Source organism: Pezoporus occidentalis, unplaced genomic scaffold (genome assembly GCF_034315485.1).
Source record: "Pezoporus occidentalis ecotype Australia unplaced genomic scaffold, CSIRO_AGI_Poc_V1 ctg87, whole genome shotgun sequence".
Taxonomy (NCBI): domain Eukaryota; kingdom Metazoa; phylum Chordata; class Aves; order Psittaciformes; family Psittacidae; genus Pezoporus; species Pezoporus occidentalis.
The window spans coordinates 2534061-2678239 of record NW_026916231.1 but is presented as its reverse complement, the minus strand read 5'-3'; the positions used below and the strand labels follow the sequence as shown (position 1 = coordinate 2678239).

At 37.9% G+C, this 144179-nt stretch overlaps 2 protein-coding genes across 4 annotated transcripts; both read left to right on the top strand.

Annotated features, from left to right (window-relative positions):
* The first annotated feature begins 9830 nt into the window (after window positions 1–9830).
* OTUD6B (OTU deubiquitinase 6B) lies at window positions 9831–21365 on the top strand. The gene is made up of 7 exons (XM_062604546.1): window positions 9831–10017; window positions 13337–13491; window positions 14400–14495; window positions 15909–16221; window positions 17777–17838; window positions 18494–18600; window positions 19153–21365. Exons 1-7 carry the CDS (start codon window positions 9927–9929, stop codon window positions 19235–19237), a joined length of 909 nt encoding a protein of 302 aa, XP_062460530.1. The 5' UTR covers window positions 9831–9926; the 3' UTR covers window positions 19238–21365.
* A 24939-nt stretch (window positions 21366–46304) lies between these two features.
* On the top strand, window positions 46305–114161 carry SLC26A7 (solute carrier family 26 member 7). Of its 3 annotated transcripts, none has more exons than XM_062604551.1 (18): window positions 46307–46921; window positions 58927–59037; window positions 63230–63402; window positions 72586–72750; window positions 80229–80381; window positions 81189–81271; window positions 82879–83026; window positions 84353–84466; window positions 87650–87727; window positions 89189–89284; window positions 95962–96068; window positions 98552–98618; window positions 102999–103136; window positions 104570–104618; window positions 107146–107246; window positions 109193–109247; window positions 109337–109458; window positions 111372–114161. In XM_062604551.1, exons 1-18 carry the CDS (start codon window positions 46732–46734, stop codon window positions 111405–111407), a joined length of 1986 nt encoding a protein of 661 aa, XP_062460535.1. In that variant the 5' UTR covers window positions 46307–46731; the 3' UTR covers window positions 111408–114161. The 3 variants fall into 3 exon arrangements, with proteins under 3 accessions (XP_062460534.1, XP_062460535.1, XP_062460536.1); XM_062604552.1 differs by having other exon boundaries at window positions 46308–46921; window positions 109337–109440; XM_062604550.1 differs by lacking the exon at window positions 111372–114161 and having other exon boundaries at window positions 46305–46921; window positions 109337–110208.
* The last annotated feature ends 30018 nt before the right edge of the window (window positions 114162–144179 follow it).

The window sequence follows — 144179 nt, the reverse complement described above, 5'->3', positions numbered from 1 at the left end:
AGATATCCTGCGCTGCAAGGTCAAGCCTACGACAAGGTAAAATGTTATCCTGTACATAGTTTGAGAAACAAAATTACATTACTGTGTATAGTAAGAAATGCAGCATATAATAGCACCAGTTATAAAAATAACTAACTATAGGTTTGCATATGTGGTTTCAGGTAAGGTAATGCAACATAATCTAGCATGATAACTATGATACTGTATTAATAGCATGTTTTGAGAGACAGACAAGTCTTTTGAAAACACTTCTTACTTCTGTACTTTATTCCCTGCCACAACCTAGCGGAGACTTCTGACTCAGGATGGTATTGTAACTTGGCACTGATGTGCACAACTGTGTGATAACCTCTGCAACTATTAGTATGCTGGGATGATAGAATCACAGAATGGTTTGGATTGGAAGGGACCTTAAAGATCATCTACTTCCAACCTCACTGCCATAGGCAGGGACCCCTTCCTCTAGACCAGGTTGCTCAAAGCCCCATCCAACCTGGGATGTGTAATCTTTTTTCCTCTTTTAATGTACATGTCTGTAATTTATTCACATGTCAAAGCATACAAGCACCATGAAAATGGGAACATCGTACAATTCCATATTTATCTGATCTTGGGGAAAGGACTGATTTCCTTCTATACAGCAGAAATTAGGTCTATAGAAATTAAATATCAACCTTATATGCAGGAGAATTTTATCTCTAGTCCCATCAACACTGCTCATCCTGTTACAGTTATGTGATAAGTCACCCTCCCACTGGCAAAACACAGACAAGGAACATTATGTTATTCAGTGATGGCAGCAGCTAATGCTGAAGAAAGTAGTTGTTCTTCCAATGCACTCTTTCCCACCTGCATAGCTACAAGGACAGGAGAAAGCACACCAGAGCAGCAGGAAGGGTCATGCTTGCTGCACTGACAGCCTCTGTTTATCGCCACCCTTTGTTCCCAAAAGCAATTGATAGCATTTGGCCAGTGACTAGAGAAGTCTATTTTTGGTAACTTTTTATCCTGTATATTTTATTCCTGTCACTACAGGGTACTCATGCAAATGTATGTATGGAGGCTGCTGTTAGAAAGCTGCAATTTACTGGACTGAATTAATTTTACTACAGCAGACTATGACAGACAGAAATTATCATGGCAAAGATGCCTTCATTTACACAAAAGGAAACCTCTTCTGTTATTCCTAACCAGAATTGCAATTCTCGCAAAGCTTATTCTTGTTATCATCTTTTCCTGATTGCACATCTGTCACTTCTTTTACAGTCTTGGTGCTATATCAAGTTAACCTTATTTTTAGAATAATGGAGGAATTTTCAGTTTCAATTCAGAAGCGGTTCACACTGGAAAATGTAATCTTGATTGGCAGGAAAATTGTATATGGGTTTTAAATTCCTTTCCAGCCCAGCTCTGTATCAGCGTATTACCATAACATGCTAAGTGTTTTCCTGGTTGTCTTGAAGACACCAGCTGTTTTCAAAAATTTTTATTTAATATATTCATCTCCTCTTAACCACATTACATATACTGAAGATTCCTTCCTTATTACTTGTCAGAGGTTACCACTCATTAAATACCTTTATCTAGATCACTTCCTTGTGTAAAATCATTCTGTTTACTAATGGCAGTCAAATGGTATCGTACTAGTAGTTTTTGAATAACCTTTTAATTCACTTTTTCAAATTTCTTTTCTATTCTTGAATGGATGAATATTACAGAGATAAGTAGATACTTCTGAGTTTGTAGACATTTCTAAATGTTGGCATCATCTACAATTTTAATTTGATCTCTGATTTTTAATTCTGAGGGTAGGGGCTTGGTGGAATAACAAGGAAAAAGTTGTCTCAGGGTTCTGTATTTGAGCATTTTTTATAGTTTTGATTGGAGTTACTTTTTAGGCAGAAACACCTTTGAGTCTTTGGCCATGAAACTGAGCAGTGTCAGGCTTAGTCAGTACCTAGATAAGATACATCCAGGAAAAATAGGGGAAGGTCTAAAGTTTCTTCTGGTGCTTCAGTAGATGGCACCTTTTGTCCTGATGAAGAATGGAGCTGCTGGTACCAGGTGGAGATTAAGTATAAAAAAGGAAGCTTAAAACTGAAGTCAAGGTTACAGCAGCTTTTGATCATGAGGTATCCCATGACACGTATCACGAGAACAGAGGCATCTTGGTCAAACTCCAGTCTGGATATTTAATCATCTGACTTGAATCCCCTTTGCCATTTCAGTCTCAATGAGCAGCCTTCTTCACTTTCAACTGGAACTCATTTCAGACAATGTGTTCATTAAAGAGTTGCTCCATTTCAGGACTGGATGAAGTGACATAAAGTTCACGATTTGTCCAGGAGAATAAAAAAGAATAACAAGGCCTGTTACTCCAGCTGTTTTTATGCAGGCATCAATCTCTATTTCAGATAAGTAGCAGTCTTGCTGACGATCTAGTGTTTATCAGATTCATGACAACATTGGAAGTGGTATTGCAAAGACTGTTCCACACAGATATGGATGGTGCGAATTGAAGTGGCACAGCGGTGCTTTTTAAACCTAACTGCATTTGTTAACATAGTGCTCAAATGTGATCCAGACAAGTCATATTGAACTTTCAATTGCTGAATCACCAGCACTTTGGAAGAAACATTTGAAATCAGACTGAGTGAGTGAAATGGTGCTGATGGCCCATCTCCAAGATAAGTTTTATTACTGGGGGCTGCCAAAAGACATGTTGCTGCAGAAGGAATGTGCAGATGTTGGAAATACGATTGAAATTTTTAAAGAGCGTCAGGTGCCTTGTGTTTGGTTCTGCTATGGCTTGGGGTTCTGCAAGACTTCCGTGAGTTGGGAAACCTTCACATGGGAAAGGAAAGAAAAGAAGTTGAGGAGGGGTGAGTTTACTGTAAATACCCAGAAATTAAATTGTTTGCATATTTGCATGTAAATATTGGCTGCACCTGCAGAACCTCTTTAATGGATTCACTTCATAAAGCAATAATTTAGTTTTACGTACATGGAGCCCTATTTGTCTCTCAGCATGTGATGCAAGGGTGGCAACAGCTGGTCTAATCACAGCCACAAATAAAGAGGAAATAATAATTTACTGAGAAACCAGACAAATTAGAAGCCTGGTGGGACTCCAGCTATTAGAAAGCTGTATTTCTTACTATAAGAATAAAAGATTATTTTTTTATTGTTTTGTCTGTATCTACATGTTACAGATTGAAAATGGAAAAGTGAAAACACATGATTCTCCCACTGATGTGAGAAACATGACAATAGCATCACGATCATTAGTAGAAGAATAATTTACAGCTTTTTCTACAAAACCCAATATGTCCTCCTGGGAGAGGTCAAAACAGAGCTGGGAGCTACTCATCCTTATCAAGTGACCAATCTTAAGATTGTCAAGAAAAGATGCAGGATGTAAGGATGTATAAAGAGGAGAAAGAATGCAAAATGCTGCAATTGATGCAAACAAGTTTCAAGATCCTTACAATTGAACTAAAGTGCAATGAAATGAGTGTACTTAATGCCATTGCATCGTTTGTAAGTAGTTCTCCTAATGAAGAGATAATAAATATGGAGTCTTTCCACATTGTTACTCAGCACATAATGGATGAAACCGATTCCTGAGATCTTTTTATCTTGGGGGGTGGGAGAGGAAAGAGACTTAGTTTTTCCAGTGTATCTCTGCAAGATGCGCATTGGCTTTGGGAGCTAATGACACAATTTTTTTGTGATCTTGCTATCAGGTTATTCACTTAAGTTATAACATTTTGCTTTTTCCCTGTAGAGCTGGAAGACTTTGCATCGTGCTCCTATTGAATATGCATATAGCAGTACAGAAAACTCCCACTTCCCTTATTTCCCGCAGGCAGATACTGTAACTCCAGATCTGCCTTCCTTCCACAAACCCTCCCAGATGACCTGCTGTGTCATTTAAGATCTCTAGTATGCTATCTATTACAGTTCACAAAAAATCTCAACAACCTGCTATATGAAATTTATAATACCTGTCTTCCCTGGAATGTCCTTAGCATCCAACAGTGATCAGACATGGTATCATCTCTGGGCATGTTACTAGAGCACATGACACAGCAAAAATTAGTCCAATTCTCCAACATATTTTTGAGAGTATGCTATTGGAAGTTCAGGAGTTTGGAGTTCAAAGGAACTGATTTAGGATTTCCAAGGAAATGGAAAATTCAGTTCTGCCCCACATTTAAGCCCTAAATGCAGCTTTCCTCCTCAAAACCAACCTAAAAAAAAAAAAAAAACAAAGAAAACCCTGAAGGAATGTCATTTGTTTCTGTAAGTGTCACTTTCTGTGTTTATTTCCCGTATAGAAAAAGATTTTTGTGATATATTTAATAAGATAAATGAAAATATGTGCCAGCTTTATTTATTACTTTGGTTCTGGAGAAACTGCAGGATTTTCTTTTTTCTCCTGCATGTTACACTGCAAATGTACAGAGCTGTGGGAAGTGCTTATTAATAGGTTCTATAATCTAGATACAAGAATTCATGAACCAGTTTGAGAGGACTGAAAGATGGCTGTTGTTAATATCGACACTAATTTGAAATGTTTGAAGTTCTGCTTCTCTACTTAGAGACCCATAGTTACAATGTACTGAGTCCTTTGACCTGCTCTCTTCATTTACCAAGCACTGTATCCTCCATATGTTCTAAATCTTTCCAAATAATTCAGTTGTGCTTGTTGTCTAATCATGTGTTGTCTTACTCCTCATCATCCCTCTACACAATTCAGCCATAAGTCATTTGTTGTAGAGGGTGTTCTTTCCAACATGGTGCAAGAACAAAGGTCTGTTGCCAAACTCACTCACTGTTTAATCAGCTGTTCGTTTGTAAATGTTGAGCATAGTGTGACAGTTTTCTTTGGAGTGTGTGCAGCAATGTCTCTGTGTGTCAATCAGAAAATTTGTGTGGCCCCCTTCCTTTGCACTGCAGAGTTTTGAATTTTGTCCATCTGTTTAGTTGATCTCTTTAACCATTCTCTTGCCCCAGTACTCATGTTTTTCCATTCCAGATCCTTACCCTATTTTACCACTTGCTCTTGTAATCTGGATGCGTGATTCCTTGACCCTCTCTGGCTTCTCACACAGCTTATCCCAATTTTCTCTTGCAGCCTTGCATCTTGCCAGAGCTGTTTCCCAACTCCACCTATCTGTGATAGGGATCAGTGATTTTCTGTCTCCTCTAACTAGTTCTATTCCCACTGTTCATCTCCTATTTTAAAATTCACATAATGATAGAATGGTTTGTGTTGGAAGGGATCTCTGAAGGTCATCTAGTCCACTCTCCCTGCAATAAGGGACACCTTCCACTAGATCAGGTTGCTCAGAACCCCATCCAACCTCGCCTTGAACACTGTCAGGGATGGGGCGTCCACAGCTTCTCTGGGCAACCTGTTCCAGTGTCTCTCCACCCTCAGAATAAAGAACTTCTTAATACTGAATCCAGATCTTTTATTTTAAAACCATTACTCCTTGTCCTATCATTACAGACCTGAACATGGGAGGGTGGGGATGGAGGTGGTGTCTGCACACTAGATGGGTTGTGAAGCTATTTGCATACCACCAGCATTTAGGATTGTCACCCAGCAGGTTCACTCTTGAACCCCCTGATGACTCCCCCATTGCTGATGAATATGCATGGTTGGGTCTCTGCTCAAGTACATCAGCAGTTTGTCTGACATGGACAAATATTTTTGGTTGAGTTGTAACAATGATGGAGAGAATTAACCAGTGGTCTGTTTGCAGGACAGCAATGGTCTGGACCAAGGTGTAATTGTATTTTCTTGCTATATGAAATTATATTGCATGAATCACAGTACAAATATTTAGTCATATATTTGTCTTGAAGTATATATACATGTAAAATGAAATTTTAGCTGGAATGCTTGCTACTGAATACTATTTTGAGAGTCTCAGAGATTATAGTATAACTATTAAGTTATACTTTTCCTGGGGTCCCTCTTTTCTTCTCTTCCATTATCATGAAATCTTGGAAGATTAGCTGGCAAAAAAAATGTCCACTTAACATGCGACACTATCTTTCATTGCTTTATAGCAATAAGATGAGCTATAGTTGGCAACTCCATAGTCTAGAGAGTAAATAAAGAGCACAGTGAAAATGAAAGCATCTTCAAGGGGTTTAGCGAAGTGTGGATTATTAGCCAAGATCCTTGCCAAGACCACACCAGCAGAACATGATGACACTCAGTGCTAACCCCGTGAAACCTGACTGACAGTCTTTGCTGAATGCGTTAAGTGTTTCAGTACTGGAAATCCCAAGTGTCCAATTTTTATTTTTTTTTTCCACTGAAAAGTAGTGTGAGGAGCTGCAGCTGGGCTTTTTGCTTATTGCTTCTGAGCATTTAGTATGCATTCAAGTCACCGCTTGTCAAACACATCTCTCGGCCATATAGCCAAGAAAACTGCTTAAAAATCCAGACATGTGTTTTCATGAAATCTCACCATTACAGCTGCTGAGATTTAGGAAAGCAAAACACTGAAAGCTCAAGATACGTTTGCGGAGGTTGGCAAAATTGTGCTGGCACTAACACACACATTTCCTAAGAGCAGTCTTCATAGAAATCAAGGACGTCTCCAGGTAACAGCCACAGTTTCTCTGCATCCTAGCACTTGTAAGGTAACTGTGAATAACAAGTGACCTTGAATCTCTCTCCATTAACAGAGACCTGAGATTCTTTTACACCTTCTGGTGCTACACACAGAAAAGGTAAATACACTGGTGTTATAAACCCCACTATTTTGTTTAACTGGTAAGTATGACTCCTTACAGATTTTATTAAGTGATTGGATTTGCATTAGGTCCTGACACTTGCAGATGTGTGTTGAAAAATTACTAGAAAACAGTTCCACTGATGAGGTATCTTAGCTGCAGATGTCCTGTTGCAAAAATCTGTTAGCACTGCTTCCAGCAAACATAAATGAACATGAAAAGCTCAGCTAATTAATTTACTGATATAAATGAACTTTCAGACAACCATATAAAGTACATGTACCACACTAAGCGATTGCAGGAGCTTAACAGAATGTGCCACATTGATCTTCATGTTCTGTGGAGGCTTCGTTGCAAGGTCATGTATACTACTTAATTCATGTAAAATATTTGCAAATCTTACTAGCAGCCAATTTTATGGCATAGTGTAAAGGAAAAATTAGTTACCTTTGCTTCAGTATCTGGGATCAAGTGATCCACATTTACTGGTTATGTAGTACATAAATCACAAAATGCTCAACAAAACCTCAGTGAAACAACAGAGCCAGTTAGAGTTTTGTGTACAACTTAAAGAGTTTGTAGCTACAACTAGTCTATAATTAACTGTAATGCTTAGCAAAAACCATCTTGGAGATAATGGAGGGGAATGAGATACACACTGACTTACTACGAAAAGTAGTAAGAGAGCTTCTTTGCTCCACCAACATTTTATATCATTTATCTGAGTAAGATTTGGATATTCTTTACTGCTGTCATGAAAACCGTCTGCTATGAAACATTTGCTTATTAGGTCTGCAACTGAAGAAACAAAATGAAGATTTTTAGAGAGTGACAGAAGTTCAAGGGGTCCCACCTTGACTTACTTATAAAATACCAGTGAACAAATAGCCTTCCTGATTTTCAGCATGCTAACTGCTGTGAAAACACTGGGAGAAAAATACTAGAAAAGATGTCAAAGTGTAATGCTTTAAATACCCACACATGCTTTTGCCCCCAGAAAAGAAACATGAAACAGAGAGAACACAGCATCTGGCTAATTTGCTGAGTCAACTGGTATTAGAGGTAACCCTCACCCACGGATTTCAGTGACTAATTTGACAATATTCAATCAAATTTCAGAAGTGCCTGTTAATTCTTAGAGTTTCAATTTTGACACAGACTGTACTTAGCACAGAACATCTTTCAGCTATCATTGACCGGAATGAGATCTTCAAGAGCCTATGAAACAGATTAATGTTGTCATAAATTTTAGTATTAGTAAGAGCTGTTATGGTAATTTAGTCAGGCTTCTTTGAATTCTTAGAGCACTTCAGTAAATGTCGCTTGCATGGAGCCTGTAACTTACAGCTGAGCTAACACATCCATAGGAAGGCTTTCAGTCTTGATTTAAAGACTTGTATGATAGTGAGCCTATCACATCCTAGATAAAGTGCTTCACAGTTAGTTACCTCAGATTTTTTTTTTTTTTTCTATTTCAGTTTCTAGCCATTTGATTTTATTATGACCTTACCTGTTAACCCACCCTTTCTACCCAGGAATCACAATTAGGCAAGCTGCAGTATAGCTCACTTTAAAGTGCTTTAAGAGTGTCAGAGAGGAAAAACACACGTACACAATCCTGATATACATGGTCCTGATAAGCTGCCAGGGCCCCTGGAGCAGGCAGTGCAGGAAGAAGCATCAGGGCCCTTGGTGCAGACAGGAAGGGCAGGCAGCACACCTGCAATTATGGCAATCGCATAGAGACGTGATGACTCCCAAGTCCCCAGTGTATTCCAGTATGTGGTGTTCAAATGAGGCTAGCATATTATACGATCATTTCAATCAACCTACCCTCATCATCACTTAGCACTTCACATTTGGTCACCTGATGTATTTATTTATTTGGTCCTTGGCATTTATTCTGTATTCTTTTGTATTACATATTAGGGATATGACAGAAGTCTGGCTTAAAACCAGTAGTCACCACAGGGACCTCCACAGATGTATCCCCATGGACTGTGCTAGTTGTGCTTGAGAGAAGGAGCCTCCACTACCATTTTTCCGAAAGAAATATTTAAGCCTGTAGTCCCTCAAAATATCAGAGAGCTTGAAGGATGGGTTGGGTCATATGTTGAACACCTAATTACAATGTCTTGTTATGGTAAAAAGAGGATTTTTTTTTATTTGCTGTAATGTTACAAAATCCTGAAAGAAACTTAAATACAGAAGGCATAAGAGAATAATACTTTTTAAATATACAGCATTTTTAAGAAAAAGGGCTAAAAGCATATTCACATACATGTGTTGTCAAATATATGGCATCAACAAACTGGTAAGAGAGCACATTTGTATGTTAGTCACGTCAAATCTAACCCAGACTTGTCCTTATTCTGGATTCACTCATAGTATATGAATGACTTTAAACCCAATTACAGTATTAAAGTTGATAAATTAAATTTGGGCCACATGCATTGAATGTTCCCCGAAATAATGCTGGTGACAGGTGAATAGAAAAGCATCTCACTCCACACTGGTACTCAAGAGTAGTTCCCAGTTTAGGTAGGGATTTTACTGTAATAAAAATGTAACTCCTTATGAGACATAATTTCACACTGGTGGGGAGAGACAAATAACATATATCACAACTTGGAAAATCCAGAACCTCGTGGGTTTTTTAGCGTTCAGTAACTTCAGGTATAAAACTTGCACACAAAGCGCACTATGTGTTTTGCACAAAAGCAAACAGGTTAAATAATTTCCCTTGACGTGATAAATCAGTGCATACCCTTAACCAATTATTTTCTCACCTCCAGCCCTCCTCCTTAACAGGATTTGTCTCTGGTACCATTTTCCCCAGTGCAGCCATGTCCTCCCAAGTCCTTTATCAGACAGGAGATAGGAGGGGGACAGAAACTTGGCGGGGGGGAAGGGGCCAGGGGCTGCCCCAGGGCACGGGGGCGGTGGCTCGGATTCCAAATGGTGCTGGGGGACGGCAGTCAACCCACGGAGCTCCATGGAGGCGGGAAACACGCAGCAGGACAGCTCTGCGCCGGGCCGGCCCCTCCGCGCCGCTGGGCGGGGCGGCGCTGCCGGAAGCGCGATGAACTCCCGCCTCGCGCTGGGGTTGGGGGTCACGCGCGCCGACGGTGCGGGCTGAGGGCGGCTCGTGGGGCTCTGGTTCGCTCATGGAGGGCTCCGGAGATGAAGAGCCGGAGGCTGACGGGCCGCTGCAGCAGCTGGTGAAGCGGCAGCGCAAGGAGAAGCGAGAGCTCCAGGGTGAGGGGCCCACGGGGCCGGGGAAGGGCGGACGGCGGAGAAGGCTGGGGAGTTGGGGAGAGCAGAGCAGCTCTCAGGCGCCGGCCTCGCCGGGAGATGGTGAGGAGACGTAGGGCGGGCTCGCGTTCTGCTCTCGGCTTTTTCCCGGAGGGCGCTGCAAGGGAGCGAAGCTGGGAGCCCCGCACGGCCCTGGGAGTAGCTAGGGATTAGCCACACGGCTTTCGGGAGGGAGGGATCTGCCCTTGCAGAGCTTTCGCCAGGGGCAGCGTGCGGCGGCCATGGAGATGCGGCGTCTTGACGGGGTGTCAGAGCTGTGCTGCGAGGTGTGGTTCTTGGCACTTCTGGGGCACGGTAACGCTCGAGAGCCGCAACACAATGCTGGGTTCTTAACATTATGTTAGCGTTTTGCTGCTTGTCTTCTGAGGTAAAGAAGGTGTGGTTTTGTTAGGCATTTTAGAGTGAAAAGTCTGCATAAGGGACCTTGCTGCCATGCAGCTTCTTCAGTCCAAGTGCAGTTGATCTGAAATTAGCTTTTATATTCTGTCCAGCCAAAGTACAGTATCTATAGTAGAATATCTCTGTGTTCTTACACTGCTACCTATGAACTGTTCACAAGCCACACTTCACCTACCCTGTTATGGTAGGTGAATATAGTTAAGTAATTTCAGTATTTATCTAGATTCTGTATTGTAGTTGATTCTAATCTTTTTGTTAAGCCTTTCTTGTTGCTGATATTTTGGGGTAAGCTATTACTTTCTGGTAAGTTATTGTTATGGCCTTTTCCTTGTTTGGCTTTTTTTGCCATGTAATGAAATAGCCCCATCTGCAGCCTTTTATCAGTTAGAGGGTTAAAGAAGAGGAGAAACAGTATTGGGCATGGTATTGTCATTATATGCACAGGAACATACTTTTTTGATACGCCTTTTCCTCCTTCAGGTTTGGTTGAAGTTGAAAAGAGGAGTAGGAATTGAGGATCGTGGTTAAGTGGTTGGAGCGCATGGAGCATTGGTTGAGAGAGGCTGAGGAACAAAGGGTTTTTTCACCTAGAGAAGGTGATTGGGGGTATCTAGTTGTAGTCCTCTGCTAAGGTGGGAATGGTATCCAGAAGTCAGAGCCCTTGTATTGCCAGTCAAGAGAGGCAGATGTCCTATAGTCACACATCTTCCTACTTGAAAAATACATTCCTAGTAAATGCAGTGGTAACTGTCTGACAGAGAGCAAAACAATTTGTTCATAAGAATAGCATAAAGCGCATCTCAGCCTCTGAAAATCCAGCATTTCCTCCAGTTGATGACCCTTGTCTCCACCACTCCCATATACTCTCCGTTTGTATTTGTGTGTGCCTCTTAAGTCTCAGATTTCCTTCTCCTCCATTATTAATTTTTATGAACAAAATACTTTAAAACTTTCAAACTCACCTGATCTGTGAGGCTGAATGCTTTGCATAAATCTTTCAGTGTAAGCATCATTGCTCCCTTCTCTTAAAAAGTTTAATTATCATCCCCATCATCTTCAGTTTAATGTGTCAATCACGGGTGAATGACAGGAAATTGTACAGCTGATGAATAGGTGGCAGGGTGTTAAGTAGTTGGGGCTGTAACTCTAAAACAGTGAATACAGAACTAGCAGTGGGTATTCATCTAAGAGCACAGGTTGTGAAAGCTGTTATTGTTCAGCCTGGAGAAGAAGAAAAGGCTATAAGGGATCTGGGTATAGATCCAACTGTGTAATGTATGGACCCAGATTTTGTAAAGTGAAGTGCAGAGAATGAACTAGAGATAATGTCTGAAAGTGGTAACAACAAAAATCCTTATGGGAGGAAAAAGGGAGAATATTTTCATAACAGGAATGGCTAAACATTGGAAAAAAGCAGGCCAGAAAGGTTGCAAAGTGTCCATCCTTGGAGACTTTGCACAGTCATCTGAATAAATTCTAGATCAGTCTGAATCAGTGTTACTGCTGTAGCTTTGAATTCAGCCCTGCATCAGGCAGGAGGTAGAACCAGATGATCTCTGGACATGCTTTCTAGCAAAGCTATTCTGTGGTTTGAGAAATGGAGCATTGAATTGTAGTCTAAAAATACTTAAGGAATTTAAGCAAGTTGAGGTTTATTTCTTCTTGAATAGAAGAAATCTGCTTTTGGAAACTTTATTTAAAAGGATAGGTAAACTCTTTTTTTTTTTTACTTTTTATTTACTGCTTGTGTAATTAAAAATTTACATGTCTTCCCTGTGACAGGATTTGAGATCTCAATGCCCAAATAATCTTTTCTAAGGCAACAGGCTGATGTCTGCTGTGTTGAAGCTCATAAGCATTTATAATAGTAACCTGGCACAAGTTTTTCTCTTTTTTGGATACAGCATTTGCATCTTTTAAGAAAAATATAGCTGCTTTAAAATGTGATGATCATAAAGGGCAGTCTTATAGCTGAACCTGGGTCGGAGCAATCCCAGGCACAGCTACAGGTTGGGCAAAGAAGAGATTCCAAGCAGCCCTGCGGAGAAGGACTTGGGGGTGCTGGTTGATGAGAAAATGAACATGAGCCAGCAGTGTGTGCTTGCAGCCCAGAAAGCCAACCATATCCTGGGCTGCATCAAAAGGAGCGTGACCAGCAGGTTGAAGGAGGTGATCCTGCCCCTTTACTCTGCTCTTGTGAGACCTCACCTGGAGTATTGTCTGCAGTTCTGGTGTCCTCAACATAAAAAAGACATGGAACTGTTGGAACAAGTCCAGAGAAGGGCCACGAGGATGATCAGGGGACTGGAGCACCTCCCGTATGAAGATAGGCTGAGGAAGTTGGGGCTGTTCAGCCTGGAGAAGAGAAGGTTGTGTGGAGACCTCATAGCAGCCTTCCAGTATCTGAAGGGGACCTATAGGGATGCTGGAGAGGGACTCTTCATTAGGGGCTGTAGTGATAGGACAAGGGGTAACGGATTCAAACTTAAACAGGGGAAGTTTAGATTGGATATAAGGAGGAAACTCTTTCCTGTTAGGGTGGTGAGGCACTGGAATAGGTTGCCCAGGGAGGCTGTGAATGCTCCATCCCTGGCAGTGTTCAAGACCAGGTTGGATGAGGCCTTGGGTGATACGGTTTAGTGTGAGGTGTCCCTGCCCATGGCAGGGGGGTTGGAACTTTATGATCTTAAGGTCCTTTCCAACCATAATTATTCTATGATTCTATGATTCTAGCTATTAAAATCTACCAGTACGTTGGTATTTGTAAAGTTTCTTCTGCATAACTTGCCTGCAGTTGTCTTTTCTGTGGTGGCTGAACTATCTATGCTTAGAGGTAATCTTTATTACACTACTTCTCTAACAGCAAAAATTCAAGGCATGAAAAATGCTGTTCCCAAGAACGATAAAAAGAGACGAAAACAGCTGGCTGATGAAGTTTCCAAACTAGAAGCAGAACTTGAACAGAAGCACAAGGAGGAATTAAAGCAGCTGAAGGAAGTCTCACCTGAGCAGAATAAGGTAGTTGCCTTAACTTAAGCTGGACAGAGTTTATAGCTAAATTGGTGCAATACAGTTATCTGTGAATGATGCTAATGCTCCTTGGCCATACATCTCCTGAAGTGTTTCTTTTGACTGTTTAAGTCCTGTAAAGAAACAAACAAATATCTGTCTGCCTGATATTTCTGGACTAGGTGTTTTCGTTTTAGTGACCTAACAAAGAGTTAAGCAGAATGTACTTTGGTTTGAAAATGAGAGTGAAGACACTTCTGAATTACTTTTAGGGAAATAGACTTGATTGAGAAGCATCTGCTGAGAAGCTCTGTGGGGAATGAACATGCTCAGTTGTTAGTTATGAGCCTTTAACAATCTTCTGTAGTAGTTTTTAAGTAGATGTTTAATGCATAAGAGTTAAATATAATGCTTCTGTTTGCCTGAATCTTAGATTAGTTTCATGAGTCTTATTTTACTGAGCTGTCAAAACTTCATGATGGACCTTTCAGGCTAAAATCCTTGCCCTGGAAAGGGAAAAACTTTCCCTTTTGGCCAGTAAGCAGTGTTCACACTTCAGTGTGAAAGCTTGTACTAGAACGTACAGAGCAAATTGGAGATGCACAGCTCATAACTGTATCTTTGGTGAGACTACAGAAAAAGTAATAAAATACATGACTCTGGTCTGGGACATAAAGTGCTTTACTTTTGCCTTTGACGAGTTCTGTGCTATACACAGATCTTTGTGGTTAAACTTCATAAATATACCCTGGAATTACCTAGGAACAGAACTTAAAATTATTTCAGGAGATGTGCATCTCCTGAATGGATATTGGTATCCATGGGTATCCTGAATGGATATGGATATCTTGAATGGATATCTTCTTTTTTTATCATTTATACTAATAAGAACATTTAACTTTTCTTTTTTCTTTTAGACAGATTCTATAGCTGATGGGGTTGCAAATTTAGAGCTTGAAGGAGTAGAGCAACATATTCAGCATCCTCGAATATCAAAAGCACAGAAGAGGAGGGTATGACTTAATATTTCAATCAAATATTTGTAAAATTTTTAAGTTACATTCACTTAAACAAAACTGTAATAACCAAAGTTAAACAGTTTTGCAGGGGACGTTACCTGTCTAATTCAGTACTGATACTGTACCTACTGAATGCCTTGAAAACCTGTAAAGCTGCGACCTAGAGATACGTAAGCGTTTTATAAATAGTTGTAGTTTTTCACCTTCAGCTGTGAGCTGGTAATCAGAATAGGTCAGGAGATGAAAGGCAGAAAAAAAAAATCATTATGTAAAGCAAATCCTTCAAAAGAATTTCACTAAAAACTTTAATAAATAAAGTAATTGAATTAAAATAATGTAACATACTTCCATGTAGGAAGTTATGCAAGTAGAACTTTAAATATTTACCAAAAGAACATAAATACTGAAGTTCTTATAGTTTTTGATTTAAGAAACAGCACTTGATGTCCAGGCCATTAGGGTTGGATTTTGTTAAGCTTTGTATGTTAGATCACGATGGATTAACATGAATGTAGGTTCAGGGCCAGAGGACCACTGCTTTATTGCAGAATCCATCCCCTGTTACATCATCACTGCTGCAGAGCTGCCTTGTAACACACATGATAAAAATGTTCTTAATCCATGGCACCACATCTAGGCAAATTGGCAGCTCTGGAGTCTGGTTTTCCTGTATTGTGTTTGCCTAAACCAGTCTGGTCTTAATTTGTGGCGAATTGAAAGTGGGAAAGCTCATTCTCTACTGCTTCATTTTTATTTGCTCATTTACTTTGACTCTTATTCCTTTGTAAATATGAGTGTAAACTTATGAAGCATTCTATTAAAGTTATATTTATGTTGTGTATTATTTCATCCCCGTAGTATTCTCTATGTATGCATGCATTCTTATCCGTCCTTTAGGTTAGGAGCAGCCTTTTTTATGTGTGCAGCATAGCCCGAGGGAGTTTCAGTTTCATGGCATGAACTTCTTTATGGAATCATATGCGTAAGCAGTAAATCTCACACTTATTATGAAAAAGCAGTTATTTTCTGTTGTTTAGTTAGAATTTCCATACTTGACTTGTTTTTCAGTGTGTTGAAATAGGTGATCCTGAAAAAAATGACTACAGTTAATGGCCTTTGTGCAGTGTTGTAAAATGTAATTTTATATATTGTTATAATGAGGATTTCTCCACTCACATAATTTCTAGTGTGGTGTCAGAGGGAGTTTGGATATATTGGTCACTTACCAATTGCTAAACTTTGGGTTTAGAAGGTCTCTAAGATTTGGTAGTACTGATTCAGGTGAACGTTTCACAGATATGAATGTGCTAAGAAAACACCTGAAGAGTTAGAAGCGAGCACTAAGCCAAGAACTGTAGAGGTATCTTCTAAATATTAATGTTTGTGTGTGTGTGTTTTAAATCTAAGGAGAAAAAAGCTGCCTTGGAGAAAGAAAGAGAAGAAAGGATAGCTGAAGCTGAGATAGCAAACTTAACAGGTGCTAGACATCTTGAAAGTCAGAAACTTGCTTCCCTGTTGGCAGCAAGGCACTTGGAGATTAAACAGATCCCTTCAGATGGCCACTGCATGTACAGAGCTATTGAAGATCAGCTCAAGGATCAACAAAATTCCTGGACTGTTGCAACTCTGAGGAATCAAACAGCAAAGTATATGCAGAGTCACTTTGATGACTTCCTGCCATTTCTTACAAATCCTAGTACTGGAGATATGTATAGCAGAGGTAAGACTCAGGGCATAAGAGACTTTAAAAACTGTTACAGTTATTTCTGATAAATATCTATCTCAGTTACAGCTGAATTGGATTAACCCATTATGGTTTGTTCCTGAACTTTGTTACTTTGTTGGTTCAGCTGTGTTCTCTGGAAAATAGAACTATGATCTACTGTGATACTTGATACACCTGAATTTTTGTAATTATTTTTTAATCTTTGTATTTTTTTTCTTCTAACAAAACATTATTCCTCATTAAAAATAATGCAAAAAATTGCTGATTACTAGGTGGTAATTACGTTTTGGCATGTGACTGAAGTTGTTACAAACAGCTTGTTACAACTAACCAGGTTAGGGATGATTTTTTGTCAGTTTCATACTGGTGTTTTCAGTTTATATAGGAAAGCTGTTAAAACAGAGTGTGAAATTCAAACAAATCTGTTTAACAGTTTGCTTAGATGCTTTTCATTATTCTACCTGTTATTTTCAGCATTTATGCTAGGTCTTTTGGAGCCCTTATAAACCGACTTAACTGAAAAATATAAAAACATTTAGTGTGGAGCAGTGGTGTAAGCTGAGTAAATGTAGTTAAATGGAATTTATGTTCTTCTACTTACTTGAGCGATAGATGATTTATTCATTCATGTTATTCATACTCCCTGTCTGGAACACCATGTAAATAACTTTATACATTGTTTTGAACTTACTGCTACGTTCATTTAGTGGTTATATCTGTGGATTTCATTTGGTGACTGAGGGCTGTTGTGAAGTAGGAGGCATCTTTTCCCATGTTGACAGAGATAATTGTCACAGGATAAATGTTCCCCAAGAGAAGACTGAATAAAGTTGCTACAAAGCAGCAGAAAGTTGTGGTTTTCTTAAGTTTCTTAAATCTGTTTTAGGGGGAATGTATGAAAAACAATTCTGAGCAGTCGTCAGAGAATCTGTTCTTTCTTTATCAAAATCTGTTCATAGGATTCAGAAGCCTGAAGGGTTGTAATTTATAAATTTGAAAGCTTGGTTCCAGTAGAACATGATTTGTAAAAGGACTGTTTTGCTGTTAACGAAGAAGCTATTGGGAATAAATGCCTCAGAGGTTAAAAACAAGGCAGCTAGTTTGAAAACCTGTTGAAGTAGATTTTTATAAGCATACCTAGCACCTAGGTAACTTAACAGCTTAGTGTACTACTTGCTATCCCATTCTTATCTAAAGTCACAAAACAGCACTCTCTGAAACTTAACAGGAAGAAGAGTGTATGTAATTTCATGCTTGTTAGCAGTTCCCTGAATAAAAAATCTAAAATATAAATCTGTGCTTCTTGTATGTAATTGTCTCTATTCCTGTGTTCAGTCTTCCTTTTTTTTTTTTCTTCCTAAACCAGTTAATGGGTGGATTTTTTTTGGCCTCTGGTGTTTTATTTTCCTTCTCTTCAGTGAACATAGATATTTTCCTGTATAATGTATTTGGGATTTTCAGGTTCTGGTTCTTCATTACAGAATCAGTACTTTTCCTCAGTTGCTTGTTCTTAACCAAGGACTAAAAGTTGCCTTTTCTTTCCTTGCAGAAGAATTTGAAAAATACTGTGATGACATAGCAAATACGGCTGCATGGGGTGGTCAGCTGGAAGTAAGTATTGTATTGATCATTTTTGTGAAATTCTGAAGTGGGTGAATACACCTTCAAAAAAGGGCTTCACAAGAAAGAATACCCAAACGTATAAGGGAACATAGTCATAAACTATTTATCCAGAACTTTTTCCTATGGTTATAAATTGTTTCTGCTTTTGTCATGGTGCGTCACTATTCTGATATATTTGACAACATGCAAGTTAATGTATTTAGTACTTCTAAATGTCATTAGAAAGACTGACAGTATAAGTAGGGGAAGACTTTCTAAGGAGAAAGCCTTTTATGATGCAAGCTTAGACGGTAACAAGGCTGACTAGAATAGAGCGATGTTAATTTTTGTAATATAAACCAGAACTTGGGCTTGAGAAAATATTTATTTTAATTTGTCTTATTGATTCTTTTATGAAAGAGCAGTTACCAATTTGCTGAAGTTAGCCCAATGTTACCTGTGTTTTATCATCAAAACAATGATTAAAGTAACCTGTTCTCAATTAAAGTTTAAAACATGAAAATAATTTTGCTTATTTTAGTAAAGTGTATTTTCTGACAATATTCGAAATGTTATGCCTGAACCCATGTCAGCTAAAACTAGATGTCATCTCCTCCCTGCACTGTATTTAATCCTATTATTGAATTGCTTTTATGCCTTGAAGCTAAGGGCTTTGTCGCATATTTTGCAAACACCTATTGAAGTTGTGCAAATGGATTCCCCTCCCATTATTGTTGGTGAAGAATATTCAGGGAAACCAATAATACTTGTGTAAGTATGTAAATTTTATCCCTTCTTAAAATTACTGCACTTTTTTCTACAATGGAGGGCTCAGCTTTGATTCTCACCTGCTCTTTTATTTGCTGTTACATATCTGATGTTGAAATGCTGCTTAAATAATGATCTTGCAGGTCAGAAATTATGTTTGTGATAGTTTAAAAATACTAAGATAAGTTTTAAGGTACTTGTAATTAGAGTTCTTAAAATGCTGACAATCACTCTGAAGTGTGCTTTAGTCACTGTTTATAGAATGATACAAGGTTATTTTATCTCTTACATAATTACACAATAGTAGTGAAAATGTTGGAAGATGCAGGAATTTTTTATATTTTTTTTTTCCTTCCCCTCTTTAAAGTTGTTGTCGATGTGTACCTGGAAGTCACCAGAATTTGAAACTATTAAAGCTCTTCTATTTAATGATCCTGTATTTTCTGTGCTAAAACTTGAATTTGTCTAAGCTATTTTCCAGTGCTATTAATGTTTATGATGACATATACTTTTGGTTAAACTGAACACTAATTCTGTAACTTTTTTCTTTCCCAGGTATATGAGACATGCCTATGGATTAGGAGAACATTACAATTCTGTAAAACTTCTGACAGACACTGCTACAGAAAATGGCAGCTAGCATACAAAAATCAGATACCTACTTGGATAACAGTTGCATCTTGATGTGTTGGGCTCCAGACAATTCCCAGATAGACTGGAAAGTAAAACTAAATGTAATGGATTAAAAATGAAAAATACTTACAAAGTTTGACTGTAAATCAGAAATAGCTCTTGATTTAAAACAAAACCAAACAACAGTATTTTGAACTTGTTGAAATTAATTATGCTTAGAAGATCTGCTCCAAAAAGATGGCTGCGTAGATTGGATCTTTCTTTCTTCCTCTTTTTTTTTTTTTTTTTTTTTTTTAATAGAGCGTCTTCCCATGCTGCAGTGAAAATACTGAGTAGTAAATATTTTGGTAAATCTGCATTTCTGCTGCAGAGTTCAGATTACCTGAAGGTTCTTGTTACATTCTTTCTGGCAGGTTTTGATTACTGTGGAAGAGTAAAGGCATTTAAAATATTTGATTTTATTTTGATGCATGGAATATCCTCTACAATGTGTTGGTTTTTTTTTTTATTTCCAGCAGGATCTAGCTTTAACACTGTAGTAGAGATCTTGTTTAATTGGGCAGAGAAGGGCAGGAGGCAAATCCAGTAGTAGAGTATCTAGCTTGTCTGAAGGAATTGCACAATTTAAAGACTTTTGCCTAAGATTTTACTAAGATTTGAGGGCTTCACTTGTTTTTTTCCTTGCAGTTTACAGTAGGTCAGCTGAACACTTGGTACTGTTCCTAGTACTGAATCTGTAGGAAAAGCACTGTTGTTTGTGACTATACATCATAATATTGATGCAGGTTAAATGTGCTTTTCATCCTTCATAGTCTTTCATCTGTGCATTTCAGTGACACTGAAATCTTACAAACAAGAAGCTTCTCAATATCCTCACTTGAGGTAGTGAAACTCATCTGACCTCATAATCTATGGATCTGCTAAGCTAAACAGTGTTCTAAAGTATGATGTTTTGTAATGCTCTAAAACAGATGGTTGCATACAGGTGTCAAACTAAACACTTCGTGTTTTGTTAGTAACTTTAAAGGTGATCTGCAGAAGAATTAAGCTTGTTCTCATTGCTCCTTATGATGCACAGAGACTTGAAAGGTGGAGGTTTTTTAAAATGGCTTGGTTATTTTACATTAGAAGTGCTGATTTTTGTCTTTAAGTTACTGTAAACGTGACGCCAAAATTAAGCACCATACTGAAACCAAAGTTATGATGTAGTCGTTTTCTAATCATAGAAGTGGGTGGTGTTTTTTTTTTGTTTTGTTTTGTTTTTAAATCTTAGTCAATAGCATGATAATTTGTCTGTATTTTAGTGCTGATGAATTGGTTTGGAGAAAATCAGTTCACACCAAGCTTAAACATCTTTGCTCTCCTTTGAGGATTATGAGCTAACAGTGCACATCTTGTAGTCCTTCAGTAAAGCTAGCCAGCAGATTGACATTCTTGGGATTTATAAATTACAAAGAAAAAGCTGCTCTTAAGAAGGAGGAGGTAAGTGTTCACTTTATGGATCAGAATATGTCTTGATTTAAAGCACTTTGAAAGAGAGGGAGGGGAAAAATATCAGACAATTGTAGCAGGGAGGTTTGGACAAGCAAAATTTGAATTATGGCTTTAGACTGGTGCCTGCTGGGAAAACAAAGTATTAATCAGATGAAGAGATTTTTTTACATCCTTATTTATCTGATACAGTATAGCAAATAGAGCTGTATTTATAGCAGCTGGTTTAATGTAGAATTTGGTTTATTACCTTGGTTATATAAAATGATGTTTTTAATTTCAAACAAAAAATTTGGATACACCAGTATGGAAAAAGTGTTTCTGTTTTTAATACCACTATGAATTTCACAAATAATGATGAGAAATCCTCTTCTCTGCTGTTCAGAATTGACATGATACGAAATGCACATGCTGCATTTTATAGACACCCTGTGAAAAAAGTTCTTTGGTTTTCATTCTTGTTTCATTAACTGACAGAGAAAAGATGCCAGAATTTTGGAAGGCTTGTACCAACAGTTTGTCCTGTTGAAGATGTTTACAATTTGTATAAAGCAAAATACTGTTTTAATATAGTGAGTGAAAGATCCTTACTCAGGCTGTATGGGACTTGCCAAAAAATAATAAATTGATTTATTTGTGGCAAATCTTGTTGTGGTCACTTTTTATTTTGTACTTGTATTGTTCGCTTCTTAATTTCTAGTATTAGTAAGTTTACTTATGTAATTTTTATGGCTTTAGGGTCCTACTGTGGTACGAATTCTCCAACAACTGGCTATTCTTATTCAGAATTTTACTTATGAAATGACGTTTCTAAACAAAATTTATCCTTGGTGTTTTAGCAGTTAATCTTGATCTCTTCTGAAAAGATATGTTTGAAAATACTGTTGAACTTCATTTGATCTTTTTTATGTATGGAGAAACTGAGAGGGTTTTCTCATACAATTTACCTTTTCTTTGTCAGATTACATTTTCTCAGCAATGTATCACTACTTATTTTGAGGTTTTATATATTTAAGTAGCTTTTCTTTCTTTTATCTGCAGTTAATTAACATCACACTTTCTTCAGCCACTCTTTTAAGGACTATTAGGTTAATTTTTTTTTTTTTTTGCAAGATTGAGGTTAGTTTACGTTAGGAATGGTCACATGAATAGGAGTGAAACTGTCTAGTGGTCTGCAGTCAATTGTGTGTAATATTCTTCAAGGGGAAGAAGTTATTTATTGTTGAAAGCAATGGATACAGTCAGGCAAGTTGGGGCATGGAAGAAACTGGCCTCCTCTTGGAGCTACACTTAATGTTTAGCATCCATGCCTGTTCCCTTCACTTAGTCTGCTCACAGCTGTGTGTATTCTGGAAAGACCTGATCAGACATACTGAGTAGGTGTGCTGGGTAAGTGGCGTCTTCAGGGGTGCTACAGCCTTTGTACCAAAGGAGTGAATGCAGAATACCCCAGAGATATTCAGAAGGCCATGATGAGGGTGGACATCAGAATGTTCCATCTGCAGCATCTCGGTGGACAAGACAGCACTTTAAGAGCACACCTTGGGCTATCATCTTTCATAGGCCAAGGGAATGCTGTGAGTACTGCTTTCTATTTTTAGTCCTCAAGACAAAACCTGCCCTGCTCTCTGTCATCTCCTGGGATGTACTTATGAATGACAAGCAGCCCGTGTTGATTACTTGATCTATGTGGTAGCTGAGCAGACTTAAAAATAGCATCTGAAATATAGAAGGCATTTTCTGTGCTTTCCTTGGCTCCAGTAAGAACATTAATCCACCAATTCCTTTGTTTTGAGAGATTAGTAAAAGCAGCAGATGAGTTATGATTAATCACTAGAGACTAATGATGTGTGTAGTTCTGAATGCAACTAAAATCCTTAGCAATTGCCCCTGTACATTATAAATGGATATATCAAAAAGAATTGCTTACACATACAATGTTCAGTAAAATTCAAAATAAACTGATTTAGTCTCTGTTCCAGATTAGATAATACATCAATGTGTCAATTGACAAGCTTCATCCTTTCCACAAATCAGGAAAACCAGAGTGCATAAGCTTAACCAGTAAGGAGATAAAAAAATATTCATAGGGAGCTATATCTTCTGCAAAGCCTCCTTGAACTTACTCAGTCTCGCAAACAAGTTGTCGTGGTATCTGGAGAGATGAAATACATGAAGAGTCTGAAAGTTTTGTGTTTATCAGAAAAGCATTCCAGATGTGAGTTATGCTGTTTTATTTTTCAAAGGTTTTTGGTTTGTTGTTGTGTTGTTTTTTTTTTTTTTCCTTTGAAGAAGAATGATCTATAAAAACATTTGGCCAAGGTATCTGTCACATTGTTGTGTAAGTCATGAAGATGCACTTTAATAATTGTAATCTGGAAAGTATTTGGATACTCTTTCAAGGAAGTTAAGGATGTGGAGATTTTGAACTAACAGTTCTTCCTTTTATACATATGTATCCTATAAAACTCATGAATTAAACCTCAGCAGTATAAATAGGCAGTAATTTGTTGTTAAATCCTAATGAGGTTCCACTGACTTGGGGAAAAAGCAAGGGACAAGATAACATAAAGGAAACATTTTTCCCTTAGCAGTATGCAGAATGTTGGAGCACAAAAAAAAAATGGGAACAGAAGAGGGTAAGTTGTTGCTAAATGGGGATACCTGAATGAAATGCACAAAAATACCTAGGCTAAGAACAGTGAGACGATTGACAATACAAATGTAAGGGCTAGAATAGCTGTAGGAGTGGCCAAGCAGAGAGATGGCCAGCTAAGCTAGTAACCCTGTTTTCCAGAAGCAAAACACAGGTGGATTGTGTGTGTGACTGTGGGGGTCTGTTCTTAGGCTAAAATACCTTTCTAAAAGGGAAAGAAAAGAAGATAAGCAATTGCTGCTTTCTGTAGCTCAGAATGTGCTTAACAGTATGAAAAATACACCTTTGTACAGATCTTGTGTGTGTGTCTTTGCACCTTGTGCTTCTGAATCATTTCACTGTATAACCAACAGTCTCAAACATTTGATGAGCTCCACCAAATAGAGACCTGTTTTGTATCTTTACTGGCAGCCTTCATTGCACCGTCCTGACTGTCAGGTAGTACTGCAGATTGCTTCAATGGATTTCAACAACTTTACTTTAATCTCTGGTATATTTATCAGTATTTAGCATACTGTGTTTTATGTCAATTATTTAGTAGCAATATTTGTTGTCTGCTTGATCTGCTCTTTGGGTGTTATCCATCTGCTTCTGTATGTTTTATCACAGTTTTTGCAGACAAATACAGACTGAGTCGACATGGAGATCTTTGAGAATAACTATGTGGGACAAGAAGCTAGAGAATGTAATGAAAGAATGCTTTAAATCCAACTGGGAAAACTGCTGTTCAGTAAAAAGAATAAAGAAAAGATTCTTAAGGAAAATTACCCTGCTGATATTTCAAACCTTTACATTTTACTTTTTATGGTTTAATTGTGACAATTGAGTAAAAATTTTATTTTATTTTTTTTTTTAACTAAAGAACAAAGTGGATATCACACCTCTGATAGGGTGTACTGAGGTTTTGCAGATTCTGTTATTTCTAAAAGAATGGTAGCTTTGCCCAGCATAACAAATGATATTCCTTCTCTAGTGCATGACACATCACAAAAATTAAGATAAATGTCTTTTTTCTAGTAAGACCATTTGAGCTTCTAATGTTTTTTGTGAAACATCCTTGATGCTGGGTGTAGGGGTAGAGCTGTTCAGGGTTTTTTTAATTTAAAGAAGTGCCTTTAATGGTGGAGGTGTTCTGAGGGGACAGGAATGACACGGATTGCTTTTCTGAACTGGGCAATAATTGAACTGATACTTCGGTATTCTGTGGGTCTGTTGAGAAAACTGTATTAAAAAATCTGTATATCAGTATATCATCTACAGTTTGGATCTGTGCTGACTTGTCCCATGTGATAGCCCCTTCAGAAAAGGCTTTGCTACAGTGTGTTGGTTGGAGCTGGAGCTACAGACTGTGGACTATTGCAGATCTAGGACATCACTGGCAATAAAAAGAAATGTGGAACAAAGTATGGGGCTGGAGCGGTGCATTGGATGGATACAGGCTTTTAGGAAGAACAGGCTGGGAAGGGGAGGAGGAGATGTTTAGCTTAGTGCATGGCTGTTAAAGGTTTGTAGATCCTATTTGTTATCTGTTTGTAGATTATAGGTCAGGATCGGTGGGGTGACCTGCATGAGGCATGTTGTAGTGGGTGCCTGCTGTCCACCAACCAGCATATTTTTACTAACAGTGTTTTTTTTTTTTTTTCACAGTTCAAGTTCCCTAGGCAACTCAAGCCTTAATCTGAACATAAAACAAAGCAAGTTAAATTTGAAAGACATTGATTAGTAAATACATTTATTTATGAAGTCTCCATTAAAGCATGAATATGAAATCTGTGTCATTTTCCTGCACGATTTATTTATATATTTTAAGAAGAACACACCAGATAGCCTATTTGTACAACAGGTGAAACCATGTCTCAGTAGGGGCTTTCTTGTATTCTTGTTTACTTCACACAATGTATGGTATATATCACAGCAATGCATGTAACATTAAAATTTGTCAGATGCACAAACTAAGGTATTATCTTCAAAGAGTGTGCTTTCCAAAACTGATAACAAAAGTTGCAAGATTAAGAGTCTTGAAATAATCTTTATACATTTCAGCTGCATTGATCAGAGCACTTTAAAAAGGTAATTTTTAAGGACTGCAATGAGATACGCATTTAGTGAGGAGAAACAAAAAATCCAACCCTGTCCTGTGCACTGTGAAAAGAGATGAGAACTGCTGACTATTATTATAACAATCTGAGTGAAGAGTCTGAGTTATCTGGTAAACCTGATGTTAATTTCTTTAGCAGAATTACTTATGCATAAATATTTTCAGGGCTACAAGTCATTTTAGCTAATTAAAATCATTATCCTAAATAGGAATGCCAAATTAGGATATAATATTAGATAGAAAAGTAATTCCTAAGGTTACTATAATTAATTTTTAAAAGAACTTACTAAAGATCTCTAAAGCCGTTTGCCCGTCTGTCAAAACTTGTTCTTTGTTTCTCGCAAAACACTGACACAAGATCTTTGATTTCATTCATACCAATAGGTTTAAAAAAGATCCATAACTGATCACTAAAAATGATGCAAAATGCACCTTTATAATGATGGAAAAATGAACCTCTATTGTGGTTGCATTCCTACTCCTCACGTGAGTGAATATCAGAAAAAGTAGCACAGAAATACACCAAGAAAAAGGATGATCTGAAGTTTCTTAGAATATATTATTGAAGAATTCAATAGTTGGTTTGAATTATTTAGTTATAGTAAATGGAATATTTTGAATAGTCTTCAGAGGACCAACAACTTATGAGTTGTTTGCAAAACAGTGCATTATTCTTGCAGTGTAATTCCCTTAACCTAAGGTCCTTTCTTGCAGCAGTTTTGCTGCTTCAGTTTACATCAACTGTTTTACAAATTAAAAAGCTATTTAAGAATAAAGAAAGTAAAAACAGATGTTCCATGCAGTATGCTAAGTTAAAGCTCATCTTCCTTTGCAAAAATTTAGGAGCTCATAGTCTCCTCATGCTCCTAATACATACTTCTCATATTTTAATCAGGCAGCTAATTCTCATTTACTCTACTAGATTAATCTTGTCAGTTGAGTGATAGTTTACTGGAGGGATAGAAACTGTCAGACTCAGCCCATTTAAGACCCCAAAAATGATCAGAATATCTGAGATCAACACATAAGAATATCCTCTACTTGGCTGATTTTAGATGTACTTTTGTTATCTGCGTGTCAGTGCAAATCAGAGTGGTTTCAATAGTAGACTGTCTCAGCAGTGAAACACTTCTTGTTTCCAAATTTTCAAATGAAAGTTGTCAAATTGATTTTTTAAAGCACTGTACAAATAATATATATGTCAGTAAATATTAAAGAGCCTTAAAATTTTAGAAGCAACTTCACTTTGAATTTTGCATATAGTACATCTCACAAACATTTGCTTTTGAAATACAGAAGTCTGGGAATAGATAACCCGTAACTATCCTGAGTAACTCAAATTATGTTTTAAGTTAAGAATCTATGATTCTGCATGTCACTTGTCTGTTCATGGGCATAAAAACCCATATAGAAGTATATATATAAAAAAGTCCACCTATTTGGTAGTACCTTTTTTCAGTATCATTTCTAAAGTAAAACAATAGTTAACTAATTTATGGAGTCAGTTCTGAACATATTACTGGTACACAAAGCGTATGACATTCTGCTCATTCAATTAAGGGCTTCAACTATAGTTTAAGCAAGTATTTGAAAGGACTGTACACCAAGATTAGATGTGTATTAAATACCTTTTAATCTTGTAAGTATAAAAATTTACTTTTAAAACAGCATAAATGAAAATACAAAGTGGTGGAATGTGAGGTTGGAATGTGGGTCTCAAATTTGGGCAAGAAATTCTTGACCTCAATAGTACATGTTAAAACTGAACAAGTACCTTTCAGCAGTTGGTTTGCAAAATATAAAGATTGATCACACTTTTCTAAAATGCGGTGCAAAACAGATGAGTAAATATGAAGTACAGTTTTAGTAGAATATTTTAACTTTGAAGCGATCTCTGATGGTCCCTTAGACCAACATCCAGCTCAGAGCAGCACTAACTTTAGGCAGTTTTACAGCTTCATCCAGTTTAGCCTCCTATTTCATAGTGAGATGTTTGTTCAGGCTTTTCCACTGTCAAAGGTGTTACTGAAGAGCTTCACCTCTTTCACCTCAGTCCTTGCTCTAGAAATTGACAGATCTCTCACCTGTGTATCATGGTGGTTGTGAACACACCCCATGCAGAGGTCTTCTTACCACTCCTGGGCAGATGGTAAGCAACATGCCCTTTGTTTCAGTTTGTTACTTTTCATTTGTGTTTGCAAGGATCTTTTTGTGATTGCACCTCCTTCCAATTTAGCAGCAGCTGCACATCTCATTAAGGCATTTTCTACTTCTTGCACGTCATTAAATGAAATATGTAAAACTGAATGGGACAGTAGTAATGGACTTTGTCACAGAGCATTAGCACTCTCTCAGGGGATGCCTTGAACTTTTGTAATTCACCCTGAGTTAATCTATGTCACAGAGCAGACAGTCCCCAAAAGTATGGAGTGTTTCTGGCAGACTTTGTTATGTGGCATCAAATACTTTGTTAGTTGGACACAAGTGACACCACTTTATCACTCATTTTGTATGCCTTTCACCTCTTCTGAAAGGGCTTCTCCATCTCAGAGTAGTTAATGGTTTCTCTGCATGTGCGGTTCTTACTGCTGCAACTGCCATTAAGAATCCCAACCATATGATGCTTTTTTTTTTCAAAATCTGGACTTCATCCACGAGTATCTGGACTCAGGCCAGGGAGCTAATGTCAGGTAGTTTGGAGTAACAGCTCTCAATTATTACTCAGAGGGTACATAATGAAAGAGTGATTTGAAAACAGAAGGTCCTAAATTCCATTGCCATCTCCATCAGCCATTCAGTCCTCCTGACACACTTTCATGTATATTTACTTTCTGGAGCACTGATAATCCTAGCTTTTCTCTGGATCCTCTTGAAGAACAGAGTTTTGGGAGTCAACATTTGAGTGCTGGATAATGAACTTTCAACCCCATATTAAATGATGTAATGCAGTTAAAACACTGCTCTTGAAAGAGACTGAGGTGGATATGCCTCATTCCAAATGTGTGTGACTTAAAGGGTCCCATTATGGAAAAATAAATGGAACCTCATAGCTGTAATTACTTTAGCTGACATGTTTAGCTGAGCAGCAATAAAACATACATCATCTTAATAGGTACTGTTAATCTTGCCAATGAATTATACCATGCAAGCAAAAATTACCCCACCAGGTTTGACTGAATGAAGTCAGTGAAAAACAGCTATTCTTGGTAAGATAGACAAACAAAGTGGCAAGTAGGTATTTTACTGCTTAATATGTTATTGTAATTTATTTAAATACTAAAAGACAACATGAAATTCCTTTCTTTTAGCTATGACTGGTCCTGCTATGGATGTATTCAAATAAAACAGATATTTCATAACAGTAAATATACAAGTGTTTCTTTCATTTGCAGATCTACATTCGGTGTGCTGAGATTTTAGGTTAAGAAATACCTTCAGCTTTGAGATTCTTTGGGTAACTCGTGGAAGCAAAGCAATGAACAAGAGAACTTCACTGTTTGTCAAGGGGTTTATTTTTAATGTATTTCTGTCAGCACTGCTTGGGAGAGGAAATTTTTTGTTTGGGTGTTTTTCTTGCTATCTTTTTTCATCTGAGAGGAGTTAGGATGGTGGTGATAGGAACTGAGAATCTTCGTTAATAGCAGAAAAATCTAATTGTGTATTCATCTACCTTTTCCATTTGAAGATTATTGTTATTTAGACAAATATCAGGATATTTTCAAGCACTTATCATAAAATGAGATAATTACATTTCACAAGCCAACAATATACTTCTTTTAAATTTGACCTTCAGGTAAGTTTTTGTAGAACCATTGTGCAAAATGGGCTTGTCAGTTTTTAATTATTTTTTTAAGCATTCCATAATGGAAATCAGATAAGCAATTTTATATAAAAAAAAATATAGAAACATTATTTCAAACCTAAAATTTTGGGAAAAGGAAATTATATGTTTTGTTTTGTTGTTGTTTTTTGACATTCTGTAACAACTTGAAGCAATATCTTAGTCCAAGATTTCAAAGAGAACACAGGTGGCTTTTTAATCATGGCTACACAGGCACTTAGGGGCACCAGCACTTAAGTTCTGTATGCTAGTGAATGTAAGGGAAGACAAATGTCTTTAGATCAAAGGCCTGATTTCATAACCTATTTGTGGTTACTTTTAGTTTTTGTTTATGACTGAGTTGTAAAGGATGTGCTCTTATGTAAACCTAATTTTTATGAGGTGTTATGAATTAATGGTTGCTCTTTCTATGCTATCACTTGAACACAGGTACGTCCTTGTGCTTGTTATACAGGCCACCAATTTGCTATGGTAGATAAGGTCATAGAGGTTAAATGGCTTGTCTGTAATGTGATGAATCATACAACAGGAAAGAGAATTGGGTTACGTGTAGGTGCGGGATGAGAAACTGAGATGGAATTGTAAATCTCCAAGAAGCATTTGGATGTGCAGTGTTGAGAAACAGGAAATCCTGAATGTATATTGTTCAGCATGAGCATGGAATTAAATGAATCTTAAGTCGCTAAAGTATTTGGATTTTAAAGCTGTATTGTTTTTCTGGTTCTATATGATCATAAATAAGAGGACTTTATGTTTGTTTGGTTTTCTATGTAACTGCTTAATCAAAGCAGTCTCAGTTGGATGGGATCTCTTGAGATCATCTAGTGTAACCCCCTGCTCAGGTGAAATATCTTGGTATGTTAGCTACGGAGGGAAATAGATTTAGGCTTTTTAAGATTTTGAACTGAATGTTGAATAGAGAGTAATATTAACAATCTCTTTCACTGACACACCCTTGTTGTGAGGAAAGAGCTTGCATGACCTTGTGAGGTTGGGAGCTATGCTGGTGGTGGCATATGCATCGGGTAGGGTCTCCCATGCCAGAGAGGTCTCAACTGAAGGGTCAGACAAAGCGTGTCCATGGGCAGGATGGGCTCACCAGCCTTGGGGCAACCATCCTAGGAGAAGGACAACTCTAACTTCAAACCCGGGCAGATGGAGCTCGTTTAGCCCTGTAAGGCCATCCATCCAAGAGAAGGATACTCCAATCAAACCTACGACCTGAGGACTTTGCTGTCACCGTCCAAGCTCGCTAGGCCCCGGCAGACAAACCTCAGGTGTAAAGGGTGAGGCCAGTTCTGTGCACTCTGTGCCTCACCTAAAAAATCCACTGCGCAGGCCCGAAGGGTTTACCCACACTCGCAAAGCCCTGTAGCGACAGGCGAGGGACAAAGCGACAGGTGATGGGGTGCACTGGAAGCCGCAGACCCAACCCTGCGTGCAGGCGGTTCAGGACGCTGGTCGCTCCATAGTGCTGTTGTTTCCTTTGAGAACTCATGCAGAGTTAGTCTCAAGGAGAAAAGACAACGTAGAAAGAATCATGCCCTGCCTATACCACCCAAGGAGACCCTTCATTGTGCTTTTTGCAACCAGATTTGCCTACCCCACATTGGCCCTTTTAGTCATCAGCACGCTTGTAGTAAGTGTGGGTAAAGCCCTTCCCAAATCTTTGTTTGCGAAGTCAAGCCATGATTAACAATACCTCGAATTTTGAAGTCAGAAGTGACTAACTTGCTGGATGTATCATACAACTGGACTTTGACAGGAAAAGCATTGCAGAAGACTGCTGCAGCCCACTGCTGGGAGTCAGGGTGGTCTTTCTCTGTTGCCACTGCGTCTTTTTTGTCTGCCCTGCTTCTTTAGCCTTTGGCTGCACAGGATTGAAACTACTGCTGGTTCTATGGGTAGTCACTGGCCATGAAGCCAGGTGGCACAGGCGGTCTGGTGTCTATGTTTCTGAAATAAACTGAAGCAGTTTGTTCAACTCACCAGGTTGATGTTTTTATAGAATGGAAGTGAAGGAATGTATGCACCTTTTAGAGTGCAGCGTGAGGAGATATGTACTGTACTGCAGTACATATTATTAAAGAATTCCTTCTTCCTAAATTAAAAATCCACTTTTGTGGTCTCAGAAAACTTTTTTCTGCAGCAACATTCCTGTCCAGTCCTCACTCAGTGTTGCATATGCCCCAGCAGATAACATTGGTCCCTGTCCTAAGGAGCTTTACATTTAAATATTATTCTTGAAGACAAAATTTGAGTGTAAATTGTGCTCTTGGAAGCCTTTGTGCCTTCTAAGCCATTTGAAAAAAACTAACACTTTACAGGCTGTTTGACAGAATAAGAATTCGACAGTATTTGTTGTATAGGTTTGTAGAAAGTGATTTTGAAACATTGGCGTTCCAGGCTTTTCTTCACAAAGTATGTAAAGTATCTGTTATTTTCAGAAGAAAATAAGCTGAAATGTACACCTGCTGCCTACAGGGATGGTGCTGTGCTCCTCTCCAGCATGGTCATGGACTGGTTGCTGTTGCTGTGCTGTAGAGCAAGCAAGGAAAGCACTCAGTAGATCAATCAGATTACTCTCTTTGGTATTGTTTACAATAATTGTTAATTAGTTTCCTAGGATAGTACTTAATTTATGGTCAAAATAAAATGTACACCAGATGGAGAGAAAATTAATTCTGAAGTAGTAATCTAGTCATAGATGTAATTATTCCAGCATTACTCTGTAATGGTGGTGTTTTGGCTGTTTAAACTCCAGCAAAAGATAGATCAAACAGATGACATTGCTTAAATATTATTTGGAGTTTTATTGAGTAACCATAAACATTGATATATGATTGCTTTTTGACTGGCTTCTTTCATGCATTGTGATGTGATATTGTGTTTAACAGTTTTTCAGTTAAAAGACATATGGTTCAGATTTTAAAGTTGAAGAAAATGTTTGGATGTGCATAAAGTGTTACTTCTGATATGTTTCAGCATTTTCATTATGAGTCCTACTTTTCCTTAGTTCTGAAATTCGCTTTTGAAAAGTGACATATAGATTGCTTAATATAGAAACCAATAAAATCTTAAAAATGAAGAAAAAAGATCAGGTTTTAAATGTTTGGAAGTTTTTGTTTTTTCTTTTCTCAAACAACTTTAAAGAGGCTCTTGTACCCCATGGGAAACATTGAGAAAGCTTGAAGTACTTTATCTTTAGAAATTCTGTATTCATACTCTTGCCTTTGTTTTTACTCATATGGATGATTTTATGTTGAAGCATTAACATTACTTCATTTTATGCTAAGAATATGATTATTCATGACATTTCATTCTCCTCTGGAATTACAGTAGTTATTATCATAGAATAATTTGTGCTGGAAGGGACCTTTGAAGGTCATTTAGTCCACCCCTCCTGCAATGAGCAGGGACATCTTCAACTAGATCAGAACCACATCCAGCCTGGCCTAGAATGTTTCCAGGGTTGGCGCATCTTCCACTTCTCTGGGCAAGAGAAATTATCATGATGTTACAAAGACAAAGCTGATGCAGGAATCATATTCCTAAATGTAAGTATATAATTAGTAATTTCAGCGGGTTTCTCAATGTTCTTGAATTTAAGGATGTGCTTAGTAAGCTTCTTCGAGTGGCCCACAGTTACTTAGTTTGAAATTATTCTACTGAATCTACTGTTCCTATAGTAGATACTTATAAGGCTAAAGAATAAATACATAAATAAATAAAAATTCCATAAACAGATGCAGATTCTTTTTTCTATAGGTTTTCTGTTTAGGACGAAAGATTGCTGAAATGCAAACATTTGTGGAGACTTCTGGCTCTGTAATGGAGCCAGTGGAGACTTTTGGCATGATCTCTGAACAATGAGAATGGCTGAGAGGTGATGAACTTTTGTACTGCTGTGCAAACTGTGAGGGGTGTCTCAGTGATGTTCCAAATATTCTGTCACCTTCCTGAATTTGAACATTTCAGCAAAAGGGTGGTTTAAAACCATTTAATTATTTATTTTTTTTATTTTGAGGTGGAATAAAAATGTAAACATGGTGTGATCAATTCATATCCTTATCACATTAATGGGATGTTAAGAAGTGTATGGGAGATGCTTAAGTGTATGGAAATGACAAAATCAGAGTTGGTTGGGAGACTTCAGTTATGCGTTCCTTTTAAGGGTCTTTAGAAAGCAATGTCTTATTTGCAATCAAATTGTAATTCCAAACACCAGAAAATCAGAGTCAGACTATTTTCATAGCTGCTTAGTGTAAGATATAACATTATGCATGATAGAAAGGCCAATTATTTAAAAAAATTAAAGAGAACCTACACAGATTTTAGTTTCTACCTTCAACTAATTTATGTAATAGATATATATTGATTTTCCTTTGGGTAGGGGATATACCAAAATCCATTTATGAAGAGGAAAAAAATATACTACTGAAGTTTATGCAAATGCTGTCAGAGAGCAAATGTCCATGTGGGTACTTGCACAAACTTTGTCTATATGTAGGAAGAAATCCCCACATACAGATTTTGTTTAGAAACCTTGGGTGGGTATATATACATAGAGAATTTTGTAGAACTTCAAAAATTATCTCTAATTTATATAAAAAAAAAATTTGACCAATAGAGTTTTGTTGTTAAAGCTAGACATTCTAATTCATGCTGCAATGTTTGTCCCATTTTCCTTTTCCAAAGCAGCTTCATTATAGCATCAAGGTTCACGATGTTTCCTGTCTGATGTTATACTGACATTGTATTAAAGTGTTGACACTTTACAAATGAACATACAAATAAACAAGGCAACATCAAAGTGGTAGCTATTAATTATATGTGAAGATAAAATAAGTCTTGGATTGCAGACGTTTATCAGTCACTGGGGTCTAAGATGGCTTGAGGCAGCAGGAGGTAGAAGAAGAGGTGGGAAATGAAGTCATGAAGTCATGGTGTGGCCAAGTGGGTATTGGCTCTCACAGCTGCCCAAACCTTAGGTCACCCAGCGTGGGTTCCCTTTTCTCCTATTTAGTTCTTTATGGTCTGTGCAAAGGAAGGTTGTCAGGTGTCTCACTGCTTTACTTTCTCATAAACTCTGTAACTTTTCCTCCTTCCCTTTATGGGTTGCCAGAGAGCATCTGAAGTGTAAGAGGACCATGCACAGAGCTCTTCTGTCCATGGAGGCTGAAATGGTAGTCCAATGTGACAAACCGGTGTCAGTACAGATATGTGAAATTAGTCTTGTTTCTCATTCAAAATGTGTAAGTAAGCACAACATATTTCTTTGAAGTCTGAAAAGTCTCTCTCTGAATTAATCTAAGTTTCTTTCATTCTGGTAAGTAGGTTTTCTGTAGATACAGTCCCAAAATGTGTTTTAAAGCAAGATGTTTTTAAACACTATTGTATATTGGAGAAAGCTTCCTTTTAGTGAAATCCTATTACAATTTCAGCTTTGCAAAATAAACTCAAAGTAATTGCAATTGGAAACAATAAATGTGTGCTGTATATGCCTTATTTTATGTGCTATTCTTCCTAATGTCTAACTTAAAAATATTGCAAGTTTCTGAATGAAAGATTAATTTCAGGAAGTAATTCTAAACTGAGAAAGTGTGAAACTAATCTATGGCAGAAAAAAAAAATCAGTAAATAATAACATCAGCATGTTTGAGCACATGGGGCAGGTTTTAATGGTGAGGAAGGGAAATACCTGCATGGAGTTTGAAAGTCAGAATGCAGAAATCTTGCATAAAAGGAGGAAAAGAAATTATAAACCAATGGTTGAAATGGGAAAATCAACACGAGCTAAAGAGTCTACATTTCAAAAGTAGCAATAGAAAAGGAACTATGAGAGGAAATGTCAACAGAAAATGTTCTGTGTCATTTGTGAAAATGAGGAACTGAACAAAAGCAACTGCTTAAGCACCTGAATCAGCAAACTATCCAGCCACATGCTCAAGTGCATTTTTATTCAACAAAGCACTTCACAGTCAATTAAGCAATCACTGGGGTTAGGAGAAATTTTTCCATAACTGCTATGAGAATTAGTTTAATCTCTCAGACTTGGGTTTTGTTTGTTTGTTCTTTTATTAAAAATTTGTCATTAAGATGTAGGCTTTGTGTTCCCTTTGTTTATGGGGTTACAGAAAATGAGGCTGAGGAAACGATTATATAGGATCTTTAAATTTTATAAATAAAATTTTAAATGCATACACCAGGAAGAGCACAGCCTGCGTAATTACTTTCCAAAATGTATTTGAAAGATTTGCATATAATCAATCGATGCTTTTCTGTTTTGGCAATGCAGCTTAAAAATACAGGTTTTGAATTATTTAGGAGAGAGCATTGGTACACAGCAATCATCTCATTTGTCTGTGCTCCCTCACCAGGAAAAGGGAGGGTGGCAATTTCATCAGATTTGGAGCTGCAGTAGTTACAGACAAGTAGCAATAAGAGCAAAAATGTCCAAATAATAGAGTTCAGGCCATGCAAACCTGATCACTTTCTTGCATAATCAGTTGTATAAAATGTGAAGAGTTGTGTCAAATGTACAGAGTTGCATAAAATGTTCAAGTAGCTGCAATTGGTTGGGTTGTCATCTCAATTGTTCTGTATTTTGTATGCAAGTTAAAACTGAACTTGTCTTGGGAATCAGGGAATACAGATCTGTGTAGTGGGAACTTTTAATAAAATATATGGGCTCACTTTGATTGCATCTCTGAAAGAGCAATCTCTTTTTTTTTCTTTTTTTTTTTTTTTTAATACACTTCCATGTCTTCTTAATTACCTGGCATGCAAGTCACTGTGTTCTGATTTACTGGGCACAGACTGAGCTGGTTTTGTTTCCAACACTTTGGAAGAAAGTGCTGGAGAAGTAGCAACAAGGCTCCTGATTTCAGAGCTCTTGGCAAGTATACCAGTGGATTTACTTTGAATTATTTCTAACATAACTGCTGGAATTTGAAGTTAATTTGTTTTAATAAGTTGTGGATGCATGTAGTTTAAGATAATTTCTTTCAGACTTAAGTGTTTTGTGTGTAGTTCCTGAAGTCTCAAGCAAGGGTGAGATTTTTTTAATAGAAGCAAGGTAGTTCAGTACAGCTGTTTGTTGTGTTTCTGAGGTTCCTACCTTTTTTAGTGGTCAAGTTGTTTAGAAAAATAGTGTTCTTATTCCTCTGTATGTCTTTCAGAATTATTTCTGGAACCGGTTGAAGTTGATGTCGCAATTCAGATTAGAAATAGCACAGAAGTTTTTGTCTTATCTCTAACTTCATAACCACAAGGGTAGTATTTTGTACAATACACTGGATTTTCATGTGTACTTGCTAATGATTATTAAGTCAGTTTGGCAAACAACATTTTTGGCGACGGAAAGTATTTGGGCTCATGTTTGAAAATCCCCTTTTATTTAGTACATACTGTGCGTTTTTCATGAGTTCTTCCGTGATCCTTTGTGTGTAGTATGCACATTACAAGGTAATAGTCTTATAAAATACCTTTTCAAGTATTTTAAATCAAAATGAAGAAACAAAGGGCTACATGAATATGCTAATGCTTTTAGATCAGGTTTTTCAAGAACTCTTTTTAACTGTCCCACAGGTTCCATGAAATTCAGTTTGTTGTTGTCCTGGAATTCCACCAGTTTGCTGTCTCTGAAGGCAACAAGCTACTAGATATTTAAATACCAAATTTTACTACACTTCATAAGCTTTCTTATTTGAATGGCTGTATTTTCTGTAGTATGTGGTAAAATCTATTACCAATGTGATTTATACTATGACAGCCTACAGATCTGGATTAATATGTTGCCTTATAACTACACTATTAACTTATTTTCCTCAGTGAGGTGATTAATTATCCATTTCAGCTGGCTGAAATTAAGCCAATGAGTAAAGTATATGGACAGTCTAAAACTGCAGGCTTTTCTAACACTTGCACCAAATGATGTGTCTGTAAAATCCTTAGCAGCAGCACAGTGCATCATAAGAGTGTGTAGAAACAAGGCATTTAGAAACTTCCACACACAGGAAAAGGAGTGTGGTAAGGTTACCATGGCATGCAAAAGAAGGGATTTTATTTGCTGAAGAGTCTGGAGGCAAGATATTGCTGATTATTTGGATCTTCTCTCTGTAGGAGTGTCAGAACAAAAACTATTAATGGAAGGCTATGTGAATTGGGATAACCTTTAATTTAGTATCCATTTCCCTGCCATAAGGTGATGCAACACTGAAGAGAGGGAATATGAAAAGCTTTCTATGTCGCCAATAGTTTTTAGTGTGGTGTATGTTTTGGGAAGAAATGGTAACCAGAAGATGGTTTCTGCACCACTTCTGAAGCAAAAGGACAGTGACATCACATTTCAGCATTTTTTAACTCTTAGTTGAAACTTGTTCTATTGATCTGTTATATGACTATTAAAATTATTTTTCATGCTCGTGATGGTGGCTAAGGTTTTCCTGCTTTCAACACAGTCACAGACAGTAGAATTCCTGTAGCACAGAGGTGGCTTTCTTTTCAGTCACACATTGCTACTGCTTGTCGTGGTTTAAACCCAGTCAGGTAATTCGTTCGCTCACTTCCCCCCCTTTTCTTGCCCTCCCCCTGCTCTCGGAGGGACGGAGAGGAGAATCAAAAAGAATGCAACTCCCACGGGTTGAGATAAGAACAGTTTAGTAACTAAGGTATAACACAAATCACTACCGCTACCACCAATGATAATAATGATAAAGGAAATAACAAGGGAAAAGAATACATCATCTCACCACCAGCCAACCAATAACTCGCCCCCCCCAGCCCGACCAAGCTCTGACCGATACCTCCTCCAACCCTGCAGTCTCCCAGCCCTTCCGGCTCACCCCCAGTTACATCCTGGGCATGACGTGCTGTGGTATGGAATACCTCTTTGGTCAGTTTGGGTCAGGTGTCCTGTCTCTACTTCCTCCTGGCTTCCCCTCCTCCCTGGCAGAGCATGAGGCTCACAAAGTCCTTGGCCAAACCTAAACATCACTATCAGCTCTGTTCCCAAGCTGAAAGTCAAAACACAGCACTGCACCAGCTACCAAGAAGGGGAAAAATGACTGCTACTGCTGAACCCAGGACATTATCCACCCCTTATTCCATACCATTCACGTCATGCTCAGATCCCACATTTTCAATATACCATCACTCTTATCTCAGTGCACTCTTATCTTAGTGCATGGACCAGTCCCTATAAAGCTGCTGAGTCCATCTGGTCCATGATGTCAGGCTCCATCTCTTGTAACAGTCTTCCAGAGCAGGAGAGACTGTGCGCAGTGTTCACACTCGTGAATAACCTGGGCAATAGTGTCCATTGCTAAGTCCACCCCTCGATCATGAGTCCATCTCTGTGTTGCATCTCTGCTCTGATGGCCTGAAGTGCCATGGGCCCACCAGGCTTAAAATAATTCACTGTCCCCTTAAGCAGTTTCTGCAGCTTGTTGCTGGGGACTCCATACAACTGCCTTCCATCTCCGACGCTTCCAAAGCACTGGAGGGGCCCAGTGGACTAGATAGTTGCCCATACTGTCCCACACACCCTGCCACTCATGACTGTCCAGCCTTGGGGAAAATCTCTTGGTCCCCCCATATCCTCGTCTAACCCCAGACAAGACCCAAACCTGACTCTGCTTAACTTTTGAGATCAGACAAAATGGTTGTGGGTAGAACACAGTCTGTGTGTGTGCCAACATGCTGATTCCCATCACAATCAGCAGGCAGGTCCCAGGGACACCCAAAGGCCATTCAAAACCTTCAGAACTCTCAGTTGATGCTGCTGTACTTGTCACTGGGGCTGGTGTAGCTGCTGTGCTTGCCGGCTCTGCCACCACCAGCTTCTCTTTTCCTGAGTCCAGCTTTTCCTCCTCTGCCTTGCTGGGAAATGCTGCGTGGTCTCCTGCATCCTCCTGGGGCTCGGCGGGCGGCTTCCGGGAAATGCTCTCGGCCGTCGCGGGGCTGGGCTCGGCCGTGGGGCTGGGCTCGGCCGCGGGGCTCGGCTCCTCCGCGGGGCTGGGCTCCTCCGCGGGGCTCGGCTCCTCCGCCGCCTTCTCCCGCTGCTCGGCAGCCGCCTCCTTCTGCTCCTCGACCGCCCCGACCTCCTCCACCGGCAGCCGTCCCCCCGCGGCCTCCGGCCCCGCTCCCGCCGCCGCTTGGTCCCCGGGGCCGCTCTCCCGGGCCGCTTCAGCTGCCGCCGGCTCCCGGGGCCGCTCCGCCTCAGCTCCCCGCAGCCTCACGAAGATGGAGAGTAGGGCAGGGCCAGGACGGTGAGTTAACGGCCAGGTACAAGTCCACGGCCACGTCCGTCCCGCCCTGCTGCTGGATATACAAGCCATTGCCATAAAGCACAGTGAGACAAGAACCTTAGCCCAGGCCCCATACTTGATAAACACTAACACAGCAAATACCGGCTTACGTAAGTACATTCTGAAGCTGTGAGATCAAGCAAAACAACTCTGAGACCCAATAAATCAGCATTGTGACGAATGACTATTAATTCGGTCAGATCTGTTGTTATCTCAACCCTTCGTGCCCCACGTTGGGCGCCAAAACCCAGTCAGGTAATTCGTTCACTTCCCCCCCTTTTCTTGCCCTCCCCCTGCTCTCGGAGGGACGGAGAGGAGAATCAAAAAGAATGCAACTCCCACGGGTTGAGATAAGAACAGTTTAGTAACTCACAAATCACTACCGCTACCACCAATGATAATAATGATAAAGGAAATAACAAGGGAAAAGAATACATCATCTCACCACCAGCCAACCAATAACTCGCCCCCCCAGCCCGACCAAGCTCTGACCGATACCTCCTCCAACCCTGCAGTCTCCCAGCCCTTCCGGCTAACTCCCAGTTACATCCTGGGCATGACGTGCTGTGGTATGGAATACCTCTTTGGTCAGTTTGGGTCAGGTGTCCTGTCTCTACTTCCTCCTGGCTTCCCCTCCTCCCTGGCAGAGCATGAGGCTCACAAAGTCCTTGGCCAAACCTAAACATCACTATCAGCTCTGTTCCCAAGCTGAAAGTCAAAACACAGCACTGCACCAGCTACCAAGAAGGGGAAAAATGACTGCTACTGCTGAACCCAGGACACTGCTCCACCTAAGTGCAGCAAACTTCACTTACCTTTAGCATACTTTTTCTGTCTGAAGGCTTGAAATCAGTTTATGTTGCCCACTGATACAAAAGACAATAAATATTTTGATTAGTTTCATCTGTGGTTATTTTTCTAATAAGACTGCCTTATTCTCTGAGTCCACTTGAAAGTGAACTGAAGCAAGGGAGTCTCATGTCTGAGGAACAAGTAAAGGAATGTAATAGAGTAAACAGAGCCAGCCTGTTGTCAGAGCTGAACGGCAGAAGGACAAGAGGCAGTGCTCACAAGCAGTATCAAGACAAATTCTGGTTGAATACATAAGGGCGGAAAAATGGAGCAAGGGGGGTTAAGCACAAGTGTAGCTTGTCCCCAGGGCTTGTGGAATCTCCATCCTTGGAGATTTGAAAAACACTCCTGAGCAACTTGATCTGGCTTTGCAGTTATCCTTTCTTTGATGAAGTGTTTGGATGAGATGACTTTCAGAAGTCCCCCCCCCTCTTAAATTATTCTGTAATTCTAAGGATATCTGGAGATAAAGTTCTTCAGGAATGCTTATTTTGTGATAGTTGTTCCCAGATAATTCTCTCATGAGACTAACAGTAATCTGTGAACATCTAAATGTTCTTCGGTTAATGAGAACATTATATTAATGTGGGTAAAAAGTAACTTGACATATGAATCCTTTGATGGCGTGGGAACAGTGGGTTGCACTTTTTGAACACAGTTGCATTTTAGACTTATCTGCTATTTGTCTAACTGGCAAGGCATACTTAAGGGAAGGGATCACTTAACTTTGGATCTGTTGATTTACAAAGTTAAAACACTCTCCTTTCATTGTGTGGCTTATAAACTGGTTTGTGCATTCAGTAAACAGAAAACTTGGTTTATGCACTCTGCCTTAACGTTTGGATAAGTGAACCAATATGAAGAAACTGATGTTTGTGATTTAAACATTTTTTCAAGGTGCACTTTTGATGTTGAAACTTTAAACAGATCTGTCTTACACACATTAATCTGTGTCAAGGCTAAGGGTTACCACAAGATGTTTCTGTGTTTAGTGTCAGTGTATGTGTATACTTATGTATAGTGGCTATGAAGATGCATTCTCAAATGTATGAGTTCATAAACTTCAGTTTCCAGTCCATTCTGTGACGCTTATCCCAGCTTTAAAAGAAGACAAAACCCCATTTTTTACAATTTTGAAGGTAAATTTGAAAGTAACCTTCAAAGAGCTGTGAGAAATAACCTTAAAATAGAGTGAAAAAATTACAATTTCTTTACAGATGTTTTCCTAAAAAAAGAAACACTAACGTGTTTCTTATGTTCATTTTAGATGGTCTACAATTGTTTAACATAGTTTCCAAATGAAGTTTTTCTCTTCATTAGCACCTGTGTGGCAAATACCAAGCAAAGCCACTCGATGTCAGTGTTGCTTCACACAGTTTCCTGCAGCATCATTAACAGTGCTGCAAAGAGATGCTAAAGTCCAGCCCAAGCCATCTGAGTCAGGTCTGACTTCTGTGTTGCCTGGATGCTCACCTTTATCTCGTGATAATTAGGATTATTCTTTGACAAAAGAGTTATTACTGTCACCATAGCAGGTCCTAAACGTCCTGCATGATGAAGGGATGGAGATTTTAGCTTAATCTGTTTTGTGAAGGGTAAGAATCATACCTTTTTCAATTTAGGTCAGCATTTAAATATTTGATGATTGAAATCAGGAGTGCTTTTAAAGTTATGTATTACTGAAAATAACTGCATTGCATATAACTGCGGAAGACACATTAGCAAGCTTTGGGATTTGTGAATTTGGTTTGATTTTAATGCACCAGAATTTTAGAGGGGGAAGTTTAATCCCAGCTGGGTTTATGTAATACATGTGATTGATAACCTTTTTTTCTTTTTTTTTTACAAATTCTCAAACTTCAAGAATGCTTTTTTAAGGTATTTTTGTCATTTTTGTTGTTGTTGTTGTGTTTTTTGTTGTTGTTCCATTTGTCAGCAATCTCTTATCATTCCAGTAGACTGTCTAATATTCCCATGTGCTGTGTTCTGTGATGTACAAACTACATTTTTTTTGTCTTTTTGAGCTAGTAGCTATCACCCTTACTTTAAATCTGATTTCCATTCCCATCCAGCTGTGCTTTGTCAAATATACTTGGAATTTTTCCTAGGATTTTGCTTGGAATTTTTCCTAGGATTTTGCTTGGACTTTTAGCTGTCTTTCCTAAAGTCACAAGCTTTGTGTGACTGAGATTTTTGTCAGTCTTTTTTTCTTAATTCTTTCAGCTAGTATCTTCTTATCCTTTGTCCATTGTGAACTGTATTTGAAAGAAAGACAACAGTATCAAAAGTGAGTTCATAGAGATTGTTGCTCAGGATAGAGGGCAAGGATGGTTGGAAATCACTTTCTCCACTGAAGAATAGGTGAGAAAAGTTCAATCATTGCATATTCAGTACATATTCAGAGCTCAATCATATATATATTCTGGCAATGGCCAGCCAGCCAGAAAGGTGCATGTAGCTTTGAATTAATGAGAACACATACTTTTTCTTGCCCACTGAAAATAGGTGGAAGGATGTGGGGAAGTGACTTGGATGCACTAGAAGTTCTTGGGGAGCAAATGACACACATCAGAAGGAAAACAGGTTTAGTTAGGCCAAATTGGTCTAATATTGGATATTTGCAGATATTCAATAAGTGGTCTGTCTTTCCAAGAAAACTTACAAAGAATAAGTCACATTATTTCCACCATGGCACCTATGTCTGCCCAAGGTATGAATAACTTAATTTCTTTGAGCATATGTAAACAGAAGTATAGGTCTTACAGTTCTTGAGCTTTCCTGACAGCTTATGTGGAGACTAAAACCAGCTCTTGAGCAAGAGCACAGTGTTTAACTACCAAAGCTGCTTCCATATAAAGTGAGGATTAGGACTTCTATCTCAGAGTTTGACAGAATTTTTTCTTTTTGAGATCTAAGTAGGAGTAAGGTGTTAGATTGTATTTTGATATTTTATTTTTTTAAATATTTTGAGGCAAGAACCAGAGAATCAAACCTGCTACCTCCATTTATCCACCATACATGTAAAAACCCAATGTATGTCAATGTTAGAGGAGCTGATGAAAATAGTGTCACCCCGTTTCTATGCCCACATCATTTCTATGGAACCTGTTATAAATCAGGTTTGAAAAGCACACCAGATCTGATCTATGATGCAGTAATTCTTTCTTTTTATATATGATCTGTATTTGAAATTTTGATTTATAGTAGTTATCTTTTTAACATTGTGCATATATACACTACTAGAATCATACTTTTGTGTGTTTCCCAGAAAAAAACCCTGTCTAATCACTTGAAAATAGGCTTTACTTATGTAAGATCATCACAAGAGCTAATTGTTAAACATCTAACCTTACAACACTGTGTGTGAATACACTGACTTATATATATAAAATCAAATGTTTCTCAAACTTATCTTTTGGTGTCCCAGAGTACTAACTTTTATGCACCTATTTTAGAAAAGGAGAGCTTCTCATAGTTCTGGTAGCTCAGGTGCATTCTGACACAGTTTGAAGTATGAAAAGTCTGCATGGTCTGGGAGTTCATAGATTATAGATTTATAGGTTAATGAAAACCTCCTGATGTGAAAACTTTTAAACATTGTGTGTGTGTGACACAGTATGTATTTCAGGCTATCGGTGTGCTTTGGGAAAGTGTCTTTCATGTATCTTTAAAGTTTATATGTTGGACTACTGCTTAGGGAGGTGCAAGCTTGCTGTTATGAATACTTGTACATCTGTTTTCCCTTAAAATTTTTGATTTCTTTGTCTGGAGGGCTGTAAGTGATGCATTGCTTTGTGTCATTGCTAACTAAGGGTACTTTCTTAATTTTAAAGTTATAACAAGGAACAATGATTTTCAAGACTACTGATGATATCAACTCCAGATTTAATGATAATGCAATTTTTTACTCATAAAAGTAATTGTTGGAGTAAAACAAATTTTCAGGACAAATTCCACATTAGCACAAACATCCCAAAGATTTGCACATGCAGTTCTGTCTGTATCTAACAGGACTTATTTTCAAGTGTTATTTATAAGATGTTTGCATCCGTGCATGCACACACCCATAGAGAGAAACCATCCCTTGTTGTCAGTGAGGGACAAAAGTCTGTTGATATAGCTAATCCTAGGAGTTCAGATACTAATCTGGGATTGATGACTCTGCAAATACGAGGTGGGAAAATCTCAATTATATACTGTTTCAAACAGCCTCAATGTTTTGATGTGAAAAATTTGGTGAATGGAAAACATGTTCTTGAGTGTTTAGAGATGGTTCTTTGGTTTTGTAATGTCTTTTTTTTTTTCACTGTTTCAGAATTTTCAGAACTTCTAGTGAGCCATATTTAAAAAAAAGAAAAAAGAGGGCCAGTTTCTTTTACAGGAATACCCATATTTGGGTATTTATTTGGTACAAATGCCCATATTTGGGTATTTGTACAGATGTACATTTTTATACTTATGTATCTATGTGTAGAAATGTTTTGGTTTTGCCCCAGTAAATGCTATTATACTTAGAAGTATTGAACATTTTATATAAACTAAGCTGCCCCTGACAGCTGAGTAACTCCTGCTGTAGCCAGAAAGATTCCTGTCCACTTCTGATTATTGAAAGTAGGGAAAGGTCTGTGTTGTAAAACACTTGGTAGCTCTAAAAGCCTTGATTATGAAGTCCTTGAACTGCACTTTTGAGTTAAAAGCAGGGACACACGAACAAAACCCGGACCAGAAATGCCACATCAAAAGAAAAAAAGAGAAAAAAAAAAAAAAGAAGGAAAAAAGAAAAAGAGAAGAACAGAATAGGTGCACAGAGGTTTATTCTCTTTAATAGAAGTAAGAAGGAGAAATCTGTGTTGTGTTTCTTCTGTTCTTTGAAAAATGTACATAGTTAAAAGGATCAGCAAGGCAAAGAATAAGTATGCTTGGGATAGTTAAAAGTGAGGGTCTGCCTTAAGCAACCTTTTCCTGTTATTTCTTTTTCCCTTTGCGCTTATAACGGACACAAAAGTGGACACCACCTGCATGCCACTCAGCAGAATGAACTGTGGTGCATGTGTCCTTGTGCTTTTCTCCCTATTGCACCTGGTAACAAAGTCTCAGTTTTCTGAAGTTGTTTTGGATGGACAAAGCTTCAGTTCTGTTAATCTGAAACTAAACCATAAAATATAAAGTAATTTATATAAATGAAATGAAAACATTAAAAAAAAATTGCTGTCTGCTAAATAGTGATTGGGAAGACATTTTACTCATATGATGGGTCTTACACTTTAACTTAAATTTCTTTGTAATTCAGAGATACAAAAACACTTGGAGGAAAGCCACCTTGCTTCATATCAGACAAAGCATTTAAATGCTTAATAACTTTTAAAGTTCTTCTATGCTCTTATCACTTTGCATCTGAGCACTTTGTACCATACACAAGGTGCATGATATTATGACAAGATCAGAAGTTACTTGGTAAACAGTCTTTGTTGAGAGAGCTTTTGCTGGATGGACTGCCAAGAGCAAAAAGGAGTAGCCTTGAAGAAGAATGATGCCATATGGAGCTGATAGCTGCAGTCTTCACTACCCTTTGAGCTTGTTACACATTTGTCTGAGTCTTCTACAGACAGAATATGTGCATTTTCAGCAGGATTTACTGCTACCTGATGTTCTGTGTTTTCTAAATAAATAAGCTTTTTGCTGTCATTTAGAATACAGAACACGGATGGACTAAACCAAGTTTGCTAGCCCCAGGGCTGCTGAGGACTTCTTGCCTTCCATCGGCACCCAGAAAAGATCTTCTAGAAGAGGCAAGGCTTGGCAGGGAGATGCCTGCTCCTCTGGGCACTTCCTGCTCACATTAGCATAGCCCAGCCTGTATCGCACACACACCCAGTAATACCTCATTTTGCCACTGGACTGAGGCCAAAAGCACAAGCATTACAGTGAATATAAAGCAGGAGGTTACTGGAAAGAATCACAAACTAACATGAGACTGGACAAAATTCTTTGCAAAGAGCAGAAAATGTGATCCTGGAAATAAACAGTTCTTACATTTCATGGAGCTGTTTATATGATTGAGCATTTAATAAGTGTTTTTATTGAGTATAGTTAGCAGCTGCAGAAATCAAGTGCTTCTGTTCATTGTTTCTTTTTTCTGTGTAGTTTTGGAACTACAAAATCTCTGAAGAGAACTGGATACTGACAGAGAGCAGGGAGATTCCTCAGCTGTGCACTCTTCTAAAAGAGAAACTGCTTTTGAGGGCTGGGGAAGATGACAGGAGCAAAAAGGAAAAGAAATGCAGTCTGCAGGAAGATGCAGGCTGTTCGCTTTGAAGATATCAAAATCTGGTGTATGAGAAGGCTGCCCATCTTGAAATGGATGCCTGTCTACAATTGGAAGGAAAACTTGATTCCTGATACCGTTTCTGGGATGATGCTAGCCATCCAACAGGTGACTCAAGGTACAGTGGACTCATTTCAAATTCATATTTTTAATTCTGGTTATGCTGGATTTCTCTGCTCTTCTCTCTTTTATTTTTTCTTCTTGTTTAATATTATTGTAAAGCTTTGATCAAAACAAAGACATTCTTGTATACCTAATGTTGACTTAATCTTAATAAAAATATAAGGAAAAATGCATAGTCTTAATTTTTATGTGCATATAGTGCTGTTCAAATGCATATAGAAATGCCTTGTGTTATTGTAGCTAATTTCTGTGAGCTGGAACTTTACTATATATCCCATCACTCTGACAATTTTTTAAAGACAATACAGAAAGTAAGAGCAGTAAGTCTCTTCACAGTGTATGGTTGTATATATTGTGTTTTCTCTGTTAAACGACTTTTTCACTATTTCATATAGAAAACAAAATATATCTACATGCTAATTGCGTTATAAAACATGCTGTTCTGGAAGAAACATTGGCATTATACTATTACCTGTGGAAGCCCAGAGGCCAACAGGAAAGGGTGCATAAGGGTGCTCCTGCCAGAGGTATTACTCATGGAGAGGATCTGCCTGCATCCACAGCTTGTGTGCTTCAGCTTCTTTGTTGATTTAATGCTGTATTACATTACCTCCTATTTCTTTTTTTCAAGAAACAATACAAAGTAGGGGTGGAGTTAAACTCTGTTTGGCAGCTTAAAGAAAAAGGAAAAACTCCCCAAAACAAAAGTCTGCACAATGACCTGTAAAAACTTTGTCCCAGTAATGTGGGTTTGTAAAGTGATGATTGCTGCTGAGAAGTATATGCTTTTGTCAGTTTTTGATGTGTCTTTGATAGCATCACCTTCATTTGGCAGTATTTTATATTTGCCTAAGCAAATCACAGCTTCTTATCTGCCTCAGATAGACTTGAATTCCTTCCCTTATGTAAACTGTACATAATTATTTCCTAACAATTTCCCATCTTAGCTATGCTTAACTGTTATTCATTTTTTTTCAGTTGTAAAAACTCTTTAACTGAATTATGCTGGAGCTGTAAACAACTGATTTGTGTATTTGTGCTTTAAAGTAATTAGGAACATCTGCACTGGCATGATTTAAGAACCTTAATACTGTAAGACTGCAAAGTATCTAATTTCACTGGTATGTGTGTATACAACAATTGTAATTAAAAAGCTGCTAATAACAGTATGCTGAAATTCATTAAAATATTAAGTTAAACAGCAGTTCTGAACTGCTGCTAGTTTTATCCCATGAAGACAGAAAATAATGGCATTGGTTTTCTAGGTTATTACTAAGTACTCTAGAAATAATTTTATCCTTATTTTATGCTGTTTAAAAACAAATACATTGAAACTCTTCCCTCATGCTGACTTGTTTTTTTCTTTCTCTTCCTTATGACTTTTCAAAATTTCAGAATGATTTTGAAGGATGGAAAAATAGGCTAGTTAGATACCAAAACATTCTGTTGTATTTGTGATGCTTTAACTTGAACACAACTTATTTATTTGAACCCTACTTGCACAGTTCTTTTCCTAGTGATATAAGCCTTCCAGATAACCATCACTATCCTTTAGTGCTTTCAAGGAGAGGTTTATGCAAGAAAATAAAGTCCCATTTATTATATAAAATGAAGGGAAAATACCCTCAGTTTTGAGGTCTTACTGTTTCTGTTTACTTCCACCCACAAAGTGAACCAAGAAGTTTTGTAATTAAAAGACAGGCAGAAATTCTAAAAATGGTAGGAAAAAAATAGTGATCAGTGATAACTGACATGCAGGGCACAGCGTCATTTGGTGTTGCAACAGCATGTTTAAGTAAATTCAAGTATATGGAAATAAATTTGAGTTATGGAGCTATATGTAAAAGTGCGCAGTTGTATTCGTATGTAACAGTTTCTTGAGTGATGAAAGTTGCATACTCCAGGGTAGAGAGCAGTCCAGTTGCTTCAGAATAATTAAGAAAGGTCTTCCAACTGAGCTGTATTTTTCAGTTTTGCTGCTGTAAGATTTCTTACTTATGTGGTATTGGCCATGTCCAGACTATTCAGGCTGGCAACTGCTTTTATCTGCTGTAACGTATCTAATCTTTAGATTATATAGCTGTCTGCCCTTTGTAAAGGAAGGAAGTAAAAAGGAAAGTCACAGTCCTCGGTGTGTTGTAGTGAATGCAACAAAGATAATCCTCATAACTGCTCCTCACAGAATTTTCTGACTTTTTTTTTTTCTGGAGAATTCATATACAACAGAAGATTTTGTCTTATAAGCGACAAAAACAAAAAAGCAAATTAATAGAAATAATAGTAGTCAATGTATCCAACTAATATTTGCTCCCAAGAAGTCTTTGATAAAGGTATTGTGTAGGTCAGAATAGCTGTTCCTATGCCATCTTTCATTTTGGATGAAGTTTTAAAGAGCTACTACCATTCGTCTTGTCATGGGCAAAATTATTAGTTTCTAAATGTTACTTAAGCCTTCAAAGGTACCTTCAAGTCCGCTACCATAAAATTGAAACACTTGAGCTCATGTATCAGCTCAGGTTTAAATGTCTTCCATCATAACACACATAAACTAGAAGCTATGTTCTATGGTGACAGAGTCTAGGAATTGCATACAAAAAAGGCATGCTACCTGAGTATTTAATTGTTTTGACTTCCATGTACAGTGTGGAAGAAATGGATCTTTCAAAGATCAGGTTTTACTTTGCCTAACATTGAACTAAGGTAAAGCCATATGCTTCAATATCTAAGGTGTTATCCTTACTGTTTCACAATGTTACCCAAAAAAGGATATAATAATTATCAAAGAATCCCTAACAAGATATGTAATAACTTCTGTAGAGTGCATTTTTTGATACTACTTTTCAAATGCTTTTGAAAGTTGTTTAAAACATGCCCAAGTCATATTTGATCATTCAGAGGGAATCCATTGCTCATTTCTGGGGTGGGAGAGAGGAGACTGAGTGCAGGGAGGTGGGAAAGAAAGGCATGGGATTATCATTATCTGCTTCTTGGCACTTACAGTGAAAGAGACATTGCTGAAACCAAGCAGGCATTCTCCAAGTGTTCCTATATTTTTTCATTGTCTGCTAAAAATGCCAAATTAATCTTAACTCATGAGTCCCAAATTTCCGAGCTGAACTCTGTCCTATTTATTTTTTGAGACAATACTTGTGTTGTCTCTGATTCCACAGAAGGTGGAGAAAGAAGTGTCAAATATAATGATGTTTTTTTTTTTAAATGGCCAGCTGAAACAGACCCTACAGTGATCATATAAGCACATACCTTGTTAGGCATTTGGTAATCTGTGTAAAAAAATAAAAGAAAAAAAAAAGAAAATTTCTTTCAAATGCTCCAATTGCTGGAAATACTTGGTTGGAGCTTGTACTCTTTCAAATTGCAAAGCCAAAAGCCAAAACCAGTAAAAGAAACTCATTTGTTCCACCCATCATCTAATATCAGTTCCAACTATAATTTAATAATACAGAGCTCAGCATCCATTTTTTTCCAGACATAGAATCTTTATTCTTACTCTGATACCTAAGGTTGAAAAATAACCTTCAAATCTAAAGTGAGCTTTGTCATCCAGTTTTGAAATTTGCCATATATTTTCACAGTTAAGAAATTTGAGCTTTCATGCTTTGGTAGCCACTACTTAATTCTTCTGTGTGTCTCAAAACTCTGTTATTGATAGGCTAGAAGAAGATGCCTCTAAATTAACAAATCTTTTTTTTTTTTCTTGGAATAGTACTTTGCTGTTCTGTTCCCTTTCCTTTTAAAACCTATTAATACCCCATCAACAGTTGTCATATGAATGCTTTTCTTTCTGTTTCATTCTGTGTTCCTCGTTCATAGACACAAATTCAATTGCTAACAGGCTTGGCTCAGCTGTAGACACTGATGACATAGACATCAAAACTTAGGTGACATGTGTCTCAGTCATTATATCTGTGGCATTATGAGTATTCGTGTTCAACATGGCTAAAGGCAGGTTCTCATTTCTGTAACTCATCCATTGACCTGTCACAATTATACCAGAATTCTTCTTGTAGCGTTTTTGTACCTGGACACCACGTACTTGTATGGGAAACATACTTCAATCAAGCTATGTCTGGATTTTTCTCACTTATCTTGCATGATAATGTTAAGATGCATTATGGTGCTGTATTTCCAGGTAGCTAAATCTCATAAAGTTGTCACTGTGTTTTTTCCGCAGTCTTCTGAACATGTGCTATAGGCCTTTCATGTCTCTTCAGAATGCAGCTGCTTATCTCATTTTCAAAGTCTGTGGTAACTTTTTATTGCACCAAGCAGGTTATTCATGTTTCGTTTCAAGGCCTTTCATAGGTGATCTTTCCTGGCATCATTTATACATTACCAAGCTGCTGATCTATCTCTCATTAATTCATTTTGCTAGCCTTCATTCTCCAATCTTGTCTTTTCAAACAAATAGCTTTGTGCCTTCTCTCAGGATTTTAATTATTCAATATGTGTTGGTAGATGCATCACATGTCAGTATTTGCTTTTACATTGATGTTTAGAAATGTTTAGAATGTGTTTCTTTATGGTATGTTTGTTTGTTTGTTTGTTTGTTTTGGTGTTTTGTGTTGTGTTTTTTTTTCCTGGGCAGAGCTATATAGCCTGACCATGAAGACTGGCATCTAGAAGTCATATAAGTAATGCTGCAACCCATCAGTAAGCTTCTCTCACTGTCATAGGCTATAAAAAAGTCTAAGTTTTTCTGAAATGGTCTGTGCAAATATACCCTCTGTTGTGCAGCTGAGTTCGTCACCAGAGAAATTATTCCCAAACTTAGTCTATATTAATTAGTGTCCATAATTTATTTATGTATTTCAGTTCTCCATATACTTAGGGGACACAGATGTATCTGAAGTATTTTGGTTAGGACATTAAATAATGTGAAAATTAAATACTCTGCTTAACACCTGGCACACCTAACATTCTTTCTGGATGTAAATTTCCTAAGGCAGGTACCCAGCTTCAGACAGTGTTAACCCTTCCACCCAAGCTTCTTCCAAGATCTCACTTGAGGTTTTGATAATTATAATCCTCTTCTGTGAACCATTACTTTTTGCTTGAAACACAGAAATGGCTTATGCAATACTGTATTGACAGCATATTGTTTGCAACTAATATGAATGTCCAGCGTCACAACTTAGACACTTCCAAAAAAGCCCAAACCCACAAATGTTTTTTCTGCCTTAGAAAGAAAGAGGACAAAACAAAGACGTGTTACTTTCTGCTGAAGTATTTGGGCTAAACTGAAGTCTCAGTACAAAATTAGAACTTTGTCTCAGTTTTTCTGAAGGGTGATTACTTAGCCTGTGTGGGAAATGGTTAACTACATGGTTATGTAGCTGAGATTAAACACAGAAAATGAAACACACTCAGATCAAAGGCTGAGATGGGCAATTGTCATCTCAGAATTCTGAAAGAATAGGTAGGTGATATTGCATATCCAGTAACAAGTACCTCTGATGATTTTGGAATGATATTCTGTGACTGGATCATATTGAGTATTGTGTTGTATCCAAGTTACAAGTCTGTGTTGCAGATGAGGGTAGATTTAGATTAGACATTAGAAAGAAATTCTTTACTATGAGGGTAGGGAGACAGTAGACCAGGTTGCCCAGAGAAATTATGGCTGCCCCATCCCTGGCCGTGTTCAAGTCCATGCTGGATGGGGCTTTGAGCAACGTTGCTTAGTGAAAGGTGCCCCTTTGTCCAGTGCCCCCTGCCATGGACAGAGTGGTTGGAACTCGGTGATCTTTAAGGTCCCTGCCAACTCTAACCATTCTATGATCCTATGAGGGAATGGACCAGATGCCAGCAATAGAGGTGTATTTCCCTTTAATGATCATAAAATAACATTTGCATGTATAGCAATAAAGGGTACCAGAGTGACTGGTTCTGCTACTCAATTCTGAAGCAAGGCTCTAGGACAGCTGGTGAGTTTTGCTTCAAATTAATATATGTATTATAAAGACAGCTCTGCTGGTGCTTTCAGGTAGGGCTAGCTTTAATGAACTGCTGGAAAATAATCAGGCTATTTGGAAAGAAATGGTTTGTCAGGTGGGTTAAGAGCTCTGAAGAAGCTGATGACCACAGGTAGTGCTGAGTTTTGATTCATTGTCTGAACTATACTGTGTAATTTTGGCTGTCTCTGATTCAGTCTACATCTAGCTTAGTTCATGGTGTTTGGCTGTTACTTGTTTCGAAATAAAAACTGTCCATGTGCTATACTGTATACACTCAAAAGTTGCTCGTGTGGAAGCATGATGGTATGAGATCTGGACTTTCAAATTTCCCAGGTTTGGGACTATGACAGTATTCTTTTTTAAAGAACATATTCTTTGTAGTCAGCCAGCACATGGATACACTTCATATAGAATTTATATATAGTCCTATATATTTTCTGCCTTTCCAATGACCTATCATCAACAAGAGATGCTTTGGCTCAAGTAGGTTTTGGTGGGCTGTCTTTTTTTTTTGAGGGGGGGCGGGGAGGGGGGTGGGGGGAAGGCCCTTGAGACGTGTTTCCTCTAAAAGTGAAATATGTAGATGGCATCTGATGAAATCAGTATTGCTATTCCTGCCAACTTCTTTTTTCATTCTGCAAGCCCAATAGTAACTCTCTGAGGACTGGTGTGTTTTGTATGTTTTAATTAAAGTTAATTTCATCTTGAGCTGGATTTATTGCTGAACAACTAATTCCTTAACACTGGCTAGAGACCTTGGCGTTAAAAAAAAGATCTATACTGCCTTCATGCATTCCAGAACTGGTGCCCAGTGTTTTGGAAGGCATGATGCCAAAACCTTATACATGATTTCTTTTTTTCTTAGCTTTTCATGGACGAGCCCCAGCTGTGTCTTCTCAAGGATTATAGTTGCAGGGCTTTGTTTTCAGGTTCTAACCATAAATGTAGACATAAATATACCCTGAGCAGACTAACTGGAGCTAATAATTTTATTAAGGGGTAGAGCTGTCTTGTAAATATATATCTGGCATAAAAATAACATGTGTAGATGAAATTGAATAAGAACATTTGGAAACAAAGCCAGAAAAATCTCATAAAGAATGCATTGGAGAATCCACATAGTTCATAAATAATTTTTGGAAGAGAGTGTCCAGCTGAGTTTTGTTATGGTTCTCCCATACAGTGAATAATGATGCAAGCTGATTATGAAATGTAACATGTTAGTAAGTAAATCAGGTTAATGTTTCACATTTATACAACTTTGCAGCAGAGAAAGGCACTGATACTGCTGTGCATGAAATATTTAATTACTGATGTCTATTAAACTTCTTACAAGTTACACATGTGCTAATACAGACGTGTCTGACAGACTATTACAAATGTGAATTCAGCTTGTGAATGACCTCTGAATCCTTTGGAGCCTAATGTCCAGGTACACTTCTGTTAGTATGACCAAACTGTGCAGATGTCCAATCCCTGTGCCGGGGCGTGCCTGAGCACCATGGACAGAGACTGACAAAGCCAGGAAAGGTCTATTTCCTGAAGGGAAGAAAAAGAAATTACTTCACCTGTAGTCTTTCAGGTCAGAGAGAGAAGGAAAACTCTTAATGCTGAGATCCTTGGCCACCAATTTGTCAAAATGGTTGCCCTTTTCATGGATTTTAAAATTCCAGGTCATATTGAGTAAGGCCTGTCATCAGTCATGACTGGGCTTTGCTTCTCCACATTGTTGATGCTTCTCAAAAAAAAACTACCTCTTTAGTTACCTGTTTGCCAGAACCTTATGGGTTTCATTCTGTTTATTCTCACTGAGATGCAGAGGAATTTCTCAATAATCTACTCTGAAATACCTCTTTATTTTTATTTTGGAGATGACCAGATTCTTCAGGTATTATGGCTGAACAGTGTAGAATAGTTCATAAAATTATCTATATAATAGTTTATAAAATATTTGCTGTGTTCAAATATTGTGTCAAATTCATTCCAAAGAGGTGTGAACATTTAATGTTTGATTGTCTGTCAAGAATCGTAGTTTTTGCAGAAAATCCATTAAAAAAAAAATAAAATAGTAGGGTTTGTTTTTTGTTTTGTTTGTTTTTTTGTTTGTTTTATTTTTTGTGGGGGTTTTTTTGTTTGTTTGTTTTGGGTTTTTTTGCCTGTTTTTGGTTGTATCCAAGCTTTTTTATGTACCCAAGGGTCAAGCTATCTCGAACAGAGAATTCACACATGGGTCATGCACTCCACTTGTTTCTTCTATCGTAATACTTGCATATCCTTTCTTTTGAACATCCAGATGCAATGTCAGGATCTGGAGATCTGCAAAGTGGCAGAATAGAGCAGTCCTTTCTCAAACACACCTTCCGTATAATGGTCAGATGGTATACTGGGAGAGCGACATTTCAGATACTGTGAAATACCGTGAATTCAGGTATCATGACTAATCCAGATGTCAAAGAACCTTCCAGAACTGGAGGTTTTTATGGGAAAGTTGTCATGAAATTAATTTTTTTTTTTCTCTGGTGTTTTGTTTCTTCAGTAAAAGTTAGCTACCATGGACCTAGAAATTAAAGCTTGTGATATGAATCACTGGGTGTCTGATTTGTTGGTTCTCCAAGAAAGATTGATAGGAGACTCGCTAAATATGTGTTAATTCTACATTTTTAGGAACCTACAGGAAATACCTTTCTTACTACATAATTCAGCTTTGTAACTGAAGGAGAAAATTGTCTTTTTCTTAAGCACTGGAGTGGCCACAACTGCAGATAGCATTTTGAGTGGGATAAGATATACTAGTGCCACTTTGGGTTCCCTATACTTGAGGCATGACTATATTGTTATAATCACATTTAAGAATAAAAAGTTACAATAACAAAAAGTAATTTGAATATATACACTACTAGAAAAACTTTCAAATTTATATTTTTTCATAGTAAATAGTGAATGATACAAATTTTGAAATTCCTCAAATTAATTATAGACTTACCAATTTTCCTGCTTCTTCACTTGTATTTCTGGTTTGCCTGTCTTATTTCCAAAAGACATGGTATAGGTTTCCTCGGGTCATATGTATGTACCATGAGTGTTTTTCCAGATGCAGAAAGTTGTTAAGTAGTTGATCATACTCTGGTGATTCATAGATAATTCTATGGAAAATATTTTTTATTGCTATAGTTATGTTGCTAGCTTAATGAGCAGGACCTGTCAACTTAAACTGAGACCTTTCTCTTGTGGTAGGATGTGGCCTTGTTTCTATTTGTATCAAGCTTGTTATTTTATGGTTATCTGCATTTGATATTTACTGACAGTAGTGCAACATCTCTTCCTTTTCAGTGTGGCATGCCAGAGGATTGTTATGCATCTCGTGATAGTCAGAGAGTACAGTTTTCAATGGCAGTATGTCACTCAATATTATCTTATGATAAGGAGCTAGTTAAAACAAAGAACCACAATATTATTGTACTGTATCTGAACTTACTGGTCATTTTTTGTTTGCATTTCTTTCCATGGAATTTGCATGCTTGTTTGAAAACCTTAATGGCACTGCCATAGAGGCTTCTCCATATTACCAGTGAAGATTAGGTGGGATCCTTATTTTATGATCTATTTCTTTGAGTATTTTTACTGTTGGGAATGAAAAAAACTAAAATAATGTTTCCTGTCTTTTGGCTAGTTCTTGAGCATATGGAATGCATTGTAGCAAAGTTTAATAAAAAAATAATGAAATAAGCTGAAATATGCTACTGATAATATCTTTAAAGGTATTTGAACTTTTTGAACATTATATGCCTAATCAGAAAGCCTGAAGTCTTTGCTAATTCTGTTTTATAATGTCTTTCTGCTCTTGCACACTATTGACAGGCTTCAGTAATGGGAGCATAAAGTTAACAGGACTGATAATGGGCTGCCTTGCCCAGCAAACCCCCTGCATCGAACAGGAACTTTGCTTTACTCACAGACTTGCTGATGAGGAATAGCTTATTTACAGCAGAAAATCTAATCATAAATCCGGCCCTTGTTTTTTTCAGGTCTGGAATATCTGTGTGAGTGGTATTCTAACATTGAATTAATTACAGTTTGGTTTGGGTTTGTTGTTTTTTTTCATTATTATATTAGTTATATTACAATGGAAGAGCATTTCAATGTTGAACAAGCCTTAAAAATCTTTCTCCTTTTTTCTATATTTTTAACTCCATGCTCACTTTTGACTGGATAGGGTCATGCAGTTCTCTCCTGTGCTGTTTTTGTTCTCCTCAGTCAGACCCTTCTGTGTTGCTTTTGGGTCAGAATCTTCTTTTACATCTATTGATCATGTGAAGATGGATGTAGAACTATAATCTCAAAGATCTTTCTGGTTCATGATACCGGTGTGCTAAAAGAAAAAAGCAGAAGTGATGATTGGTATATATGCTAATTGAAAGGCAAAAGAGCAGTGAAGTCCGTTTCTGTTTAAAAGACATCAAATTTTTAAAGCAAACATGTTTAAATATATCTTCTCTCCAAGTCACAACTGATAGTGCTACTTTGCTGAGCACAATGTTGATGAAGATGATCTGTGTAAGATCCATCTCAGCAAAATCTTCACTGTGATGTTTTTCTGAGAACAGGTGAACTGCTTGGCCTTGTCTGCTTCACGGGGAACGTGACACTTCTGGCCTCTTGGCATTTTATTGCCTTCCACTGCCATGTACTCTTTGTTACAGACTCAAATGCCAATTCAAGAAGATAGCTCTTTAATTAAAATATTCAGAATCGTCACCTGAAGCATCTAAGCAAAGATACTCTTTGTACTCTCCATATTATTAAAACACCATGCACCAATGTTTCAGGTAAAAAATGCTTTCTGCAGCAGCCAGGAAAGTCTGGTGAGAACAGTTCATCCCATACATTTAATTTTCTTTAAAGATTTCTAATGTACACAGAAAGCATCTTTGTTTCATTTATCTGAATCACCTCTGCCACAGACCATGCATGGTCGTTCTCCCAGTACACATGCTATCTTGGACTGGTCACTCAGGTCAACCAGGGTGAACCTCAGGCACCTTTTGAGTTACACAAGCCAATTCTGCCTTCCTTACTGCACAACAAGGTATTCAGCAGGACTTATGGAGCAACTCTGCTGGGCAATTCTTCCTACTCTTAGCTTCTAGGAGTGAAAACTGTGAAAGGGCAGTGGAACCTGCTGATCAGAAGCATACTTTATTCCTTCTGCTGGCTTGCAAGAATTCAGTGCAAACTTGCTTTCTATTTTAGGTATCGAAACATGAACAACAACCAAAGCTGTTGCTTTGCAGGAATGTCTCTGTTAAAAGTTGATTTCTTGGCATAATCTTGGCATATTCTCCTGTCCTTTATAGCTGAGCAATGAAGGTAGCTAGTAAGGTTGTAAAGTTAACTCCTAACCAATTCAGCTCATTCTCCATCTCAACATGAAAGTCAAATACATTCCATTTCTGGACCGAGAACTTTATGTAATGAAAAAAAATGTTAATATCTAAAGAAATAAAAAAAACAGGCACCTAAAGACAATGAACCCTGGAATATTATTTTGTTTAAGAAGAAAGCAGACTGAAGGGGCTCCATCCAAACCAAAATTACAGGTTTTGAACTGTTTATAAGAAAAAAACATCTGATTGCCTGAAGCCCTGGCAGTCTCAAACACATATTTGTGAAAGTGGAGGTGAAATGGCGCTGCCACCTCCGGTGAGGACTGGCTGTTAAAAAAGCACTGATGGAGACAGCCTGGAACCATAGTAGCTGGTTGTATCTATGACCCATTTGTTTCTGCTGATGACCAAAACTCAGGAGAAAGTGTGAGGATTTTGATGGCAGATGGAAGATGAAAAATCTTCCACAATTCTTCCTGATCCTAATTAGCTGAATTATGGTTTAGGTTTTTGTAAATGAAGGTGCTTTTTTTTCCCCTGCTCTTAAAAAAAATGTAGATATTTCCTCATTAAAAAAAAAGATTGAATGCAGAACAGTTTTATCTTCGTATACTGAAGTAATTCCATTTAACTTTCTGTAGGGCTGGCCTTTGCTATTCTGTCTTCAGTCCATCCGGTTTTTGGTTTATATGGCTCTTTCTTCCCTGTCATTATATATGCCATATTTGGAATGGGACGTCATGTTGCAACAGGTAAGTGTCTATTTGGTAATAACATTTTCAGAAATAAGATATTGAAAAGTGAACATTTTTGTTGTTGTTGTTATAAGATCAGTGGAAGTTATCTAAGACTAAACAGAAATAAGATTTTTTTTGCTACTTTTTACAACTTTTTTTCCAGCTTAAGTACTTCAAAGAACCTCATTAAGAATATATAGCAGTTATTCCTACCATTATAATTTAATATTGCATTGACACTTCCTTTGTAAATGTAGTTTATTAAGGGCTTTTGTATTTTAATTCTACTTTAGAAATCTGCTTCAGGCTAAGATTTTAACAAAGGGCTCAGCCAATAAGCTATATGCAAGCAGGAATGAAAATGTCCCAACTGCTTCTTAAACCATAGAAAACACACATTACTTCTCACCTGTCTAAACCACAAACCTTTAATTTTTCACAAAAGAAGCTTTCTGTGCCTATTGCCTGCTATTGTGTTAAAGCTAGAGATTCTTCCAGTGAGTTCAATACAACCCCTTTCCACTTGCAGAGTAATTGGGTAGGCAGCAAAAGTAGCTACAAGAATCGAATGACTGATTTCCTAATAGGTTGGCAAATGTTCTGATTCTGACTCCAAGAAACTAAATTATAGATGGAAGTGATGTGCAGAAGTGGGCACTTGGTAGCCTCTGAAGTTTGCAGGAAGGATGAGGCAGGCCCATAATAACACAGAGCAGGACTGGGTAAAGAGAAGCAGCCTCTGGTTGTCAGAAGATTTAAGCAGAAGGAAGTATGTTTTACCTGTGGAGGAGAAAAGTTCCTGAAAGGAAAAAAGATAGTTCTGGGTAATCACTCGCAAAATGAAATGCAGAATCTGATTGCTTGTGTGTAGATACTTTAGTTTATGTAGTGATTTAGTAAGAAGTTAGCTACATATTTTGAGCACCTTTTGTGTCAAAAAAATTTCAGTTAATTAAAAATATTATTAATATTTTAAAAACAGTTTACATATAATTTTAAAAAAATTAAAATATTTTAAAATGTTAAAAAAAGCTGAACAGCTATAAATTTTCTTAGAGCAACAGGAAAGATGAAAGTTTGTTTTCCCTAGAGGCACAGAAAGTATTTGAATCTTTTAATGGCTGAGAAGGATCTGTGGATGCTGTTAGTAACCTGATGCTGTAATGGGTTTTGAGATGTATTCAGCTCATGTGAAAAGAAGAGGCATTAAAAAAAGTGAAAATTTAGAAAATAATTTTGACTCGAGTAGATATTTATTAGCATACTTATTAAAACATAAATCTGTATTAAAAAGCTGTTTCAAAACTGAATAATTTACAGTGTATTTTCAGCAGTTTATCAGTGTAAGATTATTAGGAAGACAAGAATCCATCATATGATCATATGTAAGAAAACAGATAAATAGGTATCTGGCTGACAAATTCTAGTAATGAAACTAGATGATAAAATGGGTAAGTAAAGGTGTTAAGTGTGATGCTTTATCCTTGGGACGGAATACAATTCAGAGAATTATTTACTGAGTCCCATAGCTCCATGGTTGTGGATTCCTGCAGTCCTTGGTGTGGAAATCTGTTCCTTTCATGTGTGTCTGCTCCGTAATGTAATCTTAAGAAAAAAGAGGCAACAAAGCAGTTCTCCTGCAGTCATGAAGAATTTTTTTATTTTATAAATGTATGAGACATGCTGTTCCTTTCTGTAGAAATGTCTCATGTACTTGTCCTACCGACCTTGCTTAAGGCATCCTGGTGTGCAGACTGAACTGGAGCTATACTGCCTGCTTCACATCCTCAAATGCTCTGTAATTCCTCACGTACATTGGTGACACAGAGCGGTGCTTTTCGTATGTAAAGAGATTATGAAATTGCCCTGTGTTAGCTAAGTCAACCATCTTTATATGAAATGGAAAACTAATAAATGTCCCAGTTCTGTCAACTTTTAGTCACTTGAAACGTCTCTTCTGTGAGAAAGTTGATCTACTTTAAAAAGTTGCTTGCTTGAAAATCTAACATCTGACCCACCCCTTTTTCTTGACTGTTTGTGGCAGAATTGATCTTGGAGCATCCTCTGTGACAGCTTTATCTGTCATAATATTGCATATAGGTCTTTGATTTCAGGTAGAATTATATGTAAACTGTTTTTAAATCCAATTTTATGTAAACTGGGTTTTATCTGTTTTATTTGGGGTTTGTTTTGGTTTGTTTTTGTTTGTTTGTTTTTAAGTAAAATGAGAGAATGGGTTTGAAAGAAAAAAAAAATCTGAAAAGTAAAATACCTACAACAATCCTGAGTGGTTTATGGAAAAAAAAAAACCTAAAGGAACTGTCACAGGGAAGAATTTGGCACTTGTAGAGTGGAAAGCTTAGCTAAATGAGGTGAGCAGAAAAGCCGTGAAATGACAGGTCAAATATATGCAGGTAGTATAGAAGGATTAAAAAATGAATTTGAAGAATGCCATGGAAACGATAATCAAACTGGAAGTTAAATGTTCTTTCAATACATCAAAACAAGGACTCTGGCAAGGAAACTGGTGGGACACCTTTCTGACAAAGGTATAAGAAGGACATTCTGTGACAAGATCACAGCATTGTCAAGTTAACAGTGTAATTGCACTGTCAGAAGGGCTTTGGAGGGAATCCTGGGAACTGCAGCCCTGTATAATAAAAATTAGGATACTGAAATATAATCAGAGTCTGCTTGAGAGGAGTTAATATGACTCCTGTAAAGGAAAATCCTACCTTACTAACCTCCTTGAGTACTGTATGAGTGTTAGTAAGCACATGGAAAAAGGAAACCTTTAATATAAAATATCAGAATGGTCAAACTGCTACTGATAAGGTTCCACATCAAAGGTTACTAAAGAAACTAAGTTGCCCTTGTGATTAAAAAAAGTTCTTTTATTGATTATTATCAGGTTAAAGGATAAGAAATAATAGGTGGGACTCAGTGGTTCAGTGTGAAGGTGTCCTTGGTAGGCTCCCGAGTTCATGCGGGGACATTTACTCTATAAAGGCCAAGATGAAGCTAGAACTGTGTTCACCATGTCCTGCAACAGTAGTAACAAGGAGGGCTCAATGAAACTAGTGGGAGATCTCTTTAAAAGACTTTTAAAGTATAAAGAAAATACTGCGACAGATAGTGAATTTATGGAGCCTGCTCCCAAAGGACATTGTAGAGGCAAAAAATGCAAGCAGTTTCAAACAGAGCTTTGACAATTCATGAATGCTAGTCCATAAACAAAATCTAAAAGGGCCAGATAAGGATATACTTCCCTAACATAACAGCTATGGATACTGAAGGATTATGAGAGGAATGGCCTGAAGAATATGGCCAGGCTTGTGTGCTTTCATTGGGTAATGCTCTTGATTGCCACAGCTGGAAGCAGAGTACTGGAGAAGATGGACCATTGGACTGAGATAGGAGGGTATTTCTTATGCTCTTAGAGCTTTGCAGAAATGCATTGTGCTTTTTAATATTAACTTATCGTCCTTATTTATCTGTATGTCATTAAACTTGCTTTACTTTTTTCAGTAAATGAATGTTTCTTTCATAATCTGTCTCCATCTGTTAGAGTGCTAGGTACTCTATAAAAGGCTAGGTACTATATACATATATATAGAGAGAGTGTGTGATTAATTGCCCTAGAAATCTAAATGGTGAACATTTAGGATTCTCAGGAAAAAATGCAGTTTCATCACATCTAGGGTGAATTAAAAACATTCCTGATGACTTTAAATCATTGTGAATTGTTGTTTTCAAAACTTTTTCGTTAATATGTCTAAATAAGGCACTGGAATAGGTTGCCCAGGGAGGTTGTGAATACTCCATCCCTGGCAGTGTTCAAGACGAGGTTGGACGAGGCCTTGGATGATATGATTTAGAGTAAGGTGTCCCTGCCCATGGCAGGGGGGTTGGAACTAGATGATATTAAGGTCCTTTCCAACCCTAACGATTCTATGATTCTATGATTCTATGATTCTATAAATGTATTTAGAAAAGAATTTGCATTTAATTTGTCATACAAAAGACATTTTGTGCGAAGAAATGTTTGTTACATAAAAAGATTACCTTAAAAATTGTTCTTATCATGACAGGAATGCACAAAATGGCACTTTCACTCATAATGGCCAAGTTTTGAAAAAGAGACCATAACTGATGAGTATGGACCGATACAGAACTACTAGTGACTAATGTGTGGCTTTTCTTATAGGAACTTTCGCTTTAACTTCCTTAATATCTGCCAATGCTGTTGAGCGTCTTGTTCCTTCAGCCAGCGCTAATTTCACTACAAACAATAATTCAGGAGTTTTGGGCCTACCAGAGTTCGAAATGCAGAGGATTGGTGTTGCAGCAGCAGTGTCATTTTTAGGAGGAATCATCCAGGTTTGTGGTGAACACATTCTTTATACACTGCATTTGTGACAACTATGACTTTTGTAATACTTTTCAGCACTTCTTTGAGAAAAAGAGAACATTGGGTCTGGTCCAATGTTAATGAATGATGAAATTAATGTGTTTTAAGAATTTGCTACTCTTTCGTTGAGATATACTGATTGCATGTATACATGTTCATCGGGTGTTGCAATACGAAGTAAAACCACAGCGAGCTCTAATACAGTATTCAGTTGCTGTTGGTGCTCCCTTTCCTTCTCCTTCAGAAACAAAACATGAATCAGCTCCTGGTAAGCACTGACATATTCCTGAGGATTTCTGTTGCTCTTTGCTGGAAGAAAAATCCATACAGTATTCAATAATTAAAAACCATAGGGAAAGCATCTTTAAAATCTTCTAGAGTTCTCACACACATCATTAAAGTGAAACAAATTAGTAAAACAGGTGTCTTCAAATGATTCTCCAAAGTTTATTCAAATGATTAGAGGTCTTATAGATTTCTTGTCTTTTTCTTTTCTGATCATGAGCTCTGAGTTCCTTTATCCATTGCCAGTTGCTTAGGTCTTCAAAAAAGGCTTCCCTCTTTCCTTCTTAATATTAAAATGGAAGAAGTGTTCTATCACTTGACATTGCAACACCTTCTGGGTAACCTGGCCTTCTGAAAGAAACCTAAACCCCTGTGTTTGATGCTTTGGATCTCTATACTATGCAGAGCATGAGTGACGGAGCTTGGAATGGCATTTCCAGTGGCCTGCATGCTTGGTGGGAACAGGGTCATATGCTTATGTTAGTCAGTAGGATACATCAAGAAGCAAGTTCATTTCTGTTGCACTTTTTTTTCATTCTTTTATTGGTTACAGAGTTATGACTTGGGGTAGCAGCATGAGCAAAACCCAATGGATGACATACAGGGTAGAGCTGATGCTGATTATGCCTGGCTGCTGCATGTGCTGTCCTGTTGCACTGGTGTGTGCAACATGACACTGCATCATGTGCAGGGTGCTTGTATCAGTAGAGTCCTTTGAGCATCCACGGAGTTCTTCATATGGGAGCACTGCACTCACAGCCTGACAATCTCCTGTGTTGCCCTCAGAGAGGCCAAAATGTCTTAAGTGGCAAGCTGGTACCTGCATTTGATCTGACATCAAAATCCAATGCAGAATTATTTTGCTTAGCTGCTGATGAATCCCATTAGGTGTGTAAATCCTCTAGACCTATTACTCTTTCGTTCTGAAAAGTTCTGCTTTATTGTGTGCCTTCGACTGCACCAGCTGGCTTATGTCAGCCTGTGTCCTATTTAAGCCTGATTGGAATAAGAAGAACTAAAAAATCCTCTGCCTGCTTCTTCAAAGCAGGTCTGATAGGGAACTGTGCCATGTGCCTGGGCTCTTCTCCTAGGTCAGTAATGTTGCTTACGTTAGAGTCATACTAAAACAGCTGGTGCTTGTAGTGCTGCCATTAGTCTTTTATGCAAATTTAATGGTTAGAGACCAGATTAAGATACTTATTTCCTAGAGTAGTACCTTGTAGCTACTGATATGTGATATGTAAGTGATAGTCTGGATCGAGGCTGTGATTAAACTTTGCCATCATCCCAGGTGCTATGAAGTGTGGGAATCCATGTTTCTCATCATGATTCCAGACTCCTAACAGGTGCTGCATTTCCTAGATAAGGCGACAGGGCACATCTTGCTGTTAATGAAGAGCTAAGTCAGTGTGTTGCTTCTAGTTATCAGATTAAATTAGAAATTAAGGAATAGCTTGGAATAGATGTGGTATTCTGTGACAAGAAGAATAAAGTGATGCATGTTGAGGCAACAGTTTTCCATTGAAGACATCCTGAAATACAAAAAGAAATGGAATTGTTAGTGGAATTGGGATGGTATTTCTCTGGAAAGGGAGATAACCTGGGTAAAGTTGTCTACTGTTAAAGACTGTTTATTCATTCTAAAAAAAGTTAAAATGCAGTGCTCTAATTAGCCACCAATTATACAGAAACAGCTGATGCTATGACTATCCCATTGGGCAGCTTCCATACAAAGGATGAAATGTCCCTCTCTAAGGCAGGTGGTTCCTTCTTAGAAGCAGTAGGTAAAGACCTGAACTTTTTTGGCCAGAAAAGCAATTTGATGCTATTTTCCCTGTAGCCTGGCTAAGTATTCCAATCAGCAAATAGCATTAAAAAAAGAACAAAACATACGAACTAGTGAGTCATGGAGGAAAGGCAAAGGGAAGAGGTGTGGTTTTGAGATTAATTGCTGTTGGCTGCTTTGCGTTTTATGAAGACTAGAAGTGTGCATCTGTGTGTGAGGCAAGCTCTGAGCAGGTTTTGTGAATCTCAGTGCCATATAGACTTGAAGTACATTAGAACTGGTTTCTGATCATCAAGTAAGAACAGGTGGAGCTTCTGAGATTTTAAATATGTGGCTTAGTTGCTTAATTTTTTTTTCAGGTAATAAGTTTCAGATTCCTTAACTGCTTTTTATATCTAATATTTGAAACAGTATGGATAAAAGAAGGAAGATATTTGGTTATCTTAAGAAGCATTCTAATGAAGATAATATGGTATTAAAATAGAAATTAAGTAAACACAATGTAAGAACTGTAATTATAAAAAGAAAAAATACAATGCATTCACAGAGACTATTTCATTTTTAAAAGCAGAATGGAAGGTATCATGCAGATTTTTTTCATGTTGTATAACTGCTACTCTATAAACAGGGTGATGGAAAATTAAACAAATTAATGAAATTATTCCCTAGTATTAAATACCTCAGAATTATTGATGGGGAGATGAAATAATAGAATATAACAGATGCCAATGGAAGAATTTTGTAATTAGAATTGGATGATGCCTTTATAGCAGAAAAAAAAATCCTCAAAAAAATAAGCCTTTGGGTAAGATATTTCTTCTTATTAGTATATTATCTGTTCAAGAATGCTTGCATAATTGTATGTGTCTATAAAAACCTCAAAATTCTAAACTAAAATTCAATATTTAATTTGCTGAATAAACAGAAGAAAGCTGCTTGCATTTCAGAGTGAGGAAAAATGCATATCAGAGTGAGGAAAAAATAGGTTTTATCCTAGAAAGAAGCATTATTCTCCTAAGAGCTGCAGTGATACATACTTCAGTTGTGCTACACTTCTGTAAGTGCTGGTTATTTCATTCCAGCAATTTGTTTTTTAAAGACTTACAGATAATTAGTTGCTGATGTACAGTGTCGGAAATAAAAAATGTGTCTGGTTATCAGGAGAACAAATTTACATGGTCTATTTTCAGCTTGCTTAATAATGAAGCAGCACATTTGAATATGAAGTGTGCTTTTGTAAGGCTAATGGTATTGTCCAAAGCTTTGTTTCCCTGTGGGGAAAATCATGCTGCATTATTCTATGTTACACACAGTTTTTCATTAGGTGCAAACATGAGTCTTTATTGTACAGTGATAATCAGGAAAAGATTTTCTTTCAGTGGACATAACTTCTTGCAGGCTCATATTCTGTATGTTGAAAAGTACAACTAGGCTGAATGGGAGTCCTGGTTCCCACAGTTATGGCACATCGCAGAATCAGAGAATCATAGAATTGTTTAGGTCAGAAAAGACCTTTAAGATGCTACATGTTAGTCCACAAAGACCACAGAAAGAAGTCTTTTTCAGGTCCTGGGGTGAGGAAAGCTCATGCCAGACACCATCAGAAGCTATCAGATACTCTCAAGCCACCCACAATGAACTTAAGAGCTTCAATTGAAAAGACCAAAAGCTACCAATTATAATGTCTACTGAAACAGGTTTAAAATTGATGACTTGGTCAAGCTGAACTGTGTCTGACTGTTTTCTCCATGTGGTCTGTAGATGCCTTCACTTTTGCAGCTTCTGATTCTGAGAGAACCAATGCAACATGCTAAATGAGAAGCTCACAGCCTGTACTGTTTCTCTTGAAGAGGTATTCCCCATGGCTGACCTTGTCTTCTTGGCCCATGCAGCAAAAAATCAGAGAGAGTGCCACCAGGTTTTATTCAGTTTAACAGGGGAAAAAGCCACACCTTCTACGATGTGGAGTTTTGAGGGGTTTAAATTTCATTTGCCAAAACTGAATTCATGCAGCAGGTAACATGACATCAGCCTTTCAATTACTGTGGACAGAAAGTCTGACATTAGTGATTTCCAGAGAGCTGTTAAGGGATAAAAATTTTTACTGGCCATAAAGTTAGATTTACTACACAGCAAGAGTGGAATTTTAACAATAATAAACTGAGTGTGTTGTCATGGTAAGAAAGTATTGAAAGTGGATAAGAACCAAAAGGGCTTGGATTAATGAACATAGAGGGCTTTGCTTTTTGCTATTACTCTTTTCTCCTGGCTCCATCCCCATTCTTTTCTTCTACTTGTCAGAGTAAAATTATGGACCAGTAAAGACAGCTGCAAGAAAAGATTCCCTTTATATTATCTTTCTTCCATTCAAAACTATAGGGTTTTTTTATGTTTTTTTTTTCTTTTTCTAAATGCTACCACTTCTGTCTAATCAATTGGTTTTAAAACTTCTTTCCAAGATCTTTTCTCTTTTACAGTGCATTAAATCAAGACTGCTTTCCTTTACTTTCTCCTGAGTTTTTGTTGGGTTTTTTCCCTTTCTCTGACAGCTCCTGATGTCATTCACATGAAGTTAATTGAAAATGTATACCTGGTAAAAGCAAAATTCATCTTGAGCCTTTTGCGTGGTGTGATGTCCTGAAGAAGCTGCACAAAGGAACTAGAGCCATGTGTATTACAAACCATTTTTGTTACTGTGATTGTTCTCTCTCTGAAATATTCCTTCATCCCCTAGGAACTAAATATTCAAGAATGAAAAATTCTGAAGACAATTCTGAAATACATGAAAATATTCTTCCTTTCACATTTTAAGAAAAGCCCATGATTAGTACAAATAACGAAAACAGAAACATATTTACCTTTGGTATTTTTTTTTATTTTATTTTTTGCTGTTCTGACATTTCACTATCAGTTTTCCCTGTAGTCTGTCTGCATCAAAAGGAAGAAAAATCATACAACTTATAAGAATGTAAGATGGGAAAGCTGCAAAAACAACCACAGTAAAGATAAAATAGATTATTAGAAATTTCTTCAAAAATATTGAACTTTCTGCATTTTGGTTATTGCTTGGTGGGTGAAAGATTTTATGGCATTATGCAATGTAACGCAATTGTGTGCTGCCAGCTGAGCTTAGTTTAAAATAGTATCTATCCAAGAAGCAGTGACAGCCTAGCTGTATGCCTTTTGCCTAGCATGGAGGGTGAATTGGAGAGTTCATAGAATCATGGAATAGCCAGGGTTGGAAAGGACCTTAAGATCATCTAGTTCCAACCCCCCTGCTATGGGCAGGGACACCTCACACTAAACCACTCCACCCAAGGCTCTGTCCAGCCCGGCCTTGAACACCATCGGGGATGGAGCATTCACAACTTCCTTGAGCAACTCATTCCAGTGCCTCACCACCCTCACAGGAAAGAACTTTTTCCTTATATCCAAGCTAAACTTCCCCTGTTTAAGTTTTAAACCTTTACCCCTTGTCCTGTCACTCTAGTCCCTAATGAAGAGTCCCTCCCCAGCAACCCTATAGCCCCCCTTCAGATACTGGAAGGCTGCTATGAGGTCTCCACGCAGCCTTCTCTTCTCCAGGCTGAACAGCCCCAACTTCCTCAGCCTGTCTTCATACAGGAGGTGCTCCAGTCGCCTGATCATCCTCATGGCCTTCCTCTGGACTTGTTCCAACAGTTCCACGTCCTTTTTGTATTGAGGACACCAGAACTGCACACAATACTCCAAGTAAGGTCTCACAAGAGCAGAGTAGAGGGGCAGGATCACCTCCTTCGACCTGCTGGTCACGCTCCTTTTGATGCAGCCCAGGATACGGTTGGCTTTCTGGGCTGTGAGCACACACTGAAGCTGGCTCATGTTCATTTTCTCATCGACCAACACCCCCAAGTCCTTCTCTGCAGGGCTGCTCTGAATCTCTTCTCTGCCCAACCTGTAGCTGTGCCTGGGATTGCTCTGACCCAGGTGTAGGACCTTGCACTTGTCATGGTTCAACTTCATGCGTTTGGCATCAGCCCACCTCACAAGCGTGTCAAGGTCCCTCTGGATGGCATTCCTTCCCTCCAGCGTGTCAACCAAACCACACAGCTTGGTGTCATTGGAGTTGATCTAGGCCTATATAAATGTAAAAAAATTTAACGGTAACTGTCAAGAAAACTCACATGCAACAAGATTTGGGAGGCTTGTTTCAATACAACTTTTTGTCTCATCTTGATCTAAGCAGTTTCTGTACATTACTTGTATTGCAAAAACAGCAGAAGTTTCCCATACCAACTTATGCTGAAAATTATACTCTCCTTGAATATTTTCTGTTCTGGTTGCTTCATTGTTAGGTCTTCATCGTGGAAGATATATAGATGCATGCTATATTTATTTAGCTACAATGTAAATAAAAAGTCAGATGCACATGCTGATGAAATATTGCCTTTGTTTCTGGAAGTTCTTAGCTACCTTCTGCAGTAAGACCTGGAGGACCAAGTGTAGGCTGCTGCTTGTTTAGCTGAGTGGCTACAGAAATTGGCTATCTCAAAACGTACTTATGGTAAAAACAGTGATTATAAACAAACATTTAAAAGTGTGTTTGAAATGTGACTTTTTAGTTCCTGCCTGTGAAGCATCCCCTTAAAATGCTGAAGATTTAAAGTAAAAAAGTTTATGTAAAAAAAAGAAACAAATGAGAGTGATGCTGAAGTTGCCAGGTTCCACAACCATGACACCTTTTCCCTGTGCTTCACTGCAATAACTTTCTCTGAAAGTTAATGTTAGCTAATATTTCTCTGTGATATTATGTAGTACATAGAATTGTCTCTGTGGTTTGGATTCCACAGCTAAATAAAAATCCATCTCTCTGGAAAGTAAATTATTACACAATTAGAAATTTCACATCCATACAATACAAACTGATCTTAGAAAACAAACAAAAGTTCACTAGGGAAGGAAGAATATAATTCTCATTGAACTTTGCTACTGTGAACAATGTTTTAAATACATGACTAAGCACACTGTTAGAACAAGCTGCTAAATAAAATGCCTGAAGTTAGTAATTATCAGTTTTAGGCCTGACTAACTAAATTACCACTCACTGAGGGTATAACAGTAATTACCATTATTGGGGTCCAATTTTGAATGGCAATCAATGTTCTGACTGTTCACAGTGCAGAGCCATTCACACACTGTTAGTGGGAAATAGAAAAAAATATCTCAGTTTTAATGTCTCAAATGGAAGAGAAAATTGCTCACTAGAGTTTTTTTGTGGTAAATTAAAAGCCACTCTGCTATTTTTTGTTTCTTTTGTGCTGTTGCACTCATAGCTCACTACATACAGGTGAAATTTATGGTGAAAAAACAAATAGTGCTCAGGCATAGAAAATGGCAACATTTGAGAATTATTCTTTTAGCTTCATAACAAAATGAAATAAAGAAAATGGGACCAGGATATATATCAAAAGGATGATATTTAGTATAGTAAGCAAAACATAAGCTTTTAGAAAGTATTGTAACAATAACTCTTTGCCAAGAGCATGGACTTTTTCAGGCAGAAGAATAGCAAATGCAGACGACTATAAAAAAAAAGAAACTGTTTTTTTTTTATCCTATGAATGTGCAGAATTCAACTGTAAGGGGAGATATTTTAAATGTAACTTAATATAGATAAGAAAAGGGTTAAATGTTACATAAATCACAGTACCATCTGTAAGTATGTAAAAACTTTGAACAAAGAAGTAAGAGCTGTCAAATCTTATTCTTCAGAGGAAAAGAGCAATTGCAGTCTAGGATAAGGTGAGAAAACATAGCAGGATGCAATACTTTGGGTATTTGTCCTGTATTTCTATGAAGTATTTGCAACAGTAGATTCAGCTGTAGTTCAGATTCTTGAATTAGAGAGGGATATTATTCTTTCATTATATGCCTGTGCTCTGAAATAACTTCTGTAAAAGTTGCAACGAAGTTGAAATAATCTTCAAATATAGCCGAGTCAAAATCTACTCTTTTTTAACCTAGCAGAGAAATGCAATTTGTATGTGTGATTGTGTTTATGAAATGGGATGTTGAATTTTTTTTCTGGTTTAAATTTTCTGGTTATATACAGATAGTTTACTTTAAGGTAGTTCAGGTATTTCTTAAATACATAGAAAATAGATTTTAATGGTCTTTAAAATAGTTTACTCTTACTGGAATTTTATAGAGTTTGTTCAAACAGAACACTTAAATATATAAACATCTCTGTTTCTCTGTAAAGAGAAACATTTTTATATATTTTTATCTATTTTATATATATGTATTTTTATATCCTCCACATCAGAAGTAACTTCTGTCATTCCCTGAACGCCTGCAAAACCAGAAACCTCAGCATATGAAGCTGATGCAGCTACAGGTAGTGGACTGCCAGCACTTGATGGTTTTCATATTATCATATTGCAACATGATAGTGCCAAGTATCACAGTATATAGAACCGTGCATGAAGGGTCAGTGGGATATCAGGAAGTTAAGAGTTTGCTGGAGGAGCAAAGCTATTGTGTGACTTGCGAAGGGAAAACTGATGGTGCAGCAGCCTGTGGTAGGAGATGATGGAGCTCTAATCATGTGAATCATCTCTCCATAGTTTTAGCACCTAATAAATTTGGTAGCAGTTGAAATTACTAACATTGGAAATCCTGATATCGATGTCTTGTCGGTTGTTAAACTGGACCAAGATATGGCCCATTGCCTACTCAGGCTGAATAGCAGTGGAATGGGAATGAGTCTTGGCACCATCATCAACTTTTGAGTTGTCAGTGTATTGAGTTGATTTTTTATGGTATTTATTGGGCTCACATATTCGATCAGGACAGAATACTAAGTTTCTCTGCGTCTGCTTTTGTTACTAATCTAGTGTTAGAGTGATGTAACACAAGGCAGGTAAATGTACAGAACTTCAGTGGGTTCTATTTTCAGCTATACTTGTCCTTCAAAGGACATTTGTTTTTTGTCTTTATCTCATTTGTCTTAAAGTTTGTTAAAAGGACCCTGGCCCTTTGTCCTATCACCTGGAAGCTGCTTGTTATTATAATTGCTAATGCTCATGCCTTTGCCTTTTAGGTAGTGATGTTTATGCTGCAGTTGGGCAGTGCCACACTCTTATTAACAGAACCAGTGATAAGTGCAATGACAACAGGAGCAGCTACACATGTTGTGACTTCACAAGTGAAGTATCTGCTGGGAATGAAAATGCCATATATATCGGGACCACTGGGATTTTTTCATGTGAGTCCAGTAAAAGAGATGGTTATTCCATTAGCTAGCATTTTCTTAACCATGTTGTTTGGCTATATATAAGAAATTTGTTATGTGTGCTTGTGAATGAACAGAAAACATTCATCTTGCTAGGTCTATTTGTAAGAACTTGTTAGGAAAACTTGATAAAGAATTAGCACAAATGAGTCTTATTTTGAAAGGATACAGAAATCAATTTAAAATATGTGTATTACAGCATCAATAATTTACTATCCTGAGGAATTACACATTTGTACACGGAGGTTTAACTCTTTCTGTATTAGCACATGGGAGGGATATATCCAAATGCCATTCTAAACATATTTTCTTCATATTTTACTGAATGAAATCTAACCATCATTGTGGCAAAAGGAAAATAACCTGTGATTTGTAGATCTCCTATGCAAAAATTGCCCTAGATATGTTGCTGGTTGCATTATTACATTATTTTACTTTTCCATGAGCACTGCAAGGGTACAGCTTTAATGTAATTTTCAGAAAATGCATACAGCCTTCCATACAGTATCATGGCTACTCCCTTTGGAAAGTAGATATTGTTGGCTGAAGCCTTAAAGGATAAAGTTATAAAATCCTATTGCATAAAAGATATGAGAACATACTCTTTATGGTAACTCATTCCAACAAACCTAGAGTTTAGAAGCTGTGACCATAATCTTTTGGCTGAAGCATTAGTAGTATTACAATGTTATCTGTCAAAATGATATTTTGATCATAATAGAACTTTCTTTATTTGTTGTGATGGTATTTACATTGCACTGGTAACAATAAATGGATTACCAGATGAAATGAGGCTTAATCTAGTTAACCACTAAATTAGGACACCTTATTTAAAAGCATTGACTTTATTTTCTTGCACTGTTCTGCTCTTTATTTTTTTCTGTCATTTTGGGTAATTTGTTAATGTTAATTCTGTGATGAGAAGATGTTGCTTTTTTCGAATGTTATTTCATAATACTTTATAAATTTGATAACAATTCATATCAATGTGAAGTATGAAGTTATGCATAACTTCATATGGATAATCCATTGGTAAGTTTTTTACAAACTGTAGTTTGTAAAACTAGTGTTTTACTAGGGACTGTAGTGACAGGACAAGGGGTAACAGGTTCAAACTTAAACAGGGGAAGTTTAGATTGGATATAAGGAAGAAATTCTTTCTGTTAGGGTGGTGAGGCACTGGAATGGGTTGCCCAGGGAGGTTGTGAATTCTCCATCCCTGGCAGCGTTCAGGACCAGGTTGGACGAAGCCTTGGGTGGCATGGTTTAGTGTGAGGTGTCCCTGCCCATGGCAGGGGGGGTTGGAACTTGATGATCTTAAGGTCCTTTTCAACCCTAACTATTCTATGATTCTACAGGACCAATTTATTGTGCTAAACACAAGTAATTTATTTTGCAGACATAAAATTAAAAGTGTCAGACATTTTTATGAGTAGTCAGCCTGTGAGACTATTGCAAATGATTCATCATATATTAAAATATTTTGTAATTCTTTAAAAACGTTTTCATAAATACTTCTTGATATAAAATTTGACTAGCCTCCTTTTCCTGGTGTTTCCATGGAGACTATACTTACATATAGGAATATTGTCATCTTGTAGGAATGACTGGTGTTAAGTGCCACAGCCCAGACATAATCAAAATATACATTATGAGCAATAATAAAGAACAGCAATGATGCAAAGAAATATTTCCATGTTGGTGTGCTGATCATATCATAAATGAGGTCATTCAAATGCTTTGAAAGAAATATATTCCCTTACCCCCTGTATTTTTCAATATAGCTGAAACAAGTTCTTTGCCCTTCACTTCACTTCTGAAATCAAACCAACCCCTTTGAACATTTTCCAAAGAAAAATTGTCCTGATTTTTTTAAGGTTCTGAATTGCTCTGTAGGGTTATGTGAAAACAAATGAATAAACAGAAAACCACCTGTGCGACTTAAAAGAATAATAAAAATGTCTCATATTTAGAAAGGAAAATTTTACCTGAGAAGTCTTTTAAAAGTTTCTCGTATCTGTTCAGAGTTTGGGCTGCTTTAAGAAGGTCTAGTACCCAAGTTGGAAGCACCAATTTGAATTTTAACATTTTCTTTTTTCACTAGTAGTAGTTTTATATGAAAATTATACTAATTAGATATCTCTTAATGTGTACAATTAAATAGAGAGCGAAAGGCAAATTTGGCATGTCTCTCTGGTCATGTTTTTTACCCCAAATTCTTGAAACCCAAAGACTGGTATTTTTGCTTACTTTTTTTTTTAATTTCTTCACTCCAAAACACCTCCCACTCACAAAGCCAATTGCTTCACCTGAGGCAGAACTTGGGCTGGCAAAGCAGGATAAGAATGTTTAATAAAGTGTGATAGGAGAGTTGAAAGTGAAGCTAGCCAGTGAAACCAATTTTTTATAGCAAGTGAGATCATTATGAAATATGTAAAAATGAACTTTGTATATGGAGAAAAATTCTACTAGGCTGGCATTGAGCCTATGGGATTTTTGTGTTTGCACACTGTTTGTGTCATTTATTAAATTTCATTTTCCCGTACGTGGTTTGTAACTCTGCAACTGAGCTGTACATTGTGTCATCAATTGGTATTTTGCAAATGGGAAAGGCAAGGTGAAGAAGAAAAATGGTGAGAGAAGGCTACATGTGAGATCTGATTTTTGCAAGAGACAAGAAAAATGTTACGAAGTTCTACTTAGTATCTGAAAACAGAAAAACATATCTATATTTGCCCAATATCCATGTGTAGATTTATCTATCCTTCCACAAATTTCTGAGAAAATGAAGAACTCCAAAATGAAATGCAACGTGACGAACTTACTTTGCAAAACAGGTTCTTTTTTGGTTGTGTTGCAAGTCTGTGGTAAAACCCCTGTGGTTGTGCTGCCTTCATGTTCCCACTATCCATCCTTTTTCTCCCCCCTTTTTTCCCCCATTTGCCTCTTATGCAGTTCACAGTAGATGCTTGTACTTTTTTCCCCACAGTGTGTTGTATTTGTCTAAAAATATCAGAATGAACCATTTCTGAAAATAAAATGAAGTTGTCTAGTCTTAAACTGTATTAAGTTTTTTAACTAATATGTTCCTTTAATTCTTTTGTCTGCTTCAGCCTCTATGCTTATTTTAGAATGAATCTTTTGGGTTTTCGTGATTACATTAAAAAAAAAAAAATCTCGGCTTTTCATTAATACATCAGAATACACATCCTTTCTAGAATAGAAACCATTACGGTGTTCATTATTACCATATGAAAACATGTGAAAATATAATGGGGTTCAAAGTCATTAATTTCCCATGAGAACAGGGACATATACATAGGTATATATATTTATGTACATTTGTGCAAAGTAAGAATATTGTTTTTTTCACTTATGTGCAAATTGCATCGGTTGCCAAAAAAGTTCACTGATTCCTCACCAGATTGACACATCATTTCCCTTAAAAATTTTTACACAAAGCTAACCAAAAAAGTAAAAAATCTAAAGGCAAACAGCTGAATATATTATTGCTATATCTTTTAATTTTGTTATTTACATAATGACACAAAAAAATTACTTTTTACACTATAATATCAAACTAAATTCTACTAAATAATTTCTATATTATTTCAGTAAGTACATCACCAAATGATCTAAAATACTGAATTTGTAATGTTTGTGATGAAAACATTTCTAAATATTTCTTTTGAATCAGATAGCAGTTATATTACAAGCTTGAACCCTAGGTGTTTACATTTAGGATTTACATTTTCACCTCAAAAGAGTACAGTAACTGTCTGGATAGCGTAATATATGAACTGTGTAGTACAGAGAGACGGCTATAGTATATGTTATAATATAGTATATTGTGTTAATAGCCACAGTGTCTCTTTTTCTGAAGAGCCTGTGAATGGTTTGTAAAATGATATCTTGGCTTTGTTGGTCATAATGACATGAAATGGGCGTTTTTAGATTTTCAAGGAAAATGGGAACAGACTAGTCAGTGTAAGCTCTTTAGTCTGATGCAGTAATTGATTTAATATTTATGTATTGCTGCCAGAACTGTTTCAGCGTACTACAGACACTTTGGGGATAGGGCTGGTGGTACAACTGTGAAAAAGCGCAGTATGTCTGAAAAAGCTGTGACAAAGGTCTACAAGATTTGGCTGCATGTTTTAAAATTGAAATGGAAGTTTCTTTTCTAAACAATTTGTGAAGACAGACAGAAATACTAAAAGTTTGTGCATATTTCTTTGTAATCCTTTGTTAGAATTGTATTTATTCACCCAATCCTGTGTCTCACTGTCTAGGAAAATGAAATTAAATTCTGTAAACACATATAGCTAACGCTGACTCTTCAATAGACACTGTTCATTTCAGAACAAGCCCACATCTCTTTGACTTAGATATTTAGGATTTAATCCATTTCCTTCCTTTTCTTACCACTTCACCTTAGATCTAGTTTAGCCTTTGGTGAGTTTGTGGGCACAGTTTGCAATATAGTTTTCCAGATTGCCTCCATTTGTCCTAATTAATCACAGCTTCTACTTGGACCCTGAGCCAAGTCCTGTCCTCTCATGAAAATTCATTCTTGGAAGTTATGGGTAGAAAGTTTAGTCTCAAGTCACTCAAAACACATTCCACACATAGTCTGATTGCAGTGGGGCAATATGTGGTTAAAAACCATGGGTTGATTACCATTCTTCGGAGTTACAACGTATATAGATCATATTATTTAACAAGTTGATTTTAAAATGTTCTCTGGGCTTCCAAGAAACATTTGTGCTGGGTTATACAGTGCATCCTTAAAAAAGGTCCAAGGGCTAAATTCTAAAGGACTTGACTCCATTTTTCCTCTTTATGAGGAAAATAACATATTGTTTATTTTACTGTAACTATCTTTAGGTTTTAAAATACTTTTTCCATTATATGTCATGAAAATAAAATGTATGAGAGAAGAAAAATCAGGAATTTCTTTCAATCTACTCATTCTTCAAAATGAGCATCAGCTCTTCAAGGAGTGACAGAAAAGTAGAAAAAAGTTTTATCATCATATTGATCACCTTTTGCTAGAACAGGGTTCTTTCCTAAGATATTTTTTCTACTACCTTTTCCTTTCCAATATAAATATGTGTATTTAAACTCCAAACTGTCAAAACTTGTTAGCATTATACATGTTTTTGAGAATAGGTTCTCTGGAGCAGAAAATTATTAATCTTTATTTTGATAAGACTACAAGTGTCACTTTTCATTTATTTTAGTGGTCATCTTAGTTGTTGCCAGAGAAAACACATTTTTAAATACCATTATTTCAAACTCAGTTGATTGATTTTGTTATCCTTAATGTCGTTGTTTAAAAAGAAGTTACTTGTGATGCAGTCTAAATCTACATCCTAGATTTTACCTTCTGTTCACTCTATGTTTATATTTCACAATGGGTCCCAGAGTACAAATGCAGAATTCAGGAGTCTGAGCCTACCTTGTTTTTTACCCCTGCAACTTTAATAAACTTGTGTATTATATAAGCATATATATATATATATATATATTTCATGCCTCTCTGTTCCTCAAGGCAATACACTTTTATTCATGAGGCCTGAAAATAAGTAGTGATAGGAATCTGATCTTTTCTTGATTTACTGGGACAGAAGTCCCATATAACATTCTTTACCCCTTTTAACCATAGAAGTAAACTTGTAAGTTTTTTCATTACTTTCTATAAATCTGTTATCATACTGATTTATGCCTCATTTCCTGGATTCCCAAATTCAGTGTAGAAATGAAATTACAGTTCCCTGTCATCTGTGCTGATGAGAAGGCAACAGCATTCTTTTGCGTCTGTTACTTACAACATTGCATTCATCATCAGATCCTCGTCACTCATCACCACTGATCATTTGTTCTAGTTTCAGCTGGGATGGAGTTAATTTTCTTCCTATTAGCTGATGCAGTGCTGTGTTTTGGCTTCAGTCTGAGAATAATGCTGATAATGCACCGATGTTTTAGTTGTCGCTAAGTAGCACTCACTCTGACCAAGGACTTTTCAGTCTCTCATGCTCTGGCAGTGAGGAGGGACATGAGAAGCTGGGAAGGAGCAGAGAGGGGACACCTGACCCAAACTAGCCAAATGTCATGCCCAGTATATGAACTGAAGGGAGTTGGCCAGGAGGTGCCAATTGCTGCTCAGGGATGGGCTGGCATTGGTCAGTGAGTGGTGAACAACTGTATTGTGCAACCTGTGTGTTTTTTGAGTTTTATTCCTCTCTCTCTTTTTCTTGTTATTGTTACATTATATCTTACTTTATTTCAGTTATTAAACTTCTGTTATCTCAACCCACAGGTTTTGCCTGCTTCTGAATTTCTTTCCCATCCCACAGGAGCCTGGATGGGGGGCAGTGAGCAAGCAACTGCGTGGTACTTAGTTGTTGACTGGGGTTAAACCATAATTCTATTCCTGTTCCATATTTCCATTCCACATGTTCCTTATATTCATCACCACATTTCCTTTATTCATCATAGACCCAACTATATTTTTCTGGTGATGTTTTACAGCATGTTGCAGCACACTTTGAGAAGCTGAAGGCCTCCTGTTTGCAGCTCTGTAGGTCTGATCCAGTTTCCTCTTTCTTTTTTAAGACTGCAGTCATCTTCTCATGTGCAGTGATATAGTCATATACCAACAACCCAGAACACGTTGCAGCAGGACTTTGAACCTTATGGTCCATCATGCTGTACCACTTTGCACCCTTGCACCTGCAGTTCTTGGACCTTGCCATGGATTTTCCCCTGGAAAGCACCTGCCACTGGCTTGTGAATTATCACTTTGTCCCCTACCCTCTTTTTGCTTCTTCCTTTGCAATTCTTAAGTATAGGCCAAGGAAAGACACAGGGCTTAGTAGATAACATCAGTTATTTATATAACCAATAACATGTATACACAAGTTTGACAGCTAATTAATGCATGTGGCATCTGGACCTGATCAAAGCCTGCTCCATGGAGCACTGTGTGTGTGATGGTCAAGAGCAAGCAACAAGGAGACTGAGTGCACCCTACTGAAGCTATACAGTTACTCTGGAAAAATAAACCTTTGTGCACAGAAGCTTCTCTCAACATTTTTGTGCAACACTCATCTCAATGAATTTAATGAGACTGATTAAGAAGATACATATCACATTTACTGTAATTGTCTTGCTTGCTTCTATCAATAGAAATTTGTAAATGCCTATACACAAATATTTGTTGCATTTTTTGAGATCTCAGAAGTCCATAGTAATAATATTTGGTGATTTTCTTCCTTGCAAAATCTTACGTGTAGACCAATATGTCAGATGACTCAGCTCCTGCCATACTGATTCAGCTCTCACAGAGTATTTAAGATGTCTGAAGTTATGTAGAATATGCCCTAGCATGTGACCCAAAATCATCTTTTTTTTTTTGATATGTGATTGTTATTTGCCATTCACTGTAGATTTATGCCTACATATTTGAGAATATCAGATCAGTTCAGTTGGAAGCTCTACTTCTCTCCTTGCTGAGCATTGCAGTGCTTGTTCTTGTTAAAGAACTAAATGAGAAATTTCAGAAAAACATTAAAGTTGTTCTTCCCATCGACCTCCTTTTGGTAAGTACAGAATCAAATATCAGGCTTTTTTGTTTACAAAGATTTCAGTGGTTCAACTAATCTGCTGAACTTTACCGTGTTGTCTACAGCTATCCACAGGCATGCCTGCCATTTATTAAATGGACAGCTAATTTTCATGGCTGTACGTTAAATGTAAGAACAGGGAACAGTTTGGCTATATAATTAAGACAGAAGTGACATACATTCCCAATTTATATAATATTTTTCATTTGTTTATTACTTTTTACATAATCATAAGAACATGAAGCCTAGAATGTTAAAGCATAAGAAGTTTGAAATGGAAAATGAAAAGTAACTGGCACATTGTAACTCCAGGCAAGTCTTGTGCTGTGTAGTTGCGGCTTAGATGCTGCTTGTTATCTATATGCGACAAGGTTAAATAGCTATGCTATTGTTTTCTGTGGTTTTACTTATAATTTTCCTTTCACACAGCATGGGCATGAATTTAGAAAAGATGGTTGAAGAAGAACTATGATGCCACTAACTGGAAAGGTTTCCAAGGCTTCACAGAGGCTTGTACAGATCCCTTTCATTAACACAAAATATACAAACTCCACCATAGTTCTTCAGCCATCTTTTCTAAATTTATTATTGTGTCCAGATCTTAGTTTCTTTTGACTCTCTTCTACATCTGCAAAAATGTTCATAATAATATTTCCATGTCTTACTGGATTGATCTGAGGATAAATGAACACTATCATGTGCTTAAGTATGGCAATAATAGGGACCATGTGAAAAACTAAAACCAATCGAAATGTAACATCTTTTTCTCTGTTGAATCAATAGATAATTGCTGCATCCGTTGCTTGCTACTATGCTGATATGGAATATGTCTATGGGCTAGAAGTTGTGGGACATATTCCTGAAGGGTAATGTGGCTCTTATTAGCTTGTGGTTTTTATGTATGTTTACTTCTGAGAACAGTCTCTGAAGAGGTCAAAGAAGTTTTCTGAAATAATGGCAAAAAAGTTTTTTGTTAATTTCCAACCTCCTCACTCTCTCACAATTGAACCCCATGTTATCAAGGTATATCAGCATAGATATCATTGTCAAAATACAGTCTTTCTTGTACATTTTTCTAGCTTTTTTATTACTTTATGGAATAACAAATACGTACTAAGTACCTGATAATGGCTGATGGATGTAAAACAGGAGGGCAGACCACTCTCTTCAAGATTATTGCAACCTCCTTTTTGAGGGTTGTCTTGGATTACTGTAGCAGAAAGGATTTGCAATGTGATTGAGTTTGTAGATTACTACACTTTATTCTTCTCCACTCACTTACACAGTAATTTTAGAAAATGTGGTTCCTGAAGAAATATAAAGGATTTAAATATACTTAATCTAGAAAAAGAGCATTCTGACTACAGATAGTGATACATTTTTCTCCATAACCTTGAAGAGGAGGAAAAAAATACTTGAAATAACTAGCAGGAAGAGAAATTAGATTAGATGTTAGAGGGAATGTTCCAACTCAAAGGGTTGGTAAGCACACCTTTTGTATAATCTCCCCTTTGCAAATTGCAGAGTTTCCCTAAGTCCTGGACAACATCAATGCATGTGTGGCAGCTTACACTGATAGAAATGAAATAAAGGAAATAGCTGAAACAGAATTTCAGTTTTAAGTATTTAGAGTATGCTATTGCATGCTATGTATCTGAGATAAACACAGGGCTAAGTGTGTCCTTTCAATATATGTTATGAACAGTTACAGTATATTCATGCAGCTTTAATCAAGGGCTTATTTTCTGCCTAACCTTGCATGAGAAGATTCTGTAGTTTGAAAAACAAGAGCAGAACCTGGATCAGTCTGATGTATTTTTAGTAATTTACTTGAAATACATAACCGCCTTGTCAGTGAAGAGTGCTAGAAACGTTAAGGGCATGATTTGGCTCCTAGGCAGTGTGATTTGTACTCTGGAGAGAATGAACCCTTATTGTGGGGTATGGAGGCAAACTAGAATAGTTTGGTTCTTGACTGAGGCATTTCATTGCAATCCCCATTAAAAAGTCTCTGTTAGATGAAATAAATAGCCACACTGTCCATAATCTACAGGAATACTAAATTGTTTAAAATGTTTAAATTAAACGTTACAGGAAAGCCAACTGTAAAAAAGAAAAAAATATACAGAAGAGTCTCTTTTATTAAGCATTACAGAATTAGGGAATGGTTGCTTATTTTATCTGTCAGAGAGGGAGTTAATTTATAAAGATCCCTTCATAATTCCTCAGATTAAAGTTCAGAAATAGAACGATCTATCTGAAACTGCTTCATCTTCTCCTGCAAATTCTCCTCTGCAGGTCCTTACAGGCTGAGGTCTTCTTAATCTAAATTACTGAAAATTGTCACCTTACAAGTATTACAAAAGTTAGCTGTGCATGCAGAGATAGCTTACCTTTTATCTCCATGAATTGCAGGTACATGCAGGCTATGTATCAGGCTTCTAAAAAAGGATTGTCTTTATTTTTTTAATAGGTTGCCCTCTCCAAAACCACCACCCATGAATGTCTTGCCTGAAGTAGTCACTGAAGCTTTTGGAGTAGCGCTGGTTGGTTACGTAGCATCACTAGCTCTTGCCCAAGACTCTGCTAAAAAATTTAAATACACTGTGGATGACAACCAGGTAAACCTCTCTCTCCTTATGGTCCTTGAAATTGCTTCACAATTTTGGAAATGCAAAGCAATTTTCAAAATTCCTGGATTTCCAAAATAGATAGATGCCCAGTAGGAAAGGCATCAGGAAAGGCATATGGCATCCTGAGGCCTTCCACCGATTACAGTAAATCCCAAATGTCCAAATTAGCTCTACAGAATGCTCAGGTCTCTAAAGTATTTTTCAAAATGAATACATTGGGTCATGAATTTATATTGATGCTTCAGAGCCATGTTCTCCAAAGAGCAGAGGGAAAATGTTTTGATCTTAACACAGGTCACACTTCAGGGAGATATGCTGCATTGTCTGAAGGGCATTAAATGGAGTACAGCAACATGCCTGTCTTTCTGGACCTCTGGAAATCTTGTAGCTTACACAGCTTAACTACTGAGATGTTGGAAACTAGATGTAAGTCTACATGGAATAATGGAGCCAAACAGCAAAACCTCCATGACATCAGAGACTACAGTGGCAGGTTCTGGCTGTATTGCCTTCAGGAGCCAGACACAGGGCTCTGCATGTTGGCGTGTGGCTATGTAAAGCTGTCTGGGGAACTTTTAAGTTCTTATGCTGTGAAGACAAAGTTATGCACAGGTGTTGTCCTGGTTGGATACAATACCATTTGTGTCCTAAACACTTCTAGCAGTATTGAGGTGTTTTCTTACACATTAATCTCAGCAGACAAACTCCTTATAGTCTGGGGAGATGAATGGTGCTGGGAAGCCAAGTTGGGTGCTTTCTTAGAAAACTTTCTTCAGATGGCTCTGCAGATACAAGGTGGCTTCTCCACTTTTTTGTTATAACACCAGATGCACTTACAATGAAAGACAGATAGCATGCAGATAGGATTGCTACCATATTTTGCTTTCACTAAAGTATGTTCCAAGAGAAAAAAAATCGGTGGCTGTCTTTTTCCAGTAGAGTCATACTCTAGAAACAACCTGAACACCATCCAGATCCCACTACTTGAGGCCTGTTAAAAAGCAGATGTGCATCAAGATGTAAATATTTTTGTTGACCTTAATATTCAAAATTTAGCAATACCTTTTATGTTGTGAACAAAATGTGCCTCCTGCTTTTGATGAATCTTTTTCAGCAGTTTTATCATTCAAATTAGTGTTGTGAGAATATATGTTCTATTGGGAGATCTTTTATCGTGTAGGTATGTGATTTTTTTTTTCCCTCAAACATCCTTTGTCATTGCTAATATTTACATAGGGGACTCTTCTGTTGGCAAGAAACATTGAAATGACAGAAAAGTAAGAAAAAAACATATTCTGTTTAACAACTTTGCAGGAATTTTTGGCTCATGGCCTCAGCAATGTGATTCCTTCATTTTTCTTTTGCATACCAAGTGCTGCAGCGATGGGACGGACTGCACTTTTGTACAGTACGGGCGCCAAAACACAGGTAATGGGTTAGAGTGGAGTATGTAGGAGAATTAAGGCTATGGTACTGCTCAATGGAACTTGTACTGGATTTATCCATTTTCCTATTCTCTCCTTTCCTCTGCCCTGGGAAATAATTTGTTATTTTTAACAACCTGCATGGAATTCAACTGTCTTACTAAAAAAGCTAATGGTTCTATTTATTAATTTCTACTTGTTTAATTCAATCTAAACTCTGAAGCCTGTAAGGAGGTTGGGAGTTGTATTTTCAGGCTGCAGGAAATGGCATACAATTTTATGTGAGATTTGTCATCACCCTAACAAAAGTGCCCTCTAATGGTGTTTAATGGATTTAATGATACAGGCTAAACTGAAGTTTTAGAAAAAGGTCAGATTTAATTTGGTGCTTCTACCTGATTTTAAAATTAAAGTGAAAGTAACCAATTAATCTACTAACTTTTGCTTTGTGACACAGTGTACTTGTCCTGTCCCTCAATATACACTGAGCCCACAGAGAAGACACTTAGATTTTTGAGGGTTTTGGTCTACTTGCAAATGTTGACAACTAAACCCACAAGTTCAGTAGCTCAGAAAAGAGGGAACTGCAAGTGAGGAAAATGATAGTTATGACCCTGTGAGGCTGTTACCTGTTCAAATCATGCTCATGGACAAGAGAGGTTGCAAACTGCCCAGTAGTGACCTACCCGTGTGATGGGCCACCTCAACTGGGGAAGCCCCCTAAGCACTGCTTCTCCCCCTTTCCTCTGAAACTCCAGGGATTCATCAGGGGCGTTCTGCCATCTAAATGTTTTGTCCTTTGATGTTTGTTGCCATTGTCTTCTTATAACTGTTGCTCTTGCCTGTGTAAAGGACATTAATTGCAAGGAAAAGGGTAATAAGGTACAACTGATAAGGCTATGTGCAGTCCGTAGGTATCGTTTCTTCTTGACCATATCCTGCAGTTATTTCTCATGCAGATACCACAATACTGAGAAATGATACAGGGCTTTATTTCAAAACTTTACATGTTCACTACTTGCTAATTAACCTACACAGTCCTCTGAACTCAGTTAATCATAATTGGTATTTTATCCAATATTAATCTTTAAAAGCATTTATATACAAATAGTTTAGCTAACATTTTGCTACTTGCTATTTCATGTCTTTGAGTTAGATGCAGTGTCGTACCCCATGCCCTCATCCTCACAGACATCCTCTTCTGTCACCTATTCGTGTGTTGTTTGTTCAATTTGCATTTGTGCTGCACCATGACTTTTCCGAGGAAGCTTAAGGTAACCTGAAGACCTCTACCTGAAAACCAATAACCTGGAGGTATATAGGGTGTTTGAGCACTTTGGCTCTGGTATATGTAGGCAAAGGCCCTGACAGAAGTTTGTTCAAATATAAAATCAAAAAAGAAACCACCATAGTCTGAGTTCAAAGTAGGAAGTACATGGTAAAAATATCAAGTATCTGCTTGGTTTTATCCATTGGTTTCACACTATAGCAGAGCCTGCACCCAGAAGTTAGAGTGTGGGCATGCATTAGCACTACTAAGAGGGCACTTTAATAAACATAAAATTATCTCTCCTGCCTTATTTTTTGAAAGAAACACATCCACTTAATCCTCTGTATTTGGGGTGTCTAAGCAGAATGAAGAGATGAGAAAAATATCACTAATAAATGTTGGTCAGATCATAAGCAAAAAGTGAGGAGTAGCTTGGACTACATAGAATGAAGTCAGTTTACTTTGGCATATGACACAAAAGAAATACAAAGTGTCTTTCAGGGTCTCAAAGCAGCCCTTTTATCTCCAATGGCTATGTCTGGGATTCAGTGATGCCATTTATACTTCAGTGATATATTCTCCCCCCACAAAAAAAAAACAAAAAACAAACCAGAAGTCAGGGACTTTATTGTAGGATCATAGAATGGTCAGGGTTAGAAAGGACCTGAAGATGATCTATTTCCAACCCCCCCTGCCATTGGCAAGAATGCCTCACCCTTGACCATGTTGCCCACCCTGGCCTTGAACACTGCTTGGGGTGGAGCATTTACCACTTCTTTGGGCAACCCATTCCAGTGCCTCACCATCCTCACAGTAAAGATCATCACAGGATGGAAGTGTACTTCAAATAGAATTAACACTTTTTTTTTTTTTTTTTCTTCTGGAAGAGTGGAAGGAGGGAAAACTTCCTTGTGACTTCACCAACAGATTTTGTGTCCCTTTTTCTGTAAATATTCTGTCTATCCTTCTTGATGGTATTTTCAAGTATATCATGGCTTTAATCTTCTAGTGTTTTAGCAACTTGTCTGGTTTTGTTTTTAACAACTTGTCTTTTAAAATGAAACCTAATTATTTTAGTAAAGAAACATATTATCAATATAAAAATACAGTGAGCATCTGTCTACTTATCATCAAAAAACTTATGTGAATCTGGACTCTATCTTAATGAGACCAGAAGTACTTCACTTTGTGAGCAATCAAAGTGGGGTAGCAGACTGCAATTTTACTGTAGATTTCCATCAGGTTAATAACATATAATGCTATGAAGAGAAATATAATTCTTAGATCATATACTTTTCTGGATTCATGCCGCCTGCATTAATTCTAATTTTTATATATTAAAAAAAAATGTTCCTACATTTTCTAAAGTCCACTGATAACAATGTGAAATCATAGGTGGTTTCTGACTAAACACAATAGTTTCCTTTTACCGTTGATCCCAGTAAAAGAAGTTAAAAAACTTCTCTTGTGCAAAAATTATGATAGTTCTCCGTATATAACTTTTGTTCAGTGTTATGGAAGGTCTGTTATTTAGTGCAAGATAGGGTGCATGGCTATAAATATGTTGTAGAATGACAGTGGGTGCTGCAAAATTTCTGAGATGAGATATTGCACACACATGCTCCATTTAATTACAAAGTGTATAAGGGATGCTGAGGTCTGTGTCTGTGAGCTGTCAACAGGGTCAAGCACAGATGTTGAGATCCCTTACTATATTTTCACTGTAGCTGGCTGAAGGTAGTCACCAGAAATTAAAACAATTAAACGCATTGGCAATCCACAGATACATTAACAGCTAACATGCTCAACATCTTGTCCTTGACTTTGCAATATTTGATGTTTATCCTTTTTCACACATTTTAATAAAAATTTCATTTGTTAGAGTGAATGATCTGCTTTTCTTGTTTATTGTTTTAGGTTGCTTGCCTTATCTCTTGTGCATTAATTCTTGTGGTGATATATGCAATTGGACCTATGCTGTACTGGCTGCCTATGGTATGGTAGTTACCTTCTTTTTTCAAAATTATGACATCATGCATTTTCTAGTGACTTGATTTCTTTCAGGGAAAGATAGCACTACCTCTAAAAGAACACTGTTTAATTTCAATGGAAGAACAAATATTAAGGGCACAGCGAAGTCTCAGAATCATAAAATGCAGAGCTGACAACATAATACATAGATTTTACACATATAGAACTGCATATATAAGCTATCACATAAGCATTTCTCTTCCACTTGCTTTTGGCAAGTAGTTTATGAAAAATATACATCCAGATTGCTGTGTATTTGTAAATTGACAAAGTGTGGTAGAAATGAATCAATTTTTATCCAGTTATGCATATGATATATGACTTTGCTTCTCAAATAAATTTGACACAAATGATTGTAGCTAGTGATCTAAGGTTAATTAAGAGAGATTGTGAGGTGTTCTTACATCTCTGTCATGGAATACATCTTCTACGCTAAGAATCTATAGAGCAAGGTGGTGTGTTTTCACATAAGCTGTATCTTCATATACGTTATGTGAACTATATCTTCTGGTATTACAAGTTAATAGCTAATTTTAACCAGAAGCATGTTAAAGATGCAAAATACAGCTCAAAAATTATCCTGAATTCTGCCATGTGTGTACATGATATTTTAACTCAATTTTGTTTAAAATTTACTTTTTGCTATTGTTTACATAGTGTCAAATGAAGATTCTCACTTTTCAAACACAGATCCTTTTATAGTTTAACTATGCAAAATAAGGACACTTGAAGAGGGATGCACAATATGTCTTTTTTCTTACTATGCTGCTCTCCTGCCTTCTTTTTTTTTTTTTTAGGGATTATATGTAAATTTTGACTGGTTTCCTGTAGACTTCCCCCTCCTCTCCCTATTAAAAAAAAAACTTTTTATATGTTGCTTTCTAGATATTTTATTTCTTTTCTACTGTGTTTTCTTAGCCTCCCCACCTATATGCTGCAAGTCCACCGCTTTGTACTCCATCCTTTTTGGCTTCAGATAATTTCCTCATCCATCTCCTCCCCATTTCTGATTTGGAGAACAAGAAATGATTTTGTTTGATCCAAGTTTATGGATTTTTGCTCTGAAGACCTTCTCTAGGTGGTGAAGAAGGGGAATTAAAATTCTTCACTCTGTAGAAGTTGAGTGCTGATTTGCTCCTGAGTCACCCAGACTATGGCAGAATGTTGCTGGTCTGGCAATGCATGGAGAATTTTGGGAAGTCATGAAGTTTCTGTTGTTTTTCTCACAATTAGGTGGCCTATTGATTGCCTTCAGGAAATAAAACAAATGGATTTGAACTGTTACAGCTGTATTCATGCAATTTTTGAAACATTAACTTCAGATTTTTTATGATTTAGTTATAATATTGACTGTTGAACTGAAGAAAGAGCATTTGTTTTCACTACCAATTCTGCAAAAAGCTTTTGTTCTTTATTTATTTGCAGTGTGTGCTAGCAAGCATTATTGTTGTGGGCTTGAAGGGGATGCTAATACAGTTCCGGGATTTAAAAAAATATTGGAATGTGAATAAAGTAGACTGGGTAAGTGAAACTTAACTAAGGAGATCTCCCTGTGACCCTTTAACAAATACCTAAGAAATAAACTTTAATAATTCTGTGTCCCTAGAAGAGATAACCAAGCCATTATTTTAGGGGATTTGTGTCCTATTGGCTTATTTCCTGTCTCAGAATAACAGCATCTGTAATACCAATTGTATTTAAAAAGGGGAATTAGAGCAAATGATAAAGAATTAAGCCTAATTCAATGCTAAAGATGTGTATAAAATCAGATCAGGTTGATCTGAGCAGGTGTGTGCCTTCTCTAGCTGGTTAGCATGCTTTTGCTGTTGTAGTATTATTGAAGAGATTCTGGTATCTTTGTTCTCTGAGGGTATGGAATAATCATACGGGGCAAACAGAACTGGAAACACTAGAGATGCAGACAGATACATGTCCTAGGGTGATGTAGGTAAATCGTCTTAACTCCTTCAGATTTTGCAAACAGAGTATGCTGTTTTACCATAATGAAAGATTCTGCAGTATGAAAGGAGGAAAAAGCAGATAGATGGAAAGGGAAATAATATGAAAATCTAGTTTAATGCAGAGTCTTAATAGTCCAACATACATTTGAACAGAATTCCTAGCAAATATTAAAGATGTCTCCATGTTTAGGAAGACTCCTAGTTTTTTTTCTGAGGGAGTTTTTGAATATACTCGCCAATTAGTGGAACCGAAACCTATGGCCATTTCCATAAACACATACTGATATTCCATAAAGCTTTTGAAACTTATGTTTATGTTGTTTAAGTTAACAAATATTTAGGAAAGTATTTCAGCTGTATCCTCCTTCTCTGTGGTGGGAGATACAGGTTACTGGAGGTAATATTGGGCTTTGAACACACCAGTGACTTAGTATTCTACAGCAGTAAGGGGAAGTCTAAACTGAGTAAAACACTTGTTTTTAAATAGAATACTGTATTTCAGTATGGAAAGCAGAGCTGAGTAACCTATACTGATTTGGTTATGTGAGATTTCCTATTTTGTCACAGAAGACTAGAGGTTAGGGGTTTTTGTTGTTGGTTTTTGTTTGTTTTTCACCATTCAGAAGAAAGCCTCTATCTCTCACAAAGGCTTATGTTGTTCAAGCAGCAAAATTCTGAAAATATTTTCTACTCCATATTTCCAGTGACACAGATGGTGGATGATGTAGATCAAGGATTATTCTGAGTACAATGGGTTTAAGAAAGTTGGTAGTTATGAGAGAGAGAGAGCTAGCCTATCAGTGCACTGAAATAGTAAGCAGTTAAGTTTTCCAGCAGGGCATCCTGGAATCTCACTAGACTTGATGTATCTTCACAGTTAGACTAGCCTGACTGATTTTTTGCTTTGTGATTTTGATTTTGTGGTTTTGGCAGAAAAAGATGGGGGAGTAGTTCATATATCTCAAACATCTGTCATTATTACTAAGAGAGGTTACAGAGGGGGGGAGATTGCCTGGTTTAACTTTTTGACTGAACATACTTGAAAAATGATTTATCTTCAAGTAGTTGTACCATCAATCCTTAGCCTGACAGGGTAAATCATCTTGCTTTAAATAGCATAATTTAAAGTAAGGCTATAAACATTACACTGCTGCTTGGTCGGAGGAGCCCCACCAAGCAAAGCGATTTGAGTAGCTACACCAGGGTTGGTTTTGGCCTGAAAAGATTCACTCCAGCAATTGAAAGCACATCGGAAATGAATCTGTTACATTACCCAGGTTATCCAAACTATTTTGAAGATAGAAACTCTAACAAAACATGTGGAAATAATTAGCATCTGTCCTTTCTGGAACTGATTCTTTGAAGGGTGTGTGTCATTGTAGCACAGAAGTCAGACTTGTTGTGCTTATAAGTCTGTCAAATAATAGTGTGTGGAAAGGGAATATTATGAGGTTTCTTACCTTATTCCTTGACATTTTAAGCTTCACACTGAACACAAACAGGATAAGTAATATTTACTTTTTGTTTAGTTGTTTATAAAACATCATCCTTTTCAATGTAAAAGGTACAGCTTGAAAGGTGTAGCTCAGGAGTTGGACTTGATGATCCTCATGGGTCCCTTCTGTCTCAAGATATTCTGTGAGTCTATGAAATTGTCCTTCAGCCATGGGTTGTTTTTTTCTTGAGTATTTAATATTTGGGAACAGCTGAGTTCAAAGAAGCTAAGCTGACAGACCTCACTAGATAATACCAAATGTTATCAGCTGAATATTACTACATATATTTGGTTTGGTTTTCTTTTAACTTATTTTTTATCAACCCTCAAGAAACGTCCTGGTTTTATATCCCACCTCTCAAATCACATTAAATTTCTTTCTAGGTAAAACACCACTGCCCTTTCTCCAAAGTGCCTTTTCCTGCCATTCACAGCATTCATATGAACTTCAAAGGTCTCTTGCCTCAGTTAAGGTCTTCTGTCAGTCCCTACATCTTCTTGGATGACTTCAACAATTTCAGATCAATAATTGTTCTATTACACATTATGCTAAACCCATAACTCTATACATAACAGTATTTGCCCTCCTTCCATTGTCTTCATCTGTTGGTGGTTTCCAACATGTTGATTTGTGTGTTACCTGCATTTTATACATTAACCTGAGAATGTTTTGTCATTTTTTGCTTCTTTTTTTTGAGCAATCAGGAAGTTGATCTGGAATTCATCTTAAGTGTACCTCACTTTTCAGGTCATCAAATGGAAAGCTGATTTCCATATTCTTCCTGCAAGCTTCATTTCTTATGCAGGCATACTTGTTGACCAACTTCCCTTTATTCTCCAGTTTGAAGGTACCCTTTTCTGGTCTCAATAAAAAGGCAGTGAAGTTCTCATTAACTTAGTTTTTAAGGCTGAACATCCCAGATAAGCTGTAGCAATTTAAGACTGGCAAAGACTACTGCTGAAGAAAATGTCCTTTTAGCTGTTAAGTTGGACTTAAAAGTGACCAAAGATGGAGAAAAAGTATTTCAGAAGGTGATGCTTTAAGTGAAAAAAACAACAGAATAAGGATTATTTTAAGGAGTTAATCTTACACATGGATTTTTGTACACATGGATTTAGCAGAGAAAATCTTAGACATTTAAAGAGAAGAAAATATTACAAAGTTGTGCAAATGACTTGGCCAGGAAATGACCACAGCAGAGAAAAAAGCGAAGTTGCATGCCTGACTTGTAAAGCAGAAAGAGTGGCAACAATTTGTGGTAAAAATTACACATTCCCTGCATGGTGTCATGACTGAGAGGCAGTTATTTATGTATGAATTGTATGTGTATGCACATATATTAATGTGTAAGGACATAAAAAATTATACTAATTCAGCAATTAAAGAGGATCCAACAAGGAGCATCTCATTTTGAACAAGTATCCTCCAAGATCTTGCCAGTGTAAGTTTCTGAGCCTTGGATCCACCACCCTGTCAATTAAGTTTGTCACAGTAGTTTGGAGGAGGGGGAACAGGGAGGGTCTTCCATGGTATTTTGAAGATCACTGGTCCAATTTCATGTATGTTTGAGAGCTTTTTAACTTGATATCCTCAGGGAGGACATGACCTTTTAGATTTGCTCAGGTATTCGTCAGATAGGAGCCCTGATTCATGACAGGGCTCTCAGATCTCTGAGGGCTTTGCTATATTTTCCACAGAGTAGGAAGCCATCTCTTCTATATAATAATTTACATGAATGCTTCTAGCTAATGACATTCTAGGGAGATTTTCTATCTTTACTTTGTTAGGAATATGCTGCCCTGAGTTACATTACTTTTGATGTAGTTAGTCTCAGTGCAGTGAGAAGGAATTTAAAAATGTTTAATCCATTGAAAGTATGACTGCTATATAAATTCTTTTTAAAGAATAATATTTATGCCAGTCCATCTGTCTCCAGGGCAGTTTGCAAACAAATACCCTCTCAAGCATTCCACCATTCCACCATTGTGTATAGAATGCTTGTGAAAAATTCTATTAAAGAACTACCATGCCACTTCACTATTAAGGAGTTTCTACTCTATGGCTGGAGTGACTTTCACTGCATTCTAAATTCCCTTCTGATAACCAGATCTTCTTTGTGTATGGTGGGTGTCTAGACAGCTCACACAGCTGTAGATATCTGTGCTGTAGATAGTTAATGCCAAGTGAAATGAGCCCTACCCCTTTATGCAATAGCTGAGCATCTCATCAGTTTGCAATGAAAAAGGAAGTTTATAATCCAGTTTCAAAGTGGTACAGAAACATTTATTATCATGGTACTGTAGTATTGCATTGTTTAACCATAGGCACAGAGAGTATTCTCCCACTTCTCCTTTTTTCCTGTTTCAGACACTCTGTAATAGTGGATGTATAGACCCTATGAAATAAAAAGTTCTAGATAGAAACACACTGTCCACAGAATTCTATAGGCAGCTGCTATATATACACAGTCACTGTACCTCTCAGTGCTTCCAAAACTTTCTGACATATGCAGGATTCAGCATAAATATTCTGCTTGTTTCTTTTCTCTCTCTTTAGAAGTTTTTTTAAAATTAATACAGTACAAGTATACTTTGGAGGTAGATTTTGTTTTGCCTTTAGAGAATAACATTTGCTTTTAACACATTATTGCTAAGATTTGAAGAATTATTAGATTCAGTCTGTCCTGGACTATATAATAGTCATGTTAAAGTAAGTTGCCAAAGAAAATGTTGATATTTTTATGACTTCTTTGCTGAACCTTGTGAAAACCCATGAATTAAAAAAATGTCTATGAGATCAACATAACTTCTTTCTACAAGTTTGATGCTTCCCTGACTAAAAAAGTACTGACTTCAGTCCAATTCAAAGCACGAGAAGAATGATTGACAAATGAGAACATAATTGCTTTGGCCCATCCTCTACAATAATGGCAGTCTTTGGTTACAGTTAAGATGTAAGATACTAGGCTGCTAAAAAGGTACTCAACTAGCTTTTTCAGTACTCAACAGTACTTAAACATTTTTGTCTTTGATTCTTCCTATTCAGACTTTATATTGTTTTTTTTCATGCTTTCTGTTTTCTTCTGAGACAGAATAATTTTTTAGGTCTTGCAGCAGTGATTTAGTTAGATGTGATGAGGTTCAGGTCTGCAGTTGAAGTGGATTGCTTGATCTCAGGTGTTAAGAATTCAGCCTTATCATCATGGGCTAATTCTTGATCCCACTGGAATTTCAGGTTTGTAGTACGTGTGTTAGCCTTTTCATGTCCAGCAAGCTCCTTCATAAATATATATTGTATTTGTAAAGCTTAGAATTAGTTGTTTACTTATTAATCAGAACTCAATGTTTGTGACTCATAAAGGTACTCTTTGCAAATATATACATCAAAATTTGTATAATCATTTTAAAATATAACTCGAGATAGAGCACTACTTCAAAGACTGAACTACCTCTTTACCTAGAAGCCTTGCCCTTGAAGAGACTGCAAAACCTTTTGCAGTAGTTTAGAATTTTGAAGATGAGGGAGGAAATGTTTCTCAGTAAAGTCTAACTCTCTGTCCCCTGTGAAGCACAAATTAGGACAGTATGCCTTCCATTTTATAATTCGTAAAATAACAGTTCTGAAATCTGCTTGAGAAAAATTCCTGTGGTTAGACTGAAAGTATTCTATTATCTCTGGCTTTTCTGAGTTAAGTGAAAGTATCAGAAAGGATAATTTTAACACTGATTGTGCCGTTGTAATGTGATCTGTTCCTCTGCAAACATTAACAAGAAGCACTGTAATTGTTGAAATGGGCACCTGCCGAGATCAGTATATCCAGAGGAGTGAAAACGCTTTCCATTCTTCTTTAGCACTTTTTATATAAAGATTAGGTGGCAGTCTTTGCTTAAGGCTCCCTCAAGAAAGAAATATGGACTAATATTAGGTTGGTATAAGAAATCAGGGAATTTATACTTTTCTCCTTTTAATTGTAAAATCTGGATATCTCTCAGCCATACACATTTCTGTTTAGAAAATTATTAAGAAAAAGAATTTCAATGTTGAAATATTTGGATTTTTTTCATTTTAAATTATTTTTCAGTTACTATTGTTTCAGATATGCTTCTTTGTATTTTTAATTATATTTAAAATGAATCCAAAGTTTTATGAAACAAATACCAAAAAATGGGGAAGGAATCTGAAATCTCACCATTTCTATGTGAAGAAATTAATTCCTCAATAATTTTTATTTCTTATAGAGTTGGTTTAGTCAGCTGTACTCTGATAAATGCCACTTTAAATTAACTTGCAAATTATAATTCTCATTTATGCAATTAGTGAGAGAGGAGCTCTCTATATTTGCCCTTAAGGGTATGTCATTGTGTAAAAGGAAAGGAAGATTTTCAATGTGTGCTGTGAGAAAGGTGACAAAAACTTTCAATGTGAAAAATAAAATAAAGGTTTCACAAAACAACTGAGTTAATCCTAAATTATGCTGTTAGCACAACTACAGATGATATTTTAAGTAATTCTCAAAGGAACTTGTGTGAACGTCGGGATGAGTAGTGCAATATCATATGTGCTCTCCCACAGGGAAGCATTGTTTCAATTGCTAATTCAGTCTTTAATATTTGTCAGTTCAAAGATCCAACTGTTTGTCTCTGAGAAACTCTTCAATTTAAAATCTTTATTTCTGATTCATAAATTGCACATTGTTACAAGAATTAAAACTAACCACTTCTTTCTGTTTCCCTCCATAAAGAGCATATGGGTTAGTACCTACATATTTACAATATGCTTTGCTGCTAACGTGGGACTGTTGTATGGTGTTCTCTGCACTATAGTAATTGTGATTTTCCGCTTTCCCAGGTGAGAAACTATCTATTGAAACATTCTAGTAGCACATCATTATGTCTTTTTTTCTGGCATATTGCTTCACAGTCAGGATAGGCATATGGTATTCTAAATTTAACAATGAAATTCAGGTTTTTATTTGCAGAAAATTACAAGGTAAGAGAATTCAAAAGGAAAAGTCATGCCTGTGCACTTACGGTAGGCTAAGGATCTCTAAAATGTTTCATACTATGGCGTTATTTTGTGATTTGTCTTAGTATTACACATCTGTATGATGGTGAAGGTAGCATAAAATCAACAGAGGGATCAATAATATAATTTTTTTCCCATTAGATATTTATATGCTCCTTAAGGTGAAAGTATGTCTGGCAAACCTTAGTAACAAAGTGCCTTCATAAAATCCCAGATACTATGCTGCACTGGAGTTGGTAGTTGACATTTGCATTGTTAATATACAGAATCATAGAATTATTTAGGTTGGAAAAGTCATTTAAGATCATCAAATTCAACTTAATGAAACATAACTGCATCAGTATTCTAATGTCTAATGAAAAGTATAAATTCTATGTATGAATTAGAAAAGCCAGGACAAAGAAACTAGAGCTAACAGAATCATAGAATAGTCAGGGTTTTAAAGGACCTTAAAGCTCATTTAGTTCCAAACCCCCTGTTATGGGCAGGGACACCTTCACTAGACCAGGTTGCTCAAGGCCCTGTTCAACACGTACTTGAACACTCTGGGGATGGAGCATCTGCTACTTCTTTGGGCAACCTGTTCCACTATGTCACTACACTCACAGTAAAGAATTTCTTCCTTATATCTAACCTAAATAGCCCCTTTTTAAGTTTGAACCCATTACCCCTTGTCCTATCACTCCTGTTATTGACGAAGAATCCCTCTACAGCATCCTTGTAGGTCCCCTTCAGAAATTCATTCATTATTTTGTATGTATTACAGTTGCTACTTTGGATCATGAGTAAAGGAAAATATCAGCTGAAGTTCATGATAATTTTGTGTTACAGAATTAATCTATAGCTCACCACTCCTGGAAATGACTTGTTGCTTGCAGGCAGTCGTTTACAGGAACATTGAATTGCACTGAAATCAAGCACAATACAGACAACTCATTTTAATGCTTATCAAAGTTATGCATAGCTCTGTTCTCATGGAATAAATTGCAGATCCAGTGTGAAAATGGCCAAAAATTGCAAGACAACTGGAAATTATGGAAGATGGTTCTGCCTGAATCAATCTATACCTTTGTGATAACATTCTGCTACTTGGCAAACTAAAATTTTGGTAAATTCTGCTAGTAAAGGACGGCAGAAAGAAAGGGATATCTGGCACAGAAAAGCATTATCTTTTGTTGTCTGATCAGACCTGAGTCTGAACCTGCTCTAATTAAAGTAAAAAAGTCTTTTCCTGGTGACTTCTGTGATCTTTAGGCAGGCTGCACATGATTGTCCGTGCAACCTAAAGGCATTGAACAAGCTGACAGTCTTAAAATCTGTACTGAAGATGAGATTAACAAGAGGACATGTAGTAAACTGTCCAGTCGTAGGCAAAGCATCAGCAAAAATGAAGCAAGAAAAACACTGTAGATGATTTGTTTTGAACTTTCTGTTTGGATGCCAGAGTATTGAACAAGTTACACATCATGTATCAGAATGTATTAAAACCTGCATCAGCTACAGTTCAATTTACGAAAACATGAGAGAACAGCTGACTTTTACAAGCCTCATTTAGCCAGTACCTGCAAACACTCCTTGCATATTGGCACATCAATTAAATGTTTGTGTTCTGGGATTATTTCCATTTCCTAGCTTTAGGCACCAAGCTCAGATGATAGTTTCATAGTCATCTTCTCCTGCAGTTACATGTATTCCTGCAAATGAGGTATTGAAGCAGAAGGTCCTACACTGAGCTACCTTCTCAAGGCAACTTCATCTTTTCACTGACTGTATAGAGAACATAGGGATATTGACTCTTCCAGTTAAGTCCCCCACTTTGATGGCTAGAGTGCAGTGCTCTGCTTCAGCATACAAAGATGTGTCTATTTTAATGGCAAATGAAACATCCTTAAATTTCACGACCCATAGCTATTTGATTTTTTTTTTTCATTTCCTTAAATTATGATTTTCCAGGTTAAAAAAAAAAAAAAAATAAAATTAAACCTCTCTCCTTTGGAAGATGTAGATTATATATTACCTACCTTGACCTGAGACTAGGTTTCTGGCCAGCTACAAAACAATAATGAAACTTAAAACCAAGAGTTTATTTACCAGAAATTTCCATTACTCAGATTTTCAAAGTGATATCTTATAATTTAAATTATGCTTTTTACTCTTTACCTGATCATTATCACAAAAAATAAGCTCTATATGCATGAAAATGCATATAGAATGCATTGTCTCAACTTTAAACTTCTACACTGTAGTTTCTGTTCAAGACAACTAACAATTTGCCTTACAGATTTTTCTGTGTGTATTGATTACAGAGCAAAGACACTGAATTTGAAAAACATGAAAGAAGTGGAATACAAATACAAACCAGAAGATAATTGTGTAAGTTAACTTCATGTGTGTGTTGCACTAATCCTCATTTTCTCTAGTTGGTTACCAGATTGTAAGCAGTGAGTTAAGGAAACATTCTTATATGATCAGTTGAAATCTAAAGCCAGTACGATGCAGTAAGCACAAAACTAGTCTGGCCATCAGAAATTGTAATATTTTCCTGGTTCTGCTGCTAGCCTGCAAAGTAAAGTTGAGCAAGGCCTCTTAGATCTGTCTATCTTGTTTATTTGTTATTCTTAAATTAGGAATTACTCTTTGTAAAAGTTTCCTAATTCCTAAGTCTAAGGAAATCTCTTGGCAGCAAGAGCATCTGAGCAGACAACAGCTCTCTTTATATTCCTATAAGATTTTCTAATTTCCTGAAAGTCCTTTGGTATTCTCATCATCCAAAATCTCTTTCGTGACCCATTTTCTGCCACCAGCCCCTTGGGATCAACTGTCCCAGAGGACACCACATATGTCTGGGAAAGGAGGGACAACAGCATGAAGTTGTTACAGACTGCTTCACACATCTCACCACTCTGTACTCAAGCAAGGGTACCCTCACATTTAAAATGAAGAATATTTCCCAAAGACTGTGTTTGATTTTTTGCAAACTTAAATCTACCAGTCAGAAATCTTACATTTTTTGGTTAGTTTCATTACAATTACCATCAAAGTTGCTTGTGGTCAGGCCTATGGTAAGAGGAAAAGGGCAATGACCTGGAGAGGTGAAATCCCTCCTCCAAGATGAAATGTTAGGCCAGCAGCCAAGGAGAAGCAGAACCATGTGTCCTTTCAGCACAGAGTCCCATCAATAGGACATCATGCCTTCTCCGCGGTGACAGTTTCTACTATGTACTTTTTCCTAACGCTCATCAGTTATTACCTCATCATTAAGAAGCTCTCCTCTAAAGAGGTTTTTTTTTTGTGGCAAATGTTTTCCGTCAGAGATATCTTGGTCTCAAAATCTGAACTTGGCTTGGGGGTGTTTACTATTTTGACATACTGAACAATGCTGGAATGTGAAAGTTACGTGTAAATGGGGAGGAATCTGAAATGTGAATTAAAACCCCTGTTGTTGAAGCTGTCCAACCTGTCAATTATTATATCCTTTTTCATTCTTAAGAAACATGGTGCAGTAACTTTGTCAGAGATGGGCAACCAAAATTTTATTTGCCTGCTTGTATACATATCAGTTCACAAAATACTTTGTACAAATCCCTATGTGACTTTTTTTTGTTTTCTTATGCTAACTGCTCTCCTGCTTTTTTTCCTTAATCATGAAGATTAATGCCAGTAACCAAGTAATAACAAGCTAGTGTCTGCAGACAGTGGGGAAAATAATATTTTATTAAGAAAGCAAATTGCTTAAGAGCTTATTACACAAAAGCAAAGAAGGGGAACATTTTTAAGATTTAGAAAAATGCCTTTAATTGAACTTAGAGTCGCTGGGTTACAGCAGGCATTTAGGGTAACTTTTCATGTATGGATGAGGTCCCTTCCAATCTCCAGCATACTGTGATACTGTGATACTGTGATGTGAGACTGATCCAAGTTCCCTGGTAAATAACAGCTTACACATGAACAACAGGACTTTTAAACATGAAAATATGCAAGCTTAATGGTCTACCCTGTCATTAAGGTCTATAGATTTATAGAGGTTATTTCATCAATAAGAGAAAAGACAGTTTAATGTGGAAAAAGTCAAGAAGGCATTTAGAAACTTATGTGAAACACATTGCATCACAGGCACCCACTGAACTGAATTCTTACTCAAGCATAGACAGTGGTGTGCAGAGTGTGCAGGGCAATTGCCAGTATCCTTCTAAGTGACAGCAGGGATAGGACTCCCATGATAATTTCCTTTCTTAACAAGGACACAACAAAGAAGAAGTCCATTTTTCTCAGAACAGTTCTTGTTAAAAAAGGAACTAGAACCAAACCAAAGCTGGGAATAAGTGAGTCAAATTTGTCACACATGTCCTCGCCTCTCCTGGACAAAAGGTTATACCTAAGTCTGCCATTTGCTTGATTTGGCATTACAATTTGAGCCTTTCAAGTTTTTCACCTTGTGTCTTTGGAAGCTTATGAGCTTCTTGATCATCACAGGCTTTGATCCTTGCACATTACTCTTGCTTTTTCTTAGTTTTCACCTTCTACTTTGCCAGTTCTGGTATGACACCAAAGTGCCCACTTGTCTCCACACTCCAGCTGTGTATAGCAATTTTAGGGGAATCTGCAGAATATTGGGGTATTTCTCCAATCAACCACATATTGCCCTATGTTTTGCCCCTATTTTAGAGCTTACTTGCATATAATCTTAGCTATTTAAATTGCCAGTTAGGCTTTACCACTTGAATGACAGAGGTACATTGGTGATGGGATATTTACCACGATCCAATTAATAGGTAAATTGTGCAAAGTCCCTATACATAGTCTGGGGTTCGTTGCCTCAGTTTTGGATGTTTGAAATGTTTCCTTAGTCTATATGATTGCTGTGGTGGTGTCTGAGAGATCATCTGGTTCCCAGAAGTCTGAACAGCAGTCTACAGTAAGGAGGTAGTTCGTGTGGTTTGTGGTGAGGATTTCAATTCCTGTTGTGCTTGAAGGTCTGTTGGGAAAATTGCATGTCTTCAATTCAATGCCATGCTATTTGTACTGCTTAAAAAATGGTTTGTGTCAGCTCCATTTGCTTGTGTTTGGGTGTGAACTTATTACATATCTTTTGTTAGGAAGAAGAGAGAATTTTTGAATCTATATTCTCTTGCAAATTCTTGGCTTTTACTTCCTTTTACCCATTATCACAAGAAGTTCATTTTTGAGAGCTGATGCTCACATAAATCAGATATTTTATTGCAGTAGAAAATGTTTTTTTTCTTTATCCAGCCCCCTTTTTGCACTTAGTGATAGGATATTTTATTGCATAGAGCATTTTTGTGGACTGAAATCCTTTTGGAGAGCCTTTCAGAATCAAACCTGTCAATCTGCTATCACGGTCTCCTGCTGATCTGCCAAGGTGTTGTCAGCTGCAATGCTTGCCCCTTAAAATCAGCAGAATTATGTCTTCCATCCTGTTTTCATTATTCCAAAACAGGCAAAGCTTTTTATGACACTATTGAAGCTGACACTCAATGGTACCATGCTTTGCATGTTAAAATACCTAGTGGGAATCACTGCTGTGCAATGCTCAGGTGGTGTGTGTTCAGGGATTCTCTTTTCTTCTCACTGGGAAGGAGAATGCTCTGAACTTCCACCTCTAACCTAGAGATCATCCCCTACCATAAAAGACTTGCCCAAAAGACAAATTAATCCTGTTACTTTTTTGGCAGCTGGTGCTTATGAGCAATGTTTTTGTGTCTATTTCAGATTCTCTAGTTGCATGCTTGCCTGTCAGGTAGAAAACCAGAAAATGCTACTGAAAATATTGATAACTTTTACAGGTCACACATGATACTGCTTATTTCTGTTTACAGAGCTAGATGTGTTGAAGATTAACATAACTATTTCTTGGAATATACATAAAAAACTTTATAAGTAGATGTAATATCTTTCACCAGATCAAATAACATAAATAGGAAAAGTAGAAGACCCTAACAACTGACAGACTTTTCCTCAAGTCCGAAACAGGAACAGCAGAAATCCAAGCAGCTGTGCTCCACACTGAATTAGGTCTCTCTTAGACCTAATTTTCCTAAGGAAAAGAGAGACATGGGTCACAACCTGTAGAAAATTGAAAGCTCGCTAGAATTAGTTTAATGCTACCTGCTTACAAAGCCAGCATTTCAGCTGGGCTTGTGATTGCTGATATCCAATATATTTATATATAAATATTAATTTTATTACTTGCTGGTACCTGTGAGTTTCTGACCTTCATCTGACATCCTTCAGAAATCATTGTATGTTTTGAGCTAAACAAGCTTGGTCTGAATTGACTAAGTATTTCCAGAGAGAAATATCCCTGTTGTACTAAAACCATCTTCCGACGACCAAGATGAACATTTACAGCCTTCTCTAAACCACCTGCAGTGTTTCCTTCAAAACCCTGTGTACTTTTTTCAATACATGTGTTCACCTAATAAAAGATATTTGCTGTCTGAAAACCTTGTCTTTCCTAAGTTTGCGGGTCATGCAACATAATGACTATGATTTTCCTTTTATGCTAACTTGAATTAAGGATAATTTCCCTTATGGTTTACTTATATTGCCTTTTTATTTCAGTTGCGTGTGAAGACTGATCAAGACAGTTATCTGTTAAACCATTCTTGCAATCCAGAATTCCTGCCAGGTTGATTTCCAGGAATTTTCAGAATTTTTAAAGAAATTAGTTCAGTTTTTAGTCTTCAAACCCAAGAGACTTTTTTTCAGCTCTATGTTTCTTTCATTCCACAGGAATCATTAAAACAGGTAAACATAGTTTCAGTCAACAACCCATTAGTCTTTTTGAATGCCAGGAAATTTCATGCTGACCTGACAAAGATAATGCAAAAGGATAACAGGAGCAGCGGGGCATGTGAAGATGTAAACAAGGTAGGATATGCTATATGTTTGAGTAATTATGGTGATAGTGTTGAAGACCTTGATTTCTTTCTTTATATTTCATAGAGAATGTAATCAGATATGATTAATTTAGAATAGGATAAAGTTAATACTTGTCTTAATCAGATTAGATAAGGATTGTTTTCTAATTATTAATTGAAAAGAATATCTTTGCTATTTCTATATATGATCTTGTAAGAACCATTAAAGCACTGATCTGAAACTCTTCTGGCAGAACTTACATAACTTCAGTTAACATAAGGTGGTAATTTTGAAAAGACAATGAGTAGCTACATATCTGCTTGAATAAGATGTGATTTTTTTTTTGCTGGAGAGCAACTTGGTCTACTGGAAAGTGTCCATGCCCAAGGCAGGGGGTTGGAACTGGATGATCTCTAAGATCCCTTTCAACCCATACATTCTGTGATTCTAGGATTCAACAATTTATGTCTACCACCTCTCCTGTCTCTTGCCAAAAAGTTGTGCTACCCATACCTCCTTTGATGAGTGGCTTCTCCACTATTTTCAGAAATTCAGCTCAAAGATTATGCTGCTCTTATTCCTTGGTTCTGTCAGGCTAACTGATTAGGATTAGTATGATAACAAACTTCTAAACAGAGAAATTACTTAGGGTTTTCATGGAAATAATTTATGAATTAATTTGATAAGTCTAATAAGTTAATTTAATAAGTTACTATATGAGTTACTTAGGAAGGAGATTTTATCCTTTGTCTCTTCTGTAAGGTTCTTGGCAATACAGATGTCTGAAATACCGTGCATGCATTTTTTCTTGTGAAATAAAGGTCTTTCTGTAGCACACTATGGGAATGAAAAAATTTCACTTTGGATTTTGTTTCCATGCTGTATTTCTGGTTTTAACTCATATCTCTACAGAAAACTTAAAATTCATATTGAAGTAATTATAAGCAGTTTACCCAGATAAAGCAGATAAAGTCAATTCTTTAATAAATTTTCATGTCAAAAAAGTCCTTACTAAAATATTAGTGTAGCAGATGAGATTATAGCAGGTAGAAAATGAATCAAAAGTTAATCTTATAAAATCACTGGCTAGAATTTATCTTTCCAACTTCTTTGCCGTCTTTTGACCCATCTCTTAACCAACCCCTGCTTCTCCAAAAGCACCATGTTTATAATATGCTTTCTAGTGGATCCAAACGTGAAAGTTTGAGTCATCTAAAAAGAAAAGTGGAATATCAGTTTGATACAACTTTAGAAGAACAACTGAGATACATATTCAGCAAATCTTCTGTATCTAATAGGCTATTGCATAAAACATGATTTTGATGAGGAGTTAACTTTGATATTGAGAAACAGAATGCTTATATATTGAATTGATTTTTCTCTGGTTACTATGCCAGACTGGTTTTCCTTGTTATGTTAATAGTTTGTTGCTTTTATTTCAGAGTGAGCAGAACACATTGCTGTGTTCATTTTCCAATGGAAGTTGTCATGGTGAGTTTATTATCTATAAATGATATTAAAATGAAAATGGATGTAAGCATGAAAAATGGCTCTATGCTTTTCTATTTATTTATGGGTGAACTCAAGAAGTTTAGAAACTAGTATTTTCAGTTAGACCTAAATGGATGAAGCATGAATGCTAAACCTTGCTGTACTCTTTTAAACTAGTGGGTCTTTTTATTCTGTTGACTGACTTTTTACGATTTAAAAAGCAGGGAACCCAGAAGAATACCTTTTCTACAGGAGTCCCTGCTTATTAATCACCGTGTGCATACTGAAATGGGTATGCCACAGATTGGTCTTCAGACCAAGGCCGAAGAAGCTTTTTTGCTAAGCACTGATTTTTGCATTCAGAGTGGCTCTTGAATATTAGTATGTAAAAGTAAAAAAAGGATAAGATTAGAGCCGTGTTAAGTCTTTGTGATCTTTAAAGCCACTGAGGAGAAAAATCTCATGAAATGTCAGCTGACTTATCAGTGACACGATGGGCACCCGTATTGTACAGTGTATCAGTGTAGTATAAAGAAAAAGCATAAGGGCTCGCTTTCAGCTAAGGATTAAGCTGAGTTATTCCAGTCTTCTCACCCTTTGTAACCCTTAAATCAAACCAGAGCACATACATTCCCATGGTAGAGCTACAACTACCTATTGCACAAGGTACTTTATACAGATGACTTTATTGTGGATGGAATTAAAACACTGTGTTTATCTAAAATACTTACAAGCATTAAGGCCACAGTAGAGAATCTGATTTGGAGGCTGTTGTCTGAATGTTTACATTTATTAACTAGACTCTTGACATTTTTATGATACTACAGTGTTTAATTTACTTAGGGGTGACAGAGTGCTTTGCTGAAACAAATCACAACATAGTGATACTGAAGACTGCATAGCAATACACTGTAAAATACTAAAAAAGCGCACAACACCTTATGCATAAGAAAATCTTGCCAGTACATGCTTCAACCTTGTTCTTTTAGATCAACTGGTTTCTCACATTACCGAAGTGACAGACAGCACAAGGCCTCTTTTCTGATTGCTTAAGGCCTGCCTTGAGGACTTTGCTTTATAGTTCCTTGCACCAACCAGTCTTTGGTGACTGTTCTAGGGGACTTTAGAATAAAAAACAGAGAGAAAAAAAGAAAAATCCCTATAAAGACAAAATGTAGGGCTTCAATTTTCAGGAAGGAGGGGAGCAGGAGGACACAATCCTTACAGCAGTCATCCTGGAAAGTGTAGCAACTTAACGTCTTTGTCGAAATCTTCCCTTTCCCCCCTCTGGGAAATCCTGATTTGCTGTTGGTCTGAGTTAGCACTCAATTAAACTGCTGCTGCTGCCCCTGCCACTGGTTCAGAGAGGAAGCAGGTCTGTACCTTCCTCCCCATATAGAAGCCAGGCAGTCTTTACTGCAACACAGGATGCCACTTGGGTGGGAAAGTAGCAGGAGTAATAGCAGAAAGACTAAGTTCTTTTGTTTTAAAGGGAGAGGAGGCATGTAGAAATTATTACAGTGAGCAGCATAGCAGATCTCATAAATCCTTTCCAGGCTTCCATCACAGTAATGTCAGGTAGGAGGTTTCCTTTAAAATTTAGTATTTCTGCTTAGTATGTATCTACTAATGTACATTAGACAATACAAAGACAGTAAATCTCCAGAGGTGCAAGTCCAGAAGGCTCTGGCTTCAGACTACTGTCAGAAAGGAATTAGCATCGACTATAAATCTATACCATGGGGATATCCTAAGTCCTCTCAAGAGTTTAAAATCTTTACCTCTGCTCTGTCAAAACCTGTTCTTACATTCAGAATTCCTTTCCTTAATATGTTTGGAGTTTTTTTAGTTTTGTGTATTATGATAACTAGTATTTGTTGACGGAACAATGTAAATAAGGTGTGCATTATTTTCTAGTTTTCCCTTTATGAAAGCCAGGAATCATATCTCTGTGTGCTAGTTCAGTATACATTTAGTACGGAGCGTTCTTAGTTTTAATACAAGATGGCCTGAGATTGAAGAATGAGTGAAAGACCTCAGCAAATCTTGCCAACATCTTTCCAACATGTGATAGTATATAAAAAATAAACCAAACAAAATCCATCATAGTAATAGCTTAAGAAAATGAAACACTCTACATATTTTTCTTCCTTACAGGCAAATATTAGTTAAGCCATAGCAGACGTTTGGATATTACAGAAATGAATGTGATATTAAGAGATATATTGTCTGTGTGCCCCATATAAACTTTTCTGAAGAAGACATTATCCTGAGTCATTTAGAAATTAAAATCTGAAGAAGCAATTCTTTAATTCTTGACAGTCTAGTCCTGTCTAAAAAAATCTCATTAATAATATGTTCTACCCACCGTCATTTCATCCCGTTGCTCTGAAGATCCCTCATTTTGATTCTAAAATGTGCCATTTGTTAAAGTTTGGGCCTATTTTGTTAAACTATCATTATTCTTATATGCATTTCTTGACTACTCTCGCTTTTAATTGAAGTATTTCATTTATCAAATGTGTAGGTGAATCATTGCAGTCATGTCACAGTGAGCAACGTGTTTTGATATTAGATTGCAGTGGGCTGAATTTCTTTGACTACGCTGGAGTCTCAGTGCTGCTTCAGGTATTTATGACATCACACAGATTTTGTGCATAAAAATATCATTTACATGTATGAGTTATTAGGACCAGCTACAGTCACCTCACCTATTCTCGTAGATAAACATGCAACTTGTGGAAAACATGAACACAGATTTCATATTAAACTAGAACGTGTTAATATTTAAAATTACATTAAAAGTAATTCTAAAGTTTTTAGGTGACATTCAGTGCAAGTGAAAGTATCTGTATGTAGTGGAGAAAAGGACCAGGGGGTGTTGGTTCATGGCTGAATACATATGAGCCAGCAGCATGCCCAGGCATCCATTCTGGCCTGGATCAGAAATAGCGTGGCTGGCAGGAGTAGAGCAATGATCATCCCCGTGTACTCGGCACTGGTGAGTCCACACCTTGTATACTGCGTTCACTGTTGGGCCCGTCACTACAAGAGAGATATTGAGGTGCTGGAGCAAGTCCAGAGAAGGGCAACAAAGCTGGTGAAGGGCCTGGAGCACAAGTCTGAAGAGAGGTGGCTGAGGGAACTGGGGTTGTTCAGTCTGGAGGAAAGGAGGCTCATGGGGTCCTTATCTCTCTCTACAGCTACCGGAAAGGGGGTTGTAGTGAGGTGGGGGCCAGTCTCTGCTCCCAAGTAACAAATGACAGGACAAGAGAAAATATCCTCAATTTGTGCCAGAGGAGATTTAGACTGGATATTAGGAAAAATTTCTTTACCAAAAGGGTTGTCAACCCTGGGACAGGCTGCCCAGGAAATGGTTGGGTCACCACCCCAAAGGTATTTAAAAGACGTGTAGACATGGTGCTAAGGGACATGGTTTAGTGGTGGACTTGGCAGTGTTGGGTTACTGATTGGACTTCATGGTCTTAATGGTGTTTTCCAACCTAAATGAGTCTGTCTCTACATAATCAGTGGTTCTATATAGTGGGTAAAAAAATATGCTCATAAGCTATTCTTTATGTTTCCATTGGGTCTGGCATTTAATAGTTGTGCAGTGGGTACAGATTTAAGTGGGTATGCAAATTTTGGGTCATATAATATTTTTGAGTAAGACAGAAAACTAGATTTGGCATTAGGTCTCAGCCCCCTGCTTCCAGAAGATCTTGAGACCTCAGAATTAACTGTACGTTATGTCAAAGAAGTATTTGACTATGAGAGGTAAGGTTGGGAGTGCGGTGCCTGAGTGAATGAGTGGTCCAAAACTGAGTTACTCAGAGGAGAAACACACTCAAGGTGTAGTTGCTGTTACATTCTTTCATTGCTGCTAAAGTTGAAGGGATTTATATACTTACTTGGGCTTTGGTTTGTTTTTAAAATAGGGTGTTCTGACTTGTTTCTCATTTAATTTCTCCTCTCAGAATTGTTCTACTTTACATGGCTTATTTAAACATTTTTTGAAGCAGGGTCTGCTTTGGGTGTTCCTTATCTGCCAGAAAAAGGCCCTCCTCTGATTAAAGGGTTATTTTCAGTTTTTTTTTTACTTTATAGCTTATTGAACGTTTAGTTTCTGTGAAGCTGAACGTTTTTAAAGAAAGAATAGAGAACTTTCTGCAGATAGACTGCTGTGAGTCTCTATGTTTCCTGGGTGTGATTCCTGTTGTTGTGGACTGGTAGGTAAGCATACGGAGAGGAGGTGGGAAAACTTGCTGAAAAAAGGAACTGTGAAAAAAAGCTCTAAAAGCAGAGTAAAAAATACAAAATTGTTAATCAAAGTCACATATAATTCTCAGTAGACTTGTAGAGTCCTTTGAAGAGGGGGGAGGAAATTAGGGTGGGTTTGTGGTGCTACAATTATAGAAGAGCGCACTCTGGTGGCCACTGGCAGTATAGCTTCAACAGCAGAACTGTTCTCTGCCTGCTGTGAATATCATCTTTTTGCGTATTTTATTCTCTCTTGGTATTTTGAACAGGTTGGTTGTTTTTTTTTTCCTAATTTCATGTTTTCACACATATAGATTTACATGGACTGTAAAAGAAGACACATCGATGTGTTGCTAGCACACTGCAAAGGCAAGTATCAGCTTACAGAAAAAATCTGAACTTGACGGTTTATATATCCTCACTACCTTAGCAATGCTCACATGTTTATTTTATTGCAGCTTCCTTGATAAAAGCAATGCAGTACGGTGGAAATCTTGAATCTGAAACTCCTGTCTTCTTTGAATCTATTTCTTCAGCCATCGATGCCATTCAGATTCACAGGGTGAGACTTACAGGAGGGGTAGGTAATGTCTGGAGGGATTCTTGGATGCTCACAGCAATTGAACAACCCTTGGATTTCTTACAGCTACTTTACACAGCACCACACTGTTCTGACCGAAAGGCTTCTGGATCCTGAGCAAGTTTGTTTCAAGCTAATAAGCTTGTCTGTACCCTGCACTGTAGTGTGCTGTGTTGGATCACTGGTGGAAAGAAGAGAGAGGAACTGCGTGAGGTATAAGGGAGCGCTAGAGGGAGAACTAAGACTTGGCCCAGAAATTGAGTCTTGCGGCCTGAACATACATTTGCTTGAACACATATTTACTTGCTCAGTAATTCTTGCATTCCCTGTATAAAAGCCTGGGTTTTCCTTATAAACCATGTGAGATTTTTCCATTGTAATCCCAGTGTAACTGAACGTGCATTACAAGTAGTGTGCTTTCCTTTCCCATGGTACTATGTACAATTCCAAACATGGCTAGAGCTTGGCTCAGAGCCTTCTCCAAGAGACATTAAACTCATCATGGTCTGTGGTTTTGGTTTTTTTCCCTCCACTTTATATTTTACTAATTAAATTAGAGTTGCCTATGGACAAAATCCCTTTTCATTGATTTATCCAGACAAGGTAAGTTGGCACATTGGTCTAGTGGGTTCACCAGAAAAACCTGTTCTATTCAGAGCTTTTCATAATTTCTCATTTTATTGCCCTGCAAAAAAAAAATAATTTACTGAAATGGTAACTTCAGGGCAAAAATAGTGGGGATGACTATTGTATATTTTGTCTGGATCTGATTAGATGAATTAGGATGATTGTTGTGCTGTAAAATGTCTGCATTCTTTACAGGCATTAATTAACCTTCCTAACATTCTTGTAAGACAGTTATGTATTAGCATTCTCATTTTATGGGAATGGGACATGAACACACCAGGACAAATTTTCAAAGTGAAAAGAGGGAGGTAGAGCGAGCTCAGAAGCCCACTTTTCTAGGAGCTGATGCTATGTTTCACCAGAGCTGCTAGGCAAGTCAAAACTCTGAATAGTGGCTTAGTGGATTAGTCTGAGGCACGCAGCCTCAAATTTTAAATGTAATTATGAACAACCTCTGTATGATGCTGATGCTTCTTCAGAGTATTCAAAGCATGTGCTTTGAGGTGGGTTTTTTTTAATATGTTCCTTATGTTTAACACCTGAAAATAAGATGAACAGGAATAGAAAGGCAGGGTGACCACAGTAGCAGTACCACACTGTAACTAACACAGATGATCTATCTACTCTTCCTCTGCCTTTTTAAGATGCTGGGGTGAGAAGGTATTTTGAGTATTTACGTGAAAGAGAAATGGCAGAAAAAGATGGGATGGCATGGAAGAGGGGATGGGAGAGGAAAAGAGAGTGGAGTGGAGTGGAGTGAAATTGAGAGAAGGGGAGAGGAGAGGAGAGGAGAGGAGAGGAGAGGAGAGGAGAGGAGAGGAGAGGAGAGGAGAGGAGAGGAGAGGAGAGGAGAGGAGAGGAGAGGAGAGGAGAGGAGAGAAAGAATAGGAGGAAGGACTTGGATATTTATGGAAAGTGATTCATCCTAATTTAGATTCCAGTTTCCTCCCCACAGCAGGAAATAGTCTTTCACTGGCAGAAAGGCAGAGGCAAAAAAGGCTTTGTGGTTCCTTGTCATCTCTGCCGCTGTTTGCAAATGCAAAGGTGCTCTTGTCTATATCCTACAAGGATAATGTCATGTAATTCTCATTTTTATGTTGATCAGTTGTTAAGAAACTCATCTGTTGCTTTTTGCAGCTTATCCTCATCATAAATAAATTATTTTTTGATTTAGTATTTTTTATAATGGTGGCATTTTCAAGCTAGGACTGCTTCATCTGCTAATCCTACATTATATTCTAGGAAAACATTATAATGTATGTTTTTTTCTGTTTCTCCCAATTTAGAATTACAGCAAGTTCAGTGAACAGAGTGAAATGTGATGTCAACTCATTGAATATGGATAGTTTCATCTGCTCATATTCAGAATTAACTACACCACGGTTTCTCCTTAGTTTTTTTCTCCGAGGGATCTCATAGATGATCTTTTGTATGCCATATATATTTACTACATTCAGTAATGACAGAACTGCCATTCAGAAAACAAAAAATCTTTCAGCTGCCATCAGGCAGAGAATGTCCATGCAATTGTTCTATAGTAAGCTTATATAATATTTTTAAATAGATTTAGATACAAATTATTAAAAAGCAGACATGAGGTACAGGCTGTGTTTACTAGTGAGGTATATTCTTTTAGATATCTTCTATTGTAACATTAGTTGTAATATGCATCTGTAGTTTTGTGTATGGAATAGAGACATTATGAATTCTTAAAAGCATTGCGTTATATTTGGTACAATACATGCAGGAAGCCATATACCAGTGCTGTGTCTAATGGCTTTACTTACCCTTTCTTCTGTTCAAGACAGCCATTTGCAATAGCAGCACCATATCACAGCTAACATACGCTTCTATTTTTTGTACTTGGTTTTGCATGCTTTTTAATGCCTGCCAAGGTCAGTGGAAGCACTGTATGTTCAGAAAAGGTGGATGTATGCTGGCTAAGTGCACTGGCTTGTCTCCCCCTTTAGAAGTTGTCAAAAGTTATTATTACAGTTTGCTACATTTTCAAAGCCACAGATATCCTTTAGCTCAGATCAAAGAGAAAAATCTGGCAATATTTTTCCAAAACTTGTTCTTGTTTCCAGCATAGAGTAGTCTTCATTTCCAGTTAGAGCTGTGATTTGTTTGGTGTATGAAATCTTCAGCTGTGGCAGCTGAGGGATGACAGTGGAGAGATATAAAATGTCCCAATCCTGATGTGCAGTTCTATGTGCAAGCACACAAATGGGCTGGAAGAATTTAAGTATTTGGCCTGTAAGTATGGATTGCTAGCAACCATATTAGATTGTGCTATCATATCAGTATCATTTTATGTGGCAAGATGTGTGACTTTTTTCTTCTACCTTTGTTGCCATACATGAACACTAGCAGTAAAAAGTAAGTTGAGAAAAAAAAAATCAAAAAAATGAGAAAAGATGAAGTAGTCTTTTTCCTCACTGACTTAAAAAGAACCTACAGAAGCTAAAAGGTAAATGAATATGTCACAGCCATAACGGCCAGGTCAGTACTGCAGAGAGAAGTACAAGGATGCTTTTTGTAGCTGGAGTCTGCAGGCAATATCTGATGTTAAGAATCCTGATTCAGCAGCAGTTAACATATCGGTGCTTGTCTGGACTCTCCTTCCTCTGTGCCCAAAGAAGCTACCTGCAGTAGATGAGGTGGCCCATGGAGTGATTTTCACATCTCTTCATAGTTGTGCTAAGGCTTTTCTTCTGGTCTTGGTGATGTCACGCTACTAGAAGACAATGGGAGAGAGCCATGGGAATTTTTACCCTTTCACTTATAGGTGACTCATGGAGTTATTTCCTGGTTTGTTCTGCAGATGACCAGAAGTGTTCTATATATGTTCTTCTGAGTCTGCTTTCATAATTGCTATTCAAAGGGTTTATTAGTAACCATGAATTCTGTACATTGTCCTAGGTGCATTGATTCGAGAGGCTGTAGTTGATTGCAAATAATGCATTACATCCTTGGACTCAGTAACAGGCTATAACATTTGATTAATAACTTCCTCAAACAGTTTTAGTAATTTATTAACACTCTGGAAACTGTTTACAATGTATTTTAATTGTAGAAGCATCAATTTAATGTCACAGCTGAATGGAGATCTCAACTACAAAATGAATAAATGAATAAATGGTATCTTTTCTACTACATTTGGTATTTATTCTCTGACAGTTAAATGTTTTGTTTTGGTTTTTTTTCCCCTGAAAATTTACAGATAAATTGATTAATGAAATTAAAAATAGGGTCTTTAGCAAAGATAGCATCTACCAGGAGAGTTTCGTTTTTTTTCTGAATGATCTTGTAAATGGAGCCACAGAGATACTTTTAAAATTCTTTGCAGTGTTAGCCTTAATGAAACCCTGTGCATCTCTGCATCAAATTAACAAAATGGCTTCTAATTTCCACTGCTTTCAATAGGCATAACTTTCCACAGCTAAATGGCTTTTTGGGTAGACATTTATTTCCCATTAGTTCAAAGACCTTGTTATGGCACAGTGTCCTTTTAAAAATGATTTCATCAGTGTAAGATTTCAAAATGTCTTATTGCCGTGATTACTGCTTGATTGTCTCTCAGGGCAGAATCAGGGATGAAATACATTTCTTCCCCTGAAACATTTAATCATAATTCTAAATTTTTTAACCTTTCAACTCTGGGTTTTACGATACTTGTAATATTCCTGTACCTTATACAATTAGCCTGAATTTCTTTCTATTTTCAAGAATATACTTTGCTAACAAGATTTCCTTTCCAGAAAGTGTTACCACTTAGGATAGCTGTTTCTCAACGGAACAGAGCATTCAAGGGACCCATGAAGATAGCCACCCTTTCAGTTGCTTCTAAACCAGCAGTAGTGAGTTTAAGATCTGTTGGACCAGAACTGCTTGAAAGAACCAGTTAGTGGGTGAGGGACGGTCATTTCTTTTTTTTACCATTGACCAAGAAAGGCAAATTACTACTGATGCAGTTTCTATTCCAACACCACCACTCCCGAGTGGCTGATGTTTACTAAAACTGGTGATTGTACGTTGCCAGTCTTCAAATGACCAGGATGCCATGCCATCAGATCTCATGCTAGAAACTGACCAACAGGTCACTCTGCTGATGGGCTGGGAGTTGCTTAGCATCTTGCCTGAGGTGCTCTGTAAATCTCTGGTGATGGTGTGTTTGCTTCACTAGCTTCACAAATTGACAATTGTCAACAACAACTGCTCAATTCTTTGATTTAAGGAAATGCCCTAAACCTTCTAGATTAAGTTTTGGAGTTTGAAATCAATTTCAATCCTTAATGCTTCTCTGTATAAACCATCCACTGGCTTCCTTCTGGCTATCACTAAAAGTTACTATGTAAACACATAGGAGCTTAGCCCAAAATATCCCAAACAGTTTCAATAGAATAGAGCAGAACAGAACAACATACTTCAATCATCTCGTCCAAATACCACTATTATAAATAACAGAATATTACAGAATAGAATAGAATAAACCAGATTTATTCTTCTGATTCAGAAGTGTGAAGTGGGACAAACTCACCCTGCAGCAAAGAGACTGCACAAAGTCTGCTCCTCCTTACAGTGGTGCAGGTCCTGGTCTTGCTGTCCACACTGAGGTGGGGTTTAATTATTATGGCCTCTTGAGGTAGCTCATTCATCTTTGTACCTTTCAGCCTTATTTTCTTGAAAATGAGAATTTTCAGAGTAATGTGAAGTTTTGTTAACTATGCTTGCATACCTAAGCTTATGCTGTGATAGCAAAAATGGCAGAGCTCTGCAAAGTCACTCTGTTCTTATTGATTTCTAAAGGTGTGAGAAAAAGATGGCACTCTCCAGCAGAAGCTAAAGGAAGTCTCTCATTCAGTAATGGATTTCAACTCATGAAACCAGAGTTTACTACTCTGAGTACTAAGAAATTCTGAAAATCTAGCCACTCACTTTGATTCCTATATGTATACTTAGGTGCTCAGATTTTACGTTCCTAAATTCAAATTGTATGAGTTGTCTAGCTTATGAAAGTAAATTATTCAGTTTTGCACATGTTGGTATATTTTCACTTCATTGGAAAACATTAATATAAGATTGTTCAAGACATGGCCCAGTATTTTCAACGATGCTACATTTTCTTGATATGTTTAGGAATTTTTATCTAGATTTAGGAATTAATTCTAAATGTTATACATTATGTGAATTTAAGATGTGTTAATCAGAGTATGTTAAAATGGGGATGTGATCATACGTTGCTTACAGAAGTTGTGTATCACATGTTCCAAAACAAAGTGAGCAATGAGGAAAAACAATAGAGTGCATACTCATGTTAAGAAATGAATGTAGTGGCAATTAAAAATTAGACATAAAATATGTAATAAGGAAAAGGCTGTTAACATTATATTTATGCAAATTAAATGTTTCTAATCCTCATCATACGCCTTTCATTTCAAAGGTTATTTGCCCTGATTCTGTGATTCAAGTGTCACAAGGTCTGGCTTTACCTGCTTTGACATAATTTATTTGACAGCTCCATGTGTCATAAATATATAATGTAACAAGGAAAGGTATCTTCATTGTTGAATGAAAACATTAATGCGTCAATACCATGTATGAATACTGTCTGACATTTACTAGTTGCAGAAATAAAATATAAAGTATGTCTTGAAAATATGGCACTCCTATTTTGGGGAGATACTTTCTTTGTCTGTAGAAAGTAGTATCTCATAAATAAATGAAGGAGTGCAGTTCCAGAGAGGATGCTACGTGGTGCTTTCATCATTAAGATGGATTTTTAGTAAAGATCACATAATCTGTATGTTTCCATATGTTTTACAATGCATTTAATTTTTTTCTTGTTCCAATTCTGTGTATTAGCATATGCTGCAATAAATTTATACAGAAATAAATTGGATTATGAGACAATTTACATGTAAAAGGAGGAAATGCCATCATTTCAATACTTAGCAGCCGATTTTTTTACATTCTGTACTAACCAGTCTGTAATGAGATATGTTGCCTTCTTCAATCTCAAAATGTATTCAATTTTGACAATGAAAGACGAGAAATTCCATTACATTCAGAAGTTTGATTTCCTTACAGTTCTTAGGGGAGTATGGCATCTAACAGACGTTTTTACCTCTGTAAGAGATATAGAAATCTTGGACCAAACTTTCCAATATTGTTACTATGCATGCACAGTTGTTTGAATATGTCTTTTTAAATTGTCATTTGCATCTACAGATGGTGCACCTCATATCCAATTTGTGCATACTGATGGTATTGCTTATATAGTCTATGGCTTACCTCAGTAGAGAGGAAATGATGGTCAATCTCTTTCCTCCACCCCACCCACCCCCAGAAACTTTGATGGCATTAATGGAAAACAGATTGCTATATCTTTAAAGCTTCTGCCTCTACTTTTTTGATTTTACAGTGGTTTACAAAAGTATAAACAATTTGTAGTACCATAAATTCCAAGCTAAATAATCTTAATGATATTCTTAATAATAAAGGCTATTTCCTAGAGCTGTGATTTTCAATTACATGCACACAATAAGAAGTAAACCACTTTGGAGTGAGCTGGCTGAAAAAGAAAGTGTAATTAATTCTTTTTATTCCCAGAACAAGCACATAGAAGTCCAAGATCTGCAGATCTGCTCTCACCAGGGACTTGAAAGTTAACATTAGGAGCAACTCCTTCCCTGACGGGAATACTTTGGCTCCATGGCATTTCTGAAGAGTATGCATGCAAAAGCAGAGAAATGGCTGTTTTATTATATTTTTTCTAGTGTGTTTTCCAATAAAGAAGTATTTTATGCTGGATACATTCAAGTAATTAAGAAGAATGAAGGGAGGGGCTCACAGCATTGCACAAATTGTCATAAAAGTCCATGTTGCTGCTCCGACTGACTCGGGACATTCACTTAAATTTCACAAAATATATCCCACTAGTTGGATACAATAACTTATATTCTATTTAAGGGACAAAATTATTTGATCCCTTAATTGTTACTTACAATTAATAGTTGCAAGTTTTTGGTGAAGGTGCTTTTTGCACATTTTTTGCTTTGTTGAATAAAACACAGACTTTATATAAGTAAAACTATCATCAGATATAAAACTTAAACTGTCATGTGTAGGCCCAGGTAGTATAGTTAAAAATGCTGCTCATAAGTTCAGGAAATGAGTTCTCTTGTTACTCTACAGGCAAAGTGGCGGAGTGTCACAAAGTAATACGTGACATCCCCTGGACAGCTTCAGATTTGTACCATTTGCAGCTTCTAGGGATAATTGAAACAGAAAACTGATAGAAAAGTATATAATTTTAGAAACAGAGGTCTGGAAAGGACATATTTCATCACTGAATTGTATTTTCTGTGTGAAAATACAATACAATACCTGGTAACCATGCTTTATAATCTCCAAGAATGATCTTTAAGCTCACGGTTGCCTGGGACATGACTTGCTATTTCACACATTTGAAGCTTGAACAGGCTGTAATGGTTATAGCCTCAATTCATTTGTGGTAGTCTATGGACTACTAGAGATTTTTCAGGAATGAGAAGTAGTATTACTCAAAGAAGCAGCCTTACACTTGAAGTACTTCTTTCATCTCCACGTGTGATTACCTGTTCTATTCCTAATGGACTACCACATACAGACATTCCTCATACAATCTCTTCAACCTGTAAACTGCTGGGACAGACTGTAAATCTGCCTGTGGGTTGGCGGGAACAGAATCCCTGCCTTTTATTCTTGTATAAATAAGCAGAAAGTAGTGGATGATATTTACTAATTCAGTTTGGAGTGTATTAAAATTGGCAGATCACATTCATCCTTCATACTCTCTATGATAAAGGCAGAAGTGTAGTGTTTTATTAGTCCTGCAGTCTTGTGGAGGACTATTTATAAACATCATGTATCAGACACTGAACATCATGTCTGCCTTAGGATCCAACTCTCATCTATGGTATCAGTGGTCATTATTTTGCTGCAACATCTATAGCTCATTTTCCATTCTGCCTCTATGGACCTGCTGTGTTTACATCTCTATTGGTAAGCCCTTCTAAAGTATATTTTAAAATAACACCATGGTATTTTCTGTCTCAAGGGAGTTTAGTAGTCAATGTAATGGAATTGTTATTTGATACTCCAATGTGGTTTGTTTATACTCCAATATAAACTAATAATTTCAAACACCCTCAACATTTTGCCTCAACTTTCTTTTCTTTTTGCTCTCTCTGTGACTGTTTTTAAATTTCCGGATCTTCATTCCTTTCTGGTTTAGTTTCGTTCCTATAGTCAAATTCTTAATTCAGAGTACCTCCATAAAGGAAGACATGTTTTGAAAGAATGAGAACAATCCTAACTGGTAAGAAAAAACTGCACTTTTTGGGGGTCTTGGAATACTTCCAGATTTGAAACAGGTTTTGAAATATTACATTTGCAATCTGCAATTTGTGATCATTTTCATTTTACTTTCAGTAGTAAAATTGTGTTTAAATCTGCCAATCATAGCTCAGGTTTAGCACTAGCCGGGCTCTACTGTTGCCCTTATTTCACACATCTCCAATATGCCTCTTCTCTTCAGTTCCCAAAGCCATGAAGCAGAGGTGGTGACCTTTAAAAGACTCATGATGCTCTGCAGGCCAGGTTCTGCTTCCTTCAGTCCTTCCTCCTTCTTATCTCTCCTATCAGGATATGGTCTGCTCTACAGACTGCATAGTAGAAGTGCTGGTGGGCACAGTACAGCAGTACTGAACTGTACATGAGAGGGTGTGGGTGCAAAGCTGGAGACCAGGGCTAAGATGCTGGTGAGGCTGTGGTGCATGGGACTTTTTAGGAGAAGGACACTGGGGTGGGCAGTTGGGTGTAGGAAGGCAGTATATGAGGGGAGAAATCTCAAGGTAATGAGACTGTGTGATACTGTGCCTGGATGAAAAAGTTGAAGAGCACGGTGTGCAGCTGGGATGTTAGGCTGCATGGAGGTGCTGGATGAAGGAGAGTCAGACCATAAAAAATTGAACTGATTGACTGCTGCTGGCAGGCTTTTGATCACCACACCAGGTCATTTACTTCAGAAGTGCAGTTTGCCTCACACATAGTTTCTCCACACTGCCACTGATCCTGCTAATGTGGTGTTAATAACGTTTCAGTTACTTTATCTCAATAAAAGATGGTTGTTATTTTTTCTAAAGTAAGACTTTTTCAAACAAAATACAACATTTGTCAGTGTTTCATCCATGTAAATATGAAGTAGATGTATAAGCAAGCTCACATCTGCCTCTTTCCAGCCTCACAGGCTACACCTTTTCAGAGAGACAGGTGGTCCATAAGGAGGAGCAGGTGTATCCTGAGCCTGACTACCTCCATGTTATGGACAGTCATTGCAAACACTACACTCAAAGCGCTTCAATCATTTCTCCATCAATGTCACCACTCAGATACTACATCAGGAAATAACAGGGGTAGTGGCAGCTCCATTCATGGCTTGTTTCCAAGAAAACTTAGGATAGGACCAGAAGTGTGTTACCCGAAAGACAGAAAGGTAAAGGGGAAATACTTTCAGATGAAAGATTAATCTGAAGCCAAGGCAGTAGTTTTAGAATAACCAGTCAAGTTAGCTGTGAACAATGTTGGTGGTATTTCATGGGGACATGGCAGCCTGTGCCTTGATGTGTGCTGTCACTTTGCCCATGCAGAGGAGCGCCAAAACAGGCAGTGCAGGAGAGAGATGCCTTCCGTACTGCTCGTGTACCCTCAGAGCTGCACTGGAGATGCGTAGACCCTACACAGAGGACTAGTGAGACCTACTTGACACTGGGCTGTGTGCACTAAGGTGTAGCCTGAGAGCTTAAACTGAGTATTGCCAGACCACCAAAATCTATTGTGTGTAGGTCTAGGCTTCTCAGTAGAAGAGAGAGCTGTACAGAAGTGAGTCCATCAAAAGCCACGAGGCCTGACCTAGTAGAAGAGGCTGATAGAGCTATGGCTATTCAGTCTGCAGAACACAAGTCTCAGGGGGATCTTATCTTACCTGACGGGGGAGTAAAGAAGACAGAGTCAGATCTTCCCCAGTGGTGCCCAGGAACAGGACAAGAGGCAATACGAGCAAACTGAAGTACAGGAAATTCCATTCAAACCTACTTTTATTGTGAGGGTGGTCAAACACTGGAGCAGCTTGCTCAGAGAGGCTGTGGAGTCTTTATCCTTGAAGATACTCAAACGCCAACTGAACATGGCCCTGAGCAACCTCCTCTAGTTGACCCTGCTCTGAGCATGGAGGTTTGACAAGAGACCTCCAGAGGTACTTTCCAACCTCAGCGACTTTTTGAGTCTGTGTACCTGGGGGACCACAGTGACTTTGGCCAATTAAAGTCTTTCTGCTATGTGTGCCTGCTGCCACCCTGTCTCTCATCAGCCTTTGTACAGCGACCTGTGTGACAGCCTTCTCCCCTCTCCAGACAGGCAGTAAAGGCTGGTACAGCTGATACCATGATCTTAAACACTGGCTGTCACCTGGCATGGAAACAAGCACACAGACAGATGAGATCTTGACAGTCTTATGTGAATATTGCCCAAATAGAAAACACACCCTGGTTTGTGGAAACCATGGTGCAACAGCCCCATTTTCCAGCCCCAGCTTCATGAAGGTAGGCACTGAGAACTTTTCTGCTAAGAAGCAAAAAGGCTCTTTCCTTTTCAAAACACATCTGGAGAAGTGCTTAGGCTTTCTATGCCCTCATGCATGTCTCTGTGGTTCAAACAACCTCCTGAGAGCTGAGATATCCAGACTTAATCACTGTTTCTGGCTGGATATTTTCAGCCATGCATTTCCTGTACCTCCCTTGGGTAAGTGCCTTAACTTTCCTATGATTCCTCATTCCTATGGACATTATCCTGCTGAATAGAAAAGAGAGCAACAGGATGCACTGGGGCCAAGGCAAAGGCAACACGCATGAGCTAGAAATCTACAATGAAGTTCTGGGATCTGGTCCTTGAAATGGTGGTTTAACATTAAATATATGAATTGTCATGGAAGAGGGATTGGTGCCCAGGAGGTCCCACTAATATGACTTCACCAGGCACTGAAATAGAGTCTCTTCTTTTCCCAGAGTGCCCCATTCAGGCTTGAACTATTCTTCGTATAGCTTTGGTGAGATGTTTTCTCAAACACCAGTGGGGAGGGTAGTCACCTGAAGGCAGAATGGTAGAGTTGAACCTTATCAGCCTAAGAAGGACTTTGGTTTTGGATCTAATTTCTCATACGGTAAAAGTTGGCTATTATATTGAAGGAGCTGTCCTAGCTTATGTCTGAAATGAAGGCCACCACTGTGCTTTATTAGCCTTTTACTGTCAAAATGGTGGAAACTCTGGAAGATCAATGGGGAGCATCTTTATATTTCTGCAAAGAGTAAGGGAAATACATCACTGCTTGGCCTGGCCAGTGGTGGAAGAACCCTGGTGCCACCAGAGCCACAACTCTGGGCACCAGGTAAAGGAAAATACAGTGTTCTAACACTGCAGCACCCCACAAAGCTAGTAACAACTGCTAAAACCTTCACCAAGCGTAGGAAGTGCTGCTTCTGCCCATGGAGTTGTCAAAAAGGATCTTTCCACAGAAATATTGTTTCCTTTAGTAAGTACCAGCAAAAAGAAAAAAGTGATGTTTAATTCTGTGGCATGTAAAGTGTGTCTGCCTCAGTGGTTTCTTCCTCGTGGAAAACAGCAGGTAAGTTTTGATGACAGTCAAGCTTAGGCTTTTTATTTCCCTCCAGTCTCCTGACATTTGTAAATTTATGATAGGTGCTTAATGTTATATTAAGATAGATTTTTATGTGTCAATTAACAGATAAATTCATTATGAAAACTCATTTAGGAAAGGGCTGACACCAGACAAAGCCTTGAGGCAGCTGTGGAGTGCCAGGATACAACATCTGCTCCATCAGATCGCACTCAGATGATCCCATTCCTCGGCTCTTCACCACTGCTCCACGGTGTCTCAAGCAGCTACTTACATCCCCGGGACATACAAGTTTGGACACAGACCACAAAGACCAAATGTCTCTGTTAATTCTCCCAGGCATAACCAGCTAAAGAAAGTTGTCAAGATACACAACTCTTTGATATTGTAAAAGGAAAAAATCTGAACAAGCCACGTGCCATGTTGATTTGTCATGTGAGATTTGCTTTCACTGATTTGTTTACTCAGTATTGAATCTGACATCCATCTGATATATTAAATTTACCTTTGGGGCCCACCTATTTTCTGTGTTGTGAGCCTCATTCGGTAGTTTAGATAATGTAAAAATGCCTTCCATTACTAGGAGCGGTGTTTCTCATGACATAACAGAAACTGATTCAAAAAGTAGCATATGCTGTTATCACCCATAATAGATCAGCCACATTTTAAAGATTGGAAGCCAAAATTACCATTTGGCATGTCTGTAAATTCAAATATACCGTCTGTCCCAAGTTAAAAATTAATGGAATTTTATCTATTTTATATATATATATATATATCAAATGCTTTTCTTTCACTACTGCCATAAAAGATTTTTCATTTAGTATTTGTATTCTAGTAATTCTCCATGGGTGTTTAATGTTGTTGAAGAGCTCATCAGACTGCAATTTGTAAAACACATCCCCTTCTGCCTCTTTGCAGAATGTTTCCTCCACATTGAGGTTCAGTGCCTCCAGAAAGACAGAGCTGGGAGAAAGACCCTAGCGGTATGTTTGGCCATCTCCCTGTCCCAGAGAAGGACCCACTAAGCCATTCCCAGCAGGTATTTGTTAACAAAATAAAAGGCAATACTAAAATATTATACATATGTACATATACACATATTCATATATTTGCAGAATATGTCAAAAACTCCTCCATATGGTCTGGCATTATGTACCTTTTGTTTTAAAGGGCTGATAGAAAAGGACAACTACTGAGGAGGAACCTTATCTGCACACCTTCAGAACAGAAAACTCCCTGACAGGAAGCAGATTTCCATGCATACACATGGCAGGATCAGACCTTTCAGGGGTAGCTCATTTCCATACCTGTAGTTGTTGTGCATTTTCAGCCAGCACAGAAGTTATTTTTGAGGGTATATGGTGGGGGTTTTGCCCAGTTGAATTTACAGACTCTTTTCAGGCAGCCTCTGCCACTCAAGTGTTTTTCATGCAGACTTCTTTTCGACAGCTACAGTTTCTAAAAGGGGCAAATTATGCGTCCAGTCCTGCAAGCCTGCCTGCAATGAGCGCCTTTAGAAATCAGTGGAGCTTTCACATGGCAGATGGCTCCCTAGGATTGAGCTCTACATAATTTTGTGATATTTTAGCTGGGGATATTTTAGTGGCTTTTTCCTTATGCATGACAGCATGATGTTGCTGGCTGCTAGAAAATGTCATCAGACCCTTTTTCATTTCACAGTAAAACCTTTTTTCTTTGAACAAGTGAAAAATGGTTGCTTTCCCTGTTGTACAGAGCACTCCTACCTGGTGAAAAATATTTCCAGACGCAAACAGTGACAATAGAAGGGTAGAAGGGCAAAATAGCTGTGTTATATTTCAAAATAGACCTAAAGCCAAAGGAAAAAGGAAGACGTTTTTCTAAAAGTTTTTTAAACAAATGTCCTACTATTGAAAATGCATCTATCCGTCAAAATCCTTGTGGAGGACTGTCTCATAATCTGATTTGTGATGTTATTTGATTTTTCCTAGAATGAAATAAAAGAAAAAATGTGATAAATTCACCAGGTTATGCTTTTTTGCATTTGCTGAAAAGAATAGTTGCTTAAGCACAAATTCAGTGGTTACTGCAGATTAGTCCTCAACTATCCTGCCTGCTACAGAAGCAGAGCAAAAGAAAAAAATGAGTGCAAATCTCTCTCTGTTTTTCCAGCATCTGTCTCAGTCCAAGAAAAATTAATTCATTATCCCTGGCCAGGCCTATATCCGCATGCAGAGACTGCAGCAAATTACTTTGCACTAGTTTTGTCTATAATAGAATACTTCTATAAATAATAGAAGTATTTATATTGCATATAGCTCTGCAGTATAAATGCTTCTTGAAGTTGGTCACACAACTGGTTAGTGGTAACAAGACATTCTGAAAAGCTTGAAATGAACTTAAATAGTGCTTAACATGCATTTGCATGCCCAACAGATGTTTAAGTTCAAAAGACCTATAGGTGAGTGAAGCAAAGGTAGTCTGGCTCCTCAGGCACTCTATAGAATGATGTAGGAGCCCTATTCAGACAGTTTATATTTCCCAATATGTCATGCCCTTAGACGTAACTATGACTTACTGTCTCTGGCTAGTAAGATTGATTCTGCCATCAAGTTTTTTGAAGGTGGATGTAATTCTAATCCTCTGTGTCTGTATTATAGACCAAAAGAGTTAGTCTGGGTGTGTCTCACTCCTCCTTAGACTTAGTAGTCTGTAATATCATTTGATGGCTTGGCTTCATGAGTGAAGATTTGGGAAGGGCTTTAACCACACTTACTACAAGCACGACGACCAAGGGCATGTGGGATACGCAAATCTGGTTGGAAAGAAGGGTGCTTAGGCAACCAGGAAGTGTCCAACCAGGACTGTCATCTCCTGAGCAATCTCCAGCAACCCATGCACTGATTTGCCCACATGCAAGGTTGGATCTGCAGCTTCCCATGCACCTTGTCACCTGCCGTTTCGTCCCTCACCTGTCCATACAGACAAGTGAGAGCAAGCCCTTCCAGCCTGCGCAGTGGACTTTTTAGATTATGTGCAGCTTGCACAGAACTGGCCTCACCCTTTACGCCTGCAGTTTGTCTGCCACAGCCTAGCTAGCTAGGACGGTGACAGCAAAATCCACAGGTTGTAGGTTTTGTAAGAGTGTCCTTCTCTTTGATGGATGGCCTTACAAGGCTACACGGGCTCCATCTGCCTGGCTTTGAAGATAGGAGTTTTCCTTCTCCTATGAGGAAGGCCAGTCTTCGCTAACGAAGATTCAGGAAGGGCTTTAACCCACATATTCTGAATAAGACTGTCATCTCCTGGGTCAATCTCGAGCGACTGATGATGCAACAGCACAACATCAAGCATCCAGGCGGGATTCTGACTTAGAGGTGTTCAGTCATAAGCCCACAGTGGTAGCCTCACGCCAGTGGCTCCTCAGCCAAATGCACACACAGCACACACAAATACACAACCTCCTTTGCATCTTTTTCCATTCTGATCTGTGAATAATTATTCCCTTCCAATGTTTCCACTCGCTTTCATTAGTCACTTGCTCTTCTTTGACCCTTCACTACGATGGGTATTCAACAAAACTAAAATTAATGTGTCTTCCTCAGCGTAATCAATAACATCAGTTGATCTCTGGAGACAGGAACTGCTGTTTAACCTCCCTTGCACTCCTAGCTGAAGATTTGCCTGACTTTGCAGGGCAAAGATGTAAGTTACAGAAAAATAGTGGCTATCTTTAATATGATGATACAAAAGTGACTTTAACAGCAGGATGTTTTGCTTCATCGTTCATGTAATAAACACTTCAAGATTTGAGTATGGGCTATTGAAAAGGATTTTTTTTTGTTGTTCAAAATAATTCTTAACCACTACAAGTCGGTCAGAAAGGTCTGGAGGCTTTGGGGAGTATTCAGAATCCCACCTGAAGTCTCCATGCACATTTCATGTGCTGCCCGGCCTGAGCCTGGAAATGCAAATGGGAAGAAAAATCCCCCCCCCCCCCCCCCAAATACAGTGCTAAATATTATGTGGGATCAATTTTGTTTTGTTTTGTTTTGTTTCCCTTTGCACAATTGTACTTTGTCAAACGGACAAGAGAAAATTATAAGGAAGTAGAATGGTTAACAATGAATTTACTTTGATACTTGAGATTCATGAACGTATTTTGCATCTGATAACAAACCCAGCCAGGGAGAAAGAGTGCTCATTACTGCCCCAGTGACAACAAATCAGTAGATGAAAAGTTAATAAGTACATGTTTAGAAAATTAGGGAAATAGGACCATGAGGAAGCACTCTAAGGCATAACATGCAAAACCAGTTTTGTTAATCAAAGAGGCATTGGAAACTTGGCTGATATTTAATGAAAGACTTTCATTGTTGTCCAGTTCCTCCACAGACTTCAAAACTGTGTAGCTGAGCTCCAAATTGTCTAGTATTTTGTGTTGAAGGACTGGTCTTCTTTTGGCAACAAATCAGTAGATCATGAGTTCCCATTTACTAAACTCTGTCCAGCTAGTGTGGGTGACGTCTTGCTTACTTACATTCATAGACTGGTAGACTTAACTTAGTTCATGAAGATGAAAGGAAGTTACTTTAGTTATAGGATGAATATATCAGAATTACCATTCTTTGCAAAAACTCACTGAACAAGACCAGTAAGTTCTTCCGTGTATTTCTTTTCAAAATGCCCACTATTTCCTAAATAGAAAAGCACTGCTCTCCATATTTTGGAGGAGCCTGGTTTTTGACATTTTACCATATTGCCTTCTTAAGTAGTAACTAACTTCCACATACACGTGTAGTAACAATACTCCAGAAAAGAAGCAGTCTCATTCTCAGGGGAAAACATTTTGGTATACAATTGTCAATTTAGCCTGATGTAAGTGAGAATTAAATACTTCCATATCAGTGGAGAATAACAATGATGTAAATGAAATGATAATCTACAGGGGAAAAGCAAGTTTAATTTATGGGAGGCAAGAGCCCTAGTGGCTGTTCAGCTGAAAATCCTTAACATCCTTCCAAAGTTTCAGACTGAGTTGCAGCTGATGTTTTAGCTGCTTATGAGATCCAGATTTTAATTCAGAAGACAGAGCTGTCTTGACCAAAACTTTTGCAGTGCCGTGTTCCAAGTTGTTACCCATCCCAGGAGATGCTAACACAGGCTGATTGTGAAGGGCTGACACCTTCCAATACTTTGATGCTGTTCCACAAACATTAACTGAGCTGAGGTTATTTTACTTTTTTTTTTTTTTTTCCATCTTCCAGCCATGATAAACAGAAAACCTATTTAATTAATCCATTTATTTCATGGACTGACAATATTGAAAAAAAAATGACTGGTTGTCAATATCTTGCATCTAACATTTGAACAGCAGACCTGTACAGATGCTTGACTTCATTGATAGTGAGTCTGAAGTATGCACAGCTATCTTGGACACTGTTTCCAAGAATGAAATGAAAAATAAAAATACTCTTAATCTAAGAACTGAAACAATGAAATTTGACTGCTCTACTTATAGATACTGAAAACAATATTATTGTTTATACAATTAATGCAATATTATACAACCATAATTAATATTATTGATTCCATTAATTTGTTGGTATTTAAATAGATTCCTGCTGAAAACTATTTCCACTTGATGAGCATTTGAAAATGTTTTTAAAAAGCTGAACTAAAACTGAATAACAAAATGTATGAGAATTTCACTGACCAGACTTGTAACTTGCTCTCTAAGAGCGATCCTGCCTGAAAACAATTTGCAGAGCAGGGTCCTGATAAAAGTGCACGTTCACTATTTTCAAAATACTTAATGTATTGGTTTTGGAAAAATGTACCATGAAAAATGTAAAAATAAGATATCTAGTTTCTTTAATTGGTGTAACTCACTATCCTATTCTTATGGGTTAAGCATTGTATTACATGCAATGAACATTTTAATATAACATAAAATCCAAACAAAATACCTGAAACGATAACTGGAAACTCAGAATTTTTACAGTTTAAAATTATGGTATTTTTATGTAGTTAGAATGGTGTTATTGAGGTCAGAATAAAATAATGCTAGATAGATGGCTGAAATAGCTTGCTTCATTGAGGATGTACTAAAACTTTCTGGAATTTTTACGCCATGAGAAACTTTGGAATTTATTTCATCATTTCAGTTAATTCAGAGCAGAGAAAAAGGAAAATATTACTCAAAATTGAGTGGCATTGCATAATAAATGCAATTAAAAACTACAAAAAAAAGATGGAAAATCTTGGTCTGTGAGGTTATGCTTATACATATAAGGACTGACATAACTTATTCTATTAACAAATATGCATATGTGCATATGGTAAAAGAAAACAAGGATTTTGACATGGCAGTTAAAATATTCAGGGATTCATCCTCTGCATTGCCTTAACTTGTAGAGTACATTTATCACTTTTATGAGGACACATAACTACTCTTCACTTGACCTGAGCCACTAAAGCAAACAGATTACCATCAGTTCAAGTCAGTTTATACAAAGACTCTTTTCACTTACAATGTGCTGCTCCAGCTCAATAACCTAACAAAGGCCCCACATAAAAGACTTCCTAGTGTATTTTTAGGATACTTTGTAGAATTTTGATCTACTTCAGTATACTTTGCATACCTTCTCTGTGTTGATATTGTTTGAGTTTTAAGTACAATGGACTTTGTATAAAACTACAGAGGAACCAAACAGGGAATTAAAGAAAGAAAGAAAAGAATCCCTTCTATGCTTTCATTTGTGGTCAGCCACCACTGTATTCCCTCTCATTTCTTTTGAGATTTGTAGCCAAGAGCAGATCTATGGCCATCTGGTTTTAATCTGCTATTCAGGATGATAGTCTGTGGATCAATGAACTCTAGTCATAGTCTATAGAGAAACTGTAAATCTTTTTGGGATAATTTCCAGAGGATAATAATATTCACAAGAGGCTTCTTTTGCCTTCCTTATCTCCAACTACAGTTTTTCATAAAAGAATGGGATCAGAGCTGCCTGTTCTAACAATTGCTTCTGTCATGATGCATTATTGCCAACGAGCTGAACAATTGAAGTTATAAATCTTTGAGCTTTTAACTATGCTACCACTGCCCAAAGGAGATTTTGTGAGACAGCACTGAGTTAAAGAGAGTCAAGTGACTAAATGCAAGACAGTAAAATGGGACAGGCAAGCTTTCCTTCTAAAATATTGTTTGGACTTTCTTGCAAGAAGAACATATAATGAAATACAGTTCCTTGGCAAGTCTGAAATTAAACAGGGTGCACTTGCTTCAGTGAATGCCCAATAGACATAAATGAGTAATTCTACTGACTGTACATCACACTGAGAAAAACATTTCAGCAGAAAATAAAAACTACTGCTCGCTATCCTGGTGTCCATTGATTTGGCCTCTGCTGAGAATAAAACATACAAATGCATGCTAAACAGTACTAATCTCTAGCACTTCCCTACCTGCACATTTCTGTGCATGACCTGCTACCATCTTGACAAAAGCAAGAAATGCATGGCTTAGGAAACCCCAGAGAGGGGTCTGCACTGCTGCTGCTTCTCCACTCCCCTTCCTGTCCTGAAGAAAAAAATGGGAAGAATTTTTTGAACTGAGGAGATGCAGGTTCTCTACTCCCAAACTGAATTCAATACAATACTACTGGACAACACAGTACTCTCCCCAAAGTTGGCTGAAATCCCTTGACACTAAAGCATGCTCGTTACCACATATGCATTGCCATTCATTGCAGAGGGGCATGAAGGAGTAACAACCCAGCTCACCACACTGCTCCAAATAAAAATAAATAAGCAGTAGTCCTTAACCGTCAACTCTTCAAATACGCTTTGTTATTTCTTTCAGAAATTTATCTGAAATGAAAGCAGCATGAACCCAGGAACGCTTTCTGATCTGAAATGCAGGCCTTCTATCCAAATTGCATCACTGCACTTACAAATCCTTGTTGATGTGAATACCCGTCTCTTCAAATTATTGTTATATACCCCATGTAAACTACAGCATCTTCAAGTCTCTTGAGAAAAAACTTAAGCTGACCATTCCTTCAGATTCTAACAACATTAAGTATGTTGAGATTCTGAATTTTAAATAGCTGAATTCTCCCCTTGGATACATAAATGCAATTCCCACTGAAATCAATTAAAGCTGTCTTGAAATCTCTCAAACCCAAAGCTTTATATCCATTTCTATCTTGGAAGTAATTGGAGATATATTGTGTGAATTGTCTAATGGAATTACTAATCACCCCCATTTCACTGTCTGGAAGGAGAGTTTAGATATTTGATCCACAGCTTTTCACTTGCTGTAAATTTTCACAACCACATGTTCTCTATACACATCCATTTGTATAAATTATTTTGATTTCATTGTTCTAATCATCTTTTTTTCTGAGCCTTATATGGATTTTCTGCTGAGAAAGGATGAAGTATGGGGAAAAGATTATATTTTAGCTGAGGCTACTTCTGCATAAAATATTTCTACTCTATAATGTTATGGTGACATTTTATGACTAAACAGATTTTATAAAAACCCATAATGGCTATGGTATTAACATGGGAAGTATTTGCCAGGGAAATTACTAAAATGATGGAAATTCATATTACTGGAGAGTAGTTCTTCTCCCTTCCAAGTCAACAGATTTTTTGCCACTGATTTTTGTGCTGGGCAGGATTTTTCTCTGCTCAAGGGCTGGGACTTCTTGCTTGCCAGCAGAACCTTTAGAGCATTTAAGAGAAAAAAATGGAATGGAAATTTCTTTCAAATTATTATTTCAGGAGTGCCCAGAAACACTGATAAGCAGGTTACTTATTCAGAAATTACTTTTTACTTCCAAGCTTTCTTTTTTTTTTTAATATTTTCTATTAAAAATAGTAAGGATTCTAAGCTTCTATATACTATTCTAAATTAATTAAAAATGTTTTCTCTGAAGCAATTTCTGAGATATTAGTTTCATTGTTTTAAAAGTAATGTATTCTTGGTTTTAACAATTTTAATTTAGATTGAAATAAAGTTAGATTGGGGTGGAAAATCAATTTTTAAAGCCAGATCTGTCTGGGAGATATGAGTGCAGGTCAGAATCTAACACTAGTCCTTCTAAATGGCCCATTCAGTGCATCGCTGTTGAGAATGGGAGTGTGAGGAGTTGTATATCCAGGACAGAGCACCTGAAACTAGCTTCCCCATCTTCCTTTCATTTCTACCACAGAGCTAGTGAGCTTCAGCTTTATAAAAGAAATTATCTTCCTGACCATGCTTCTAATAGAACAGCTGTAAACTTTAAATTAGGATGTAATCTGAACGAAACAGTATTTTCTCTGAGCAATAGTCTCCTGATGTCAGACAGGCAAGGCGTTTACTGAAATGAGATTTACCTTCAAAGCAGAAGATATTGATCATGTGCCATTATAATACCATTGTTTCTTTTACCAGGTGATTGACGGTGATGCAATGATTTTGACTGATGGATCACTACTGATGCCACCAGGAAAAAACGGCGGGTCATAACAGTAGGGGACCCTACTTTGAAAGGCACAGAGGCACCCATCTGTCTGCCTGACCCAGTCTCAAGGGGGGTGTGTTGCCTACCAGGGGCTATGATCAGGGATGTTGCAGAGAGGCTGCGTGGTCTAGTAAGTCCCACTGGCTATTACCCACTTCTAGTGATCCATGTAGGTGCTAGGGATATAGATAACGGTAGCCTGGGGAACAGAAAGAAGGACTACAGAGCCCTGGGAGAGGTGGTTAGGGGCTCTGGAGCTCAGATTGTCTTTTCATCAATTCTCCAGGATAAAGGGGAGGACCTTAAAAAGGCTAGGAGGGTTGGTCAGGTTAATAAATGGTTAGAACAGTGGTGCTATAGTCAGGGGTTTGGGTATTTAGAACATGGGACTCAATTTGGGAGGACAGATCTACTGGAGGCTGATGGAGCTGGTCTAATGAACGGGAAGAGTGGTTTTCATATGAGGTTTGCCAGGCTGGTCAAGAAAACTTTAAACTAGATGTGTTGAGGGAGGGAGGCATCATTCCATCCCAACACACCCAGTCCAGTCAGTTACCAGCACTTAAAACAAATGCCTGGAGCAATGTAGATACATTCTAGCTGCTCCAGCCAATGAGCTGGATTCATTTGGAGCTCAGCTCAGATACCCATATAAAAACACCCATAGTACAGGGAACAAACAAGAGGAATTAGAGATGTGTGCACGTCTACAGGGGTATGATAAAATAGGCCTCACAAGAAACATGGTGGGATGGCTCCTATGACTGGAGTGTTGGAACGGAAGGTTACAGGCTCTTTAGGAAAAAAAGGCCCAGCAGATGGGGAGGGAGAGATGCTATTTATGTTCGTGATTGGCTGGAGAGTTTGGAACTCTGTCTGGGAACAGGTGAGCAGTTAACAGAGAGTTTGTGGGTCAGGGTCAAAGGGAGAACAGTGATGGGAGACATTACTGTGGGGATCTGTTAGAGACAGCCTGATCAAGAGGACTCTGTGGATGAAATGCTCTACAGACAGATGGGAATAGCCTCACACTCACAGGCCCTTGACTTCAAGGGGGACTTCAACCACCCCAACATCTGTTGGAGGGACAGTACAGCCCAGTACAAGCAATTCAGAAGGTTCCTTGATCAAGTGGAAGACAGCTTCCTTCTGCAAGTAATAGAGGAGCCGACAAGGAGAGGAGAGGTGCCATGCTTGACCTCATGCTCACCAACAAGGAAGGGTTGGTTGGAAATGTGACACTCCATTGCAGCCTTGGTTGCAGCAATCATGAGATGGTCGAATTTGAGATCCTCGGGACAGTGAGAAGAGCGTGCAGCAAGCTCATTGCCCTGGACTTCAAAAGAGCAGACTTTGGCCTCTTCAGGAACCTGCTTAGTAAGGTTCCATGGAATATAGCCCTAGAGGGCAGGGGGGCCCAAGACTGTTGGTTGATATTCAAGGATCACCTGCTACAAGCTCAGGAGTGTTGCATCCCAACTAGAAGGAGGTGCAGAAGGGAAGGCCAGGAGTTGCTGCGTAGACTTAGAAAGAAAAAAAGAGGCTTATAAAAGGTGGAAGCAAGGGAAATATAACCCCCATTTTCAAGAAGGGGAAAATGGATGACCCGGGGAATTAAAGACCAGTCACTCTCACCTCTGTGCCTGGCAAAATGTTTGAGCAGATTCTCCTGGAAACCATGCTAAGGCACATGAAAAACAACAAGGTGCTTGGTGACAGTCAGCATGGCTTCACTAAGGGGAAATCCTGCCTGACCAATTTGGTGGCCTTCTATGATGGGGCTACAGAACTGATGGATGGGGTAGAGCAGCTGATGTCATCTACCTGGACTTGTGCAAAGCATTCGACACTGTCCCACATGACATCCTTGTCTCTAAATTGGAGAGACATCAATTTGATAGGTGGACCACTCAGTGAACAGAGAACTGGTTGGATGGCCACATGCAAAGAGTTGTGGTCAATGGCTCAATGTCCGGCTGGAGACCAGTAATGAGTGGTGTCCCTCAGAGACTGATGCTGGGACCAGTCTTGTTCAACATCTTTATCGCTGACATGGACAGCGGGATTGAGCGCGCCCTCAGCAAGTTTGCCGATGACACCAATCTGTGTGGTTCGGTTGATACCCTGGAGGGAAGGAATGCCATCCAGAGGGACCTTGACACGCTTGTGAGGTGGGCTGATGGCAACCTCATGAAGTTGAACCATGACAAGTGCAAGGTCCTACACCTGGGTCGGAGCAATCCCAGGCACAGCTACAGGTTGGGCAAAGAAGAGATTCAGAGCAGCCCTGCAGAGAAGGACTTGGGGGAGTTGGTTGATGAGAAAATGAACATGAGCCGGCTTCAGTGTGCACTTGCAGCCCAGAAAGCCAACTGTATCCTGGACTGCCTCAAAAGGAGCATGACCAGCAGGTCGAAGGAGGTGATCCTGCCCCTCTACTTTGCTCTCCTGAGACCTCACTTGGAGTACTGTGTGCAGTTCTGGTGTCCTCAACATAAAAAGGACATGGAACTGTTGGAACAAGTCCAGAGGAGGACCACGAGGATGATCAGGGGACTGGAGCACCTCCTGTATGAAGACAGGCTGAGGAAGTTGGGGCTGTTCAGCCTGGAGAAGAGAAGGCTGCGTGGAGACCTCATAGCAGCCTTCCAGTATCTGAAGGGGGCCTATAGGGATGCTGAGGAGGGACTCTTCATTAGGGACTGTAGTGATAGGACAAGGGGTAACGGGTTAAACAGGGGAAGTTTAGATTGGATATAAGAAGGAAGTTCTTTACTGGGAGGGTGGTGAGGCACTGGAATGGGTTGCCCAAGGAAACTATGAATGCTTCATCCCTGGCAGTGTTCAAGGCCAGGTTTGACAGAGCCTTGGGTGGTATGGTTTAGTGTGAGGTGTTCCTGCCCATGACCGGGGGGGGGGGGTGGAACTTGATGATCTTAAGGTCCTTTCCAATCCTAACTATTCTATGATTCTGTGATTCTGTGAATCTATGATTCTATGATTTCATGTCAGTACCCAGGGGTGACAGTAGTTTAGTGTGATTACTCAATAGAAGACAAAGACCTCTGAATAGTTCAAATCATAATTGCCCCTTAAGGGGATCAGAAAATGAAGAAAATCTTAGAAAGCAGTGGATATTTCTTCCATGGAAAACAATTTCTATTTAAAATACCATGTGATTATGATACTTCTTAATGGGTTTCTAACAATTAAAGTAATTTTAAAATCTTTGAATATTTTTACCTAGCAACAAAGCAATTTTACTAATAATGTAATAATAAAGAATAAATATTTTTCCCCATTCATCCTCAGAGTTTCATCTAAGATTCATGAAGTGTTTTCATGAACACAGAACACACCTGCTGTGGTCACCCAGTTGTGTATTTTTGGGTGTACATTTGTCCACAGATTTCCTCATGGGGTTTCCAGTACCCCTCTCCTAGGGGTCTGAGGATGTCAATTATCTCTTAAGATTGGTGAGGAATTGTGTGTGTGTCTGTGAGATGGGGGGAGACACCCTCCCTCCTGCTCACTACACAGGGTACAGCCCTGCTGAATCATACTTGTGTCATCCATTACCCCCTTAAAACCATCCACAGTTTTTTCATCCTTTCTCAACATATATGGGAAGCACAGGAAAACATACTCCTTTTAAAGATATGTAGGGAAAACCAGTTTTTTTTATGCTGGCTATTTTGTGCTGAGAGCTGTAGTCAGGATGTCCTTCTCAAGAAACATGGGAACAACTCTAGCTATGGTTTCCTGTCTTTTATTTTTTTTTTCTGATTTAGTTCCTGAGGACTTGGTATATCTCATAAATTATTGAATCTGTCCTAAATATTGTAGCTTATTAATTTTCAAAAAATTCAGCCCTTTCTGCCCTGGATAAAAGTCCTTAAGCCTTTTTATCTTAAATTGTACTTTATTAATTTACTGGGGTTTTAGCAGCTGTGGTAAAATGTTTGTTTCATGTAGCTTGTTAGATTTTATGGTGGGTTGGAAGCCTTACAGAGAAAATGAGAATTGTTACTTATCTCTATTTTCACAAGTTTGGTTGGTTGACTCCAAGTCCTCCATATTTTCAAATAAATATATATATATATATATGAATAAAGGATTTTTAAGTTTGCAAAAACAAAAAATTGCAGAAGTTGGGATGTACTGAAGTTTGGGCATGAAATGAGGAGCCAAGACACAAGTGACAATGAATACAGGCCATCCCTTCTATTTTTAAACCTGTCTTTGTTGTCTTGCTAGGTAGGATTGAGAGGTCTTGGTGTTTCAGAGGTTCAGAGAGCAGCATGTTTTACCTGCCCCCTTGCCCAGCTCACTGGTGTCTCACACAGCCGCATTCAGTAAGGAGGCTGCTAGCTCATGATGGGGCTTGGCTAGCTGCCTGTCCCCTGCAATAACACAGCCATCAACTCTGTCCTGCTCCTTCCATCCACAGGGGAAAGGCAAAGCAGACAGCTCTGTGTCCTTGGTGGGGTGGTGAAGGCGAACTCCCTCCTTGGCTCCTACCTTTGCTGGTGTCCTTGCTGCTCCCAATGCCTCCAGCACTGAAGGTCAGGAGCAGTGAGGGGTCTGTGGAGGCTCTCATCCAGCTGCCTGGCAGCTCTGGGGGGCCACCTGGCTCTGTGTGAGGCACAAATGCTTCCTGGCACCCTGTCATTCCTGTCTCAATCGGCACCGCCACCGGGGAGTCCTTCTTTCCCTCCCCAGCCTCTCTGCTGCATACACTGCAGGCGCAGCTCGTCCTTCATTTGAATAAAACCATCATCAAAACCATTCAGTTGAGTCAGCTATTAAACCACTTAATTCCAAAATCCATACCATGGGTGATTTAGAAAGGACAATTAAAAAGAGAGAACAGTCTCTATGTTTTTTTTATTGTGAAGTGCATCAGCCCGGAGTGCTGCCTGCCATTCGCTTTGCTAATAAAAGTCTTGATACACAAATTGAAATAGTGTTTTATAGGTGCCTGCTATGCTTCCCCTCCTCTGCCCCAGCCTGTCAGAAAATGCCATCTTGGATATAAGTAACTCTTTTATTTCATTTTATTTCGTTCTGCTTGCAGTTTTAGGGCTGGATTAAGAATGGCCATGACATAACCAACAGACAGCAAAAGCAATGGAACAGTCACCCAGTGGGAGCTGTGTTACTCTTCACAGCTGGGTGCAAAACCAGCCCTGGCTGTGTTGTGAGTTTAAGACCCTTCTCCTGGTCAAAGTAAAGTAGCAGCAGTGCTTGGGAATAAGCCAGCTCCACCACTGTGACAGCAACCTCATAACACAAACCCTCCTCAGGACCAGGACCAATGGTTCAATCTCACTCTTGCCTGTCAAAGGCAAAGAAGATAGGAGTTATGTCTGGAATTAAACTGGGCAAAATTTTGCTTTCATATCTGTTAATTCCAGAGTTGAGGAAAAAGCTGAGAGGAGAGTGACTAGAACAAGAAAGTCACGGCAGGATTAAGCTGAACATTTTTGTTTCCATGTTGTCCTCCTGGCTGCTCAAAAAAAAACCCCTAATACAATGTTAACGTTCCTTTTCACAGACACTGCATGAAACTCACCTGTTCACATCCTGCAGTGTCTGAACAGGAACCTGGCCCACATCTTATGTTCTGCATCTCCATCTGTGCTGGTGGGTCAAACTGCTCTGTGAAAAGAGCTCTCCAATCCCTCCTCATATTCAGCTAAACCAACGAGAATTTGAAGTGCCAGGAATTTGGATTGCGCTCAGCTTTTCTTTTGATTAGAAAAATTCAGACAAACTCACAAATGAAAACCTTCCCCTCTTTTCCCAGGTGAAAAGGAGGGTGAGTTGGAGTTGTAAGTGGGAAAGGCTTTGCCCTCACCGTGGGAGCAGAGCAGGGTGACAGTACTAGACCACAGGAGTATGAGATGCCTTTCATGCCTGGAGTGAAATTAGCAGAAAGATGGTCTGCAAAAGGAGTTAATCTAGTCCACAAGTCCAGAGATCCCCAACTGTGCCGCATCCAATGTGTGGGCCTTTGTGAAGAACTTTCTCGTTCTTCTGACAATTTGCCATCCCAGACAAGGCAGTGCTCTTCGCTGGATAGCATTAATGGAAGTGTGTTTCCTTGCAGTTCCTACAACCATCTGGTTTTCTACTTCTCTCCCCCTTTTCGTTTCCTGTTGGCACTGCATCCTAAACTCCCAACCTCTTACACACATGCACACTTTTTTTTTTTTCATTTGCTGGGGGAGCTGCTGCACTATGAGATCCATGTAGTGGGAGTTCAGATGCTACATGTTGGAGCACTGCATATGCTAGCCAGTTTTCTCACCCACACCCCTCTCCGTGGGATTTCTCAGCACACTTGCTTCCCAGCTCCTGCACTCAACATGTGGTGCAAAGTGTAGTGGAATATCCGGGTCTGAGCCCCTGCAGTGTACAGGAGAACCCTTCCTGACTTGTATTAATATTGCTGCCAGTGAAATCTGTAGCATTTTGATTGCTTTGGATCTCCAGTGCCACGACGCATTTCTCTCTGCTTACCCATATGATCCTCCTTTCAGCTTTTTGTTTTCATATGAAAGACAGGGCAAAAAAATCCTTTTGATGTTTTTGAGAATATTGCAAGATATTCTCGAGAAAACACCATTTCATTTGCTCAGTCTCTTGTTCATACAGGCTTTCATGACTTCCAGGATTGACTATTTTAATTTGTTCCTGGTGGTGTTCCAGATTGTTTGCTAAACTGGCTGCAGATGGTTTTGAATATTGCTGCTGCCAGATTTGTTACTAGGACTTCATCTACAGATCAGATTTCTCCAGTCTCACGTTCCCTCTACCCTGGTGCCTGTTAAGCAGCATATGGCTTTAAAATTCTTTTACTGACTTATAAAGCTTGCACTGGCCCTGATTCTCTTTACCTTCCTGACCTTTTAACTCTTTTGACTTTGGCTTAGGTTCATGGGTTATCTGATGTAATGTCCATTGACCATTCAGAGCCAGCATCCAGAGACCAGGGTCGAGTATACCTTTGGGCTTTGCTCCTTGTCATGCTTTTCTGTAACTGCAGTGAAGTGAAGGAAGTGAAGGGTTGACTTTTTGCTTCTGTTACCTAATATTCGAGTGATTATCCCAAGCTTTACATTAAGCTTTTCTACATAGATTTACACACAGACACAGGCAGACACACAGTCAACATATAAGCAGCACGCTGCTCCTTTAAAATTTCAAAATGCAAATAAAAGCAGTTTGATTCCCAGCTGATGCACAAGAGAACTGGTCTAATAAATTTTGGAGAGCCACTTCCTCGCTAAACTGAGTAAAGAAGGAGAGCTCCTTGTATGTGTAGAACATGAAGAAACTTGGAACACAACCCTCTTTTATTTGCGTACTCTTCAAGTACTTTTACTACTGAAAGCTCAGGAGTATCATTGAGCTTCTATCTACATTGTGTTGACTCAGTTGAAAAGCAGGTATGCAAAAACATTACTTTGCCTGGGTAAACACAGTATTTGGTTCCCTAACTAGCTAAACCCTGCTTCTGGTTTTCATTCCTGTCAGATCCAGCACTGAGGACAACAGAAAGGAACTGGGTTCTTTTCATCTGTAATTGGTCATACTCAGAGAGCTTTGTGGTATGGCACAAATGCACTGCAGGTGAAATTTTGTGTTCACTGAAATCTAAGGGAAATTTTTTGGTGGCTTTTTTATAGCCCAGGCTGTGAGGAGTGAAGTTTAGAAGCAGCTTGGACTGCTAAAGTTGGCAGCTGCATGAAAAGTGTTCCTGCTGTCAGTAGCCTAAATCAGGATTGCTCTGAGGACCACTGAGGTATAATCATAATTTCAGAGCCCACTTCCACAGAAGAGCTGTTCCGCAAGCCTAACCTTGTATTTAATTTCAAGGGCTAAGTGAGGTTGATTCCTGTCCTCTTGCTAGCCTTGAGCCCCTCTAGAGCACTGAGATGTTTGTCTTTGTCTGGAAGGAATTCAAAGTGCTCCCTTCTGCTCCCACCTCAACCTGCAAGACCAGACCAGGACCTCAGTGCATCCCGCTCCCTTGCCTTCACTGACTGCAAAACAGTTATTTCTGAGAAGATACATAAGAGCTTCTTTCATCTGAGTAGCTCTGACTTTACAGATGTCTTATTCTCCTTGATCGCCCCGATCTGAATGTCTTGATGAACTCCTATATCTCTTCTACTTATTCCTTTTTATTCTGTCTTTCTACAATATATAAGTAGAACAGAAGTTCTCCTTTCTCTGTGGAAAACCATCCCAGCCTTTTGTTGCTTCTTTCACTCTTCCAGAGTTATCATAGTTGCACATAATATTATTCTGTAGAAACGAGGGGGGGGGGGGGGGGGGGGGGAGAATTGACTAGGAAAGAAAGGGAGAAAAAAGAAAAAAAGAAAAAATAGAAGAATTTGAAAACTTGTATCCACTGCCATTTAATCTGACTGCATTCTGGCTGGTTTGCTTTTGTATTGTTCTGTCCAAAAAAAAAAAAAAAACATGGGGAAGAGAAGAGAGGGAAGAGAATGGACACGTCAGCAGTTCTTCATAAAATCCTTCTCTCAAGAGAGCTGTATATTTCATAAAAAAAGAAGTCAAAGTTCAGATTACATTTTGGAGCATAGAATATATTACATTTATTCCTGTACGGTAAATTTGTCAAGGGAGAAACGTAGTACTTTATAAAAAGCTAGAGTGCCTTAGAAGAGTTTATGAAGTATATGGAAAGGAACTGTATCTATAAGGCAGGGAACATAAGACATTGGACATGGATACTCATTCAAGTTCATGATGATTTACTACTGTGATGTGGAGGCCAAATGACTTATGCAGTCCCCAGGTATACAAGTAGGTCAGCAATAGGCAGAAATTAGGAGTTACTTTTCTCCTGTGTGTGTGCTGTAAGACAAATGAGACCATTGTACACGAGTGTACAGTCAGATTTTTAAACAAGATGTTGAGTAACTGGAAAAAGGGGGTAAAGGAAAATGAGAGAAAAGAATAAACAAAATTATCTGAAAGCTAGAAAAGTTATTTTGCCTTCACAAGCTTGAAGCTCAGTGTGTTTATTCAAGTGAAAAGATGGATGTTGAAGTAATCTTTAATCAAATAGATATGGCCACAACAAGAGTTATGGCTGGAAGCTCTGACCAGATGAAGTCAGAAGAAAACATGAAGCATACTCTGAGCAGTGAGGGCAAGTAACTGCTGCAACACAATACCAAAAAAACATTAATATTGCCTAAAAAATTCTGAATGCTTTTCTGGAAGACTCATGTTTACTCAACACAAGTTTTACTTCAGTCACACACATTACTGAGCTCACTCAATATGTGAACACCATATAAACAGCTGTACTCTGAGATGTTCAGAGGAACAGACTTGAAGAGTAGTTGTTTCATCCTGACCTTAAACTTTAGTGACCTGGGAAATTACTTTCTGGGTCAGGCCTTAACATTTCCAAACAAGAAAATGTCCAATTTTGGTTTGTTGACTTGAACATTTTAGTTCAGAAATCAGAAGGACTCTAATTACTTGTGGTAACTGTAGTCCAAATGCAGCATTCCCATTTTACCACTGTGATTTGGGATCTCCAGCTCAACAGGATCTTGTCTGATATTTCAACTTCAGGGACATCTATGGCGTTGCTCAGGCAAGGAAGCTTTTGCAACAAGAGCTGGGGCATATATTATCTGAACTAAACTCTCAGAAGGTCTTGTTCTGACTTTTTTGTGACCATGAGATAAAGTCTAAGTAATCGAATTTGAAGTGTTTTAACTAACCAAAATGTTGCCCTTGGAGTCAGTGTTGCCCAGTGAATATTCAGAAACTTCAAGGAATATTATTAATATTTCTTTGCCATAAAGCTCAGTTTTGCAGAAAATACATTTTCTATGAGAAAAGATTCATGGAAATTCCCTGACTAGCTTTATTTAAGAACTAGAGATCTAGCTTTTAATTGAAAGGAGGAGAGTGCCAAATATTAACATCCCCAGGGAGAGCAAAACTGATTAAATACGTGCTTAATGGTCTGGTTTTAATCCAAGGGAAACTGCATCAACGGCATACATGTTGTTTTAAGGTTTTTTTCATTTTTCTGAAAAAGTGTCTAAGTAAAACAGCATGGCTTTTATGCTGGGGTCCCATTCCCTCGGGTTACTGTCATCATGCTCACGGCACATAAGCCCTTCTCTTTTCTCTGAGCAAGCAGACATGCCAGCAATGTGAGGGCTAGAAGCAATAATGAGGAAAACACTGTGCCTGACTAACTGCCTTCTTACAAAGGCGTGGTTATAGTTTCCATTGACTTCCCACACGGTGCTCACTTTTACCTTCTTACAGTGCTGGCTTTGGCAGTGAAACGATCAGGCCATAGTGAGGCCAGAGAGACAGTCATCCTCAGTCAACTTGTCCCTTCTTGAAGCTACAGCTGTTACAAACAGTCCCACTTGATGACTAAAATGAATGGTGGGGGGTACTAAAACTGGCAAAGTTTTGCTGGTGAAAAATCCAGGTGGTTTTTTTCTTCAGAATCACAGGATGACTGAGATTCAGAGGGACCTCTGGAGATCACCTGTTCCAATCTGCCCTGCTCAAGCAGGACCACCCAGAGCCAGTTGCTGAGGACAATGTCTGGACAGTTTTTGAGTATCTCCAAAGACAGACTCCACAACCTCTCTGGGCAACCTGTCACCCTCACAGTAAAAAAGTGTTTCATGATGTTTAGAGGGATCTTCCCATGTTTCATTTTGTACCTATTGACTCTGTTCTTGTCACCAGGCACCACTGAAAACAGCCTGGCTCCATCCTCTATGCACTCTCAGATATTTGTACACACTGCTGAGGTCCCTCTAAGCCCTCTCTTCTCCAGGATAAACAGCCTCAGCTCTTTCAGCCTTTCCCCATAGGAGATGTGTTCCAGACCTTTACCCTTCTTTGTGGTCCTTTACTGAACTCTCTCCAGCATGTCCAAATCTCTCTTGTACTAAAGAGCTGAGAACTGGACACAGGACTCCAGGTGTGGCTTCATCAGTGCAAAGCAGCGGAAAAAGATCATCTCCTTTGACCTGCTGGTAATGACTTCATGAGGACTTTCTTATAAAACTAGATGTTATCAGATAATAATCTTTGCTGGACAGACACAAATTACATCAAAATACAGTAGACAATTTTAAGAAAATAATTCTGATCTTCTGTCAACACTTATTGCTTATCTTAACTGCTTACTTAAATACTGCTTACTTAACTATCAGAGTCATTAAAATATCTTACCTCCTGCTATAACAGATCCACCTTTTCCAGAAAATGTGCATGTCATTGATCAATATACTCTAACAATGTTGAAAAACTAAAGATGTGGGGCTAAAGATGTTGATACTTCTCTTAACACTGAAATAACATTACCAAGGCTTTCAAATCTCTGCTGCCAATAAGAGAAAGCAAACATCTTGGCTTTTATCCCTTGACTTACTACTATTGTTGCACATGCTGAGAGGCACCATGTACCAACTCTGAAAGCAAATCCACATCTCTCTAGTATAGATCTTTAACTTACTGACACGTATCAGATGGTCTGTTGCAATACAGCCAGGTAACTTAAGGAGATATGGATCAGAGTCAAGATTGGCTTGGAGCTCTAGCTTCTCGCTGCTTTTAAATTTGTAGGATGAGTTATAGGATTGTTATTGTAATAACTCTAATGTCAGCTGTCTTAGTGCTCATGAAGCTACACCGAGCTGCATGATTTTTCTTGAAATAGATTGCATATTTGTATGTGTATGTATGTATATACAGGTTTTTTAAATTAAATTCATAAGTGGGCCAGCTGACATAAATCTAGGTACAGTGCCACACTCTTCACTGTTACTTATTTCCTGGAAAGGCTGAATGGTAATCATAACTCTGGCAAACATTTTTGCTTTTGTGACTCTAAGGCTGAAAGCCATCTTTAAAATCTGAAGTGTTAAATACCATTTAGGAAAAAAATGTCTCATCCGAAAGTCACATGTAAATATAAGCAAAGGTTAAATCAATTCTGAACCTCTTTTACTGTATAGAAATGCAGAGCTGAGGTCACATTAAACCACAATCCAGTTCTGTAGACAACATCCTGAGTAAAAGCAGAAATTCTGAGAAAAACTCATCCATCCATAACAAGCAGGTTCTTCTCACCAGTGAGCACAAAACCAAAGAAGCAGAAAAGACCAGCAAAGCATTAGTTTACTTTCACAACTAATTTGTGGATGACTAATTGGAGAGCACTGTGTGACAGCAAGCAGCAAATGCTCAGTGTTTATATCAAGTGAAATGGTCCAAGACAAGCCAAATCGTTTACAGGAGGCAAGGGGTTTCGGAGGGGTTTGACAATACACAGCTAAGCTCTGTTGGAGATGTTGTGTGTAACTGATTCTCAGCAACTGATCCTGGTCTCTGCGTACAAGAGTAGTGACCATGTCTGTCTGCATTAGGTTTCTGGCTGCTGCTATGTCTTAAATGGTTAAGAACATGGAGTTGGAATCCACCCTGAGAATGCCAAATACAGTCCCTAGGAAATAAATGCAGTATTTCCTTTCATAAGACATGCTTGAAATATGATAAAGAACTAAGAAATCCTGAAGTCACTAAAATTAAAAATGGGAAAAGCAGGAAAACTTCTTGAATCACAACATTAGAAGAAAGGTACACATAACACTGAACTGTATATTCAATTATGTATACATAACTGAACTGTTATGTATAACTTTCTTCTAATACGGACAGGTAGTACACCTCTCGCATGCAGTGTCGAGGACATGCCTAAGGAAGGAAGCAGAAAAGCTGCAGTGATTGGCACTTTTTTCCAGCTCTGCTCCTGGATTAGATTA

Excerpts from the sequence above, each read along its gene's own strand:
- SLC26A7 (XM_062604550.1), top strand. The coding sequence starts at position 46,732 with ATGACAGGAGCAAAAAGGAAAAGAAATGCAGTCTGCAGGAAGATGCAG. Across the intron at positions 46,922-58,926 it reads CATCCAACAGGTGACTCAAG|GGCTGGCCTTTGCTATTCTG; the intron begins GTACAGTGGACT and ends AACTTTCTGTAG. Across the intron at positions 72,751-80,228 it reads GACCACTGGGATTTTTTCAT|ATTTATGCCTACATATTTGA; the intron begins GTGAGTCCAGTA and ends CATTCACTGTAG.
- OTUD6B (XM_062604546.1), top strand. The coding sequence starts at position 9,927 with ATGGAGGGCTCCGGAGATGAAGAGCCGGAGGCTGACGGGCCGCTGCAG. Across the intron at positions 13,492-14,399 it reads TCTCACCTGAGCAGAATAAG|ACAGATTCTATAGCTGATGG; the intron begins GTAGTTGCCTTA and ends TTTTTCTTTTAG. Across the intron at positions 16,222-17,776 it reads TGGAGATATGTATAGCAGAG|AAGAATTTGAAAAATACTGT; the intron begins GTAAGACTCAGG and ends CTTTCCTTGCAG.